Raw genomic sequence first — 108696 nt, forward strand, 5'->3', positions numbered from 1 at the left:
GCTAATAGTATTAATTTTTATTGTAAATATCGGTTATTTGGGTCATCCATAAAAAAATATTAATTTTTATACTAAGAGTATTAATTTTTATAGTGAATATCGATAGGGTTGACCCGTCTAATAGATAAAGATTTATGAGACTATCTCACAAGAGACTTACTCATAAACTGATATATGTTAACGTGCATTTAAAGTAATAAAACCGATTTCCAGATTGTGTGTGTTAGTATATGCATTTGGTCGGCTGTAATTGAAATATGGATAACGGCCACGTGTTTAATTGTGGAAGGGTGTGTTTTTTATTTTTTAGTTTTTATTTTTTATTTTTTATTTTTGAACTGTTGGTATGTTTCATTTAAAAAAAAAAAAACATAAATAGCTCACTTTTAGTTGAGAATTTAACAGTTGCCATTTTTCAGTTGGGTGAAATCCATTTGGTCTAAAAGTTGTGATGTGATGGAGTCGATGATAATTTTGAATGTTGGTATCTTTCGTTTTCAAAAACATAAATAGCTCTCACTTTTAGTTATGAGTTCTATTCAAATATTAACAAAATATATATTTCCAAATATATATATATATTCACCAGTAAATATTGTTTGAAAAACACCATCATTCATTGATGGTGAAACTGATTATTCAAAAAATGATGGAGGAAATATGCCTATACCAGATTTTGTAAAGAAAATCATGAATAAAAGAAATATCATTGAGTAACCAACTATTTAAGGGCAAAACTTGTGTGAGACGATCTCACGGGTCGTATTTTGTGAGACAGATCTCTTATTTGGGTCATCCATGAAAAATTATTACTTTTTATGCCAAGAGTATTACTTTTATTGTGAATATCGGTAGGGTTGACCTGTCTCACAGATAAAAATTCGTGCGACCGTCTCACAAAAGACCTACCTACTAAATTTTTAAATAACTGACTAGTTGGCTTTTAATGTGATTAGAACAAATTGGTGCCACACATTGGTGAAGTCAGGAATTTTGAGAATATATATGCAATTTGATTTTTAAGATGGGATATGATTTGTCCACAAAATTTTGTGTACGTGTAATTGTTGGAGAGGTATGAAAATTTCAAAGGAAATCAATGATTGAGCTTCGAAAGTCCTAATTATAGGTGATTGCATTACATTATTGAGTATTTGAAGCAGCAGCACGGAATATATTGCTTAAGACGGAGGGAGGCAACGGCCATTGACTATAGATGTCACTGCTAGTATCTTGTCATAATTTAAATCTTAGACGCCATATTTTAGCAAATGATCATTTGATATTAAATTTTCAAACGGATTTTTATGATTTTTAAATACTATTTGATAAGGCCAAATCTTGCAAATATTTTAGGGATTTAATTTTATAATATTTGCCCTTATCTAGAATTTTTATCCCTAATTATGTGATTATTTGAATTAATAATTTTAGATTTGAATAAAAGTGAAAAATTGTTTAAATTAAGAGAAAATAAATTTACTAGTTTTCAAAGGAAACAAAATATCAAAAGAAGGGAAATAAAATATTTTTATTCCTTGATGATATTGAAATCTTGAAAAATCTATGTAAATCTTGATAAATATCTTATCTATACTTTCTTTACTTGACATGAGCTTAGAAGGAAAGAAAGAAGGAGGCCCATTGAGTAAGGATAAAAGGAGAAGAAGCAGAGACGTGAAAGAGGCGCAAACAGAGAAAAAAAATCAACGCGGAAGTGAACAGCGGAGAAGGGAAAAAGGAGGAAGAGAATGAGGCAAAGAAGAAGTACAGAGAAGGAGAGAGAAGAAAGGAAAGAGAACGGAAGTGAACAGAAGGGAGGAGATCCGTAACAGTGAGAGAAAAGAAGAGAACCAAGGGGGAAGAAGAGAAAAGAAATAGGGAGGAGGACAGAGGCAAAAGCTGGAGGAATTCCTCATCACACACCACAAATCACCGAGAATTCCTTTCACCCATTCTTAATTTTGTTTTCTTCTATGAACTTAAATATGACTTTTCACTTCTATTTTGAATTCATGGAGTAATTTTATTTAGGCTAAGACCACAATATGGTCAAACAATATTTTATTTGATATTTGTTTTATTTTCATTATATTATTTTTCTAGATTTTAATCATTGATTGATGTTAGTTTAATATTTCTTGTTAACAGCCTGATCAACTATTTACATGTATGTTGATTAATCACGAATCGAAAGATGATTGATTAAATATAGAAACAAAGACGTCATCAACACATGGTTAAACTGACTAGAAATAGTATTCGGTTTCAGTGTGCGGTTTTAGGTGAAAACTGAAATTCCACGAAGATTTAATGCATTTAGATCTAATTAAATTCAATTAGAAATAATTGAAATGCTAGATTTAAATATGTTTATTAACTCGAGGAATCTTTTAATAAATAAATTTGGAGATTTCACCGTGATTGTCAAGAATTAAATAATTAATTGGATTTTAACACGTGTCAAGATAGTAGAGTTTTGTATCGTTGTGTGTCTTAGTTATTTATTTGAATTTGAATCCCCCCTTAATATCTGAATCCGTCGTTTTAATTGATATTATTTTATTTTATAATTTAGATTAATAATCCATGTATCATCTTTTTATTTATTTTGTCTAGCTTAAGTTAAGTGATATAAATTCTAGTAATTAAATATTAGTCTATGTGGGATCGATACTTGGACTCATCATCCATTTACTATAACTTGACCTAGTCCGCTTGCTAGATTTATTCCCAACCGAAATCGTCGGTCAAGTTTTTGGCGTCGTTGCCGGGGACTAATTTATTTAATATTAGAATAAATTATTTGCTTGAGACTAGACTATTTTTTTTATTTTAAAAAAAAATTCATCGATTTTTATCTAATTTATTTAATTTATATATTTTATTGCGAGGTACTTCGAGATGGATCATCGGAGAGTGTTCACGAATTTTGCCCAACAATACTCAGAACCAATCAATGCTGCTTGGGGGAGATTCAATGATCTGGCAAACAACTTTCGGTTTCATGATTTGTCAAACTATACTCTTATTCAAATTTTCTATTTTGGTTTGGATGAGGCAACAAGAAGTTGGATAAATTATGGAGCTTTGGCAACTGATAGTCACTTATTTAATAGAGAATACAGCAATGCGATGCACTTGTTAAATGATATGGCAGATTTCGACTACCACTGACATTGTGATCCTTCACTGCAGGGTTGGAGTCACCAATATCCTCCACAATTTTGCCCCAATTTTGTAAACCAACCATTTGAGCAACAAGAAGAGCGTAGTAAACATTTAGATCAAATCATGGCCCAGTGGGAGAAGATGGTCAACTCTTTGTGTTTCATCGATGAACAGATTGAGCTTCTAATGCAACCAGTGTCCGAAATCCACCAAGAGAACGAAGCGATTTTTGTCGATCAATTAATGACAAATCAGGTATGGGTTAATGATGACAACTCAAACAATAAAGGTTTGGCGAGTGATTCAAATCATGTAGAAATTTCATCTGAATCTGATCTTCCACAAGTATTTGAGCTGAAGGAAGAAGAATTCTATGAGCAATCCCTGTGCAAAGATGAGGCAGAAGTGAAGCTGGAGGAAGAAGAATTCTTCGAGGAATCTCTATGCGAAGATGAGGCAGAAGAGAAGCTGGAGGATGTAGAGGAACAGAAGGCGAATGATTTGAACTCATATATGGTTTTATCATATATTCCACAAGCAGATTCTTTATTTCCATCAACCCAAACTCAATAATATTATATCCTCTACGAGCTTTATCATGGATTGGATTGTTCTTCCCCTAATAATCAATTTTTGCCGAGTGTTGTTGGAGCGATAAGCTTACAATGTCAATATCATGTCAAGCTTGAGGGCACACATAATCAAAACCCATATGTAATATTGTATGATATTTACTATGGGCGGAAGCCGCTATTTGATGGATGCTTCTCCATAGTCAAGCTATAGACAATGAATTTAGCGCTTGCTGGGAGGCAACCCAGTGATTTATTTTATTTTGTTTAATTTATTTATTTTTTATTTTTTTTCATTTTGTTAGTTTAATCCTCTGTGATTTTCGTGTGTGTAGGGAATATTGGAATGAAATAAGATGATTTGGATTCTGGAAAAGATTTAACTGTTGAAACAAGAGACTACATGCACGGAGGAATTCTATCATCCCCATGTAGCATTCCATGGAGCTTAAAACAACACTGTCAGGGAAGTGTTCTCTTACTATTCTGCATCCAACTTTTATATTCTTTTTGAATGGCATGACACTGAGGACAGTGTAAATATAAAGTGTGGGGGAATTTGTGTTTGGTTTCACGTCACAACACTTAACATGTGCTTAAATGTTTAATCCTTGAGCATGAAAATTTTTCTGGTTATTCTTTGAGAAACCGCACTTGTGATTACATGACATACTAATTGATTTTCTAGATTTTTGATCACTCAAGAGATTTAATCACACCTAGAATTGATTGAGATGAGCTGTAGTTGAAGCCGAAGGATTTGAGCACAAACTAGTTTTGTATCATATTTTTGGGACATAATCTATGCACTTTATATATATATATATATATATCTAGAAACAGTCTAGAACTTGTTTGATTATCTTTCGAGGCGAAAATACAGATGAAAATGACCTGGGGATGATTTAGGCGATCCTTGGACCGTTTGAGTCTTTCAAGCCTACCCAATGCATTATTTATATCCCTAGTATCCCATTTTGAGCCTAATAAATCGAATAGATTATGTCAAAGACATACAATTAGCCCCCATTCGTATTCCTTCGAAATCCCACATCAACTACCCAATTTTAGCTCATACACTATTCATCTACCTTAATTTTGAGAGAAATAAAACCCTTTAACGCTTTAAAATTTTCAATAACCCTCATGTGTTGATAATTGATAAGAAAAATTGGAGGAGTTTGAAAAAAATTATGAAGAAGGGAAGGGGATTTATGAAATAAAAAATATATATGTAATGAAAAAAAGAAAGGAGGAAAGAATATTGTATGATGTGGTGATTGAAAAAAAAAATAAAAGGGAATGTTGTTGAAGAATGAGAAAAAAAACAAAAGCTGAAGGAAGAGAAAAAAAAGAGGGAATATAAACGAAAGTACAAGGAAGATGAAAAGTTAGATGGAAGATGATGAAATTCAATAAAGGGGAGGAAGATAAGAGATGAAGGAATGCGCTGAAGGAATAATTGTTTATTTCCTCTCATTTTGAATATCCCTTCCTTTATTGTAGCCGTGAGTTCGTGGCCTAACGTTATAAGCTTAAAAAGACCTATTGACCGGGTCATATTCCTCCAACATTTAGTGGAGAAAGGTATGAAAGACAAGCTTATGGAGAATTTCTTAAAAAAAAAAATTAAAAAAAAGTTCAGAAAATATGAGCACTCCTTGAACTAAAACACCTTTGAGGAATATGAGTTTTGACTTCCACACTACACACGTCTCATTGTATTGATATTTTCTAGCGAATGCTTGAGTTTTGAAGTTGCAACGAATGTGAATTTTATGATTTTCAAAATGTGGCCTTTTGATTGAGTGTGACGGAATTTGGATTGTTGAAAAGTGTTGATTGTATCAATTTTGTGGTGAATCATTGAATATTCCGCGGTTATATTTTTATTTTTTTATTTGTTCGAGGACGAACAATGGCTAAGTGTGGGGGGATTGATAAGGCCAAATCTTGCAAATATTTTAGAGATTTAATTTTATAATATTTGCCATTATCTAGAATTTTTATCCCTAATTATGTGATTATTTAAATTAATAATTTTAGATTTGAATAAAAGTGAAAAATTGTTTAAATTAAGAGATAAAATAAATTTACTAGATTTCAAAGGAAACAAAATATCAAAAGAAGGTAAATAAAATATTTTTATTCCTTGATGATATTGAAATCTTGAAAAATCTATGTAAATCTTGATAAATATCTTATCTATACTTTCTTTACTTGACATGAGCTTAGAAGGAAAGAAAGAATGAGGTCCATTGAGTAAGGATAAAAGGAGAAGAAGCAGAGACGTGAAAAGAGGCGCAAACAGAGAAAAAAAATCAGCGCGAAAGTGAACAGCGGAGAAGGGAAAAAAGGAGGAAGAGAAGGAGGCAAAGAAGAAGTACAGAGAAGGAGAGAGAAGAAAGGAAAGAGAACGGAAGTGAACAGAAGGGAGGAGATCCGTAAAAGTGAGAGAAAAGAAGAGAACCAAGGAGGAAGAAGAGAAAAGAAATAGGGAGGAGGACAGAGGCAAAAGCTGGAGGAATTCCTCATCACACACCACAAATCACCGAGAATTCTTTTCACCCATTCTTAATTTTGTTTTCTTCTATGAACTTAAATATGACTTTTCACTTCTATTTTGAATTCATGGAGTAATTTTATTTAGGCTAAGACCACAATATGGTCAAACAATATTTTATTTGATATTTGTTTTATTTTCATTATATTATTTTTCTAGATTTTAATCATTGATTGATATTAGTTTAATATTTCTTGTTAACAGCCTGATCAACTATTTACATGTATGTTGATTAATCACGAATCGAAAGATGATTGATTAAATATAGAAACAAAGACGTCATCAACACATGGTTAAACTGACTAGAAATAGTATTCGGTTTCAGTGTGCGGTTTTAGGTGAAAACTGAAATTCCACGAAGATTTAATGCATTTAGATCTAATTAAATTCAATTAGAAATAATTGAAATGCTAGATTTAAATATGTTTATTAACTCGAGGAATCTTTTAATAAATAAATTTGGAGATTTCACCGTGATTGTCAAGAATTAAATAATTAATTGGATTTTAACACGTGTCAAGATAGTAGAGTTTTGTATCGTTGTGTGTCTTAGTTATTTATTTGAATTTGAATCCCTCCTTAATATCTGAATCCGTCGTTTTAATTGATATTATTTTATTTAATAATTTAGATTAATAATCCATGTATCATCTTTTTATTTATTTTGTCTAGCTTAAGTTAAGTGATATAAATTCTAGTAATTAAATATTAGTCTATGTGGGATCGATACTTGGACTCATCATCCATTTACTATAACTTGACCTAGTCCGCTTGCTAGATTTATTCCCAACCGAAATCGTCGGTCACTATTCAACTAGGTTTTTGCGGTGCATTGGTGTAAGAAAAACATTGTATGATAATTTTGAAATAGAAATAATTTATGTTGTTGTCATTAGCTTTAATTCTTACACACACACACATATATATATATATAGTAGGTCTCTTGTGAGACGGTCTCACGTATCATTTTTTCCAAGATACGGGTCAACTCGATTAATACTTAAAGAAAAAATTTGACGCTTGGGATATTTTTTAATATTTTATCTTCGATATATGATAAAATAATATATCTTTGGGGGATTTTAGTTCTCTTTATTTGATAATATGTATTACAGATGCTTTTAAAAAAAATGGATGATATGTATTGCAGGCGTTAAAATATATATTTTTTTTTTAAGGTAACGTGGTGTTTGAATTGTCCGTCACTTGACGAACCGTCGTATGATAAAACTGGGCCCAAAAGAGAGTGGGCCTAAGGTTTTGATAGCATTTTATTCTAATTTTAAGCCAATCAAGACAAGCCCATAATAGTTGCTGTAAATTGTAATTTCAGTTGATGCTAAAGCTAAACAACTACAGTATGTTTGGTTCTTTCAAAATATGGATTTGGATTTGGAATTAGATTTGGAAATTCAAGTATTTGAAATTTCATTTGTTGTTTGGTTTAAAATTTAAAAATGGTATTTACAAATCTATTTCTTGTGTTTGGAGAAAAAAATGATTCGAAATTTGGAATTTTAAAATTTTACTAAGCTACCATTAGAAATCATCTAAACGTAAATAAAATTTGATGAGATTTGGATAAAAAAAAGTAATTGTATGTTTTTAAAATCCAAATCCCACCAAATCTTATCAAATTTGATGGGATTTGGATATACTCGTGAAATCTCATAAAATTCTAAACAAATCCGAATTCTTTTTTCGAATCACTTTGCCAAACAGTAAAAATAGGATTTTGAAATCCAAATATCATGAAATCCTCTCAAATCCTGGTTGTCAAACACACTGTTAATTTCATTTGAAATAAACAGATAGTTTAAAACATAATCGGATATGTCCATCTCAATTCTTAACACAAGTAGGAGACTCGTTAGTTTTTGTATTTGTTTGCATATGTAAACAAGCATGGTTAATGAAAAGGACAACTTTTAACCGTCAATCAATGGGAGGAGAGGAAATAATGTCCACCACATATGTTTTTTTTTCGGTAGATTTTGATGCATCAACTTTTTATCGACGATCACTAATAATTTTTTGTTCAAACCCCAACCTCCTCCAACTCTCAAAAAAAGACTTCATATATTTAACAATTATTTTATTGCTAAATCAGTGTAATTTTCCGCACTTTTTAATTGGATGCCTGAATCTTTAAATACATTTTTTAATTGGATGCGTGAATCTTTAAATACTAGAGTTCCATAAAAAGCCGCAATGAATGAATAATATAATATATACACATGCGCCATAGATACATTAATTAAAATGGTTCTAACTTTTATGTGAAACTTCAATAATATTTATGATTTTATATTGATGATGATATCAAAATTTAGCCGAACGTTTTGAGTTAAAAGTATACGAGTGAGAGTAATACTGGGATCAACGACCTCCTGAAAAGTTCTCGTACGTCTTGATGTTGAAATTGCGCCGCTTGATCTAGTTGGCTATGTTGGCCGTAAAAGAGTAACGCCAGATTTTAAACAGTAATATTGTATCTGCTGAGGATATGGTCGACAATATCTTTATGATATATGAGATAGCATCGGAAGGTAGACATACACATCTCCAGACTCATAGGGCTTACAACATGGTACACAAGAATGTGCACTATGCGATACTACAAATAGAAAGAAATAAAACATTGACTAATAGTTGTAACTTTTGGCCTACTGGTAGGCGTTTGATCCTAATAATATCGATATTTTAAAAAAACAAACAAAAAAATCGACGGATTTGGGGTTCGGGAAGGGTATTTTGGTCATTAAAGAAGATGGATAAAGCGCTCTAAGGTGGTTGGAGTCGGGTAAATTAAAGGCGCAGGATTCATTGAATGTCGAGACAACAGGAATATCCATGTGAAACTACAATATCAAACAGATACAGCCCAGCTGCATCATTCATAATCAACTTGCAACATGAAAGTCCATTTCATTACCACCTTTTTTCAAGTGAATTTTCTATGGCGGCAGGGACCATTCAAACATACAAGGATGGACCCATAGAAACTGACCCAAAAAAAAAAGTGAATTCATTTGTAATTTTTCTGCAATTATTAGTTTCTTATAATTTTCCCAATCTTGACCGTGCATGCTAATTATTTTCTTGGGTTAATGAATTTTCCACTGTCGCCGTATTATTGAATATAGACATGCTTAACGTTTCTCATGTTCTGGTTCTGGTTCTGGTTCTGGTTCTGCTTCTGCTTCGGGTTCTATTCTAGTTTCGGTTTAAGGTAAAAACCTTCAGGTGGGCTCCGGCACGGGATTAAAAAAATAAAAAAATTAATAATTATAGTGTATATATGTAATTTTAACTTATATTAAAGTTTTGTCGGATCTATAAAATAATCATATTTAATAACTTAGCCCACTAAAATTATCTTAAACCTATTTAATCATAAGAAGAATCAAATTACTCTATAAACTGCAATTTTGGAAGCAAATACTTGAAGCCGAAAAGGATTGTACAGCGGGAGGCTTCGATTGAGTTAACACAATGTGAAATGATTGTTTTTTGCTACTTAATTGGTTTATTCCATTTATTATGCAGAAAAATTCAAAATATGGCTTGGTTGAATTTGTAGTTATTTTTTTTAGCTTATGTAGTGATGAAGTCATAGAAGATTAGATTTTTGTTATGTATAGAGCTTGAGATTAACTTTCATATAATATATATTTTTACTTGTTTCTGGATTTTTTGTTTTCCTTTGAAATAAAATCATGTTATATTTGTTCATACGCAGAAGTTAATAAGTGATTCTTCAATTATTTGTTAAATGACTGCGACATATTATTTTGAGTTAATTTGAGTTTTTGAGACACTAATAAATTGTTTTATAAGGGTTTTAGTAAAGTGAAATAGATATATTGTTGTGTTAATGTTATTAAATTCACAATATGTGTTCATTCCTCTTATTTAGGTGATTGAATGTTATTAATTATCAAAGTTAGTTTTGATGCTCATTTATAAAATGTTTAGTCATAGCTTCTGCAAAGTTCATTGGTGGTGGTCTTCTCATCCTAGACATGTGCTGATAAAATTTGATTTGATTTAAATATTCATTTTAGAAATCAACAAGCGACGAGTTTTATTCGATGAAAAACCACAAGACACATCTTCAGTAGTTTATATCCAGTTCATGTCACTATTGTGTATCGAATCATTTAGCCTAGTGTAAAAAAAATTTCTAGCTACGCCCGTGAAAACCTTGGAACCGATCCGGATCGGTTCTATAATTTATAGATTGTTTCGGTATGAGTCGAAATCGTTCCAGAGCCGAAATTTTTTTTAAATATAAAATTACTATTATTAATTGACAATTTTTTATTTAATATTTTGAGTGGAAACGATACTGATTAATTATAAAAATAAAATAAAATAGGGATATTCTCAATATTTTAAAAAAAATTACATATTTCAAACAAAATCATGTATAACAACATCACATGACATTCAATAAATTTCTAAAACATTTGAAAATAAAAAGGTATAACAACAACCATTTTTTTTTAAAAAAAAAACTTATGGTTCCGGATCGGATACGATAACGGGTTGGATTCACTCTCAGAATCAGAATCGGAACTAGTTTAGGAAATATTGAACACGTTCAATCCATAAAATAGTCGATTGGAGGCGGTTCCGGGTCTGGTTCATCCATATCGGTCCCGATTCTGAGCTTAATGGCTCGGTGCCAGTCTGAACCGGTCCGTTGAGCATGCCTACTTGAATATATTAAAAACATAAAAACTCATATGAGACTATCTAACGGGTCAAATTTGTGAGACGAAACTCCGATCGACCCACTCATGAAAAATATTATTTTTTTATGACCAAATTATTATTTTTCACTCCAAAAGTACCGGTTTTTGTTAGTTATTTTATGAAAAAAGATATTAAGTAATATATGTCTATTTGAGTGAAACTATCTAAGTGAAGATTATTACTTTTTATGTCAAAGATATTAATTTTCATAACAGATATAGATCGGACCGACTCTTTCATTGATATAGATATGTGAGACATTTATACATGATAAATACTATACGAAAAAATATCAATTTTGTATGAATAATTAAATACACACCAAGTTGAAAGATTCACCAAAATTTCTCAAGTCATTAGTATCTTGAGAAGAGAGATCCCGGAGGCCTACAGACCACATAATTTGCCCCCAAAAAGAAAAGTGTTTTGTTTAGCATATGAATCTAAAAGCAAAGGACCACGTTAAAACAATGTTGCAACTAAGTAGGTATGATCATTAAGATTGAGAAAATACACAAATTTAAAGAGACAAGGGTAAAAGAAGATGTCATTATCATGGAAATTGTGGCTTCCATGTGTGCTTTATAGCTTTTTCAAGAGTTTGATTTGATATTCCATTGGACCATTCTTTCCTCTAAAGTTGAGAATGAAAAGTAAATTTTTTTTTTTTTTTTTGCATCACTTTTGACCTAATTTAAAAACTCCATTCTTATTTTACTTAAGATCAAAGCAACATTAATTATCACGGATTCAGATATTTTCCGAAAATCTTGAAATAAATTTCGTGAAATTCCCAACTCAATAAAATTTGGATAATACTAAAGGTACATCTGATTTATCATACGTTAACATTTACATCAATTATATCGTTGGATTTTGCTGTTATATCGTGAGATTTGATATACAAATAGAATCACTCGTAAAACTTTAAACTCGAATCAAATTTAATTATCGCCATCAGGCTGACAAGATTTTGCACCATTCTTATAACAAAGGCGTTAAAGATTAGATAGTCGGCAAGACTTTCCAATTTTCTAATGAAAAATTTACTCACAACGTGCACATGGGGTTAGCAATTTTCCCAAGAAACTTTTCCAAAGTTTCTCTTATTTCTTGTGATCCGCCTTCAACTAAACTAACTCTAATTAATGCACGCGTGGTTGCTAAATCATAAATTATTCTTACAACATTTGCAGAGAGGGACTATGGTTTAGGAGAAGTTTTGGGTTAATATAATCAGGAAAATATATGCCGAGACATCATCTCTCTGGGTTACTAGTAGTCAGACATATACCTCGAGCTACCAGGAGTTCGTGCTTTCAGACAAGTTCTCGGATAATGGCTTTTTACCCAGGTTACCTCGATAGTAACACCGCACTCGAGTGCGCAAGTATGTGATACCTTATATTGGTAATCATTACTGTCAGAATGTCAGAAAGTAGGACATGAGCAATCATCTTGCCATAATTAGTAAGTTGACACTGAAAACAAGGTCATCATTGACTTTCTTGCTATAAATATCAAGTTTGCTCAAATTTAAAACACACACACACACACACCATTTCTACAATATCTCTCTTTTGTTTTTTCCATATCCATTTGCTAACTTTAGCATCGGAGTGGCACGCCGGACATCCCTCTAACGCCTATTCACGTGGTTATCTTCGTGTTTACAGATCATCACTGGTTTTCTAGGAAGAAGAATGAGATCTCTTGTTTGAAAACATCTCATTAAGCTCTCATTCCTCGTCTTTTTATAATCCTACCCAGTAAAAGTGTCCATGTATCTCACATCCATTTTTACCAGGTCACATCAACGTCGATGCATTATCAATCAAACCAATGCATTATCAATCAAACCAAATGTATATCATCTCATTTTTTTTCTTCATTATATTATATTATTTATATTTACGTTATTATCTCACCTTTAATATTAAAGAAAACCTAAATGTAATTTTTTTTAAAAAAAAAATCTTAATCTAATGGTCTAAAAAGAGCCCCATCATAGCAAAGTTACAGGTTAACAACATTCAATGTGATCATTCATCCAGCCTTCATTTGATGAATCTGATCCGTCTAATTTAAATTCAATGGTCCAGATCGCATCTTATGTGCAGACCCCCCTTGCATGCACTCCGTTGTCGTGGATGAATCTAATTTATCCAGTTGCGATAGTATACATCCCATGAAGATCGTATCTTCTCGATTGATCTCATCCGTCCGATCATAATTAAAAGGCTATGATCGCACCTCAGTTCCATACAAATAAAGACTAGTTGGTTTTATTTTTCTAATGTTTGGCAAATGACTGACTTACTCACTATCAATTAGTGACATTTTTCGAGTGTTACATGTTTGTATATATATTTTTTTAAAATTAATTCGATCTATATTTAAATGATAGTCGTAAAATTATTGAGAAAATTAATGAGAGACTGAACAATAATTTTGAAACAATGAATTAAAAAAGGAAAAAATAAAATGACATCAATTTTCATGTCCCAAATAAATTTAATAATGATAATTAATTTTTATTTTTGACAAAGATATAAAAAAATAAAGACAAAAGCTTGTGTGAGACGGTCTCATAGGTCGTATTTTGTGAGACGAATTTCTTATTTGGATCATCCATGAAAAAATATTACTTTTTATGCTAAGAGTATTACTTTTTATTGTAAATATCGGTAGGGTTGATCTGTCTCACAGATAAAAATTCGTGAGAACGTCTCACAATAGACTTACTCAAAAATAAATTTAATATTGCTGTCTTTTTGTCCAACAGTCAGGAGCCGAGCATCATGGTGTGTTAGATACTTTTGTCGTGTGATGCCGAGTGGTTGGAGGAGTGTCAATTTCCAAGTAGAACAAACCACAACTAATGTCCCAACAATTTCATGTCATTATGAGATACAGGCAAAGTGGACCTCAATTGTTAGGACAAAATCTAATAAATGGACAAATCAGCTATTATTTACTCATTTATTATTAATGTCTTCGAGTCATATAGTATAATTTATATGTTGATAAGAACAATTTCTTTTGTTGGAGAATATATAAGTACTCAAAAATAAATAACATAAAGCAGGGATAGAGACTAACAATAGGACAACCTTTAGAAATAATAATTTAATAAAGCATATTGGATGAGAAGAAAATGTTTTTTGTTTTCGACTCGATTTTTTTGGGACTCGTGTATGTTTTTCGTGAGATGATATCACGTACTTTTATTCGTGAGATTAATCAACTCTGTTTGTGTAAATTTTGCCCGATCGAAAAAGGGCTCCATCCTTCACATTAATTTAATTTTTTTTTAAAAGTTTAAAAAGTAAATTTGGTATCTAGTCTTCGATGAAATAATTATATTTCTTTTAGCCATTTCCCTTACTTTGCACCTTTACAAAAGGACAAAAACTTGTGTGAGACGGTCTCACGGGTCGTATTTTGTGAGACGAATCTCTTATTTGGGTCATCCATGAAAAAGTATTACTTTTTATGTTAAGAGTATTACTTTTTATTGTGAATATCGGTAGGATTGACCCGTCTCACAGATAAAGATTCGTGAGACCGTCTCACAAGAGACCTACTCTTACAACATTTATACAAGTAGGATTGGGTTCCCCACATGTTCACAAGCTTGGTGGATTTTTCATGGATATGCCATAAAAATAAGTTAAAATAAATTTGAGTCCTTATTGGTTTTTTGTGTGGTGGAATTTAATTGGTTCCTAGAGGGTGGAATTTTTTTATTATTACTTTTTTAAAAAAAAAAAAAACTTAATGTGATCTCTAATGTGATTTATTTTATATACAAACTAGAAAATCAAAGTGACCATTGAATTTTTTTTTAAGAATATTTGTTAAAAAAGTAGATTCACGAGATATATAAGGAAAAGTTGGAAGAGCCAAAGCTAAAAAAATCATCGCATGGCCTTTGAACCTTTTAAAAAGGTTTTACTTTTCATTAGCCGGTCTTAATCTATATGCATTCCGACAAATAGTAAAATTTGTTTTGATATATGAATTATTGATAAGTTGTAATTTGGGTAAATTGTAGATGAACTGATTTTAAATGATTTAATTGATACATGATTAGGTCTTTTGTGAGACGATCTCACGAATCTTTATCTGTGAGACGGGTCAACCGTGCCGACATTCACAATAAAAAGTAATACTCTTAGCATAAAAAGTAAAATTTTTCATGGATGACTCAAATAAGATATATGTTTCACAAAATACGATTCGTGAGAACGTCTCACGCTAGTTTTAGCATTAATACATTAATTATTTATAAATCGACAATTTAATAGATGATCAAGCTAAAAAGTCAGTTTTATCATTAACCTTCATTGTTTTCAAGTTCAATTATCGTTGATAAACTAGATTAGTTCCACATTTTTTTAACAAAGAAGATTATTTAATTAATTTTATTGATTATTTTTTTAAAAAAAATATTTATTTAAATTTTATATTATGACAAATAATTATCAACTCAAATAGATAATTGTTTTTTTTTATCGAAATGATAAAAAATATAATAAATACATATGTTTGAACTATTGAAACAAAAATAATCTCCCTTTAGTTTTTCAAAATCCAGTATTGATCCGTCGGAACTCGAGAATTTGTTCAACATGACATAAATCAGAATGAGTGATTTTTCATGCACTGCCGTATCAGTGCTTCGACTGTCCCAAAATATTTGTCTTTTTATTATCTATAAAATTTTCGACGACGTTATCTGTATCATTCTCCGTAGCATTTTTAATCAATGAATTGTAATTTCTTTTTAACTTTACAAAAGTTTTCTTCCCCGGAAATCTTTAGGGGTACAAAACTGATACAAAATCTTTATTCGAATAAATACTACACTTGCAAGAAAGAAGCTAAAATTAAAATGGCATTACGTGTATTCCACCAATCCTAATGTTGCTTATATATAGCACTTGGAAAAGGAACCATGTGATGCTGATGTGGAAAAGAAGCTGGTGGACAAGGAAAATCAATTAATTTTGGAAGCATCCCAATACCCTTTTTCCAATTTATTTAAAGCAAAAATTTGTGTGAGACGGTTTTACGAGTCGTATTTTGTGAGACGGATCTCTTATTTGGGTCATCCATGAAAAAGTATTACTTTTTATGCTAAGAATATTACTCTTTATTGTGAATATCGGCAGTGTTAACTCGTCTCACAGATAAAGATTCGTGAGACCGTCTCACAAGAAACCTACTCTTTTCGACTTTTAAAATCTATATATTTTTTGATTAATTGTATAAGTGATTATATATTGTTCAATTAATCAAGCGAAATATCAAGTTATTTTTTTCCCTTAAAATCAATCATATTCATCGTATTTGATAATGACTAAAATGTACATATTTGTGTGCTTAATAAATATTTATATATATTGTATAAAGTTTGATGTTTATAATTTTAAAAATATATATATTGTCGCTATGATGTGCTCGATAAAAGTTACCTCGTGGAAAATATTTGCTCGATGTGATCGATAAAACGTGAAATTAAGATACGATATTATGTATATGTATTGATTGATAAATTTGATACTCATAAAATGAAATTAGTCTTATTCTTCAGCAATAGTTCTTATATCTCAGCATCATTAAATAATGTATTTTTTTATTCTTTAATTTAATTTTTAAATGAATGTTTTTTATTTATTAAATTATATTTAAATTACATATTTAACAATTAATTTTACAAATTTAAACTACTTTTTTTAATATACATTATAAGGGTCAAATTATTGAAATAGTGTAATAGAAACGTGCAACTTAATTAATTGGGTGTAGCTTGATACGCCACAAGTGCCCGAGATCTATGAATGGGCACAACACAAGATTTCGGAAATTAGAAGCTTCCCTTTCTCTGAGGTCCGACAAATTAGTGGCAAATGAACATGCATGCACACCCTCTAAAATAATTAATTCTAAAATATAAATGAGTATGTCTTTTGTGATTTCCATGAGGTATATCGACTCGATCAGTATTTAAAATAAAAATTAATATGTTTAACATAAATAATAACTTTTTTCATGAGTCAGGTCGAGTTAGAAATCCGTCTCACAAAATTATCTCGTGAGACAATCTCGAAGCTGATTTTTTTTGTTTTACCTATAATTTTGGTTTGATACTCTAAATTAAATATTTCGAGTCCGCTCCTACTTATTTTTTTATTTTTTTTTGAAAATTAAACATTTATATCATCAAATCGATAAATGTCGAGTTACAATACAAGAAAACCAAGATGAAATATTTTCATCTAGCCAATTTAAATTGGAAGAGCTGTTGAATGCTCTATGAGCAAGAAGTGTGTCACAATATTGACCGAGCGATGCATATGCTTGATCGACGTAAAATGATTCACCAGGAACATATAATTAGCTTTAAGAGCCAATACACTCAAAGAACCAGCTTCCATATTTGGGTTCAGAACTACACGAACCGCCTTTTTGGAGTCTGAATATATACAAATAGAAGATACTCTCACATGTAGACACATATCCATACCACAACGAATAGCCAATATTTCAGCTGCAAGGACATTAACATTACCCGGATTACAGATGATAAGAGCATGGACACTTCTAGTTTCTCCATGTGAATTTCTAATTATCGCTCCAATACTGAATTTATTACACATGATATCAAACTCCGTATCAACATCTAATCGAAATAAGTTAGAGGTATGCGGTTTCCATAAGTGATTTGCTAAGATTTGTGAAGTACAAGTTGAGATAGCACACTTTAATTAATCTAGGGTAACAAACCGAATCTAGATTCTTCTCAAGTTTATGGTCGCTTTTTCTTTTTCTATATTTGGGATTTCCTTAGAGAAGAAGAAAGCTTATGATCATATGCTAAGAGAGTAAAAAAATCAAGAATTGATCGAGACAAAATTACTCGTTTTTTATTTAACTTTTTTAAAAATATAAATATGAATTTTCAAAAACTTTAAATTTCTCAAGGATTTACATGCAGACTCTAGCTAGGAAGCCAATAAAAAAAGGGAAAATGTAGGGTAAACTCACAAAAGTTTTTCCCTAATGAAAGATTCTAAATTGCAGTGCAAGAAGACCCTGCAATGATCTTTGTGTAAAGACATTCATGTTATTGAGCATGTTAGAATAATTGAAAGTAGCATTGGGAGAGACCGAGCTTGTAGTTCAATAGTCTCACTCTCTGTTGGATTAGCTGGTTTTTCTAGTTCGATCCTCTCTCTCCGCGTGTGTAGCATTAGGAATGCAAATTGAATTTATAATATTACCCTCACAGCTTCTACATAACTACATATATCCTACTTTTTGCTTTTACCATCTCTTTCTGAAACAGTGATTTCCTTCACTTTGTTTCGTTTTACCCTGTCTTTTTCTTCTGTGTCATGAGCAAAAGGATTGAAATTGTTTTTTTTTTTTAAGTTGGGGATTGAAATTGATTTGAGAATGTTTAAAACTTAAATTTAAATTTTGTGTTATTTTTATAATTTGTTGACTATAGTTGTTCTCAATAACTCAAACGCAACTATATTAATATCAGCGCTTGTAATTTTTTGTATCGATTTTCATCCAAGAAAATAAATGAATCATTATTAACAATACTTGTTATACATGCTTTGTTGCTCAAAAATCATATATTTGTACCACATCTGAAACATTTAGTCCTCAAATATCATATATTATTACAACATTTTCAATATTTTATACCGCTTTTCATTTTTCATCAATGAAAATATACGAACATTAACATCAATACTTGTTATGCATATTTGGGTAAATAAAAATCATATATTTGTACCAGATCTGAAACATTTGATACTCAAATATCATATATTAATTCTATATTTTTAATCTTTTGTATTAATTCTCACCCAAGAAAAAATGTGGGGCTAGAGACCGCAGAAACATTTTTTTTGTATATCAAATAGTACACACACATAATTTTTATGAAAAATACTCACATCAAGTAAAATATGATATTTGAAGATTTATTGATCATTCCGGCATTCCCCATTATTTTAACCAGTTAGAACTACACCATGATTTTTTTTAAAATAGTAATTAAGTCTACTCAACTTTAAAGTTAAGAGTGATATTATTTGCATCAACCACTGAAAGGTCAAAAAGTCATTTTCCCAGTGGCTTTCTACTTTCTAGCGTGTCAATGTCAGGAACAGACTTTGCATGTGTAGATTGGCAATTTGTAGGTTGTTTTTAATGGGAGGCATGCTTCCCATAAACATCTAAACATGTCATTTTCTTGTATTAGGTTTTATTCCAAAGTGCCAACTGAGGAAAAAAGAAAATTTGTATTACACTCCACACAAAAAAAAAAAAAATGGCTTACTATAATAAAAAAATATAAAAGTTAAATCACATTTTAAATAAAATATTGAGGTAGTAAATTAAAGCATTAACTTAATCGGGTCGATTTAGCCGAACGGTTGTTAATAGAGTCAGAATGTAAAAAATATTGTTAATATAAATCCGAACAGAAGTTTAATGTATCATCACCTGCATTACGAACAAAAAGTTAGAAAGGTAAGAAATTATCCGGTGAAAATCCTCCGACACTCAAATCAGTGCTACCCAAAACAAGAGAATGGAAAAGAGTCATATACTACCATTAGTGTGAATATCTTGGTCTATTTATAAGTTTTTGACTGTATGAGGCGGGTTTTTGTTAATTAACATTGATCAATTATCTCAATAAATAAATATCAAGCTCAATAGACTAATTTCTTCAAAATAAAGGACGAATTTTGTTACAACCCGTCTTCGTATCCAGTCTTCATTTTGGAGATTACAACAATGATCCTCTATACTTTGGAAGATAATTGTAGCAATGCAATATGGGTTTGGAGTAGTGTCTTAAGAACCAGACCGGACTAGACTGTCTTATTCGACTTGAAACCGAGCATGGGTCCAAACAACGCACAAAAATCGTTTAACCGGTCAAACTGGTCAGATCGGTACCTGAACTACTTTATAATTTTTAAAATTTATTTTTATTTTTTGTTATTAATATGATTATTTAGATTCTGAACTTCGTTAAAAATATTATTTTAAAAGTATTAGAGTTTATTTTATTTTTTAAATATATAATATATATTTTTTATTATTTAAATACACATTTAAAAGATATTATTTATTATAATATTATTTTATATGATATAACAATGTTCCGTTCCGACCATCCAGTTGAACCAGTCTGATCTGTTGTACTGCTATCTTAAGGTAGAATTATTCAATCGCCGGTCCGATTATTAAACTTGGTTTGGAGGATGACATAAATTATATTTCCACCAAAATTTCACAAGGTTCTTTTTTATTTTTTAATTTATGTTGTGGTCCATTTCATTTTTTTAATCCCTTTTTAATTAATTTTAGGGCTAAATTTTTTGTTCCTTATTTATTTCAAGTGTTTTTTCATTAATTTATTATAATTTTACTATCTGTAAAAACACTAAAGAGAAATAATGAACAAGGTCATATAAAAAAATATATGATTGTCTTGCTTTATTTTTATTTTTTAATTTTATTTTTATCTTTGTATGATTAATGTTGTGTATAGTTTGCAATTTGATGATAAAATAAATGCACAGTTTTTTAATGAGTCAAATACACATTTACTTTTATTCGGTTTAATAATTGTTAAAGAAATTATTACCCAAAAGTTTTGGTGATCGACAAATCAAAATAGCACTTCACTATTTCAAGAGACGGCTGCTTATATTTTGTAACAGATTTTAGCTCAACCGTCCAGATCTCAACCGGCTTAAGCCAAAAAAGTTCTAACCGCTCTATCAAAAGATATACTAGAGAAACTTGACCGCCTGACTTCCAAACCGTCAGTAATTCAAACGGATCAGAATAAAAGAAGATGGAACTCTCAATCGATTGATTGAAAGACATCATTAAAAAAGGTTATTTATTGCCTACTTAATGAAAGACATTCTCTGACCGGTTCAGAACTTTCAAGAGCTTGCACCGGTTTCATAATCAACGTGTTCATACATCAGTCCCGAGAATGATTTGCATTTATATCACTATCCCAGAAAGGAAAGATCATTTTATCTTTGAAATGTCTGAGGACAAAAGCAGTCACCATAAAAGGAAACTCTGTAGCAAACTCTTCAGAACGAGACTCAAGGAAATGCCAGCAAAGAGAACATTTAATGTATATCTGAAGAACATTAAATGCGGTTGCAGCTGATGGTGACACCACATTTCTCTATTACAAAGTTAACGTTACTCGATCTTTTTGACCGTTGGAACTATCGCCTATATTAATAGAGAAGGATGTTTGCAAGAGCAACATGATATACATTATCGAATCCACGAAAGTAAAATTATCATAAGCTTGCATACATCGAAAGTTTCAGAGCGCACTCAAAAGATTACTTACTTTATCGCTCATAAACACGCACTGAACAAACAGATATCTGATCATTTTAGGATCATCTTCGTGCTACCAAAATCAATTTACTTGTATCAGTAACCTTTCGGTTATTTAGATTAAGTTGTGGTGTCTGGTGAACAGAGTGTTTTTAAAATCCAGAATTGTAAAGTGATCACTAAGAGTTCCAAAACAGGCAGTGTGATAAGTCCTGATTGGAGTGGGCTGTTGCAAAGAGTTTTGTAATCACTCACTATTCCTTATAATTACATTTCAATTCTTATTTAAATATAAATCAAATGAATTATGAAAAATATTGTACACACACACAACGCTTGCATCGGTATACTAGTATATATAATGGTTGGGAATGAAAAAATATAAAATATAGGATTTAATAACATTTAGAGAATATGTTTTGGATAATATTTTTGTAAATAAAGATCATCAATCTCTAATTGGAGGACTAATAATTAAAAAAAAATAGAAATTTTGGGTTAGAGATTGCCTAACCCATCAAATATCGATCAAATTATTATTCTTATTTATCGAGCCAAAGCTCTTACCCACATTTCTTCTCATTCTCCAAAAAATATACACGAACACGGTTCTTTCGTTTTATGTTTTACTGCAATTATATATATATTTTCTCATTCCAATATATATTCAAACCCAAAATATACTATTTTACAATATTTTATCCAGAAATTTTTGTATATATTCTATATTTTCAAATTTATTGTTAAAAACTATTTTCGCCAAATAACAGCATAAATTTCCCCAACCCGCACCCAATTCCCAAAGTTGTACTAAAGAAAAGCTTGAATTTTCGAGTCAGAGTAAAAAATGTTGAGTAGATATCTTGTGAGATGGTTTCACGAAATTTTATCTGTGAGACGGGTCAATCATATCGATATTCACGATAAAAAGTAATACTCTTAGCATAAAAAATATACTTTTTCATTGATAACCTAAATAAGAGATCTGTCTCACAAAATACGACCCGTGATATCGTCTGACACAAGTTTTTTCCAACATTGTTTCATCATCAACGCCGTTTTTAGTATTATTTTATTTTATTTTATGAAGTGAGAGTTAACCATTGATATTTTAGTTTATAAACAATTGTAGTCAGATAAATTATATTATATGATACATTCGTTCGATAAAGTGTTGGTAAATATTATATTATGATTGCATGTGTTAATTTAATAATTTTTAAAATTCTAAATTAATTAACATTTAAAATTTCATAAATTATTCTCATAGTATTGGGGCTGATTTTAGCAGATGCATCCCCTCAAAAAATTTTTTTCCGGCTCAGACCAGTATTCGGTTTTTGACAGATAAAAAGTACACTCCTATATTTATTATAGAAATGATAAATGAATCTAAATTTCAATTATTTTTTTCATCTAAAACAATAAAATATACTATCAAATTTAGCCAATTTCAATTATTTGATTTTTTTTATAAAAATAATTACTTTAAATTATATGTGTATTTTGAATTGAAGATTTTTTTTCGAGGAATAAATATTGAAGATTTTTAATAAACTGTAAATGAATGAGGTTTTTCGTCCTTTTGAAAAAGGTTATGGATTAATAGGTATTGGGAATTGTATATGCCAACGATGAATAAAAAAAGTGTAGGAGGTGCATGTACATAATATTATAATAATTAAGGAACGTCGAATGCAAAATATTATAAATTATTTAAAATTAAATACTTCAAAACAAAATTCTAAAAATGGAAAATATACGATCTTAGTCCTTGATGTGGTTAAATTTTGTCAAGTGGATTTTAAAATAATTTTCCTGTCAATAGTTCAAATGGGTATTTTTTAGTTGTAATTACTAAGATTGAGAATTTTGTTGAAAAATATATTTAAAATGTGTGTATTGAATATTTGAATGTTGAATATTTGAATGTTGAAAATAAGAGTTGTAAATATTGAAAATTAGTGTGTGATGATGTAGGTAATGATGTATTTTATTTTTGGATTATTTGTAAAGATTTCCTATAAATAGATCTCTCATTTGTGAAGAAAATCACAATTGAGTAGAGAGAAAAATATTATAAAGTGTGTAGTTTAGTAAATTTTGAGAGTTTGAGATTTTTACTTTTTACCATAAATTTTTACTTTTTCACAACACGTTATCAGCACGAAGCTCTAAAAGTCATTCATATTTTTCCAAGCTCCAAACAGAAGAAAAAGGTAACAAAAGTAATAATATTTATTTTACTGTTATTTATTTATTGTGTATATATTTAATATATAATATAATATTATTATTAGAAATAATAAAAATAAATTTTTCAAAAACTTGTTATAAATCCTGGGAGGATGTTAAGACAACATCCCACACTCCCGGTAAGGGATACGACAAGTATAAAAGCCTATAAGATTTTTAAACAAAATAACATACGACACCTCATTATAATAATGTGATATGATATACATAATTATTTAAACATGATTAATATTATATTCACCATATTATTACCATAAAATTATACAAATACATACATTTATTTTTTGTACATCCAACGGTCATAAACGGTAACAAAACGGCTAGTTTTTATCCTATAAATATCATCTCACAAACACATTCAATCACTCCAACTTTCTCTTCTTCTCTAAAAATTATTCTTCATCAAATTTTTCGAAGAAAAAAGAAGATGACTTTCTCAAAGTTATTTTTAATTATTTTGGTTATCATACTCACGAGTCTTTTATTTATCGGAGAATATCCTCTCGTGTGTTTTCTTTATTTTTACAAATACTTGTACTTGTTGTTTATCCATTACTTTGTATTGCAATATTCATTAACTAATAAAATGCATCGTAATTTTTTTTAGTACCACCATGTCAAACTTGGCAAAACTCGAATTCATTGCTCTTGATATCACGGAAAAAAATTATATGCCATGGACTCTCGATGTATAAATGCATCTTGAGTCATTGGGTCTAAATGAGACCATAAAAAAAATGGCATATCGACATCCCAAGAAAAGACAAAAGCCATGATATTTTTGCGTTGGCATCCCATGGCTTTGTGGAAGGGATTAAAAGAAAGATTCGAACAAATGAATTTAGTGAGAAATCATCAGGCACGACCCACTGGTTCAACGGCATTTCCTGAAGTAAATGTCGTAAGAAAAAATGAATTAAATCTGGAAACCAAAATCAAAGTTATAAACAAGATTTTGGTCGAGGACGAAATCGAGGTCGTGGTCGTGGATGTGGACGTGGAAGTGGTCGTGGTCGTGGTCGTGGACGCGGCCGTGGTTTTGAAAATAATCGAGATAGTTACTTTTATAAGTCATCTCAAAAGAACGTCCCAAATCATCCACAGAAAAGACATCATGAAAATATGAGTGTTAATGAGAATCACTCAAAAAGATATGAAAGTTCTTGTTTCAGATGTGGTACTCCAGGACATTGGTCCCGTATTTGTCGAGCCCCTGAGCATCTTTGTAAATTTTATAAAGAATCATTAAAGGGGAAAGAAAAGGAGATCAACTTCACTGAACAAAGTGAACCTTTGAGTGATTCAACTCATTTTGATGCTGGAGATTTTCTGATTGATTTCTCAGACAATGATCAATTTGCTGGTGGAATAAATATGTAAAATATTTTATGTACCCATATGATAATGTTTTATTGTGTGCTATATTTTTGCATTTTATTGTCAGTAATTTTATTTCATTGCATATATTTTTTGAAGTTGAAATATGGAAAATACTATGAACAAAGCTGAAGTTTACATACCCGATAGTGGTACAACGCACACTATCCTCCGAGATAAAAGAAATTTCTTGGAACTAAAACCAACAAAAACAAGGGTGAATACAATATCAGGTCCTGTAGACTTGATTAAAGAATGTGGTAAAGCACAATTTTTGTTACCTAATGGTACAAAATTTTTTATCAATGATGCTTTATATTCACCACAATCAAAAAGAAATTTGTTGAGTTTTAATGATATATATTCTCATGGGTATGATACTCAAACAATGAATGAAGGGAATGAGAAATATATGTGTTTTATCACATATAAATCAGGAAAGAAATATGTGATTGAAAAACTATCAATGCTCCCTACTGGATTGCATTATACACACATAAGTCCCATTGAATCAAACATGGTAGTTGATAATTCTTCAATATTAACCAATTGGCATTATCGATTGAGACATCCTGGTTCAAAAATGATGCGAAGAATTATAGAAAATACACATGGTCATCCACTGAAAGACCAGAAGATCTTTAAGAATAATAAGTTTCAATGTAAAGCATGTTCTCTTGGAAAACTTATTATAAGACCATCACCAGCCAAAATCCAAACTGAATCACCAATGTTTCTTGAACGTATTCAGGGTGATATTTGTGGACCAATCCATCCACCATGTGGACCATTCAGATACTTTATGGTATTGATTGATGCCTCCAGCAGATGGTCACATGTATGTTTATTGTCAACTCGAAATGTTGCATTTGCAATATTACTTGCTCAAATAATAAAATTGAGGAATCAATTTCCCGATTATACAATCAAGAAATTAGACTTGATAATGCTGGTGAATTTACTTCCCAAACTTTCAATGATTATTGTATGTCTATGGGAATCATTGTTGAGCATCCTGTTGCTCATGTACATACACAGAATAGATTGGCTGAATCATTGATTAAACGTCTGCAAATGATTGCTAGACTAATGATTATGAAAACAAAGCTCTCTATTTCTATATGGGGACATGCAATTTTACACGCTGCTTCATTAATTCGCATCAGACCAAGTGCATATCATAAATACTCCCCATTGCAGCTTGCATTTGGTAAAGAACAAGTCATTTCTCATCTGAGAATTTTTGGATGTATGGTGTATGTGCCTATTGCACCACCGCAACGAAAGAAAATGGAACATCAAAGAAAGGTTGGAATTTATATCGGTTATGATAGTCCATCAATCATTCGATATCTTGAACCTCAGACAGGCGACGTGTTCACAGGACGTTTTGCTAATTGTCATTTTAATGAGGAAATCTTCCCAATGTTAGGGGGAGAACAGAAACATACCGAAAAGGAAATTACATGGCATGTATCATCGTTGTTACATCTGGATCCAAGAACAAAACAATGTGAAAAAGATGTACAACAAATTGTACACTTGCAAAGAATAGCCAATCAAATACCAGATACATTTGCTGACACAAAAGGGGTAACTAAATCATATATACATGCTGCAAATACCCCTGCTCGAATTGAAATTCCAAAGAAACAAATTGAAGATACTCATGATGTCATTAAACGCCTGAAGTGTGGAAGGCCAGTCGGTTCCAAGGATAAAAATCCTCGAAAAAGAAAATTTATAGAGAAACACGATGATCACAAAATAAAGAATTATGTTCTTGAAGAAACACATGATGATCACAAAATAGAGAATGGTGTTCCTGAAAAAACACATGATGGTGAAAATATTCTGTCAGAATCACAAACTGATGAGACTCATGAACTCTCTATCAATTACATTAATACTGGAAAAATATGGAACCGAAAAGATATAGAAGAAATTGATGATATATTTTCTTATAATGTGGCAATCGACATCATAAATGATAATGAAGATCATGAACCAAAATCTTTTGGTGAATGTAAAAATCGGCAGGATTAAATAAAATGGAAAGAAGCCATCCAGGTTGAATTGGATTCGTTAAATAAACGTAATGTTTTTGGACCTATAGTCCTTACACCTGAAGGTGTAAAACCTGTTGGATACAAATGGGTTTTTATTCGAAAGCGAAATGAGAAAAATGAAATAGTGAGATATAAAGCTCGACTTGTTGCACAAGGTTTTTCTCAAAGGCCTGGAGTTGATTATGAAGAAACGTATTCTACTGTGATGGATGCAATTACGTTTCGGTATTTGATTAGCTTGGCGGTATCTGAAAATTTAGAAATGCATCTTATGGATGATGTTACAGCTTACTTATATGGATCACTTGATAGTAATATATATATGAAAATCTCTGAAGGATTTAAGGTGTCTCAAGCACAAAGTTCAAAACCCAGGGAATGTTATTCTGTGAAATTACAAAGATCATTATATGAGTTAAAGCAATCAGGTCGAATGTGGTATAATCGACTAAGTGATCACTTGATGAAAAAGGGATATGTAAATAATTCAATATGCCCTTGTGTTTTCATTAAGAAAACAACATCCGGATGCGTAATTCTTGCTGTATATGTTGATGATTTAAACATTATTGGAATGAATAAGGAAATTCAAGAAGTTGTGTCATACTTGAAGGAAGAATTTGAAATGAAGGATCTTGGAAAAACCAAGTATTGTCTGGGTTTACAAATTGAACAAAAAGAATGTGGAATGTTTGTTCACCAGACAAATTATACAGAAAAGATCCTTAAACGTTTTAATATGGATAAAGCAAATCCTTTAAGTACTCCAATGATTGTTAGATCAATAAACATAGAAAAGGATCCATTCCGACCATGTGAAGATGATGAAGCTATTCTTGGTCCAGAAGTACCATATCTAAGTGCTATCGGTGCCTTTATGTATCTTACAAATTGTACGAGGCCCGATATATCTTTTGCCGTAAATTTGTTGGCAAGATTTAGCACATATCCAACAAAGAGACACTGGAACGGAATTAAACATATATTCCGTTATCTACGAGGAACGACAGACTTGAGACTTTTATTTTCAAAAGATGTTAATCCAAGTATAATTGGTTATGCCGATGCTGGATACTTATCTGATCCACACAAGGCAAGTTCCCAAACTGGATATGTATTTACTCGTGGAGGCACTGCAATTTCTTGGCGTTCACAGAAACAAACGCTCGTAACAACTTCATCAAATCATGCCGAGATTATTGCACTACATGAAGCAAGTCGTGAATGCGTGTGGTTAAAATCAATGACCCAACATATCCAAATCTCATGCGGATTATCATTCGACGAGAAGCCTGTGATACTATATGAAGATAATGTTGCATGTGTTGCTCAAATGAAAGAAGGATACATAAAATTCGACAGAACTAAACATATTCCTCCTAAGTTCTTCGCATTCACCAAGAAACTTGAGAAGAATAAATGTATTGATGTTCGTCACATTCAATCAAGTGAAAATTCATCAGATCTCTTCACAAAGGCGCTTCCTACGTCAATATTCAGAAAGCATATATATAATATTGGGATGCGCAATCTACGAAATTTGTGAAGAATTGTCGTGTCAACATGAGGGGGAGTTTACGTGACTGCACTCTTTTTCCCTTGCTATGGTTTTTATCCCAATGGGTTTTTCCTAGTGAGGTTTTTAACGAAGCAGTATAAAAACTCGTAATGAAGACAATCATTATGATCATCATCACAAGAGGGAGTGTTGAAAAATATATTTAAAATGTGTGTATTGAATATTTGAATGTTGAATATTTGAATGTTGAAAATAAGAGTTGTAAATATTGAAAATTAGTGTGTGATGATGTATGTAATGATGTATTTTATTTTTGGATTATTTGTAAAGATTTCCTATAAATAGATCTCTCATTTGTGAAGAAAATCACAATTGAGTAGAGAGAAAAATATTATAAAGTGTGTAGTTTAGTAAATTTTGAGAGTTTGAGATTTTTACTTTTTACCATAAATTTTTACTTTTTCACAACAAATTTGACATAATTAATTAATTATAAAAAAAGTCAGAAAATAGAGGATGAGAGGTCAAATTTTTTAAAAAAATTTTTGAGGATCAACAGCAAATATTAAACGAAAAATGAAAAAAATATAAGAATTTGTAGACCTCTTAGCAATGAATTTAAAAAATTGAAAAAAAATAGTTGCATCCACCCAGGGTCCAGTGGCGGAGCCACATGGTAAAACACCGGACTTCTGACCAGGTGGTCCAATTTTTTAAAAATATTATATGTAAATTTTAGGATTAATATGATTTTGGTTTAGGTAAATCAATTTAAAATATTAAAAAATTATATAGTTTAAAATTCTAGATCGGGTAAAGCTATATTCCTGGCTCTGCAACTGCATGAGTCCCTTGGCTCCATCACTTAACTTAACTTAACTTAACCTCAAAAACTACATCAAGGGAAGAAGATTGTTCAAGTCTATGTATATGCAACTCTCATAAAGTGAGACAACTAACACCCCTCTAGTGCATGAATGAACATTTGAAACGTGAATTTTACAAGACAACGAGTGACCTAACTATGACAAGTCCAAAACATAACGATTGCATATGTGTTTTGATATCATGTTAAGATTAATACTTGAAACTAACTCAATTTTAAAAACCAGCTCAAGAGATGAAAATTGTATGCAAATTCCATAAATTTTATCTGACCTACGTTTGATATAACAATAATATTATGAAATAACAATTCGTTAAGCAGTATAAAAGCACGAGATTAAAAAGATATTTTTCAAAACAATAATTTCGGGAATCCACACACAATATTGTCCACACTGCTGCAATTATTGGTAGTTGCTAAAAACCATTTATTGAAGAAAGGGACACCTGAGAAAAACTTGTGCTACATAAATCGAACATAAAAGATTTGTTCAAATTATCAAATCATGTCACGCAATAAAGTATTGTCAAATAATGTTTTCACAAAATGTGCCCATGAAAACGCTGCAATTAAACAAACTTATAGTAGCATTAGACTAAATCATCATTTTCCTTTTATATATATATATATATAAAAGGGATCCTCAAGTATTTTTTTAAATCTTTTGCACAAAAACTTTTATGAGATCGTTTTATCGATCAATTTTGTTAGACATATAACATATTCGATCTAATTTATGAATAAATATTATTTTTTATTATAAATATGGATCGAATAGTTTCATCTCGCGGATATAAATGAGTGACACAATTTCACAATAGAACTATTCAATCTTTCGTACATCAGTATGTTACACTCATTCATTCGTTATTGACATCAAGAGTTAAAAATGTATTCAAGGGTTGTCTACTTGCTGTGTGTGTATAATAATTTGGCAAAAACTTGTTTGATACGATCTCACGGGTCGTATCTGTGAGACAGATCTTTTATTGATATTTTTAGAATTTTCTATAATATATTTATGAAATAGTTGTACAAATATATATTATTCCTGAAAAATCTTTAATTTTGTTTTTAAAAAACAATTTTTTTAAAAAAAATTTGACGACCTTTGTAAATAATTAGTCAAAAAGTCAAACCAGTAAATATTGATTAGAGTCCCAGCATTTTCTCCTGCCATCTTAGCCGCCCCCACTCGTCTATATATACCGACCGCAGCGCCACTCTTCTCTGTCAACAAAAAGAATCCACCAACGTCTCATTCGCAGATACGCATATTTCTTCTCAAGAAAACCTCAATATCAGCGATTCTTCTCCCAACCTCACCCAATTTTTTCTCGTATAATTCTCGATTCGGTGATTAATTCAATTTTTTTTGGGTGAAAAACCGTTCGAATATCGGTGTTACATGCACGTATACATACGAATTTATTTTATGTATATGTGTGTGTAAGATTTGTGTTGATTATACGGTGAGATGATGGAGCAGAAGCACGTTTTGTTGTCGGCATTGAGCGTAGGGGTGGGTGTTGGGGTGGGGCTCGGTTTGGTTTCCGGCCAGGCGGTCGGTAGATGGACCGGTAGTTCGAGCTTTTCGGTGGTTGAGGGGATCACGGCCGAGCAGATAGAGGCGGAGCTTCTCAGATTGATTGATGATGGAAAGGAAAGCAAGGTCACGTTCGACGACTTCCCATATTATCTCAGGTGAGAACAGAGAACAGAACATGCAAGTCCTTTTTCTCTCTTTGAAGAAATAACTTCTTTGGTCCTTTCATTTGCTGCTTGGTTCTTTGTTCTTTCATGTTTACATGGACTTTTTGTTTGACTTCGGAAAAGGCAAACGATGTGCGATCAGTGAATGATTGGTTGTATGGTTGCCTTGAATAGCCAGTGTCAGAGGATTCGGAATATTCCCGATGCTTATTACTATTACGATTTTGATTGTTCATAAATTCTTCGAGGGCTTTTGGAGCTTATGTTTTTATGTATTTCAAACACCATTAGTTTTTCGAGTATCAAATTTCATGGTCCAAGAAGACAACTGTTGATATTTTACCAGTTTTAGTTGATTCTTTTCTTTCTTTATGCATATTTCATACATCTATTTATAGTTTAGCTGTGGCTATTGATTTGAATGTATTTTCCAGAAAATGAACATACAGCTCCTCGAGTTCTTAACCGCGAAGCTGTCATCAATGTTACTTGTCCTCGAATGGATTGGCAAATAACAAACCAATTAATTTGTAGAACTACTGGTGTAATTTTTAATCCTTGGCGCATTGTAACCAGAAAACTTGTGTATTTATCTTTCTCCCTTGATGTTTTTGACAGTGAGCGAACCCGTGTATTATTAACAAGTGCGGCGTATATTCATTTAAACCACTTGGACGTCTCTAAGCACACTCGTAATCTCTCACCTGCTGCGAGTCGGGCAATCTTGCTCTCTGGGCCTGCTGGTATGTTAAATCACACCCATCTCCACTCTAATTTAGCAACTAAAATTTCCTCAACTTTCTTGTTGCTATATTCTTTTATATTTTTACCTTCTGCAGAACTTTATCAGCAAACGCTTGCTAAAGCTCTAGCGCATCATTTTAAAGCAAAGTTGCTGTTGCTGGATATAACCCACTTCTCAATCAAGGTTATTGAGCTGAATTATATTTTTCTGGTGCTTATTCTTTACACATCTCTATACTGACCTTTATCATTGTTTTTTATTGGTCTATCTATAGATACAGAGCAAGTATGGCAGCACCAAGAAAGAGTCCGTGAGTATATTTTTCATATCTACAGAAGAATGACAAGTTTTATTTTCTTAAATTTTCTGTAAGAGGGTTATTTAGGTCCACCTATAGTTAGGAAAATTAAGCAAGAATTCAATGCAATGTTCGATCAGATCTACTTCGTTTGTGAAAGTGAACTTATTAGCTTAAAGTGAAAAGAGTACTGATTTCAATTCTTTGCGTCGTAGTCACTCGAAGGTACTATCTCAGAAGTAGCATTACAACGAATGTCCACTTTCCTCAGCTCGTTTCTTCCAGCAAAAGGGGATAACAAAGGTAGATTGTAAGACATGGTTTTATTTTGCATGTTTTTTTATATATGTAATTCCATGTTTGTTTAAAATGCATTTTGCATTGCCTTACATTTTGTTATATTAATCTCATATGGAGCTATAATGGAGGAAAACCTGTTTATATGATGCATCAGAAAGTACACGGTAGTGTGAGTTTCTCACTTTACGGGGATTCCTTTACATTTCATCTTCACCCAAGAAGCTCAGCAAAAGCATTATTAAGAACTCACCTTAAATGATGACTAACTCGTAACATTATGAGCAATTTAGCGTGCAGGAGCATTCCATTGGAAGCTGTGAATGCAACCTCAATACGAAATTGAATGCAGCATGCTCAAGCAAAAGCTATTACAAGCAATTTAATTGCTTTTCTCTGCATGCATGCACATATTATTGATATGGATAATTTGATCTTAGCGTTTTTTGAAATTCATCTTATGAAGGCACATTGTCGAGGCAAAGCAGTGGATTGGACTCTAAGGGAAGGTATGCTTAGCAAATTTCATTTAGAACATCACAATTCAATCAAGACTGAACTCCCGATTGACTTTTAGTTTCTTCTTATTAAAGGAACAATGAAGGAATCAGCAATCCTCTTAAACCTCGCAGAACTTCGTCTGTTTCTTCGGACATGAGCAACATGAGTGTGCAATCCTCCGCTTTAAATCCAGGTCTGAACGTAACATTTTTAACTGGCACTGATTCTTGTATGTGTCGGTTGCAAGCTTAAAGTACAAATGGGATATTGTGGTGTGGTGTGGTTGGCTTGTACCTTCCCGTGCTCAAGTATTTTATGTATGAAATCATTTCCCTGAAAATGATCTAACTATGTTCCCCAAGCATTTGATTATTCGATTCAAGTCCCAATTAGCTAAATATTTGGGGTTTTCCCCCCTTTGAACAGCATTTGTTTTGATGAATAATGTTATTTGCACAAACATCTTTTAGAACATTCTTAATTATATCATCAAATTTAAAATCTGTTGTTTTTGCCTTGATTTTAACAGCTCATTTTAAGCGCATTGGAAGCTTATCTTTTGATGAGAGAGTCTTCTTACAGTCACTTTACAAGGTAACATTGTCATGAATCGATTGATCTTGTCAACTGAATATCCCTAGTCTTTTTATCGACACCATTTGATAATTGCTTCTCCTGATGCTATTTGCATATGATGTGTCTTATGTGATCTCAATGTCCCTTTCACCTATTTTGGCATAATAAAATGTTGTCTTTTGAGTTTTTCTTTGATATACTAACTTAGATCTCTCTGGCAGGTGTTAGTTTCAGTCTCCCAAACCAGCTGCATTATTCTCTACATAAGGGATGTTGAGAAACTTTTTCTCCAATCCTCAAGATTCTTCAAATTGTTTGATAGAATGCTAAAGAAAGTATCAGGATCGGTTTTGGTTCTTGGCTCTCGGATGTTGGACTTTGAAGAGGATTGCGGGGAGGTAGATGACAGACTAAGTCTTTTGTTTCCTTATGACATTGCGATTAGGCCACCGGAAGATGAGACTCATCTTGTGAGCTGGAAAGCTCAGCTGGAAGAGGATATGAAGAAGATTCAGTTTCAGGATAACAAGAATCATATTGCTGAGGTCCTTGCTGCAAATGACCTTGAATGTGATGATCTAGAATCAATCTGCCATGCGGATACCGTGGTTCTCAGTAATTACATAGAGGAAATTGTGGTTTCTGCTATATCTTTTCATTTGATGAATATCAAAGATCCAGAGTATCGTAATGGGAAGCTTATCATATCATCTAACAGGTTGAGATAAATATTCATTTCTCAATTCTTTTTTGCTGCTGTCCTTTCTCAATGTCTTCTTTTTGCTTCAATCAATTTGGTGCAGTTTGTCCCACGGGCTAAGCATTTTTCAGGAGGGGAAAAGTGGTGGCAAAGACACCCTTAAATTGGAGACTAGTGCTGAATCGCTGAAGGTTTGTGTTTTGACAGTTCATCCTTTTCAAAATTTTGTCAAGTGTTCTCAGATTGTAATTTTACGTGCTTTTCTACTTTTGATAAATATTAGGAGGCTGAAGCAAAAGCCGGTACTGGAGGAAAACCTGAATTTAAGTCCGAGAGCAAGAACGAGGCTGAAAAAACATCTTCAATGATAAAGGTAGAAAGAGAGAATATCTCAGGCTTAAAGCTACTTGTCTGTACTATTTTGTTCTTCAATGATAAAGGTAGAAAGAGAGAATATCTCAGGCTTAAAGCTACTTGTCTGTACTATTTTTGTTGATTATAGAACTGTGGTGAATATTCAGGCCGTGTGATTTTGCACAGATGAGATACAAACTATGTTGATGCTCTTTCACCCTCTTATCGTGTTCATTTGAGCTTCAGAATGATTTTACAGCTTCCTCCTTCTAAACCTTACTATAAGTTGGAAAGATATGTTTAGCAACCCCTCAATTGCATATATTAACTTTATCTTGATCCTTTTTGTCTTATTGACATTGTCTTGATCCTTAATAATGCCAGGAAATCCCCCCTGACAATGAATTTGAAAAGCGCATAAGGCCTGAAGTTATTCCTGCAAATGAGATTGGAGTCACATTTGCTGATATTGGTTCACTGGACGAGACTAAAGAACTACTTCAGGAGCTGGTCATGCTTCCTCTTAGAAGACCAGACCTTTTCAATGGCGGGCTTCTTAAGCCTTGTAGAGGCATACTTCTTTTTGGCCCTCCAGGTACTGGAAAAACAATGCTCGCTAAGGCCATTGCCCATGAGGCTGGAGCAAGCTTCATAAATGTCAACATGTCAACAATTACTTCAAAATGGTTTGGTGAAGATGAAAAGAATGTTCGAGCTCTTTTCACCCTAGCTGCAAAGGTTTCTCCGACCATCATTTTTGTAGATGAGGTTGATAGCATGCTTGGACAACGGACAAGAGTAGGAGAGCACGAGGCGATGCGTAAAATTAAGAATGAGTTCATGACACATTGGGATGGACTTCTGACAAAACCCGGGGAGCGCATTCTTGTTCTTGCTGCAACAAACAGACCTTTTGATCTTGATGAGGCAATAATTAGGAGGTTTGAGCGCAGGTATCATAACTGGTTGTCCGTTGCATGTATTTTGGGATTCCATTTAATAAATTTGGTCGCTGGCATACAAATGTCAGCTTGAGTTTCCCATAAATGGACGTTATTTTTGAAGTATAATCAATCTTGAACTACTGTTAAACAGAATTATGGTGGAGCTTCCTTCGGTGGAGAATAGAGAAATGATCTTAAAAACCCTGTTGTCCAAAGAAAAGGTTGAAGACCTAGATTTTAAAGAGATTGCAACCATAACTGAAGGATATAGTGGAAGTGATCTTAAGGTTTGTGTTTTCTCCTGAAGATTTTGTCACGTTAATCTTTATTGTGTTTTGTTAATGACTCTTGGTGGTAATTATTGGAAACAGAATCTATGCATAACTGCGGCTTATAGACCAGTAAGAGAACTGCTACAGCAAGAGAGACAGAAGGATAGGGTATGCTATCATTTCAGCACAGAAGATGAACCTTTTTGGTCACTCCCCTTTTTTATTCATACAAACCTCAGTCCCAAACTAGTTGGAATCGCTGGATAGATCTCTCATTATTTTGTATTTGCCTTTCATTGCGTACTATAACTTATTTTTAACTTTTGCTTTTTATTATGCTCCGATAGGGAAAAAAGCAGAAACATGAGGAAGGCCAGAGCTTGGAAGATGCTTCTACTCCAAAAGAAGAAACTAAGGAGGAAAAGGTGATTTCTCTAAGGCCCTTGAACATGGAAGACATGAGGCAGGCAAAGAACCAGGTATTTTAAATTATTTTGCTCTAAATTAGTACATGAATCACTCTTGCTCTATTTTTTTTGCACTTTAAATTGAGTACCTTTCGCTTTTAGGATTGAAAATCCTGTATTTTACATGTTCCTTATGATTTAGTAATTGGGACATTAAAACTAAGTAAAAAAATGATTCTAGTTACTTCTATTTAACATCTACCACACAAGTAATCACAACAGTTCATTGCGAATTGATAAGGCATCGCTTCATATTTACAGGTTGCTGCTAGTTTTGCTTCTGAGGGATCCGTAATGGCCGAGCTAAAACAATGGAATGATCTATATGGAGAAGGAGGTTCGAGAAAGAAAGAGCAACTATCATACTTTCTTTAAAAGATCGGACTTTTCGAATTTTGACATTGGAAGACAACATCTAATCCCTTGTGTGAAACAGCTGCAAGATAAATGAATTCCTGGAACAAAAGCAATTCGAAAACCTTGGTAGGATTGTTGATCATTAAACTTGAATTCAAAGGCAGAACGTTTGATTGCGTGGGCTTGTATATTTGATTGAATTCTTGCTGGAAATCACGAGTAGAGGGGTTACAAGGAGCTGCTGCTAGAAATGATATACCCTTGCAATTTAGAACTTAAAAAGCCAATTACAATCGGAGTGTGTGTTTTCAATATTTGTTTGCGTATAGTAGTGGCTCTCATTTATTGTAAATTTGTTGTATTTGTAAAATTAATACAAATTGTAATCCATTCATTATTTCACTTTCCCTGGTATTGATTTGGATATAAATTTTAGAGTGGGATGTCTTTTGAATCTATAACCGACAACTAAGAATAGGTCTTTTGTGTGACAGTCTCACGAATCTTTATCTGTGAGACGGGTCAAACCTACCGATATTCACAATAAAAGTATTACTTTTAGCATAAAAAGTAATACTTTTTCAGGGATGACCCAAATAAGAGATTCGTATCACAAAATACGACTCATGAGACCGTCTCACACAAGTTTTTGCTGACAACTAAATATGGTAATGTTAAATATGGTAATGTATCCTTATGATTTGCCTCAGAGGAATTGATCGATTGTTGCTAGAATTATTTGCCTACAGCATATTGTTAAAGAATCCAATTCAATTTTAATTTTTTACTTCTTCATTTTAATGTGTAATAACAAAAAAAACATTATATTTAATTGTGTGTGATTATATCTGCTTTGAACCGTTCATTGTAATTAATTATGAGATTTTTGATATTTTTAGACGTTTTAAAAGAGTTTATGAATTTTTACAAGCAATTAATGAGTTTTTTTTTTAAAAAAAATTTAAAACGTATAACTTGATTTGTAATTCGATTTATTACTTAAACAACATATATCATTCCTCAAAACAAGAAAATCAAATCGAACAACACTAAAATGGTTTGACTTCTGAATCAATTATATTAAAACTGAGACAAAAACTTGTGTGAGACGGTTTCACGGGTCATATTTTGTGAGACGGATATCTTATTTGGGTCATCCATGAAAAAATAATACCTAACATCCCACTGTAAAAACCTAATACCACCATTCCACAAGATCTAAGCAAGCTTGTCTTTGAGGCCTTTTGGAAGTTTACTCAAAACCTTGTCATCGAACACTGCATATTGTTTCTTCAACTCTGCCTCAGCTTTCTCAGAAAAAAGCATCGATCTGATCATCGTATTTTTCGTAAATCACAGGCACACTGTGCAGTAAAACGGTACCTATTTTCGAGGGTCACTGAACACTGCGTCTTGTTTCTTCAACTCTGCCTCAGCTTCTCTTGTCTTTCCGTAGGAAAATATTAGCAGCTCTCACAAAACATTAACTTGAGATTGCACAAAATTAAATTTAACAACGGTGGCAAAAATTATGAATAGGTTCTCCATATTATATGTGCCTACGTAGAAAATCGGCCACGGAACTCTCCTAACTCCAGACTCGCAAATTATACTCTGATCATCCAGTAGATTACAGGGAGATACATAATCAGTACCCGAGCATAAAAAATAGTTACACTATATTTGTTGGAACTGTAAGCAATTTACAAGAACAAATGCAGGCACAAGAAATCTTTCTGTTTTTGATTCGAATCGGAGCCTTAAGTTGCTCTATGGAACTCAAACCATAAGAAGAATGTTGGCATTGTTAAGAGTGATATCATTAATTTTGTTTACATGACTTGTAAATTTTCAAGTAAATAAGAGATTTGATAACATATTGGAGGAGTTCGTATTTGGTATAAGTTCTTTCAATAAATACAACCTCGTAAAAGTATGCAAAATATGATCTACTAGTTAACTTATGAGTTAAACATAGACATCCGGAAAAAAGACGTGCGTAAAAAATGAATAGTGAAGAAATTCCAAAACAAATAAGAGAAATAAATGATTCAAATTGAATCAAATGATATGACTATAGTTCGAGAGAAAGTAACAACATTAGAAATGAGTTTAATTAAGAACATACATTAAACGTCTCTGTTATGAACGCTTTATTCTGTCTCCATTTATAAAATATAAAGCCGACACAATAGGTATTGCGATGCGCTAGGACAATGGGAAGATATTTGCTATTTGTATGTAGTTCAGTGAGTGTTTTCCAAAGCTTGGGAGATGGAAATTATACGAATATCGAATGTACCGATGTGTACATTGTATTATGGAGATAATAACTCTCGTGAAATCAAATATAATATGAAATAAAGATAATTGATTTTATATGTAATGCTTACTTTTTTAATGTTAAAATAAAAATATAATTTATTATTTGATTAAAGGTTAAAATATGTATTTTTTTAAAAAAAATATATATATTAAGAGAAAAAAAAAACGGGGAACGCAAAATGAATGGGTAATTCGGATCACGAAACACCACCACGCATTCCAATCACATGAGCCTGTGATATGGAATATTCTTCTTCCACTATGCAAAATTAGCAATTCAGCTTCATTCGATTCGATTCATTCATCAAATCAAATATGCTGGTGATTGAACCTCACACCGCCGCCGCCGTTCGACTCCCCTCCGCCAACGTTTTTATCCCCTGGTATTTGTTTTGCTTAATTTTTCTCATTTTTTTGGGATATATTTTGGTCTTTTGCTTATGCTTAAGAGAATGTGGAGTTTTTGGCAATGAACTGAGTTTATTTTTCCTATTGGATTTGGTTGGTGAGTAGGAGTAAGTGTTGGAAGTTGAGGGATAACTGTGTTGGCAGAAGGTGTGGAGGCTGGGTGAAGGGTGGTGCTCTGAATAGAATAAAAGCTACTGCAAAAGAGCCGTCGAGCTCGGGTTCGGGTCCGGTGAAGCAGAATGTGAAGCCTCAGAGGTATCATCCGTTCGAAGACATTTCGGACTCTGAATTATTGGAGAATGGGGAAGCTATTCTTACTCCCGCCGAGGCTACTAGGACCATAATTGAGGTATAAATATAAATAGTAGTATGGATTTTCAAGTTTTGCCTGAAGAAATGTTATTGGCCATGCGTTGATAATTTTATGGAAACCTTTGGTTATGGGCGAAAATCTATGTTGTTGATTTTGTGTAAAGATTTTGTTTTAGGTGAATAGCAAGGCGACACTGATGTTTTCTGGTCTGGTGAATGAAGAAGTTCACGAGAACATTTTTTGGCCGGATCTGCCTTATGTAACCGATGAACATGGAAGTAAGATGCAATTATTTCTTGTTTGCATGTGGCACTATTTGGTTGTCGATGACAAGCGTTGTCATTGCTAAACTTGTGATTGCTTGTGATCAGATATATACTTTCAAGTGAAAAACGATGAAGACATCTTGCAAACTCTGGCTTCCGAAGAAAACATCGTGGTAAGTTTAGATATTTTAAATTCAATACACATGATTTTGACGAAAAGAGGAATCGTATTATCCTATAAAATTCACCCATAGTTCTTTACGACTGCTTAATAACTGGAGTAGTGCTATTAAGACTTTACACTTCTGATACTTCTATTTGCGGATCTTGATTATGCCATATTTTAGAAGCCATTGGTGATTTGATCTGCATCTCAAGAAATAGCTTAAGATGCTTACTTGAATTATGTACTTGAAAAGTGACTTGTGAAAGAGTGTAACATAAGTAGAGCCGGCACACTAGTAGTTACCGATTTGCTTCAAATTATACACCTGCTCCAATGTTTAAGTTGTTAGAAACTAAGCATCTTCTAATTCAAGCAATTTGTTTAGATGCTTACTCGAATTTAACACAATGCAGCAAGTCATTGTGGGACTAGATACTGCAGAAATGATCAGTGAGTTGGAAGCACTAGGTCATTCTGATATTGATTTTGGTGTTGATGAGTTGGATGGTGAAGGTAGCGATTATGATGATGATGATGAGGAAGATGACGATGATAATGATGATGCTGAAGATGAAGACAGTGAGGTTTGAGTTCTCCCTTCAGTTATTTTTTCTTTTAGCATCAAGGTTGTAGCTCTGTAGTATGTAATCCTTATCACATTCATCTGCAGGATTGGGTTGCCATTCTTGATGACGAGGAGGATGAAGATGGGGAATCTGATGGATCATTGGGAGACTGGGCAAAATTGGAGACAATGCGATCTTCTCATCCTATGTATTTTGCCAAGAAATTAACAGAGGTGGTAATTCTTTCAATAAATTCGGTGGACATTGATGATAGAAATAAGTCAGAGAAACTTGAATTCTTGTTAGAAATAGTCCACTTTTATTGACAGAAACTAGGATATAACCTCTATATATTGTTGGGTCCTTCGAAATTCTAGTAATTAAAAGAAAGTTAATTGATTGATAAATTAATGATGTGCTATAAAAATAAATCAACGATTCAATAAAGTGTGAATATATCTAATTAACTAAGAACTCATTTTTATTTAATAACTTTGTCAATTAAATACGAACTAAACTATTAATGTTGGAAATTATTTTAAAAAATAATCATGAACAAACCTAATTAATAAACTGATCACTAACTTGAAATGAAAAAGCTAGAATTGAAAAAACAAGGCAAAAGAAGAGTAACTATTGTTGTATGTTGTAATGAGGATGGCCCAGAAAAGATTACTCTGGATTATCTGAAAATATGCTAATCCATGTCGCTTTAAGAATGATAACATGAACAGCTTGAATTGCCAAACTGACGTCAACAAAAGATCGTGCCAATATCATGGATAAGCCTACTGATGACGAAGATCAGAAGATGGGGATAATATTGTAATATTGGGGTTTGTGACGTGCAAGGAGATTGAAGCACCCGACAGCATAATAATTTTTTATGAATATAAAGTCTATGGATACAATCAGAAAAAAACAGATATGAAATTCATTTAAATATAATTTTAGGAATATAAAAAGTAGCAATATACTCATATTTTAAGATAATATGATAGTTTAATTTATTTATTTTTTGATTTTATTAAATTATTTATTTATGACATAAACAGTAGCATAGAGTTTTATATGGGTGTTTAGAAAAACTATTATCTTATTAATTTATTAAAATTAACAATTTGTCCCTTTAGCCCAAGTTGGGAGCAAGAAAGGCTATTATCTAGTAGAGGTGATTAACCAATTGAATAATAAATTATGGAGGTTACACTATACTTTCATGCTCATATTTTTTAAATTTATAAACTGTGCACCCTTTTTATGGCTATTTTTATTGCACAGGTTGTTTCAGATGATCCTTTAGATTTCATGGAACAGCCTTCTTCAGGCCTTGCTATTCAAGGTCTTCTGAGACCTGCATTCATCGAAGAACATTCTGTCATCCAAAAGAATGTAACAGATCCTGAATGTAGTGATACTGATTCAAGTAACATTGACAATGAACAACAGGAAGAAGGCATTGTGAAGATCAATGGCCACAGATGCGAAAAAGAACAAACACAAGATGATCCAAGTTGGGCAGAGGAATTGGAGAAGGAAGAAAACCTTGGAAGTGGATTTGCATTTTACAAACTAGAGATGATTAAAATTCAGTTAGTGTTAGCGCACGGACGTGAGGTAAATCTATGGTTTTCCTTGTGAATTTTAGCAGTATATGTTGTTTCTTGTTGTGCCAGAATTGTTTTTGTACTTGACAAAGTTTATTAGTTTTCAGGATTTAACACTAGAGAACTGCCAAATGTTACTCTCCTTTTCCCTGCCTTTTATATTTATTAACGTTGATCGTCATTTCAAGTATATCTTCATACACAGACCGACAAGGCAATTTCTGGATACAACATAGTAACAGGTCCTACATGGCCTGGAGACATAGACTTTGTTTTATGCTGTATATTACTAGACGAAAAAAATGTGATAGTTTGTCATGATAGCAACTTTTTACATTGATGAAATTAACGAAAACTTATGCTTGACATCCCTATTCTCTCCTCAAATGATTAATGTTACTGTAGTTTTAAGCAATGCAATTTTGTACTGATTACATATGGGAAATGGGGAGTATGATGGAGTTATCATGAGTGGAGTAGAAAAAGTTGTCAATGCATTATGTGTCTCATACTCTTGTTCAATCTGGTTGATTAACTGACGATGACACATTTGATTCTGTTTCTCCAGACTCTATTATCCACGGCATGTTATTTGGTATTGGGAAGGAAAATTGTGATTTAATTATTCGTGCAGAATTTTGTTGAAATAGAAGATTATAAAAGGGCTGGACCTGATGCTATAGCACATTCATCTGCAAAAATAATATCACGCCTCAAGGCTGGTGGAGAAAAGACCACGCAAGCTCTAAAATCTCTTTGTTGGAGATGTAAAGGGATTCAAGTTGAGGTAACACTCTGAACAACTGATCAAGCTTTCAAAGCATTAGTTATTGCGAGCCTGAGAAATATATCTGTTGAAACTTGATTTAAGCTTTACTGTTATCTAATATTGGAAAATGACTTTAGACATAAGGTTCTATTAAGCCCATATGTAGTAGAGATTTATGGCAAGAAGAAAGTGTAAGGAACTAAAACATCATCATCCCCCACCACATTTTTCATGCCCATGTACAAATCGTCCTAGCTATAAGTTGTTTCCCAGCCAGAAGCATAGAAATTTGTTAAAGTTCTAGTTGATTTATGATTTTTGTTTTCACTTGGCTGATTGATCTACTTGTATGATGGATTATCCACTCTAGCAGTGTATTGCCATTGAATTAGGGAGTAAAAGAACCATCTAATGAGTCATCAGAAAATCTTGATATGCAGTTGCTTGGTTTTTGTACTAACTTTTTACAACTTGAAACAATGACAGGAATGTGCTCTTGTAGGAGTAGACAGCCTTGGTTTCGACTTACGGGTTTGCTCGGGAACACAACTTCAAACACTGCGCTTTCCATTCAAAAAACGGGTGTGTACGCTTTTCTTTCCCTTACTTTTGGGTGTTCATAATTTCCTTGCTGGATGTTTCTTAACAACAAAACATCATCTCAATGTCATTCATTACACAGCAGTGTCGGCGAATATCACTTGATAGCTTTCGCCTTTCAGATATGGTTGCGTGTAGAAAGAGGGCGAAATTCTTGATATGATTTAAATATTTCACATTACTTTTTAAACACACTATAGGTAGATAAAATGAAGAATGGGATCTACAGTACAAATAAATAACTGAAACATAGAGTCTTATCTAAATGTCAAGTGGATGGGATAACAAGAAAGCTATGCTTACGTAGCATCTTTACTTTATGCTTTCATCTTGTTTAGCCACTTCAAATATCGGTTTTTGTTTATCATTATTCATTAATATTCTACGGTCACCCATCGCCTAGACGGTCCTAAGCATTTTAGAACACTAATAATTAATATTCATGACTATACTGTAGCGAAGGGTTGCGTAGTTATTGTCGTATCAAAAACAAATAATTGTACAACTCTATTCAAATATTTAAAAATGTATAACAATCCCAATGCAACCTTTTGATAGCTGTGGCACATAGGATCATAGAGATAATTGTCGTTCACCAGCAAGTCCTCCCAACAATTGCACCAAACTTCAACTAAAAGGAATCAAACATATGGCATGGACTATAATATCAATTGTTGAATCAAGCAATAATGGCTTTGCTTCAAATTGTAGATGATGTAACTCAGACTTCAAATTGTAGAATATTCCTATCAATGTACACACTAATAGACACATAGTGAGGATTGTTGTTACTCTCCAACATATGGTCATTGTGAACTTCCAAAATCTATGATGAGATTAATGGAAACACCGAGCACAAAGCTTGTTCTCTGTTTTGCTATCCATTGGTGGGGAGGGAGAAGACGTAGCTGTAGCATGCATCTTATAATAGAGACGGATTGGAGTTCATTACCATACATGTGACGCGTACTCTGTATCTATCGCCAAGAAATAAACAAGAAACATTACCAACCTGAAATGGTTCAAGCGAGTCTTAGACTTTAAGCATAATACAGCTCATTGTCTTCATTAACTGCTACCTTGTAAATTTCAATCTCTTTTGCTCTTTATGCCATTTTCTACTCTTTCAAATTGTTCAAGCTAAAAAGCTTGTTTCAGTTGCTCATATCTTCTTGTGAAAAATCATCCCACATTTTGCAACTTGTGAGATTTTGGCTTATGAACTCATATGCTCGATTGGATTCTTCATCTTCATCATTGGTAGAATAATTGAATTTCTTGTTGTACACTCGGTCGATCCTGATACAATTCTTGTTTCTCTCTTGAATCTCTAAGAGTATATGTGTGTGTGTGTGTTTTTGGTGTTGGCTAAGGCTTCATAAATTTGCCATCCTTCAAAGAGATTGGTGTACCTCTCAAATCCCCCTTATGTGCGCTTCACAGGCCTCATCGGAGTACAGTGCTGAAAGGCATCTGAACGACATGCTGTTTCCGAGAGCTCACAAAATTCAACCACGGAAAGAAGCTCAGCAGACGGAATCTTAGGTTCAAGTTAGATTCTGCCGATCTATATTTTTTTTAATGTTGTCCCATGTACTTATGTACTCATGTACGTAGTTGATAAAAATAGTACAAAGCTAGCTATGTAGGAAATCTTCCAGTTCCCGCTATTCTATTCCTTGTTGCAAGAAATTTTGACAATCCAAGTCTTGCGTTCGACGATTGTGTGGTATCTTATTTCCATCTTGTAATGTGTATTGAATAATTGTAAAAATTTATTTTGGGAGAAATGTTTATCATTTATCTATACGTTATTATGCTATATTATTATTAAACTTCAGACGTTATTTTACCAACGAATTTTGGTGTCATGGTTGTATTTTATTTGATACCAAATTATCTTTATTTTATTTAACATTTTTATTCAAGAAAAAAATTATTAGCGTAAATTTATCAACACACAAATCTATCTGAATTGTATATAAATATAGTTTTATTCAAATTAAAATGGTTATATCAATTTTTATTTAAAAATTACTATTGTTAAGATACGGCTATAACTTCTGACAAAAGCTGGCTTAAATAAGATGGCTGTTCAAGTTCATATATACAAATTTTAAGAAATTATTTAATCGAAGTGATAAATATAAAAACTAAAAAAACCAAAAGTTACATAAAACTTAATATAGTAAATGATAAATAAATAATCGATAATATATTTTTATTTGTATTCAATCTTTATCAAATTTAAAAAAATTTATACTTTGATTCACAAAAAAAATCTTTCTACACTCCCTAGACTCACATGTGTTTTTTCGAGTGAAATTCGATACAAAACATTGAAAATCTGATATTAAATATGATATTCGAGTATCAAATATTTCAGATATGACATTAATATATGATTTTTGAGTACCCAAACATGTATAAAAAATATTGATATTAACGACACATCTTTTCTCAGATGAAAGTCAGTATAAAACATTGAAATTATGGTACTGATATATTATATTCGAGTACCAAATATTTCAGATCTTATACTAATATATGATTTTTGAATATATAAACATGTATAACAAGTATTTGTATTAATGACTCGTCTTTTTTCCGATGAAAAAAATCGGTACAAAAGATGCAAAAAGTAATACTAATATATGATATTTCAGCATTAACTCTTTCATTTCTGATACTAATATATGATATTTGAGTACCAAACAAGCGTATCAAGCGTTGAGATTAATGTAGTTGTTTCGATTTTATACTCAAAATTTTATCTTATGTATAAGATATAAAACATTTAGTACTCAAATATGATATATTAATATTAGATTTTCAGTGTTTTGTACCGAATTTCATCCGAAAAACACGTATGGACTATAGAATGCAAAATTATTTTTGGTGTGAATCAGATATTACAAATTTATATTGGTATGATAGAAACTAAACATTGATTTATATTTGAATTTAAAGATTTAAAAACATTTCCGACTCAAAGTTATTTGGGGTTTTTTTTTAAGTATTATAAATTAATAAAATCATTGTAAAAATGTGACAAATCGTGAAGGTTTGTAAAACTAGTACAATCCGGTACTTACTGACCCGCATTCATATTTTTTATTTTTATTTTTAAAAAAAAGAAAAAGAAAGTAGGGGCACGGATTCTTAGAATCCGTGTCCAATCCGTGTGTCCGGATTTTAACTTTTTAATTTTTTTTAAAAAAATAAAAGGGAGATCGACGACTCTTTGTGCAAAACCGTCGCTATTGGCGATGGTTTAACCAAAAACCGTCGCTAAGTCAAATCCATGAAAGACTGTCACGGATTCTTAGAATCCGTGTCTACTCCGTGTGTTTTCTTCCTTTAAGTAGAAATGCGGGTATTCTTTCCATCATCGCCGAAAATAATTGTTCCTCATATTCATTCTCGCAACTTATTTCTTTCATCCGATTTATATGCGCAAAATCCATCTTTTCTACTTCGATCATATATTAATATTATTTGTTGATTTTATCGTCCATTTCATTTGAAGAGATACGGAGAGGTAATGTTTAATTTCGTTGATAATATTATAATTATATATTAAGAAGTAATTTTTTTGTGTAATTTTTTTTATAATACTTGTCATTTATTTCAGATATTAGCATCGTCCGTTGATATTATTATAAGTTCTGTATAATTACGTCTGTGAAGGTAATTTAATTAATTTTTTTAATATTTTGTTTGTTTTATTTATATTATATTAATGTAATTATAATTTTGTTCACTAACATTATATGATTAAGTATAATTTAGTTAAATAGTATATTTTTAATATTAATCGCGATATTAAAAAATAGTTTGAATATTAAAAAAATAATAAATATGATTTTTGAAAATATTTCAAGGTTAGTATTTTTAATATAAATAATTTAATTTATATAAGAATGCGTTAATATTAGTGTACTTAATACTAATGAAATTATAAAGTATTTTGTTACGTTTTTAAAGTATATTGAGAATAAGTTTTAAAATTTCACGTAATTTTAACCTCCGTAATTTATAATACAATTAATATTATAATTATACATATACTATACATAAAATTTCACGTAAATATAAAGTCCGTAATTTATATATATTCTAATTCCAATAAAACAATTAATATTATAATTATTGTAATTAAATTAAATATAGTTATTATTATTATTACTTAGACTACTAGGATTAAATTAAGTATAGTTTTTATTATTATATCACGTAAATATAATTATTGTAATTATTGTAATTGTTGTAGATATAATATTATATCACGTAAATTAAATATAAATATTGTAATTATTGTAATTATTGTAGATATTATATTATATCAAGTAAATATAATTATTGTAATTAAATTAAGTATAGTTATTACATATTGTAATTATTGTAGATATAATATTATATCACGTGAATTAAATATAATTATTGTACTTATTGTAGATAAAATATTATATCAAGTAAATATAATTATTGTAATTAAATTAAGTATATTAATTAAATTTTGTAATTATTGTAGATATAATATTATATCACGTAAATTAAATATAATTATTGTAATTATTGTAGATATAATATTATATCAAGTAAATATAATTATTGTAATTAAATTAAGTATATTAATTAAATTTTGTAATTATTCTAGATATAATATTATATCACGTAAATTAAATATAACTATTGTAATTATTGTAATTATTGTAGATATAATATTATATCAAGTAAATATAATTATTGTAATTAAATTAAGTATAGTTATTAAATATTATAATTATTGTAGTTATAATACTATATCACGTAAATTAAATATAACTATTGTAATTATTGTAATTAGTGTAGATATAATATTATATCATGTAAATATAATTATTATAATTAAATTAAGTATATTTATTATTATTCCAAAAATTCTAAATTATAGTATTACAATTCCAATAATACAATTAATATTATAACTATTGTTATTACTTAAAACTTAAAACTAGGTATAATGAACAGGCTTTTTTTTAAAATATTATAAATAAAAAAAACTAATTATAAAAATGTTGCAAAATTAAAAGGTTTACAAAACTAATGCAATCTGCATGCCACTGCACCAGAAATTTTAATTAAATTGATTAGACAATATAAATTTTAATAATAATGAAAAAAATTTGTAAGTGATTTTTGAACTTTTATTATGATCGTATACATTATGTCATGATTTTAATATATGTGTAAGAAATTCATAATTAAATTTTGTTATGATTGTATACATTATGTCATAGTTTTTGGTGAAGACATGGATAATGTGAGGGCTTTACTTTACGTAGGTGGCTACGTCATTATTGAAGATGGTAGGGTTGGATATAGTATCCCCGCGATCAAGCCCATTAAAATCCCTCGGTCTACTACATTTTCCCAACTGGTGAATTATATGCATCGGAAGCTGGAAATTGACCAATCAAAATTCTGAAAAATAGTTATTTATTGTGACATGTATTTATTAAGTATAGTAATAGTTATAAAATGTTAGTTATTTGTTATAAAATGTATACATTAGTAATAGTTATTTATTATAAAAAGTATAATATGTAATTACAATAAATTAATTAGTAATAGTTATTATAACATATATATTAGTACGTATACATATATTGTAATTAAATTAAGTATAGTTATTATTATATAATTAATATTATAATTATTTCAATAATACAATTATTATTATAAATATTAAGTGATGCGTTCATTATTATACAATTATACAATTAATATTATACAATTAATATTATAATTACTCCAATAATTCAATTATAATTATAAATATTACGTGATGCGTTCATTATTATACAATTTGTCACGTCCCGGGACGGGGGTTGGTTGACACCGGCGTTGCTCTCAAATTTACATTCGAAAACAACCAGCCTCAGAGTACAGAATTCAGAAACCAGTCTTTTATTCATAATACGAAATAAATCAATTGTCTGTTACAACTCGAATACTAATGTTTTACAGCGGAAATGTAAAACCAGACATAACAGTGTCTTAACAGATACAGCGGAATTAACATAAACATAAACTGAAAACAATAATCTTCTTCACCAGCCCCAGAACTGGATCTGCTCTTCTTCTTCTAATATTTCTTCCTCGTTCTTATCTGAGATGGGTTTGGTGGGTGAGTGATATGGTTGTCACTCAGTAAGCGGGGGCAGTAATCAAAATTCAGAGATCACAGGTTTTACAGAAACCATTTTTACAGAAACAGTAATACAATATGTTCTCAGAACATTTTTACAGAAACAGTAATACAATAATATACAAAAAATACTTATTTTCAGAACAGTAATCAAATTCAGAGATCACAGGTTTCAGAACAGAAATCAGAATTATTAAGCACTGAGCACGTTAGTGAATTTCATGGCTAAAATGATATCAGTCCCCTATCTGTTCTCTCCTCTAAGGTGTGAGGCCAGAATTAGAATCAGAATTCAGAAATGTTCAGAATATATATTCCTACCATTAGTTCACTAGGGAGTTTCAGTGCTTCAAAATCATATATCAGAAATCAAACATACAGAAACTGAACTTTAAAACAGAATTATCAAACGGATTTCAAGATGTTTATATATAAGCCCACTTACTGTAATTTGCTAAATATTTCGGTTGAAGTCTGGAAATCTGTTTGTTCTTGCTACTGGTTTCTACTGCTCCGAAAAAATGCACTCTTTTCGCTCTAATTTCAAGTGATTTCAAGATTTTGGTAACAACCATTTCAGAGATTGAGGGTGCTATTTATAGGCTAAAGTCTGACTGTTAGTCTTCCAATTAATGACCATAATCTGCCATTAACAACCTTTATTTCATGTTAAATGCTTCATTTACAAGTCCTGAGCAGAACCAGTAGCTATCTGCTGGAATCTCGCTACTGAACTCTTCTGCTGCTGGGTTCCGTCTGCTGGATTTTGTCTGCTGGATTTTGGTCTGCTGGAAAATACCATCTTCTGAAATATGAGTTGCTGCTGGGATTTTGCTAGCTGCTGCTACTGCTGGAATTTCAGGTTCTCACACAATTAATATTATAATTATGCCTATAATACAATTTATATTACAACTAATTCCAATAATACAATTAATATTATAATTTTTGTAATTAAATTAAGTATACTTATTATTATTATTACTTAAAACTACTATGATGCGTTCGTGTTCGGTAATTCAACAATTCTAAATTATAGTATTATAATTCAATAATACAATTAATATTAAAACTATTGTTATTACTTAACACTATTACAATTAACGAACAATAACAAATATAATAAACAAAAAATAATATTGTTACCTATTAATATTCTGAAAAAATGTCGAAGACTTACGCTAACGATTTTTGGTTAAACCGTCGCCAATAGCGACGGTTTTTGGTTAAACAGTCGCCAATAGCGACGGTTTTGCACAAACAGTCGCCGATCTCCCTTTTATTTTTTTTTAAAAAGTTAAAATCCGGACATACGGATTGGACACGGATTCTTAGAATCCGTGCCCCACTTTCTTTTTCTTTTTTTTTAAAAATAATAATAAAAAATATGAATCCGGGACAGTAAGTACCGGATTGTACTAGTTTTACAAACCTTCACGACTTGCCCCATTTTTAGAATGAGAATATTAATTTATAATATTTTAAAAATAAATCCAGTTATTTGACTAGTTTATCCACAAAATTAATGATTATAATGTACGTGGGAAACAAATTCCCCGCTTTAGGAAGTGTCAAATGTAGAAAATGCGGCACTTCTATATAAAGCAAGGGCCACGACGACGGTGTACCTAATATTATGATGCAATAGAATTTTATTCTATTTTAAAACTTAATTATTTTTATTAACTGACTCATGTTTGGACTAATGCTAAGTCGGCTATCCATTAATGGCTATTTTATTACTAAAAAATTGACACTTGGAACGTGGTATGTGACAACATATTTCTGTTTACTTTGTTCAACTATATCCAATATGACCTAAAAAGTTTTTGTTTTTACTTATTTAACGAATGCCACAAACGCTCTTTGAATTTTTATTTTTCTTAAAATACTCTAAATTTGTCCCTGTCACAAGAGTATATATCTTGTGAGACAGTTTCACGAATCTTTATCTGTGAGACGGGTCAACCCTAACGATATTCACAATAAAAAGTAATACTCTTAGCATAAAAGTAATACTTTTCATGGATGACCCAAATAAGAGATCTGTCTCACAAAATACGACTCGTGATACCGTCTCACACAAGTTTTTGCCTTGTCACAATGGTTCAAAATTTAAAAAGTGTGACAGAATTTATAAGCTATAAAAAGCAACTTATAAGTTATTTAAGAAACTTAAAGCTGTCATAATTTGTTTAGTAAAAAAAAAATTGCAAACAACTTATAAGCTGTCAAAATAAGCTGTTTTAAAAAGTTCGGATACTTCACATTTTTCCAAAAGATTTTATTTTAATATTTCAATTCTCCAAAATATCATTCTATATCTTCTTAAATCCCCCTTTATCCTCATTTCTTATATCTCTCCATTTATCACTTTGTCTTTTATTAAATTTAAAATAAGATCATGTTCTATCTTTTTATTAAGATATAAAAAACAAAAGTGCTAAGCTTTTATTGAGTAAATTATTAACTACAAGCTTTTTAATCAATATTTTATTTATATACTTTTACAATAATATTCGATATTATTTTTTTCAAAGAACATCAATTTTTGGTCATTTTGACAACTAATTTTTTTTTATAATAGTAAACACATTAACATCTTTAAATTGTTTAAAATAAGCTTATTGAAACAGTTTAACAACTTATAAACTCCCAAAACAACGTAAAAGATGCAAGAGCTGATAAGCTGTTTTAAATAAATTTAACCAAACACTATCTAAATAGTAAATTTTGTTTCTAAATTTACAAAAAGAAAACGTCATGTTTTTGGTAGAATTTTTCGACTTGTTCAATTTTTATTCTTTTCAACCGATTCCAAATTTTCAATCCGGTATCATATTTGGACAAGGTACATAGTGTGGCCATTATTAGTTGTATTTAATTTATTCCCCCTTTATCATATGATACTACCCAAATTATTCATCCAATAATTATAAAAGTGCTACATGTTTTTTCAAAACCTTTCACGTAAAAAATAATGTGGTCCTCTCGTAGCTATTAGATAAGCCGATTGGGGGTATTTCCCAAGGGCCGAATTAATCCTTTCACACAATTTTAATATACATATGTTTTTTGGTCGGAAAGTGGTGATTGACACTCAACAACTCCATTGGTCGTCCAATTTCTTTTGTAATTGGTCCATGAAATATAGTTATTTTGTTTGTTTTCTAACTCGTACCATTTGAATTGACAAATTAGTTGCTAGAAATGGAAGACGGACAAAATTTAGTGGTTTTGGGTCAGTTATGTCAGGTGCCTTGAGATATCTGTGAGTTAACATATATGTCAAGTTTAATAATTGTTTATGTTTGATGGAGCAGTTAGAAACATAAAGTTTGAGTTGTTGTATGCTCTAAAATATTCTAGATGTAACGTTGCCACCAACTATAACTTTTGGTAAAATTGGTCTTATAATTGGTATGAAAACCAAGATCACCAGTTCGATTTTTATTGATTGCTATGAGTGAAATTATTGAGACATAGATTATTTGAGTGCAATAATTAACTCTTTTTGATTGAGCAATCGAAACGAGGTGATCGAACTGTTGCACGATTTAAAATATTAGAGTTACATCGTTACGATCAACTATTACTTTGGATAAAACAATAAACGTTCTGTTTTACTATATATATAAATTAAAACTTGAAAATGAAAAATATTATTTTTCACAGGATCATATGAAGTGATCTAGAAATGCATAATGCTTAATTGATTGATGGAAAATTTTGTGGCTATATATATATCCATTTGAAACTCATCAACTTGAATTAAATTAAAGATTTTCACATGTCATCATTAGTTCTTTATCATAATTAATTTACTAAAGATTTTAACTAATGTTGGCTTTTCTTGTTACTGTCAAGCATCAATTTCTTTACTTTAGATAGTGTATGAAAAATAATTGATGCATATATTATATATATAATATACCATGATCAAATTGACATTTTTTTTATTGACCAATACCACTAATCTATGTATGCTTGCAAGATTTTTTTCCATAGTAGCTTTTAATTAATTTTTTCCAAGTTAAATCAATTGAAGTATAAAAAAATTTAGAGGTGATTTTTCAGAAGATTTTTTATAATGTAATATAGTTTGATTATTTTAGTGTGATATCATTTTGTAAATTATCAAGGGTTAGAGTATTTCTTATATATATTTTTTAAAGAGAACAATCAATTATTTTATTCATAGTTTCTTGTAATTTGTTATCTTGTGAATTATTATAAGGTGGATTAGTTATTATAGTAGAGGAATTTTGGAAATTTTAAAAATTGATAAACTATGATAAGTGATCTATCTATCAACTCCAAGTCTCAATATGTATAGTACAACATAGATATGCAAATCTATAGATTGAATCATCATTTGAAATATAAGATTTTGGACCCACTTTTCTTCTATTTATAAAAATCATTCCATTAGAACACAAACCTTGCATTTGTCCCTAACCAAAAAAGGCACTCCCAACCAACCTTAAAATTCCTTATAAACCCAAACATTTGAATATCTCCGAGTAACTTCTTGCATTGGCCAAGAGTCATTGAAAATATGGCAGCAAATGATGTCCCATGTTGTGAAACTATGTTTTGGGTATATTTGGTAATAAGTGTGTCCCTAGTTTCTTTCGCTGGCCTCATGTCCGGGTTAACTCTAGGACTCATGTCTCTTAGCCTTGTCGATCTTGAAGTCCTCATCAAGGCCGGTCAGCCGGAGGACAGAAAAAATGCCGGTGAGTCCTTGTTAAACATCAAGAATTGTAATTTTTTGCACTCTATATATATATTTAAATAACACACACGAGTTCTTGATAGGTTTTCTAACTCGTCAAAATTTGTTGAATCCATCCATGTGCACTGACTCTGCATTTGGTTTCATCATCCCTTTTGAAATTTTTGCAGAAAAGATTTATCCAATTGTGAAGAATCAGCACTTGCTACTTTGCACACTACTTATATCCAATTCCCTGGCAATGGAGGTAACAGAATTACATATAAAATCAATTTAGATTTTGAATTTATAAGTCTTTAAACTAACATATATTCTTTTTTTTTTCTTTTCTCGTGCAATATAATTAAAGGCCCTTCCAATTTTCCTCGATGCTCTTCTTCCTGCTTGGGGAGCCATATTGATTTCAGTTACCCTCATACTTGCATTCGGAGAGGTACATTATTATTTTATGTAATTAACACAATCCAGATACATTACAAAACTTATAATTTCAACCCCTTCATGCAAATCATAATGCATGCCTTAAATATTCAACAATATTTCTTATTCCGGCGAAAGAGTAACGATCATTCAACTAATATTTAATAATAATCACGCTTACACACATAGTATGTCTGTGTATACCTTAAATTTAACATAACATGTTTCCCAAATTATATAAAGTTAAGACAAAAACTTGTGTGAGACTGTCTCACGGGTCGTATTTTGTGAGACGGATCTCTTATTTGGGTCATCCATGAAAAAATATTATTTTTTACGCTAAGAGTATTACTTTTTATTGTGAATATTTGTATGGTTGACCCGTCTCACAGATAAAGATTCGTGAGACCGTCTCACAAAAAACCTACTCTAAATTTAAAGAGAACTTAATATAAGAATAATACATTAACATACATATATATATATATGTGTATATATATATATATGCATGTGTGTGTATCTGTCTTTTTGTTTGTTCTTGATTCAAATGAGCTGCACGAGAGAAAGAATCTAAACTAAATTTGAAATTTGGCTTTTACGGGTTGTAGATGACTAGATTTCAGGTAGGCTAAAAGCCTTCTTCTATTGCACAATATATGCCAAATTAATAATTAAGCTATGGTTGCCTTTTTTTAAAAAAAAAAAAATAAGATGGCAATTGTCTAGTGAGCAGTAGCCCACTATTGCTCCAATCATATCACGTCCTTGTATGAATATTATAATAATTTATAATTTTAATATTTTGTAGAATTTAGTCAAATATTAAATTAAATTAAATAAAGATGAATAAAAAATCAACATCTTATTCTTCGTATCAAATGATGAGTTAATAATTCCTTGTATCACGTATCATGTTTCGACACAGCCTAGGACGTTTTATGTTTGCACTGGTGTAATTTGAAGTTATCAGGGAAGTCAAAGTGCACACTTTTTATGCTACAGGTTTGTTAGCCTAGTTGGCACCAAACTCCCATCAATGGGAGATGTCTTGGGTTCAAGACTTTGGTAATAATAGTTGTGATATCAGATTAGTTTTTAAAGGTACTCAAAATTTAATGAATTGCACGATTCATTTTATATAGATTATTGATACAAATAATGTATTCATACATATCGCATACACCAGATGGGGTATTTTGTACTTGTGTCTGTTGTCACATCCATGCTCAAGTCGGTTTATTCATAGTCTCATTCTTCTTTTCGTGCAGATTATACCTCAATCCGTGTGCTCTCGATATGGTCTGAGTATTGGAGCAAGATTATCAGTACTAGTAAGATTGCTGGTGATAATATTTTTCCCTTTATCGTACCCCATTAGCAAGCTTCTGGATTTGTTGCTTGGGAAGAGACATTCTGCTTTACTGAGGCGTGCTGAGTTGAAAACCTTGGTTGACATGCATGGAAATGAGGTTTGTATTAATTGATTTTAATAATATGGGAAATATCATATTTACAGAACTTCCTCACGAGAACATTTGCGATAAAAAATTGAAGATAAAATAATGGAACACATGATTTCCATAGACACATATAGGCTCATACTTCGTTATTTACCAATCTACATACTGATGATTACAACTCAAATATTTTATACTACACAGCAGTCAAAAGATATGTTTCAATCATCGAACCAAACAATCAGTCACTCGGGGTGGTAGCAGAAACAACTTCTAACAACAAAACCCCATATGAACATGATTGGACTACTGATAATAAGCTTCGAGCACTGACTTGCTTCACTAATGGCGGCATAAGTGAATGTGGAGGATCTGTTGGAGCCATAGTTCCCCAACATGTTTAAATTATGTATGACCCCATAATTTCTATAGCCATTTTTGGATATAATGAATCTCTGATGTCAGGCTGGAAAGGGAGGAGAATTAACTCATGATGAAACAACCATCATTTCTGGAGCTTTGGACTTGACTGAGAAAACTGCTAGAGATGCAATGACACCTTTGTCTAGAGTTTTTTCACTTGATCTTAATGCTAAACTTGACAAGTATGCAGCAAGCTCTCTACCTTTTTCTCCATTCAAAGTATACATTCTTGTATTTCTACTAATATATCTGTCCTCAGTAATACTATTGATCTGGTCATAAGCAGAGGCCACAGTCGTATACCAGTATACTCGGTTTCTCCAACAAACATTGTTGGCCTCGTTCTGGTGAGCAAAACCAAGCAGTCTTAAGTAGAACCGACAAAAAAATATTATTACCTTAGAAAAAGTGCTTTTCTCCATGGGCACACGTTATTAGCATTTCACTTAAAAATATGGTGGGCAAGTTTTAATTTTCCTGACCACCGTGAAAGAAAATCTTGATTCGTTAGAACCTAAGTTGGTTTTTATATTGTTCTTGAAATGACAATAGGTCAAGAATTTGATCAAATGTCGGCCAGAAGACGTTTTCCACATCAAAAATCTTACCATAAGGAGAATACCTAGGTACATCATTCCAACAATTTATATTTATTCCCTTCATTAATATTTTACTTACTAAACCGACTTCAAGACTTTCACCATATTATGTCAAACTGTAACAAACTCTTTTTGTTTTTGGCGTGACAGATTCAATGAAAGTCTACCATTGTATGACATATTGAACCAGTTTCAGAAAGGGCAGAGCCATATGGGTGTTGTTGTAAAGAATGTCAGTCATCTCAAGGATGTAGCAGAAAGTATGCCCCCAAAATCTAACGAGTCGAAACCGAACATCAACTCCAACTTAGACATAATAATTAGCGTAGAAAACTTAAGTTCTTCCCCTAGTACAGATGAAGAAGTTCTTGGTATCATTACGATGGAAGATGTCCTGGAAGAACTACTACAGGTGAACTAAGTTCACACTAAATTAAATTTTCCAAGTAGATGCTTTATTTTTTCTCCTCAATAATATCTAAATCTCTATGTGCTTGTATGTTTCTTAAGGGACCAATATTGGACGAAACAGATGAATATGTTGATGTTCACAACAAGTAAGTTAGACTCAATCTTTAACCTCCTTCATCAAACGTACCAAGATTAATCTATACTATGTACCAAAGAAGAATCCTTTAGAGTAACCACTTTTAGTTTATTTGTCATGTCTCCTTTTGTTTCCTAAAATACTCCACCATCTCCATTTTTTATCTACTCAGGTTTTTTTCTTCATTTTTTAAAAGACTAATCCATTTACTATTGCTCTGAACCAATAAATTTTTTCTTCATACTACTATTTTAATCTCTTCATGTGTTTATTTAACTACCTAAAATACACATCACTTTAATAATGATATAGTTTGATGTTTAAAATATCAATATTTTATACACATCGTTACTCTTGTTTAATCAAAGAATTTACCTCTTTGTGTGTTCTACAGGATAAAGATTAATATATTAACTCCAGTTAAATTTGGACCCAAGTCTCCAGGAATGGAATCACCTTCTCACCTGAATTGGCGAAGCCCAACTGGATCTCCCTATTCTTCTAGCCATCAGACGCCACTCTCCTGTCATCAAACAGCTACCACACGTTCGCCACTCTCTCCATATATTCAATCACCTGTTACCAGACCAAGTCATTATCCATCATTAGGAAACTCAGTGACAAATTCTACAAATGGGATTGCTCGCCCTCGGTGCGGATCACCATCCACGTATCAGGTCAGATAACATAATATTTAGACAAAGTACACAATGTAAATCCAACTACGTAAGTATATTCTGTGATTTCCAACCTAATTCCTAAGTATTTAAAGTGAAAAATATATATGCATTCTTACCCGACTAACAGCAAATCTAGGTATGTTAACATTACATGGTTTCTTGATTTATATATGCCAAGGATGATAAAACTCCATTAAGAATAATTGATTCTCATCTGATGTTTAAATCAGGTTTTGAGGAAATCATACGAGAAGCTGAGAAATCCGGGCAGATGATAATTCCCAGATGTAATGCGTTTACACTGTTTACAGCAAGCTTTGCCAATTTTCGGGATTATTCCTGTGATGTTTTGAAGCCGAAAATTTAAAAGAGAAAATCTTGGTTGTAAATTAGTGATGCTATTTAACTTAAGCAAAACATTCTATTGCCACCATTCTGTATCAACACTACTTGCTGAGTTTTGACTTTGTAGACAAGACGAACCACCACAGTGCTAAACTAACAAGTAAGATATACAGCACTTATGACACAGATAGATTCATAGAAAACTTTTAATACACTTAAAATTTGAAAATCTGGTAAAATGCTGCTAGATGATCCCTCTGTGCAATATCCTCGAGATTGGATCTTTGCAAAAATAGATAGACGGTAAACATCACCCAGAGGCATGGAATTTGGTTTCCCAAAAGTTGAAGGTGTCTGGTTTGACTCGGTTTGCAAATGTAATTTATCTTCTTTTACCATATAAAGAATTGTGTGGGCCAAAAATATCTTTTAGCGAAATTTCAATAAACTCATAAATGGGCAATTCTTTTAGCATAAAACAGAACCATTCATCTATCTGGATAAGATTTCAACCTATCATAAATGACAACTACTGCACAGACACATTTCTCTCAAAAAACATTAACATATAACAAGCTGGAGAAAAAGCTATGAAAACTGTGACCATTCTTGAACAAATCACACTTTCACTCACAACAGACCCGTTTCCATGGACACAAAGCAAACCAAGTCTCCACAATGACCGTCGTGGGTTGCCATTCCAACAACCAAGAACAAGGAGAGGATGCACGGCGGGGCAAAGGGGTTCAGCGGACCGTCAACCCCAGACACAAGACAGCCCAAGAATAAAGAAAGCCTTGCAAGAGAAGGTAACACGACTAGAAACAATGAAAGCAGCAGAGATTACGAAGAAAATGATGATAAAATACCTGAAATTGTGTGGAAGAGAGTGATTTAGAGAATCTTGGCGTACTACGGGAAAATTCAGGGAAAAGGGAGTTACAAAGTATTTTAAAAAAGATTCATAAGTTAATTTATTCAAATGTCCACGTGTTTTAAGTGTAAATACATTATTAAATTTGATTACATATAATCTAATAATATTAACGTTTATTTCGATTTATTGTTTATTTTCGTTCGTCGATCGACTGGTTGAGGAAGAAAATTTCGACCACGTTTTGGTCGAAACGATCAAAAAACAGTAGTCTACCATGCGGTCAACCAAACGATGGTCCACCAGCTTTGGTCGACCAATTCAAAGAATTGGTCGACCAAAGCATTGGTCTTTTGGTCGACCAATTCTTTGAAGAATTGGTCGATCAAGAGCTTGGTCAAAGACCAAAGTTGGTCGATCAATTTGGTCGATCGTTGATAGGTCGATCGTTGTTGATTGTTGGACATTGTATTGATTTTTATAATTATTGGACATTGTATTATGTTTGATAATCATTCGACATTGTATTGATATTTTAATTATTGGACATTGTATTGATCTTTTTTATTTCGATTTAAGTATTGATGGTGGAATTTTGTTGTTGGTCAGTTTTTGGGTCGACCCTGTTGATTTCTGGGTCGACCTTGTTGATCCATGTTGATATTGGGTCGACCCATGTTGATTTTGGGTTGATCAAGGTTGCTTTTGGGTTGACCTTTTTTCTAACACATGAATCCATAATTAAAAGAAAAATATGACCGACAATTACTTAATTTTGACGGATAATTACACAATTTTGACCAATATTGCATGTTTTTAACATATGAATCACACAATTTCACAATCATGTTCTATAATGTTACATATTATGACATATGAGTCATAATTTCACAAGTATGTTACATATATTTTGACATATGAGCCACAATTTCACAATTATGTTATATATTTTACCATATGAATCACAATTTCACGACTATGTTACATGTTTTAACATATGAATCAGTGTTTTACCATATGAATCAGAATTTCACGACTATGTTACATGTTTTAACATATGAATCAGAATTTCACAACTATGTTACATGTTATAACATATGAATCATAATTTCACAAATTTCACAATTATGTTATATGTTTTAACATATGAATCACAATTTCACAACTATGTTCCATGTTTTAACATATGAATCACAATTTCACAAATTTCACAATTATGTTATATGTTTTAACATATGAATCACAATTTCATAACTTTGTTGCATGTTTTAACATATGAATCACAATTTCACAAGTATGTTACATGTTTTAACATACGAATCACAATTTCACAATTATGTTACATGTTTGAATATATAAATCACAATTACATAATCATAAGTATAGTATGTTATATAATATAATATGTTTTAACTTATTATGTTACATGTTTTGACATATAAATCTCAATTTCACAACTATGTTACTATTTTAACATATGAATCACAATTTCAATTGAATTACATGTTTTAACATAAAAATCACAATTATATGTTATCACAATTTCAATTGAATTACATGTTTTGACATAAAAATCACAATTACATGTTTTAACATATGGATCATAATTTCACAACTATATTGCATATTTTAACATATGAATCACAATTTCATTACATAATATTACATGATTTAACATATGAAACACATATTTAACTTGGGTCGCCAAAGTAGCATTTATGTACCAGCTTGGGTCGACCCAAAGTTCCAGCCTTTTGAGTATACCCAAAATTTCAATCTTTTGGGTCGATCCAAAATTTTGTTGGTCGACTAAGAAGAAATTTTTCTTGGTGGACTAACATTTTGGTCCTTTGGTCTACCAAGAAGAAGACCATCATTTGGATCTACCAAGAAGAAATTTTCTTCTTGGTCGACCAACGCCAATTTCTTATTGGTCGACCAAGGTGTTGGTCTTTTGGTCTACCAAGAAGAAATTTTTTCTTGGTCGACCAAGAAAAGTCTTCTTGGTCGACCAATTTAATTTTGGTCGACCAATTTTTCTGGGTGGAAGGATAGATAGCTCGTAAATTTTAATTGGGAAATATGTGTGTCGACCGAGAAGAAAGAGAAGAAGACAATTAATTGATTAAGTTAAAATTTTAATTACGGCTAATATAATAATCAGGAGTCAACTCCTTGTTTCTTAAAAAAAAAGTCAGAGTCCTCGTTTTTTAAATAACTTCTTTCTCACTCCTACTTTTTTAATTGTCCACGTACGTAATGGTGTGATCCGCCGATTTGGTTGCCATATTGACGAATTTGATTACTTTTGGAGCCTCGACACTTGGATAGCTTTTGGCAGTCTCTCAATCATGAACATATTTATCATTTAATTTAAATAAATATTTTTATAATTATAAGTATTGTGACAAAAAATAACACGTGAGACGGTCTCATATATTTTTTTTTGTGTATATGAATCCGACCTATTTCCCAAAAATAATTTGTGGGAAGGTCTCACGTCATTTTGTTTGTTTACGTTTTAGATGAGCCTTTAGAGATGATGATTTTTCTTTTTTCTTTTTTCTTTTACTCGTTAGAAGTAAAAGTGATTGGGTTATTTTTTCCATTTGATTAGTATTTGAGCATGGCATCAAAGTATGGCGTGACACTCACGAGAAAGTAAGTCTCTTGTGAGACGGTTTCACGAATCTTTATCTGTGAGACGGGTCAAACCTATCGATATTCACAATAAAAAATTAATTCTCTTAGCAGAAAAAATAATATTTTTTCATGGATAAATAAGAGATTTGTCTAACAAAATACGAACCGTAAGACCGTCTTACACAAGTTTTTGCCCTCACGAAATTAGACACAATAATGGTTACGCTTGATCAAAATCGAAATTGTAAACTTGAAATTGAATTTGGGAACTAATTAGAGTTGAATTTCAATTGGAGTTGCATGGAGACATAATTGTAACTAATAAATATCAGACAAAAATTTGTGTGATACGATTTCACGGGTCGTATTTTATGAGACAGATCTCTAATTTGGGTCATCCATGAAAAAATATTATTTTTTTTGCTAAGAATATTTCTTTTTATTGTGAATATCGGTAGGGTTGACCCGTCTCACGGATCGTTTCACAAGAGACCTACTCTAACTATTATGGATTGGCATGTAATGCACGTGTATATAGGGGTGGGTACGGTACGGTATACCGTACCAAAAATATCGGTATAAATTTTTCCATACCGATACCGATACCGAAAATTCGGTATACCGCACATTCGGTATGGAAAAATTTCATACCGGTACCGTACCGACACCGAAAATTTTGTCGGTATACCGAACTTAAATTTAAAAAAATAATAATAATAAAAAATTATTTTCGGTATTTCGGTATATACCGAAATACCGAAAAAAAATATTTCATACCGATATCGATACCAAAAATTTCGGTACGGTATGATACCGTACCGAAATGTTCGGTATACCGATTTTTTCGGTAAGTTCGGTATTTTTTTCGGTACGGTTTTTCGGTATTTCGGTATTTCGGTATTTTTTCCCACCCCTACGTGTATATTTAAAACTTTATGGTATTAAGCTATGACTATTTAAACCAAATGCACATTCATGTTTAAAAAAAAATCGCATCACTGTCTATATTTTTATGTTATATTTTATATTATTAAACATGAACCCCTTGTGTAAACTTAATTTTGATATAATGATCTCTCTTTTTATTTGATATCAAATATACCTTTAATTTTATGTAATTTTAGATATTGTAAAAACAACTCTATCATTGTAAATATATCATGATATAAAAATATCTCAATCTTATCCAAATCTTATCAAGTTTCATCTCTCATTCAAATATTATTATATCTCATCATAAATTTTCAAATATTCTTATAAAAAAACGTAATCAACAAAGTTTAAAATTTAACTTAATCTCTAAATTTTTTTACACAAAAATTAATTCAACACATTTTTTATTAAGAATTATTCTTAATAATGAATTACATGTATTTGTATATTCAAATAAATTTTTTTTTTTTGAAGAAATATCGAAATAATTATTTGAGTGTTCTATAATTATCTCTACAAAGATTATTAAACTTTGTATAACGTCATAATATTTAAATTATCAGAATTGATTTTTTTATTTAAAAAAAGGAAAAAGAAGAAAAATCCATGATTCGCTGGTGATGCTTATCAAAAATTGGAAATGCAGAGATCAATATCTTGATCAAGAACAATACATATATATATTAATCCCTCTTCCAATCTAAACAAACAACACCAAAAACTTTTAAAAAAATCATAATGGCGTTCGATGCATCCTCCATTGGCCACCAGCTTTCAGAACCAATATCAGTCTTGGGAATGAAATTATGGGTTGTTATCGTAATCGGCGTTCTAGCAATCCTGCTTTTAATCCTCACCTTCGTTCTTGTATTCCAGAAACGCAGGGAAAACAGCACGAAAGCTTCAAGCCAGAGATTGCCGATCAATCCAAGTTTCATGGATAAAAGGCTGTTGTCCGTGAAGAGATGGGATGTTGAGGCGAACATGGAGGAACCAGAAAAACAAGTGATGTATTATGATGATCATCAATGGCCTGGGATTAATGGGAAAAGTATAGCTGGTACTAGTGATGTGGAGGACTTGAAACATGTGGTGTTGGATACCGGATCCGTGAACCGTTGGACTTTGAGTGAGATTGAAGAAGCTACTGGTGGACTGGTCGACGAGAATGTGATCGGGAGTGGCGATCATGGGATCGTTTTTCGCGGTTTATCCATCGATAATATTCAAGTTGTTGTTAAAAGACTATATAATAGCAGGTATGGTTAAGAACAGCCGAAAAAGAAGATAACAGCTGACACAAGCAAAAAAAATTACAATTTCACGCGTGATATTTTTTTTAAAAAAAAATTTCAAGTTTTTATGCATGGAATTGATTGGTTAACCCTTCGAGTATCCAGTGATTTGTTGGCTAATAAATTGACAGGAGTAGAGTGAACGGATTTGTTAGAGAGGCGGAGGCAATGCTATTGATTAAGCACAAGAATTTGGCGAGGTTGATGGGATATTGTGCAGAAGGAACATATCGGTACGCATCCTTCCCTTTTTCACGAGTTTTTGATATCAAAAACTCAGAATACAACTTAGTGTATCCTGATGCGATTTCTATATATCTTCTAAAAAAATTGTTTAACTTTCAATGAAATTATATGATTTCGCTGGAAAAAAAACAGATTCATGTCAAGTAAGTGCCCATCCATGGATCATACGACCAAGTCTAGCTAGCTTGTAATGTGGGTTATGTATGATTAATTTCATGTCCCGACTGTAACTAAAATTTTGAATCTTTATTGCATATAATCACGTAATTTATTTGTTAATGATTAATATTGTTCGTTCAGGTTACTTGTGTGCGAGTATGTAGACAATGGGAATCTTGACCAGTGGCTTCACAGATCGATAGGCCAAGTGAGCCCTCTAAGTTGGAATATCCGAGTGAGGATTATCATAGGAATCGCAAAAGGGTTTGTGAATCTTTACCGAATATAAAGTTCTTTAATTTGTTATTGCATTTTTTTATCTCCTTGATCTACTAGGCGAGTCAAGAGTGGCCGGACGAGATCGACGTCGCCAAACCCTAAGTTTTTAGTTTTGTATCATCATCTTAATTGAAATTTTTAGTTTCGACATACTATTCATATCTGTTATATGATTTTCATTTTCCTCTGGTAAATGATTTGTAGTTCTGTTTTGAAAACTATAAAAATTTGTGTGTTATAGTATGTATATGTGTATGCATGTGTGGTTAACTATATGTGTGGTATAAAAATTGCAAGATATGTTTGATTTCTGCACAGTTTGGCTTACCTTCACGAAGACATAGAGCCAGCGGTAATTCATCAAAGTTTGAAATCAACCAATATATTGGTTGATAAACAATGGAATCCCAAGATTTCTGATTATGGGATCACCAAGCTTTTAGGACCCGAGTGGAATCATGTCACGACTTCTCCCATGGGAATGACTGGGTAAATATACTTTTTCTACCCTTTGAGTTTCAAGAATCTTTTATGCATTAAAATTCTCAGTATTTAATATTTAAAAAATGAATTTTAAATGACACATATCTTGGGTATTTAAAATTGAAATTTTTGCATTCAGTTTCACTGTATTTAATATTTGACATATCTCTCTCTCATCAAGTACAAAAATGATAACATACAAGTGAGTTAAGTATCAAATACATTAAATACAAAAAAGATATGAGTTCAAAAAACCCCATTTGAAATCTACGACATTTTTTTATTGAAATTGCTTAAGTTGAAAAAAATGATCTAAGAAGTCCAAAAATTCGAAATTCATCGATCCAAGCACAATAACAAATATTAAGTATTATGTTGGTTATGTAGGTATTTTGCACCGGAGCTAACGAACACATGGTTAGTGAGCACGAAGAGCGATGTTTACAGCTTTGGAGTTCTTGTAATGGAGATTGTATCCGGGAAGACTTCGACGTATTCGACTTTAGGGGATATAGAGGTTAACATCATCCTGATTTTATAAGGGAAAATCAAATTTCTTGAATTTAACAACTTGAGTTCTCGCAGGAATATTTGGTGGATTGGGTAAAATCCATGGTGTCAGACCAAAAATACAATCTCGTACTCGATCCTATGTTGCCTGAACCCCCACCAATGAAAGAGCTCAAACGAATTCTTCTCATTGCTCTTCGATGCGTGGATTTTGAAGTCGAAAATAGGCCTAAAATGGGAGAGATTATCCATATGTTAGAGCCTCGTGACTTGTTGCTCAGTGATGTAAGTATGCTTCATTCATCGGATGTAACGAGTTGTGACATGCGATGCATGTGATTAATAAAAATGAAACATATATTTTTAATTTTAAAATTAAAGTATTCAATTTTTAAAATTTGAAATGATTTCTAAAATATGAAATTGAGTTGTTAAATGACAATTTTGGAATTATTAAAATGTTTCATTAATATATCAAAAGTTGGTTAGTATGTGGTTTTTAATATCGGGGTTTAACATTAATTAATAATATATATTTTTATAAAACTCTCGCATATTAATTTTAGTATGATATATCCTTAATTTGGAACTAAGGACCTCTAATTATGTCAACAAAATTTTAAGTATCATATTTGAAATTTCGAAAAATGTAATATTTAATTTATCGCCTACATATGATAAGGGTGTAAATTTGGTGGTAACACGAAACATTTAGATCAGTATCATATGTGTTTCTTGCAGGAACGTGTGGTAAGAAGACAGACTTCTAGGCGTATCTCCTCCAAAGAAGATCAATTTTGAAATTATGGCAGATTTTTAAATTTCGTTTTATAAAATACATGTAAATTTAAATATTAAAATATATCTTAAATTGAAATTTTCCAAAACTCTCAATCCCCTTTTCTTTGATCATGTGTTTTCAGTTTTAGCGTCAATTAAATATTTATATAGCTTGACCTTTTTAGGAAAATATATTTATATACCTTTGGTTTATTTAGTTTTTATAGTTATATCTAAGTGCACTAAATTAATTGTTTAGATTATTTTCGAACCATGACTTCGAAATTTTTAAATAATTCTATTTTCAGATTTTTTTTAGGCCATTAGAACTATATTCAAACTCATTTGGCAAATCTATATATTATTTATAATATTAAACACATTAACATCTGTAAGTTGTTTAAAATAATAAAACACTGTAACAACTTATTTTGAAATTAAGATAGCACAACTTATAAACTCCTAAAACCATTTATAAGATATAATAGATTATAAGATGTGTTAAATAAGTTTAACCAAACACTATCTGAATAGTAAATTTTGTTTCTAAATTTACAAAAAGAAAACGTCATGTTTTGGTAGAATTTTTCTGACATGTTCATTTTTATTCTTTTCAACCGATTCCAAATTTTCAATCCGGTATCATATTTGGACATGGTACATAGTGTGGCCATTATTAGTTGTATTTTATTTATTCCCCCTTTATCATACGATACTACCCAAATTATTCATCCAACAATTATAAAAGTGCTACATGTTTTTTTTAACCTCTCACATAAAAAATAATGTGGTCCACTTGTAGCTATTAGACAAGCCATCGGGGGTGTTTCCCAAGGGCCGAATTAATCCTCACACAATTTTAATATACACATGTTTTTTGGTCGGAAATTTATCATACGGACTAACGCAATACATATGTAGGCACGACATGCAAGTGATGGTGAGTGGAGGAAGTGGAATCACCCCTTTTATTTCCATCGTTTGAGAACTCATTTTCCTTTTCAGCTCATCGGAAATAAACATTCCAAGAATTCTCCTTTTATCAGCTTTCAAGAAATCAGAAGATCTTGCAGTGCTAGAGCTTCTCCTTCCAGATTCCGGGACTTTTTGCAATATTGTCACCTTAAAGTTACAAATTCAAGCAAACGTGACGAGAGAGAAAAGGCCCACAATGGACAACCATAAGCAACCTCAAACCATCTCTTTCAGGACAAATGCTCTTGACAGACCAGTTTCTTCCATTTTAGGCTCGAACAGTTGGATTTGGCTTGGAGCTATAATTTCATCCTCATTTCTCATTTTTCTCATTCTGACCGGTCTTCTGACTCGTTACTACATCTACCCAATTGACCATAACACCGATCAGATATATTCATACACAGCAAGATCAATGCTCAATATGTTGTTCTTGTGTGTGTCTCTTGTGATTGCTGCAACTTTAGTGTTTCTTTGGAATAAGAAACAGAACGCTATATGTGTACGTGGGGCAGATTCAAAGTGCTGACTCCCCAACATCAGTAACATCTCCAGCACCAGAATCTAGGCCTTACAACGTCGACAGAGAATTAGAAAGCCTTCCACACGAACAACCTTTGGAGAAATTCACAACAATACATTTAGGCCAAAGACCTGAATTTAAAAATAAGAGCCTGCTTTTTCCCAGAAATAATTACGAAACTAGTTAACAAAGTAAAAAACAGGAAGCAAGAGTGCGATTTGTCTGGAAAAAAATCTCCAAATATAAGTTTTTTCTGCTTCACAAATTAAATCACCCTTCCATGCATGAAATTTCATGTGTCTACCTCTGAATATGCAATGTTAATTTAACTAAATGTATGCAATTTTTCTGAGGCAGAAATACTGTTGGAGTTTGATGAATTCGACGTCGGAGTTCTGGTTAGTGGTCCAAAGAAGATGAGGCAAGATGCAGCTGCAATCTGTTCATCTAGTTCAGCCAAAGAACCTGTTATGAATCTTTTAGCTTCAACTGGTCAAAGTGAAGCTGCGTGAAAATCTCACCTTAGCAGTAGTATCATGAAATCTTATCAGGTTATTATGTATTTCTTTGAAATCTTATCAGGTTATTATGTATTTCTTTGAATATATTCGTGTAGTAAAATTTTATCAAGTTCTAAACTTCATTTCATACGACGATTCGACATCATTTCAACATCCAAAACTATCACAAGGAAGAAAACGTCCACAAGTATTCATGCAATGGCTGCACCAAATAGCCGTTCTTAAAATTGGTTATCGAACAGAAATTGGAATCACATTAGCGACAACTGAGTTAGCAGAAAACAATCAGCTTCTGCTGTCTCAATACACATCGGTCATACAAATTGTAAAGCCAATCTGCAATGTGGTCACAATTAATTGACCAAAAACCTAACCAGTCCTCTCATCAGATAATGTTGGCACACAAGCCACAGTTCAAATTACCATCAAGGATGCATCAGCCTTAGGTGTCTCGATTACCATGAGATCAGAAAAATTTTCCTCCCCCCACTTCATGTATGGCAGCTTTGGTGACTCTGGTGATCGACAAGCAGGTGAAAAGTTGCCAGAAATCCCTGTATTACAGAATTTTCAGAATTTCGTCGTCGCCATAGGGCTGCTCGGTCATCTCTTCCATGATCAAATCCTTAACCAGTTCCTCGGGCTGAATTATAATTGAATAATAATATCTAAAATTTCAAAGTCAAAACATTGTAAATGAATAACAGAATGAGACGGAACCGACCTCCTTTAGTGATGACTTTACCATAGCAGACGGCTTCACAGGAAAATCTGAGAATACCAAGAAATGAGGATTCAGTTACTGGGCATAGTACAAATATGAAAAATAAATATTGATTCTTGAAGTTGATTGGCAATACCATTATCAAGTCCAACTGACTTCATAAAAAAGTCCAAGCCCATTATTTTTGTTTGTGCTTTGATGCATTCTCGATGATTGTGCAGAAATCTCTCTTCTTCTATAGAGATGGGCACTTTTTCCTCTGCAACAGCGCTTAACTTCCCACCTGTCTTTGGCACATATTGTAAAGGTCTCTTAACTGAGTTTGTAATGTCGCCAAGTGCTTTCCTGCCACAATCTTTTCCTTTCTCGGTTGCCTTTCCCCGTTTTTCGGTGGTAGCAGTAGACGAAGCACATAGATCTTTCCCATTGGAAACGGCATTTATAAAATTGTCTGTCCTGTTTGACTGAAATACAGATGGTTTTCTTGAATTTGATATGTCATTCAGAGCTTTCCGACCACCGATCCTTCCTTTCTTATCTGCCTTGGTTACATCAGTCTTTCCACCTAGAGTCTCCAAGAGAAAATCAATGCATTTTTTCTCCGCGCCGATCAACAGTGTATTATGATAACAATTTATGCAGGGATATGAGTAACTTTACCATTGTGGAGAATATTTATATTTTGATCTTGCATCAGGAAATGAGCAGGGGTTGCCATAGGTTTTTGTTACCGCGATCTGAAAATTCTCAGAGCAGGCAGACTAATATACTGTCATGCAACAATCAAGCTATGAGAATGGTTCTGCACAGAAAACACCAGTAACATTGTCTGAGGAATTTATTACATAGATTCTATTTCTACTTCCATGGGAGAGATAAATGAATGTGAATGTTTTTAAATATGTGACGGTACGATTGAGAACTAAAATACATTTCCACACTTAACCCTATCTATCAAAAGCATAGTAAAAACGTTGATTCACAGTTTAATAACTTATGAAGGCAGCCAACACAATCAGAAAAGAGAATTTAAAGAAGCTTTTTTTTTATCGAAGATTCTGTAAACTCCTCACCAGGGCAGTACAGTTTGTCAATAATTGAGAAATTTACATCATAAGCTATTTGAATTTTGATGATGCCATCCGCTTGAATACTGTATTGCATTAACTTCATCAAAATTCATATAAGTTATATACGTCGAATGGAAAGCAAAAGTTGTTAAATGGGAACAACCCACAAATTTGCTGCAATAATTCCTCTTCCCCTCTATAATTAGCAATAACTATTGCGTATCTTTTTTATATCTATAGTTCATCTGTGTACAATACTGTGATTGCTTAAATTAAATACAATATATACTTACTGTATTGTTAAGTTATCTTGAACTTATTAACTGCTGTATTCATGATATACGGAAAACACATGAAATGTATGACCCATTTCGTTACTCCAATATCAATAATTCATAAAAAGCAACATCCTCCAAATTCTTTTTGCCCTTTGAAGAAGTGCCATTACCTCCCATGTATGATCAAGATCACTTTGAAAACACTCATATTAAAAAAAAAAAACAACAATAATGAGACCCAAGCACACAGGACTCTTAAATAGCTTATGCACAGAACATGAAACCAGAAAAACACAACCCAACAAAAACCCTAAAATTTAGGGGCACAATAATCAATGAACCAACAAATTAAAAAACATGGGTTCAGATTATTGATTATCAACTGCTCCAAAAGTTATCCCAATGTACTGAATCAAACTTCCATTATTGGCAATAATTCTTCCAAATGAAAAGTTGAAGAAGAAACGAACACTCAAATTGGAAGGCTTAACATAATTCGAATGCTAAGGATAAACAAACGATAATAATAATAAATTCAGCATCAATTTAAAATATAAATATTAACTGGATAAATGTTCGCGTTCCACAGAAAACTCACGGTAAATTCTCGGATTTTCAGAAATTCCTTTCGCGTTCCACAGAATTTTCCAATTGATTCGACAAATTTCTCACTTTTTCAGAGGATTAGACTAAATGTAATTTCTTCACTCCTTTCTTCTCAATTTTCAACGGCTTGAATGAATTCTGGCACTCTGGCCTTCTACGAATATATTAAAGGGCCACAGAAAAACGGTCATATTTCCTGAGGGCCGAAATTACAGATAGACCGTTCTCACCCAATAATTACAAAACTGGGTTTATCTTTTTTTCTTGATCAATTTGATTATATTTTAATGATGATAAAATATAAATCATAATTAAATTTTAAAACAACTTATCCTATGATTTTATAATATTATATTACATGTAATGCCTTAATTAGTTTATAAACTTTTAATTTTCAAGCGGAAAATTCATTTTTTCCATCTTGTACCAATGTTAAAAGGTGACATGTTTAATTTTTTTGTAAATAAATTAAATATATTTTGCCACACCCAACTCATTTTTTGCTCAATTAACCCTTGACAACATTTTATGTTTTGTATTATAATTTATTACAGTACTTATTCAATTTGGTTAAAATCGCATTTCACCGTAACATTATAAAAGCAACCTTATCGAGCACCTAATTAGAGATTTTAATTTGAATAGAATTTATATATAATTTATAGATTGTAAATCACATATAAATTTATGAATAGAGTTTTTGTGAAATGATTTCATAAGTTTTTTGTGAAATGATCTCATAAATTTATATTCGTAAGACGGATCAACATAATTCACATATATCATGAAAAATAAAACTTTTGATATATTTTTCATGAATTGAGTTAAGTAGAAGATTTGTCTTACGAATCTTTATCAGTGAGACGGGCCAACCCTACTGATATTCACAATAAAAAGTAATACTATTAGCATAAAAAATAATACTTTTTCATTGATGACTCAGATAAGATATCTGTCTCACAAAATATGACCCGTGAGACCGTTTCATACAATTTTTTGCTTTTATACAATGTTTACTCTTTATAAGATGAGGTTTAATTCCTTCAAGTACTTTATGTTGAAATATATTTCCTATTTTACAAAAATAGGAAATTTAGGTAAATGCTTTAGAAACATATACACGTTTATTTGAAAGAGATTAGCTAGGGTTCTTGAGCTCTTTCAACAGCAATCATCTCAATCCCATGATATCATGTTCATTTAAATTTAGATTTGTTCGTTGTTATGAACTGCTTACGTATGGAAACAACGAGATATTAAGTTTGAAATCTGTCTTTCATGATCGAGAAGTAAAAATATTATTCTTCTATTTGTACCAAATTTTAATTATTACGTATTACTATTGTGATAATTTTCTTCTATATTACAAAGTTCACGGATACATGATAGTACAAAATGTCATATAATAGAAATGATTAAACCAATTCTAAAGAAAGTACGTATCTTATAAAACTTATTGACATTGTTTTGGAATACATATAGTAAATATTAATAAAATAACTTTTCTGATTTATACATAATTTACTTATGATCACATGTTTCATTTTTCTTTCGGAATAATAGGTTGTGTATATTATGAAGATATTTTGTAGATAAAATCACAATTCATTTGGATAAAGATATTGATGAAACAATTATGAGTAGGTCTCTTGTGAGACGGTCTCACGAATCTTTATCTGTGAGACAGGTCAACCCTACCGATATTCACGATAAAAAATAATATTCTTAGCATAAAAAGTAATACTTTTTCATGGATGACCTAAATAAGATATCCGTCTCACGAAATATGACACGTAAGACAATCTCACCCAAGTTTTGGCCAATGGTTATTGTTATCATTCAAATATGTCAAACATGTGTCACAAAATTGTTTGTAAATGTTGATTTAAACGAAATTACTGAATTTTTTAAAAAGTATTTCTCATTAATTTTATAGAATGTGATTTAAAAATATTTTTTTATCACATGTTAAAAAATAATAATATATAACTTCTCGAAAATTAAAGAATTAATTATGTATTAAGGTTTGTGGTCGACATCAATACACTAAACATGATAAACATCATGTCATTGTCTTAGGCTAACACAATCTAAAATTTTGATATATGATAGTGATAATTAGCAAAAAAAATTAGTCGACATGTGTTGTATTTAAGAAATTTTTTAAAATTAACGAAAAATAGTTTTTATTTTTATTTTTTATAATTATATTATTTTTTTCAATTTAAATATCTATTCATATTTCATTAATTTTTAAAAATATCATCTCGTATCTCGCATGTGTTAAATACTAGTAGTTTTAACATCAAAGTAGTTTATAATAATCTTGGCCATTAAAGCTTCAACCAGTTGGTGAAAAATCCAGGACCTCAAAACATGATTGGAACCTTAGCCCAATAAATGCTCTAATGTTCGTCCACCATACCTCTCAAGCTTGAAGCTATAATGGTTCTTCTTTAGAGTTTGATCAAATTCGAGCTCAATTAGAGCTCGATCTCCCAAATTCAACTAATGTAAAACTCTGATCGAGCTCAAACTTGAAATTTAATAGCCGATTGAGCTTGGTTTGAGCTCGATCTCACAAATTTAAATCAAGTTGGCTCATTTGCGCCCTTATCAGTCCCTACCGACGGTAATAATTAATGGATTAATATTACTATACTTAAACTTCACCAAAAGAATCAATTAAAAAAATTTCATGGAAGTGTTAATATTTTTATAGCGATGCGATAACGAACAGATGATTCGTATGTCTAAAATATTTATTTATATTTTATAGTTATATAAATATCTTCGATTAGTTAATTAAAAAAATGGTCGAGTTAAAATAAAGCCACACCAAGCACTGGTTCTCACTTCAATTAATCAAATTTAATTCATTCCATGGCACCCATTTTTATTCTTTACGAGGTGGGAAAATAAGAGATTCGTTTGTGACATGAAATTTATAAACGAGAGGATTTGGAACCGGTCCAGTCGAAATTCTTGATAGATCGGACCGGTCCGGTTTCGAACCAGATTCTACGCAAGAATAGTTCTGACTTCATTTTGCTTCAACTACCCCCTTAATGTGGGCTTTTTATTAGAGTATATCTTCGATAAAACGATTGGGCGGGCTAACAAAGAATTTGCGGGCTCATACACTCTACCCACCCTTAGAATATATTTTTTTAACCACAGAAACTCGCATGTTTTTTTTAGATGCATTCTAGATAAACTCAAACGATAAATACAGTATTCTGTAAATCACACTGATCGAGTCATTTATAACAAGCTCAAACTGAGAAGGTAGAAGCAGCGAGCAGTTGAATATACCTCTTGATAGGTACCTGTTATACCCGACCATATATAGATTGGCAAAAACTTATGTGAGACGGTATCACGGGTCGTATTTTGTGAAACATATCTCTTATTTGGGTCATCGATGAAAAAATATTACTTTTTATGCTAAGAGTATTACTTTTTATTGTGAATATCGGTAGGGTTGGTCTATCTCACAGATAAAGATTCGTGAGACCGTCTTACAAGAGACCTACTCATATAGATTAATAGTCAAGTCTCCAAAATCAAGTTTAAAAATAATATAATATATAGAAATAAATAATAATGTATTGGTAACATTTATTCGAGGTAGAAATTAATTTTAATTAAATCATAAATGGCAGACAACGAAATTTTCGACTACCCAAGCATAAGAAATGTGAGACTGCTTCTATTAATTAACCTGCCAATTGTTTAGTTTTTTTTTTTTTAAAAAAAAGAAATTATAAGCTAATTGACCTAAATCTTGGTATTTTCTGCTGAGATGTCAATAAATAACGCTAGAACGAAAGCTCCACGAGTCATCAAATCACGGTTCTCTTCCAATCATACTGATAATTTCTACATGTTCCAAATTATGTGTACATAATTTTGTGTTATATTTGGATTGATGGATTTGAAGTTAAGAATTTCAAATCATTATAACAAATTTAAATTTTTTTTTTCGTGAAAATCTATTTGACAATAGATCTCAAATCTCATTCAATCTAACAACTTTTTTAAATCTTCTAATGAATTGAAAACACAGCATCATGATGTGTACTTTTTACACGAGATGATCACGTGATCATCTCATTTAATCTAACAACTTTTTAAATTTATTTCATATGGTGTAATGTCCACAAGATGATAACTGTGATCATCTCGTGTAAAAAGTACTTAACAAGTGATTTATTTTCAACACAATAGAGAATCCAAACCTAGTATATCATATAAATAGTCAATTCAAATTTCTAGCAGTGTGGTTAAACCATTCTTTATATTAGATAATTTATGATTTTTTTGTTAAATTTAAATTTTCAACTTAACTTCAAAAACTATTTCAAATAAAAAAATAATTCAAACTCGACTCAGGTGATACCAATGGTTGAGTGAAAAGCCCGATGATAAATGGTGAATCAATGCTGACATCGTGCCTTCACGTTCCAACAATAATGTGGACAAATATGCCATGTGGGAGGGGCCCACTTTTATATAAGATAATGTCATTTTACACTTAATCGCAACATTTAATCGCTCCTACTAGGTTTTAATGATATAACAGAAGAAAGGTAAAAATTTGCTGTGGACGATTTTCATGAGTCGTATTTTGTGAGACGGATCTCTTATTTTGGTGTTTCATGCAAAAATATTACTTTTTATGGTAATAATATTACTTTTTATTGTGAATATCGGTAGGATTGACTCGTCTCACAGATAAAGATTCGTGAGACCGTCTCACAAGAGATCTACTTACTGAGAAAATTTACTCATAGAAAATAGGTTAAAAAGAAATTTATTTGCCTATTCCTTGACCTGTTTACCTTACGTATTCACAAAATTTTATTGTAGAACATAAATACCCATCGAATGAGATAAATAGATTCTATATTTATGTCTTAAATAATAATTAAGTTTAAAAAAATTTTCATATAGTAAAATATGATTTTGTTTTATCTTTTTATTATGATAAAAATAACAAATGTGTTAATATTTTATTGAGTGAATTATTAACTTAAATTTTCTAATCAACATTCTATTTACACACATTAAAAATAATATTAAAGAATTTTCTTCAAATAATATAATTTTTTCTAAATATAAATATAATTATAAAACTATATATATATATATATATATATATAACTACTTATATTAACTCATATTATTATATCATTTTTAGTAATTTTGACAAAAGAAAAATCTTATAATACCAAACAAATTAACATCTTTAAGTTATTTAAAATAAATTTATCCAAACATTTTAAGAAAGAGATTCTTGGCTTCTTTGCACACATTTCATTTATGCCTTACACTACTCTAGTTTATCCTAGAAGAAAAGATAACCCGTTTTTTAGTTACCTAATTTCGATTACTTGTTTGATATACCGAAAGTTGAATAAAACACTGTTCAACATGTTATGAAAGAGAAAATCGGGTCAAGCTGTCAACAGAAATAGGTGAGTTCTATTTTTAAAATAAGATCTCATAACTTATAAATTTTAAAATAACTTATAAAATACAACAATTTATAAATTATTTTAAATAAATTTACTCAAACAACTTTCGCCCTAAATATTTGAGAACTAAGCAACATTGACCACAAAAGTAGCCAAAAGCATCCCGTGTAAAACCCGCGTTAAGGTAAGAATATTCTTTACACCGACCTTTTAGAATTCCTCCTCGATATTTATAAAATGACCTACCTTATATTAATTTTTTAATTTAATGTATATTTGTGTGTGTGTTTTCACATACAAATATTTTCTGCCGGAAATTTTAATAATTCATTTAAGAATACTAGTATATGATATTTGGCCATTTTTGACTGCTTGAACTTGTATAAGTAATGATATTAAGTACTGATATTTTTCTTAGATGAAAATCAATTTAACATATTAAAAATATGATAATAATATATGAAATTCGAATATAAAATATTTCATATATGATATTACAATATGATTTTTAGTCTCAAACATATATAACAAATATTATTATTAACGATACGTGTCTTTTTTCGAATTAAAATAGTTGTTTCAATTTTATACTCGAAATTTTATCTTTTACATGAGATCTATATTAGTACTTAAATATCTTATATTATTTCAAAATTTTAAATGTTTTGTATCAAATTCATAAAAAAAACACAAATCTAATTATGATTTTCAGATTCAAAAGCAAATATATCTTATTCTAATGTATTTTAAATTAGGTCAATAGTTGTAAATTACTTAATCTTAATTAATGAGTGAGACTAGATATTTCCACCTCGGAAAAGTCCTGTCTCATTTCCAAGATCTAACGCAGGCCTGCCAGACCCCACTTGTTATATTACCAATTTACCCTTACGCATGATTTTTTTTACTAATCAATCTTTTGACGGATGTTTCAAATTAATGGGTAATTGTTCCTCTGTATGTATTTCATCGGTGCAATGTCACATTGAATTTCCAAATTTAACGTTAATCCTTATAATGTTGTTTGTAAACAAAATTTAAAATCGACGTGGCTGGTATTTTTATATGCTAAATAAATGAGAAAGGTGAAAGAAACAATATATTTTTAGTGCAATTAATATGTTTGATAAAGATAATTAAATTTTTGAAATCTCGGCCATGTTTTAAATTGATGTAAAATAGATTTCATTATATTATACATTTTTGTAAGAAATAATAGATTTCAGTTAGAAATTGAGAAAACTTTGGGTAAAAGTGTCTTTCTGCGAGAACCAAAGTCCGGGTGGCCGTATCAGTAATAAATTCGAAAGTCAAGCCCAAACAAAGGCAACTACGCCTTATAAATTACCCTATCTCACATCTTCTGTAAAATATATACATATCTGTATAAATCTTTCTTTGCTAATAGATAATGGCGTCTCGGTACGAGGTCGAAGTAACCATCACCTCCGCCAAGGACCTGAAGAATGTCAACTGGCGACACGGAAAGCTCAAGCCGTACGCCGTCGTGTGGATCGATTCCAAGAACAAGTGCTCCTCCCGCGTGGACGACGAAGGAGACACCTCTCCCTACTGGGATCAGAAGCTCACCATCCCCTTCGACTCATCCCTAGAGGACTCCACCCTCTACATAGACATCGTCCACGCCGACGCCGATGAGGGCACCAAGCCTCTCATCGGCTCCGCCTAAGCTGCCCCTCCGCGACGTCGTCGATGATGTCGGTTTTGGTTACCCGGCAGATCGGAAGCTCGAGCTGAAGCGCCCATCCGGCCGGCCACATGGTAAGCTTGATGTCAAAGTCAGCGTACGGGAACCCCGCTACCGTCCGGCACCGGATCCTTACCACGCGGCGCCGTACGGCGTGCCTCCGCCCGGGTCGAGGGACTACGCACCCCCACCACCATATGGAAATCCATACGGTGCGCCACCCCCACCCGTTTATGGTCAACAGACAGGATACCCGGGCTACGGTCAGCCGAGCTATGGACAGCCCACGGGTTACGGGCAGCCAGCGGTTTATGGGCAGTCATATTACGGGCAGCCGGCAGGTTACGGGCAGGGTAGTTATTACGGTCAGCCACCGCCTGTGGAGGGTAAGAAAGAAAGCAAGTTCGGGGGCATGGGAACAGGCTTGGCTGTGGGCGCGGTGGCCGGGGCCCTGGGTGGACTCGCGCTGGCGGAGGGCTTCGATTCGTTGGAGGACCATATTGCTGATGACGCGGCAGATCGCGTGGAGGATGATTTGGGTGACGATGGGGATGATTACTAATCGGAACCCGAACCAGAATCGGAATCTCGTTTGAATTTGATGCTGGAAAATTTCACTTTTCATTTGAATTTCAAAGTAATCCTCGTGTTTTCAAAACAATTTCAATATCACCCTTCTTTTAAATCCATTCCTTACTTTTTATGAACGCATAAAATATACTTTTGTTTTCAACAACAATATTTATTTACATCAGTGTCCGCAGCAGAACTCTCCAGACAGATATATAAAAATTAAAATGCATAATAATAATTCATGTTGAATTAATTTACGAAGACGGGACAGACAGAAAATTTACCTCCAACATCAACCTTCATTCCTCTCTGCACAAAATATACCATTAAATCCCAAAGTTTCCCACCAAGAAAAGTCTCGTAAAACCCATTTCTTGCAATACCCAAATTAACAAGAAAAACAACTAAGAAAGATCAGCAGATCATTGTGCCGTACCTATTTTCACAGAATATCGTGACAAGGAAATACCCATATGCTCAAGTCCATCCCACTGAAAATACGGAGTACGAGCCAGTTGAGAAATGAATTTAACATGATAAAAGATTGCATTTTTTATATCGCAGGATGTGATTCTCAGGCGCAACAATAAGATGAGATATATAGGATGAGGAACTAAGAATGCAACCAAATTCAAAAAATGGGAGTCCAACTTGTACAAGCCATTTCATTTGTCCTTTCGGTGGATGTCTCAACTCATCACGTAAATTATTTGGACGCTATCATATCATGATATGGTGAGATTTTTCAATCCTAAGTTCCTAACGTCTTTCTTCTTAAAACTACGATATGAAATAGACCATTAAAATCGAAATATAATTGAGGCATCTTATTACGATATGGTGAGATTTTTGAATATATACTTGGCCGATTAAATATTATTTTATTCAATTCAATACCAACATGCCCAAACACATAATTAATAAGTCCAAAATATTATTAATTATTTATTTATAAATAACACCTTATTCCATGTTGGTAACCCAACACGTTACAAGATTATGTTAGGGGAAAATATATGACTTACTTGAAAATGTGTCTGATTAATGAGATCTAGAATGTACTCAAGAAACGTGAATCAACATGTACAATGTGTGGTTTAATTGGCATGATTCACGTTTAGAAGTGAAAACTATTGATTTTATTATAATTTATAAAAACAAATGACACGTGTTTTGTATAATTTATTTGGAAAATATGACAAGTTTTTCATCCAATTTTAAATAAAATATGTCTCTTGTGACACGGTATCTTGAATCTTTATCTTGTAAGACTGATCAACACTACCGATATTCACAATAAAAGTAATATTTTTTCATAGATAACTCAAATAAGAGATCTGTCTCATAAAAATACGATCTCGTCTCATAAAAGTTTTTGTCATTTAAATAATATAATAGAACTTTATGCGATTTATTATTCACGTATCCAAGGAGTGAAGTCACAAACTTTGTAGTTGGCCATTGGGTTTTGATGTGTAAAGTCAAGAACTCTGAGACTGAGAGAGTATTCAAAGATTGGAAGAATTTTTATTTTTTAATTTAGTTAAATATAACAGTAATCGATATTATTTCAAATAATAAAAATAAATAAATATGACATTTCAATTGTATTGTTCAATCAGTCATTTGTTCAAATCAAAATTTCTCGTCGAAATCCAACCTTTAAGGTCAACAATAATGACTTGACTGGATTATTTCATTAACCAAATTTGTAGCTTTTATTTTCTAAAAATTACGATGACACAATCACTTACAATTAAAATTTTTCAATTTAAAATATATATCAGAGAATAAAATATGCAAATATTTTGCGAGAATAAATTTAAATAGTTGCTAACAAATATAATTCTTTTAAAAAATTGATTTTTTTTTTAAAAAAATTTAAAAATTATCCCTCTCGTCTCATTAGCTCTTCTTCTTTTCCAATACTGAGTACAACCTCACTGGACATTAACTCCTCTTTTGAAAATCAGAATTTAGTCATTGAGTTTTTCAATAAATAAAACGAAATAAAATAATAATATATTGATCGAATTAAATTTAGATATTTAATTAATGTCACCTATTTTCTGAAATACATTATATATATATATATATATTCATATTCACGGAAAAATTTAGGGTCCGTTTCCAGTAAATGTCACTAGTCCAGACGCATGTTTCAAAATTGTCCTGGGCCTGAAATCACGAATAAGACTGCTAGAGGGGGCCAAGAGGTTGTCCCGACGTAGCCCCTCCAATTCTCAAGTCAGAGACTGAGGATATAAAGGTGAGCAGCTAAAGGTGCTGCTGAAAACAATATAGTGAATTCGTCAACTGAACACTAGAACCTGATATTTATATAGGAGATTATCTAGGTCCGTGATGAGCCTTCCACCTGGTCTCAAATCTTGTTTGGGCCTAACCTCAGTGGGTCTATTTATATGAGGTAATATATATATATATATATATATATATATATATATAATTCGATCGATATATTATTATTATTATAATGAAAATATCGATGCTTTGTTTGAAAATCTGCACATTGCTTTCTGACTTGTTTCCTTTGAAATGTGGGGAGATTTCAATAATTGAAAATACAGCTCTTGTTTATGTCCTCACAAATATTGCGAGGCATATATTTGGAGACAGATAGATATGGAAACGTTTCATATGAATAAATTATTAATTTAATTTAACATCAAAATAATACATATGGTCTTGAATTTTTTTTACTTCTAAATTTATTGCCTTAAAATTTATATCGATATTTAAATTTCTTATTTCTAATCAGAAAAATAATTCTGATTTCAATTTTGGTACGTAAACAATTTTGATATTGTTTTACTTTGTGAATTAAGTTTATTTTGTATTCAAGTAAGATAGATTGCATGTGAATAACATAAATATTTGAATTCATTATTATACACACACAGCATGAATTTATATACGATCTAAAATACAAATAAATGAATATATACATATTATATCTACTTCTAAAATGTATAATAATACATAAAAATACAAGATTCATCCTGACATAATTCGGGCAGGAGGGATCGATCGCATGTTCTAGCTAGGACGTGTCTTGAAAACGTTGTCCTCGTATGCTGACGAATCAATTTCTATCCAGTTAAAAAAGTTGATTGAGCTCATGAGTAATAAATGGTGGCAGCCAACTAATTTTTTTTTACTTATATATGTTACGTTTCATTTTCTGTTCCTGTCCTGTGGGATTGAAGTAATATCACTGAGAAAATGTGCTCTCTTTTCACGTGCAGGTAATTTAGCGCTATCTTTTTAACATTTTTCTTGAATCTGTGAGTGGTTTCTTTGGGGCTGATAAGATTGAGGTGTGTTTGAAATTTTGTCAAAAACACAATCTGATTGGACTTTGTGTTCGTATTATTTCTAATATTGTAGTTAAGTTATGCTTCAAAATCTTATCTCATCAATGGGCATGTGTTTTACTTTCGTCTGAAATTCTTGAACATTTTGAACACACGGCATTTGAGTTCGTCTCAGAGTAATGAAAATATTGTTGGGGGCATTGGGATTTTGATTATCAGGCTTAGATTTAGTTTTCTTGAGGATCTTACATTGAATTATTTTGTGGTATAGCTTCGCTTTAGTATGAAACGTGGAGCAGAGGTGAATCTAATTGGATGTAAAGAATCTGAAATCTGAGGTATATATGTAAAAAAAAAGCTTAGGATTTCGATTGCAAAGTGTTGAAACATGGCTATGGCTCCAACTGTAAAAGTAGTTCTTGGCACAATCGCCTTCGCTATATTCTGGGTCTTGGCCGTTTTTCCGGCCGTCCCATTCATGCCCATCGGGAGGACTGCAGGCTCTCTCCTTGGAGCTATGCTTATGGTAATTTTCCAAGTCATAACTCCAGACCAAGCATTTGCAGCTATTGATTTGCCCATCCTTGGTCTTCTTTTCGGGACGATGGTGGTCAGTGCTTATCTGGAAAGAGCCGATATATTCAAATATTTGGGTAAGTTGCTATCTTGGAGAAGCAAGGGAGCCAAGGACTTGCTTTGCCGAATTTGCTTGATCTCCGCGGTTTCAAGTGCCCTATTCACGAACGATACTTCTTGTGTTGTTTTGACGGAATTCGTGTTGAAAATAGCGAGGCAACAGAATCTCCCTCCTCATCCTTTTCTGTTAGCCCTGGCCTCAAGTGCAAATATTGGGTCATCAGCAACTCCGATAGGCAATCCTCAAAACTTGGTTATAGCGGTTCAAAGTAAGATTAGTTTTGGAACGTTCTTATGCGGAGTTCTCCCCGCGATGCTCTTAGGGGTTGTGATCAATGCTTTGATCCTTTTGGTTATGTACTGGAAGTTGCTATCGGATAAAAAAGATGAAGAAGATCCTTCCGTGGAAGTTGTTGGAGACGGCGACGTGAGTTCCCATCGTTTTTCACCTGCTACAATGTCGCATATCCAGTCGCTGAATTCCCAAGATTTGAACTCTACTTTAGACTCGATGGGTATCCGCAGCCCTGCGAACGTCAATGGCCATGATTCGGCACTCAGAAATCGTGGGAGTTTGCCCGAGAATGGTATAATTCACAGCTCTCCTAATGTCAATGTTCATATAGATAACACCGACAAACTTAGAACCCAAGGGTCTTTAGCTGAGAATGAGATTGATAAGGTCCTAAACACGGGAGTTGAATCACTCAGAAATTCAGATGCTTCTAAAGAAACTACATATTCCGGGCCTATACTATCAAAAAGGGGTCCCTCATCTTCCGGGGTTGAGTTCGAAAATTTTGGGTCGTTCACGGATGAAAAACTTGGATTTTCCAAGAAATGGCAAAGAGTCTTCTGGAAATCATGTGTTTATCTTGTTACTTTAGGGATGCTCGTGTCTTTGCTATTAGGGCTAAACATGTCGTGGACTGCAATTACTGCTGCACTCGCTCTTATTGTTCTTGATTTCAAAGACGCCCGGCCTTGTTTAGAGAAGGTGATATTCATTTTTTTATAAAACTATTCGCTAACTTTTTGATGCCACTGACGTTTCGAGATCTTTGACATCCAGGTATCGTATTCGCTACTGATATTTTTCTGTGGAATGTTTATTACCGTCGATGGGTTCAATAAGACGGGCATTCCGAGTACTTTGTGGGAGTTCATGGAGCCATATTCGAAAATAGATAGCATAGAGGGAACTGCTATCTTAGCAGTTGTTATTGTTGTGCTCTCAAATGTGGCTTCTAATGTTCCGACAGGTATACCAAGTTGAACTCGAATGTTGTTTCTAAGAATTTTTAACACTATTTACATTAGTAATTTACATCTAAATTTTGTATTGCTATATAATCCTTGCTTGGCTGATGTTATAAATATCAAAGTTCAAGTCAGTCCTATTCAACATTGTAAAAAAAAAAAAAATCGAGCTTTTCAAGTCGAACAACTCGATTCAGTTCCATTGTACCTCTATGCTAAAGCATTTATACGTGAAGCCTTGTTCTGTAACTTGTGTAAAATTAATATTGATATATCTAACGTTGCACACTCTGGTTGTTCCTAGTGCTGCTACTCGGAGCTCGTGTGGCAGCGTCGGCAGCGGCGATATCACCTGCAAGCGAGAAGAAAGCGTGGCTGATCTTAGCCTGGGTGAGTACTGTGGCCGGGAATATGTCGCTCTTGGGTTCAGCTGCAAACTTGATCGTCTGCGAACAGGCACGTCGTGCTCAACACTGCGGCTACAATTTAACATTCTGGAAACACCTCAAGTTCGGATTTCCTTCAACGATTGTGGTCACCGCGATAGGTTTGATCCTCGTCAGAGGGTGACACTCTTTTTTCCAGTCTTAAGATTGAGTATATTTTATGCAAAATGCCACCAAAAACTTGCCATGGTCAGAGTGTAACTTCTTGGGAGTGTTTTATAATTTCTTTTGTCGTATATTATTTGTAACAAGAGATACCTTCCCTTGAAAGGTGTTATATTAATACATCTTGCTTCTTTTTTTTTAACTTAACGATACCAATCCGAGATAGTTTGAAAAATGATTTGATCAAAAATTCATTTTGAATTGTTATCTTTCTTAAATATAATTTTGCAAAATGACTTTCAAAACATATAAAATAGACAAAGACAAAACAAATCGAAACCATATAATCCAACCATGTATGATATTTGGGTATATTTTTTGATATAGAATCAGATAAAAGTCTCAGCTTTCAGTTTCAAACTTGATTGGAGAATCATAACTATCATTTGATCAAATCCATGCTGAAATCCCAGAGTTTCTTTGCCATATCTGTGTCTCCAGCTTTCGCACTTGCTTTGGCCATGTTGTTGTCCGCAAAGTAGGCACCTGTTGTCCCTTTTAGTTGCGGATGCAAGGCCAGATAACAAGTGGTTGAAGCACCCTTTAAAACATGAAGAGTTAGAATTGAACTTTCAATGCATCAAAACATAGCTAGTGGTTGGCCATGTACTTGATTCGACACGTTGATGCATACATCAATGTAAACAGGTGACGAGTATGATAACTCATTGATTTATAAGAGAGGTGTAAGTGGTTCTATAAGACAATAATTTTAACAATTTTGGCTTAATCATTATGATAAAATGATTATAAATATGAAGTAGTTACTAGCGAAATATATTATCTATAGCCTCGTTAATGAAACGAAGGAAATGTAAAGGGATTCAAGGTCCAAAAGTACAGCATATATCTGGTCTGCATGTCAAGTCGGGCAATATGGCCTAGACGGGAAAGATTAGTCGTAACTGTCACGTCCCAGAGACGGAGTTGGTCGACACCGACGTTGCTTTCAAATTTACATTCGAAAACAACAAGCATCAGAAGTACAAAATTCAGAAAACAGTCTTTTATTCATAAAATACTTGAATATTTTATTGTCTGATACAACTCAAATAACAAATTTTTTACAGCGAAATGTAAAATCAGACATAATAATGTCTTAACAGATGCAACGGAATATAAAAACATAAATCAAAACTGAGAAATAACAGTTTTCTTCACCAGCCCCAAAACTGATTTTGCTCCTCTTCTTCTAATATTTCTTCATCATTCTTATCTAAGATGGTTTTGGTGGGTGAGTGATATGGTTGTCACTCAGTAAGCGGGGGCGGAAATAACTCTCAGTTTTCAAAACCATTTTCAACAGAAACAATAATACAAATAATATACAGCGGGAATAACTCTCAGTTTTCAAAACCATTTTCAACAGAAACAATAATACAAATAATATACAGAAATTCTTACTTTCAGAACAGAAATCAGTATTAAGGAATAACGGGTTTCAGAATAGAAATCAGAACTTAAAATTTAACAAGTAAGCATTGAGCACGTTAGTAAATTTCATGGCTAAACTGATATTAGTCCCCTATATGTTCTCTCCTCTAAGGGGTGAAGTCAGTAATCAGTAATCAAGAATCAGTAATATTTCAGAATATATATTCCTACCATTAGTTCACAAGGTTTCAACGCTTCATAAATCAAACTGATTTCAAGATATTTATACATAAGCCCACTTACAGTAATTTGCTAGAAAGTTTCGGTTGAAGTCTGGAATCTGCTTGTCTCGCTACTGGATTTTACTGCTCGAAAAATGCACTCTCTTAGCTCGAATTTCAAGTGATAACTCATGATTTGTGTAACACCAATTCAGAGATTTCAGGGTGTTATTTATAGGTAAAATTCTTACTGTTAGTCTCCCAATTAATAGCCATAATCTGCCATGATGTGCCATTAACCTCCTTTATTCTATGTTAAATGATTCAGTTACAAATCATAAGTAGAATCAGTAGATGTCTGCTGGAATCTCGCGCTACTGAACTCTTCTGCTACTGGATTCTATCTGCTGGAAAAATAACAGCTTCTGAAATATCAGTTGCTGTTGGAATTGTTAGCTTCTGCTGGAATTTTTGCATTGCTACTGAATATTGCTAGCTGCTACAAAATGCTAGCTACTGCTGGAAATTCGGGTTCTTACAGTAACTACTCCAGGATGAAGTGAATTTACCGTTATTTCAACACCTTCTTCATGTTCAAGATCTATAAAAGTTCAGAAATTTAAGAATCTTCAGATATTTTAATTCAAATCCAGAAAAATTGGTAGATTGCACAAAATAGCCTTAAATGTGTGCTAAATCAAGTCCAAAATCAGGGGAACTCTTCAAATATTGTTTTAAATGTTTTAAAGCGACAAATCAAAAGTCTCACCCTCGATTTTCTTCAATCTTGCTAAAGGAAAAGGCATCACCTTAAGGCGTCTGGCCAATTCATTAGCATGCAGTACTAGATTAGAGAGTTTAGATTGGCCATAAGCAAGCCACCTGTTGTATCTGCAGACAGAGAATCGATGTCTGATGAAATCTGCTAAAATGAAAAAAGGAAGGTGCGCCCTTCTTGATTATTAAGACTGTCAAAGCAAATTCCCTCTCTATACAAAAAGCGGTGAGCCTCTGATGAAACATTCACTATCCTTCCCTCCATTTTAGTCTCCCAAACTGTCTGTTCCATCGTGACTAATAACAAATTCGTCAAAAGAAAGTGACCTGAAAAAAGATTATTCGAATATTTCAATGCATGAAGCTTAAGTTCAGAATTAAAAAATTTCCTCGCATATGAGCACACAAAATAAATTTGAAGAAGAGGTATAGATACTGATACTCACGGTAAATTTAGGGTCCGATTCCTGCAAGCGTCACTAGTACAGACACATGGTTTTGAAAGTGTCCTGGGCCTGAAATCAGGAAGAAAACCGTTAGAAGGGGGCCAGGAGGGTGTCCTGGCGTAGCCCCTCTGACGCTCAAGTCAGTGACTGAGGATATATGGGGGAGCAGCTAAGACGCAGGGTTTTGAAAGTGTCCTGGGCTTGAAATCACGAAGACAACCGTTAGAAGGGGTCCAGGAGGGTGTCCTTGGCGTAGCCCCTCCGACGCTCAAGTCAGTGACCGAGGATATATGAGGGAGCAGCTAAGGGTGCTGCGCTCAAACCTGGTATTTATAGGAGAATACCTGGGCCTTGGTGGGCCTGTCTTCCATTTGGGCTGGGGATGAGCCAATGGTAGTGGGCCCATCTATGGAGTATCAGATACCTAGGTGGTTGGTGGCAAACTGCAACTCTATATGGTCTTTCGATAGCTTGAACGTTGTTGCCATAATTCCTGCATTGCTACTGACAGTGGAACATACAAAATCCATACTTAGAACATGCTAGATGCAAATTGTACACTTGACAGAAAAAATGGACATGGCGGATGTTGGGAACAACTTCCCCTGTTATCATATGTATTGACTATGTGGAACAACATTCTAAATGCGGTGCTTGATTGTTAAACAGTTTAAAAAGATCTTAATTTCAATGATACCACCACATACAAAGCCTCCTCCACATTAATTGGTTGTGAATCATATCGAAACTCATCTTGAACATAAATGAGATATTGAACTATCTAGGTGATAAAGAACTCCTAAATACATCAAATACGCGCGTATAACTTTTGATATAAAAAAAAAAAAATCAAATCTGACAAATGATTTTTCTAAGCATATATTCCTACACTCAAATTCAACAAATGAAATGAAACACAAGAGTTCAGCCATAAGTGTGTTATGTGATCTACCTACATTAAAAGATTAAGTGGCCGCCCGGATGAAGTAAACTCAGATGCAAATTTTCTAACAGATGCCATTGAGCTGAGATCTAACTCCATCTCATCAACTTTCGCTGCAGGAATTTCGTTAACTATTGCTTCTTTCACTTGTTTTCCAGTAGAAACATTCCTAACACCCAGTACAACATGCACGCCACGCAATGCAAAAACTGGAGCAGCTTCTAAACCTATACCACTCGACGCCCCTGCAAGTAAAATATGAGGATTTGAGCAAGACTTGGAGGCACTCTGGGATTAGGCCATCTCCAACCCATATCCTCTATTTTTCATCCTCTATTCTCTATTTTTAAAAACCTTCTCCAACCCACGTCCTCTAAAAATATTACAAAATACTCCATTTCTTTTTTTCATTTTCAAAAACACACACATATAATTATATAATTACATAATGTATTATATAACCGACCTTAATTAATTCGATAAACATAATACAACTAAACATGTATTAAACTCAATTTATTTAACATAATACATTTTTTTTACACGACAAACATAAACGACAAGATACAATATTCATAAAATAAACATAAAATATAAACGACATATATGGTTTAATGAACAACACATAAATTGAACTTCACCATCAGGGTCCGACCTTCCACCGTACTAGTGTATTGTTATGATTGCAATTACCAAAAATCGACGTTTAACTGTATTGTTGTGTGTGTTTTTTAAATTGTTGGTGATATCTTTTAATTGTTTGTGATGTCGTTTAGTATTGTCTATTGTTTATCATCTAAAAAATTCTCATGTTTATCAAGTTAAATAAATTAAATAGACAATAAGTATTTCTAATAAATTATGTTATTAATTTTTGTGATCATTATCTTGTTTATTATTTCCATTTCATGATTATTATAAACAATAGACTTATAATTAATTCAAGAAAATAATAAAACAATTAAAATAAATTAACTAAGTATAAAAATTATTTAACATTAAAATTAATTAAATAAATAATTTGAAATATAATAATATAAAATGGAGCAAAACAAATACATAAAAATACAAAAGGACTATTTTACCATTGTTATGATGACATTTCAGTAATTTGATGGAATCTCCATGTTGATCTTCAAATGTACAGTGATCCTCTATTGCAATCTCCAAAATGGAGATTGCATTTTGCTCCAACCCATACTCTAAGATTTTCTCCAACATAGAGATGAAATCTCTAAAATAGAGCCTGGGTTGGAAAGAAACACATGCTTTTCCAAGGATTAGAAATCCCAAGTTAAGAATTTAAAGATAAACTTCAGCATCAGTCATTTCTATTGCTTTTCCATCCAAATTTTTCTTGGTACATCATTACAAATATCAAGGATGGAGTAGGCCATTAAATAAATACATAAAAAAACCAGTAGGAAAACCAACATTTTCTTCTTCCAAATCAGTTAAAATCAAAACCACGATCTCTTCCTCACATGCTTAACCTGTAACAATGGCAGTGAGCCCGGACCCATCAATTCCATTGGTAACTTCTTCAGCAGTAGACCAAGAAGAAAACCCAGATGTGCCATTCCTTTTAAACAGCCACATTTGCTGAGATAGATCACTCCCGTTCACAATCTTCCTCGAATCTGAAACGGAGTATTCAGACAAACAGTCGGCGAAATCTTCGAACAAATGACGTTCGACCGGATTATGTTTTGAATTTTTTGAAAAAGTGGCTTGCGTGTGTGGATCATAGGGAAAGGGAGACGTGTACGCAATTCGTGGTGTTCCATTCAGCCATGTTTCTATTGCTCATTCACCATTCACGAGCACGCCACTGCAACCAAGTTTCTTGCAATCCATGAGGTTTTAACATTATTTTATTATTATTATTAATTTAAATTAATGATAATATAATGTTGTATTTAATTGATGAATTATAAATGCATAGCTGTAGTTTTAGAGAAGCACGATCATAATATCCAACAAATTCACTCTGACATGTTTGTATAGTGTTTCATATTAATTATAATGAATTCAAGCTCACTCAATAATGTAGATTTTTGAAATTCATTCTATTTTGTATAACTAACGTATAAATAAATAACATGTTGATTAAAAATTTCATTATTTAATAGAAATTCATGTATTTTAAATACATTCAACCAAAGGCAGTCTTAATGATATATCCAAGTGATCTCTGAACTTATGGCTATTGAAAGCGGTTTAAAGATCTCGCAAATGAACAACCTATCGCTTCATCAAGTCACCTCAGATTCTCTACTAGCCGTGCAAGCAGTCACAAGGTTGGAAGAGAATCTAAGTTACGTAGGATCAATTGCTACAGATATCAGAATTCTCCTGGACTCCTTAAGTAACACTTCGCTGAGCCATATTCGACGATCGGCGAATGCGGTTGCACACTCGATCGCTTCTTTTTCTATTTCTTCCTCCTCTCATTTTGTGTGGGAGACTGGAGATTTTCCTATTTGGTTGATTCGTCTTGTAACAAATGACATTTTAGATATTCAATAAAGTACAAGCATTGACCTTAAAAAAAAAAAAAACTTGATTTATTATATTTTTCCAGAAGAAAATTGATAAATAAGTACATTTTGCTCACATTCTGTTTGATTTTATTTTGACACTTTTTTTCATGCAACAAACTATTAATTAATAGCAATTATTAAGTTATTATAAAATTAGTTGGAGTTCCACATATTCGAGCTTAATTTGTAGGTAATGGAAAAATCTCAAACTATGAAGTAAGTTCACAACCTCAACCAAATTGAGGAAAATATTATATAAAATAATTTTGATAATCAAGCTTGCTCAAATTTATTCATACAAAAGTCCACAATATATTATTTTAAATGATTGGATGAGAATAAAACAATGAGACATGGAACACGCGATTGTGGACTCTCACGAAACAATAACAAGGCTCGGTTTATTTAAAGCATAAATCTTGCCTTCCATCATTGCCCCCATGTGAAAAATAAAAATAATAACGGACCTAATTCCTTCCAAAACTTACTCCTATTTTGTGACAGAAGACCTCTAGTAAAACGGAACCTCTGCTAGAAAATATGTAATAATGGACAAAAATGTAATAAATTGTATGTTTTTGGATGGGTAAATTGCTAATCTTGAAGCATTTAAAATAGTTGAACACACGCATCTGAATTGGATATGAGGAATTTTAAAACAAAAAATGAATGATGAATCTAAAGAGATTCTTGTGAGATATATATACATCAGGAGAATATGGAATAATACTCAAAAGAATTATTCCACAATTAAAAAAGAAATCTTTTCTATTGTTAAATGTATCACTAAATTTGAAAGTGATCTTTTAAATAAAAAATTTCTATTACGAGTTGATTGCAAATCAGTAAAAGATATTCTTTTAAAAGATGTAAAAATTATAGCATCTAAACAAATTTTTGCTACATGACACGCTATATTAGCATGCTTTGATTTTGATGTTATACATATTTTTGGAAAATCTAATTCTTTGCCAGATTTTTTAACCAGAGAATTTTTACAGGGATCTAACCTGGAAGAAGATTTTGAAAAAACCAACAATAGAGAAAAAAAAAAATCCTTAAACAAGTCCATGACTAATAAAAGAGTCAATACAGAAAATGATAAAATTCCTGATGAAAAATTTGACCCCGTTACTGAATTCGCATATGATGATACTGCATGATCCTTATGAAGATTAAGATCCTTTTGCTTTAATAAATTCTTGATACCATAGTGCTTATCAACATAGTTTTTCTATTATCATGACCTAATAAGCGTGGTAAAGTAATGTAATAATAAAGTAATGTAATAATATAATATAATATAATAATATAGTGGAAAAACCCACTACATTTGTATAATGTTCCACTACATTGGTTGATAATGGAATATGTATGTCCAGTACTCAATAATTGAAATTAGAGCTCTTGTTTATGTTCAAACAATTAGTGCGAGGCATATATTAAATGGTAACTGATAGATCAGAATATTAATTAATGGAAACGTTTCATATGAATAAATTATTAATATAATTTGACATCAAAATAATACATATGGTCTTGAATTTTTTCTTCTTCTACATTTATAGCATTGAAAAATATATCGATATTTAAATTCTGATTTCTAATCAGAAAATAATTCCGATTTAAATTTTGGTACGTAGACAATTTTGCGTTACGAATTAAGTTGATTTCATGTATTCAAGTCAGATAGATTGCATGTGCATAATATAAATCTTTGAATTCATTATTATACACACATATCTGATCAATTACTTATATCACAGCGTGGATTTATATACGTACGATAAAAAATACAAAGAAATGAAGATATACATATTATATCTATCTACTTCTAAAATGTATAATAATACAGAAAAATACAAGATTCATCCTGACATAACTCGGGCAAGAGGGATCGACCGCATGTTCTTGAAAACGTTGTCCTCGTATGCTGACGAATCAGTTTCTATCCAGTTAAAAAAAGTTGATTGAGCTCATGAGTAATAAATGGTGGCAACCAACTAAACTTTTTTTTTTTTAAACTTATATATGTGACGTTTCATTTTCTGTTCCTAGTAATATCACTGAGAAAATGTGCTGTCTTTTCACTTGCAGGTAATTCAGCGCTAGCTAGCTTTTTAACATTTTCTTGAATATGTGTGGTTTCTTTGGGGTTGATAAGATTGAGGTGTGTTTGAAATTTTGTCAAAAACCCAATCTGATTGAACTTTGTGTTCGTATTATTTCTAATATTGTAGTTAAGTTTTGCTTTAAAATCTTATCTCTTCAATGGGCATGTGTTTTGTTAGATATTTTTTCATAATTTATTTTGTTGATATAGAACAAAGTTACTATTGCGAAAATTACAAGAATCGACATGTTCGGTCAGGTCGAGGGGATCGACCTGCTCGATCAGGTCGTGGGGGTTCGGGGACAACGCCTCCAAAAGCTATTCAGAATCCACGCAAAGAGTAAGACAACTCTTTGAAACAACACATTTTTCATGATATGTTTTCATGAAAGGGTGCATTGTTTCAGTGAAGAGTCGCGTCCGTTCTGAATCAATGTTTCATTTCTATATTTATGGCATCATTAGTTCAAGAAATTAATTCAGATTCTGATTTGATTTAGTCACCTACAAATTCAGAAAATCTCCATTGTATTAAGAGAGAAATTTTTCGTATCCCTGTCACTAAAACGTGGGAGAAAACATTTCTTAAAAGAAAGCTTTACAAACGTGGCTTGGAATTCATTCACATATTCAAAATAATCTCACAACATGTTTTACTTTCGTCTGAAATTCTTGCACATTTTGAACACACGACATATGAGTACGTCTGTGAGTAAGGAAAATATTGTTGGGGGATTGGGATTTTGATTATCAGGCTTAGATTTAGTTTTCTTGAGGATCTTACATTGAATTATTTTGTGGTATAGCTTCGCTTTAGTATGAAACGTGGAACAGAGGTGAATCTAATTGGATGTAAAAAGTATGAAACGTGGAACAGAGGTGAATCTAATTGGATGTAAAAAATCTGAAATCTGAGGTATATATGTAAAAAAAATGGGACAATTAAAAAAATGATATTAAGACATGAAAGATTTAAAAAAAAATCTGACTTTTTTTTTTAAAAAGAAGGAGTTAACTATTTATTATTAAATTAAACCTTAATTAAACTTATAACTTAATAAATTAATTGTTCTCTTGTCTTTCTTATCGGTCGACGCACATCTTCCCCAATTAAAAAAAGGGATTGGGTTACCAGCTCCCCAAATTTAAAAACCTCATCTACCACATCTACTACTTCCGCATTACATTAAATCGAACTTGACCACCTGTTGTTGCTCATTCCTCAGATCTAGATCTAAATCTACTCCTGCATATCTTGCCCGATTCTTCTGTATTTGAAGATCAATTCTTTTGTATTTGAAGAAAAATCACAGTAAGTTTTCACCATTTTTCTTGAACCCCGTTCATTGTTTTCTTCATGTAGCGATCGACCAAAATTAACTCGGTCGAACAAGAATATTTTTCGACCAAAATTTAAGTCGGTCGACCGAGAAGTATTTTTCTTGGTCGACCGACTTAATTTCGGTAATACTTCTCGGTCGACCGAAATTATTTCGATCGACCCAGAAATTCTTCTTGGTCGACCAACAAATTTTGGGTCGACCTAGTGTGGCCACGCTTTTTTTTATTATTAAAAAAATTTTGCTCATTCTAATTATCATATTTTTTATTTTTTGGTGAATTTTGTAAATATGCCAACAGTTATTGTTGTTCATTTCGATGAGAAATGGGAAGTGATAGAGGATTTGGTATATAAATGGAATCCAGGGCCCAATGCAAAGTTTGTTGTTATTCCAGTGGAGAATGATATTTGTTATTTTGAAAATTTAAAAAGTGAACTATACAGAGCTGGGAAAGTAGAAGATACTGCCAACTTAAGGTTGAGTTATCTTCTAGATTTGCCGTGCTACATTCAACCGAATTATATAGAGAATGACCATGATTTGAAAGCATATTTGTATCTTGGTTGTCCGAGAAGTAGACCAGTGCTTCAAGTTGAAATTGAATGTGTTGCTTTTTTTGATGTTTTTGATAATGTGCACGGATATGGTATTGATGAAAACAATTGCAATTTTAACGAACAAAGACATTTTGATGATTATTTTCACTTGAATATTGTTTATGTGGATCGTAATAATAGCAGTGACTTTTTCGACGAAGCACATAATGTGGATGTCATGCATGTGGATCGTAGTAACACAGACGAGTTATATGATGAAGCACGTAATGGCACAAATGAGGTCGAGACAAATGTGGTTGTAAGTAATGATGCAAATTTGGTTGCTGATGTGGATATTGATAATGACACATTTTCATTCATGGATGGTTCAAACTTGTTTGTTGGTCAAGAATTTTCAAACCGAGAAGCGGTGAAAAAAGAGCTAATTAGAATAAGTTTGGAAGCTGCTTTGAATTTGAGACGGTTAAAAGTAGCCAAAAAGTATACGCCGTAAAATGTGTAGTATCTGATTGTAAGTGGAGAATCTGGACCTCAAAGATTAAGAATGATTCACGTGCATTCTCCATTCGAACATATTGCAATACACACACATGTGGTTTGACTGGGAGATGAAAGAGAATCCGTGTAGCGAGTTCTGCTGTTGTTCGTGATATGTTGGTGGATAATTTCCAAGGTCATCCTGTGTCAATTGTACCAAAAGCGGTGATGGAGATGATGCGCAATAGTATGAATGCTGATATATAATATTACAAGGCTTGGAAAGGAAAAGAACTAGCAGACAATATGTTGAAAGTTGATCCTACGAAGAGTTTCTCTATTGACTTGTTATTTGCACATGGTTGAGCAGATGAATCGATGAAGCATAACAGACATATTTGTCGACGAGGAAAATCGATTCAATTATATGTTTCTTGCCTTTGGTGCATGCGTCAGGGGATATCGAAGTATGCGGAAAGTTGTATCAATTGATGGTACGTGGTTGAAGGGCAAGTATAATGGTGTTTTACTGGTGGCATCGGCACAAGATGGAAATTATCACCAATATCCTTTGGCGTGGGGAATCGTAAATGTCGAGTGTACTTCTTCGTGGAGTTGGTTTTTAACGAAGTTGTTAGAAGTAGTATCAGACGAGGATGAACTGGTGATAATTTCAGACAGGCATCGGGGAATCATTAATGCGGTTACTACTGTCTATAGAAATGCGCATGTGGCATTTATCCAAAAAATGAAAACTAGATGGCAAAAGGAAGGGTGCAACCGAAATATTTTTGCATATTGCAAAAATTTATAAGCCTTTCGAGTTTGATATTGCATACGATGATTTTAGGAATAGATATCCTGAGGCATCGCAATTTTTGGACGAGAGAGATTCACTTAATAGATGGACTCGAGCATATTGTTCGAAGACCCGTTACAATATTATGACGACAAACGGGGTTGAGTCGATCAATGCTAGACTACTTGAAGAGAGGAAGCTGCCAATCATTGCACTTTTAGATTCTTTGCAGAAACTGGCCTCGTCTTGGTTTGCTCGATATCGCCACGCATCAATTGCAAGAAACACTAATCTGACCCCTACCATCGAAGGGATTCTTCGTAGCAGGTTCACTGATGCCCAGGGAATGCAAGTTTTTGAATTAGGACGTCTGGAGTTTGATGTTAGGAGCCGTGGACAATTTGGCCATAGTGGACCTGGAATCAAAAAGATGCACATGTCGAGTTTTTTATATTGATAGAATCCCATGTGCTCATGCCATTGCAGCCAGTTGGTTAGCCAAGATTGATTTATATGATCTGTGTTCAGAGTACTATTCTACAATGTCATGGTGCATGTCTTACTCAAAGACTGTGTATCCCGTTTCGGAAGAAAATGAATGGCCACGCAATATTAATTTTTCATTGATGTTGCCTCATTTGTTAGAGAAGAGAGTTGGCAGAAGAAAACAAAATAGAATTCCTTCAATCATTGAATGCAGCAAAAGATAGAAGCATAGGCTGGAAGTTTGGGTCGACTTGTAATTTCTGGGTCGACCCAAAGGTGGAATTGTGGGTCGACCCAAAGGCTGGAACTTTGGGTCGACCCACAAGCTGCCTTTGGGTCGACCCACAAGCTTGTGGGTCGACCCAAAGGTGGAATTGTGGCTCGACCATTTGCTTGAGGGTCGACCCAAAGGCTGGAACTTTGGGTCGACCCACAAGCTCACATGTTAAAACATATAACATAATTGTGAAATTACGATTTATATTTTTTTAAATGTAACATAATTGTGATATTGTGATTCTGTGATTCATATGTCAATTAAAACATATAATATAATTGTGAAATTAGGATTCATATTTTTTAAAATATAACATAATTGTGAAATTATGATTATGTGATTCACATGTTAAAACATATAACATAATTGTGAAATTACGATTCATATTTATTAAAATGTAACATAATTGTGAGATTGTGATTCTGTGATTCATATGTCAATTAAAACATATAACATAATTGTGAAATTAGGATTCATATTTTTTTAAAATGTAACATAATTGTGAGATTGTGATATGTAACATAATTGTGAGATTGTGATTCTGTAATTCAAATGTTAAAAAATATAATATGATTGTGAAATTACGATTCATATTTTTTAAAATGTAACATAATTGTGAGATTGTGATTCTATAATTCACATGTTAAACCCTAAACCCTAAACCGTAAACCCCAAACCCCAAAGCAACATGGATCGACCCAGATATCAACATGGGTCGACCCAGATATGAAGAGGGGTCGGACCAGATATGGGTCGACCCAGATATGAAGAGGGGTCGGACCAGATATGGGTCGACCAGATATGAACATGGGTCGACCCAAAAGCACCATGGTTGACCCAAATATCAACAAGGGTCGACCCAAAAGCATAGTGGTCGACCCAAAATCTACTAGGGTTGACCAAAAATCAACAGAGTCGACCCAAACTAACAATAAACAAAAACAATGTCCAATAATTACATAAAATTGTCCGATGCATCATAACAATGATCAATCATTATGGAACATATTACAAGCTAAAAAATATCTAAACTCAGATAGTATTCTATCATCTAAAGTTAGTACTACTTGCTCACTCTTCCTCGACAAAACATATCCAGCAAAAGCTAACACAAATGCTCCTGAATCTTCACCGTGAAAAAAGAAAAGTAACTGAGAAGTTATTATTTATTGTACAAATAATAAAAAGAATAATGAAGTTATTATATTTTAAATAGAAAGATGACAACGTATTGTTTAATCTTGGCATTGAATTCATCATGTAGCTTTATATTCCATGGCCTCTCGAGGTGTGGGTTGTTCCCAACAATGGATAGCAAACGAGCAGCGTTTATAAGTATATGCTCTATTTCCTCATTCAGATCTTTGAAGTTGGGATTGTGTCTTTGCTGCAAGTCAAATATAATGCACTTATTCACCCCTGCAACGAGTTTTAGCAAAAACCAGTGCCCATCTATGTCGACAGAGATGAGAATTATTCGTGCATTTTCCCACGAGAGACACGGCCATTCTGGATCAATACATTTCACTATCCCAACCAGATTTGTGTTGACAACTTTATCTTTATTTTCGGCCAATACTGACATCAAAGTGTATAAATGCATGTCCATCAACGATACTTCTGGTGACATCACTTCAGGATGTCGGATCTGCATCTCAAGCAATCCACGGAGAGCTTCGCCGATGTGCTGAATTCGACAATAGAAAAGGTTTTCAAAGTTTAAAAATAAGTGCTCTACAAATTTACATGATTTGTAAATGCTTACAGAGATAGTGACATGCGAGTTTGCGATCGCCATGGGCTCGTAGAACGACTTCTCATATTCGGCATAAAAACCTGGAATCCTGCTTGGTGAACGGTCGAGCATCGATACCCTAACTTGCGCCAGCGAGTTGTTTACGTTCAAAGTCACGGTCTCTGCAAGTGGCCTCACACTGTCATTTATAATTACCCCAAACTGACGGTTTGATGCGTAAATTGATAAATTATATCAACTTTAATGCAAATATGAATAGATAAGGTGTGGTGTACTAACCTCTCGACGTGGTCGCCTCGCCACCTGACATACCCTGCATCAGGAGTCACCTAAATATATAAAAACAAAAAGTTTATTGTTTAATATACTATACAAAAATATAAAATCAAAAAAGTGCATTACCTCACTTTCTGAGGATTCCTCTGTTATGACTGGAAGTTTTGGCTCAAATATCCGTTGTGTTTGACTATTACTGCCAATTTCTCTAGCTAGATTATCATCCACACCTAACAGTGTACATCAAACAAATTAAAATTAGAATGACAATTCTAATAAATCATTCTATTACGTAAACACAAATACAATTATTAAAATTAACTCACCAAAATCTGCCTCGGATGATTTTCTCTTCCGCCCTCTGCTATAGACTATGTTATAATCTCTCTCCTGATGAACTGGCATGTGAGACCTCATCTCAGCAAAACTAGCTCTAATATGTTCAGTCAAACTCAATCTCAACTCATCAAAACCAAGATTCATACTCGATTTCAAGTCATCAATAGCCAGATTTATATTCCTGATACACGCCCTGGTCTCAATAAATCATGCTGTCATCTGAAGACGCATAGACGTAACGGAATCCTCCAATGCCGTCAACCGCCTCTCGAAACGATGCTCCAAGGGTGATGAACGGCGGGAAGGATTGAGTTCAAAGTGGACTCTAGGACCTGTACGCATAAGAGAACTGGTACTAGAGCTGGATCTACTGACATCACCAGAACGGGTGCCGAAAACATCCGGAGATGAATGTGCAGAAGGCGTTTGCTGGACTGAGGGAGACTCCAGATGGTGCTCGCTACATATGACTGTTTGACCCTGCTTCCAAAGCTCGAGTACCCGAGTGATGACCGCATCGGGCGCACAATCAACAAAAACTCCGGTCGTATAATACGGTGAAATGAGCTCCTCAGGAGTAGGAGTCAAACATCCAAGACAATCCTACATTTAATTAATAACGTATCAGATTAATTAAAAATTATGTCCACAGTTATTATATCAAATCAATTCATATTACTTACATCTATAGCACAGTCACCAAAGGCTTTAGTGACATCAACCGCAAATGGGGCACAGTTTGATGGCCCCGTGTTAGTCACCCACTGGAACATCCTGAGCAGCATCAAACCGTCCGCATCTCTTCTCTTTACAAAATTTTGTGTCATGCTTGAATAACATTCATAAGCGAGTTTCTGTAACAAAAATTTCAAAAAATGTTATTAATAGAAATAAAGATAACATATTCATCTAACATTCAAAAAATGATATACCTGCAGAGGCAGCACAAAACCACCAACAAGGAAGCTCCCATCAACTTCTTCCGACCCTGTGTCTCGGTCAGGTAAGTATATCGCCCTAAAAGGTCCTTCTTCAAACATCAGACCTCATCACGAAAGGCTAATCTACCCCACGGATAGCTGTTAAACCTATCCAAATCATCTATAAGCCTAAGGTATTTAGGGTCGATCTTATTCGTTTTTTTTCCTAGTCCCCTCACCGAACACAAAACAACAGAAGTTAAGACTAGTCATCTTTAACTTCTCCACGTCTACACCAGTCTCATTCTGCACTTGAACACTCATTTTTGCCTCCAAATCACTCAAAAATATCTCAAACTTACCGGCAAAGTGTCTGGAGCCAAAGACACTTCCCTCCGGTACATCTACAGGCTCTGTAGCATAATCGAGGTCGGTTATTAAACAATACTCTAACAAAAAAATCTAACCGGCCTCTTGCACACCACCATCCAAAACTCATCACTACCCGTGTCAACTATCTGATTACTCATCAAATACCAGATAATTTGACTAGAAATATTAAAATCTCTATGATACCTAACCAAATTACCAAAAGGAGACTGCTCCAAAAAAAGGGCTCTCTCGTCGTTGTTGAGGTAGTGATAAATTTTCTCGGCAATCTCTTTATATCTTGATTCGAGTGTCAAATTGCAGCGAAAAACTGCATCTCTGCCTAGTTTTCTTGTCAAATATACATGTTACAAATACAAATATATTAGAATAATAAGCTGACAATTTGTGTGGGTCTACCGAAACTTGACGACCCAATGTTATTTGGTCGACCAAAAAACAATTGGTCGACCCAAGCGTGGGTCAACCAGGCTTGGTCAAACTTGACGACCCAATGTTATTTGGTCGGCCAAAGTTTCAAACAATTGGTCGACCCAAGCTTGGACCCAAGCGTGGTCGACCCAAGCTTGGGTCGACCACGCTTGGTTCGACCATGCCGACCCACGCTTGGGTCTACCACGCTTGCCCAAGCGTGGTCGACCACGCTTTGCCGACCCCAGCGTGGTTCGACTCTTTCTTCCTCAACACGACGCACGCAGAATCAATTAAACAAATAAAAGTGAACATATCATATTTTGGTTAGCCATTTCTCGGATGTGTCGATTGAATTGCGTCGATTGAGTCGAGAGAAAAATGAGGATCTCTGCGTCGACGAGACTGAAATTAGGTTTAGAGGGGTTTCAATCAAGTGAAGAAGGGTTAATCAATTTTAACATATTAACTAGGGACATTAATGTAAATTGACATGTAGAATTTTTTTTTAAATAAGCCCCAAAGGACTCGGATTTCCCTAAATTCCCCAAAAAAAAGCTTGGGATTTCGATTGCAATTTGCAAAGTGTTGAAACATGGCTATGGCTCCAACTGTAAAAGTAGTTCTTGGCACAATCGCCTTCGCTATATTCTGGGTCTTGGCCGTTTTTCCGGCCGTCCCATTCATGCCCATCGGGAGGACTGCAGGCTCTCTCCTTGGAGCTATGCTTATGGTAATTTTCCAAGTCATAACTCCAGACCAAGCATTTGCAGCTATTGATTTGCCCATCCTTGGTCTTCTTTTCGGGACGATGGTGGTCAGTGCTTATCTGGAAAGAGCCGATATATTCAAATATTTGGGTAAGTTGCTATCTTGGAGAAGCAAGGGAGCCAAGGACTTGCTTTGCCGAATTTGCTTGATCTCCGCGGTTTCAAGTGCCCTATTCACGAACGATACTTCTTGTGTTGTTTTGACGGAATTCGTGTTGAAAATAGCGAGGCAACAGAATCTCCCTCCTCATCCTTTTCTGTTAGCCCTGGCGTCAAGTGCAAATATTGGGTCATCAGCAACTCCGATAGGCAATCCTCAAAACTTGGTTATAGCTGTTCAAAGTAAGATTAGTTTTGGAACGTTCTTATTCGGAGTTCTCCCCGCGATGCTCTTAGGGGTTGCGATCAATGCTTTGATCATTTTGGGCATGTACTGGAAGTTGCTATCGGATAAAAAAGATGAAGAAGATCCTTCCGTGGAAGTTGTTGGAGACGACTACGTGAGTTTCCATCGTTTTGCACCTGCTACAATGTCGCATATCGAGACGCTGAATTCCCAAGATTTGAGCTCTACTTTAGACTCGATGGGTATGCACAGCCATGCGAACGTCAATGGCCATGAGTCGACACTCAGAAATCTTGGGAGTTTGCCCGAGAATGATATCATTCACAGCTCTCCTAGTGTCAATGTTCATATAGATAACACCGACAAACTTAGAACCCAAGGGTCTTTAGCTGAGAATGAGATTGATAAGGTCCTAAACACGGGAGTTGAATCACTCAGAAATTCAGATGCTTCTAAAGAAACTACATATTCCGGGCCTACACTATCAAAAAGGGGTCCCTCATCTTCCGGGGTTGAGTTCACGGATGAAAAACTTGGATTTTCCAAGAAATGGCAAAGAGTCTTCTGGAAATCATGTGTTTATCTTGTTACTTTAGGGATGCTCGTGTCTTTGCTATTGGGGCTAAACATGTCGTGGAGTGCAATTACTGCTGCACTCGCTCTTATCGTTCTCGATTTCAAAGATGCCCGGCCTTGTTTAGAGAAGGTGATATTCATTTTTTTATAAAACTGTTCGCAAACTTTTTGATGCCACTGACGTTTAGAGATCTTTGACATCCAGGTATCGTATTCGCTACTGATATTTTTCTGTGGAATGTTTATTACCGTCGATGGGTTCAATAAGACGGGCATTCCGAGTACTTTGTGGGAGTTCATGGAGCCATATTCGAAAATAGATAGCATACAGGGAACTGCTATCTTAGCAGTTGTTGTTGTTGTGCTCTCAAATGTGGTTTCTAATGTTCCGACAGGTATACCAAGTTGAACTCGAATGTTTTTTCTAAGATTTTTAACACTATTTACATTAGTAATTTACATCTAAATTTTGTATTGCTATATAATCCTTGCTTGGCTGATGTTATAAATATCAAAGTTCAAGTCAGTCCTATTCAACATTGTAAAAAAAAAAAAAAATCGAGCTTTTCAAGTCGAACAACTCGATTCAGTTCCATTGTACCTCTATGCTAAAGCATTTATACGTGAAGCCTTGTTCAGTAACTTGTGTAAAATTAATATTGATATATCTAACGTTGCACACTCTGGTTGTTCCTAGTGCTGCTACTCGGAGCTCGTGTGGCAGCGTCGGCAGCGGCGATATCACCTGCAAGCGAGAAGAAAGCGTGGCTGATCTTAGCCTGGGTGAGTACTGTGGCCGGGAATATGTCGCTCTTGGGTTCAGCTGCAAACTTGATCGTCTGCGAACAGGCACGTCGTGCTCAACACTGCGGCTACACTTTAACATTCTGGAAACACCTCAAGTTCGGATTTCCTTCAACGATTGTGGTCACCGCGATAGGTTTGATCCTCGTCAGAGGGTGACACTCTTATTTCCAGTCCTAAGATTGAGTATATTTTATGCAAAATGCCACCAAAAACTTGCCATGGTCAGATTGTACGCAAGTGTAAGTTCTTGGGAGAGTTTTATGATTTCTTTCGTCGTAGATCTTTTAAAACTGTTGCTAAAGCCATTGTTGTTAAATGGTGCGTTCAAAAACAACGGTTTTTTTTCCGTCGTTGTAGCTACCATTTGCGCTGGATTTGAATTTAAAAACCGTAGCCTACAAATGTAGCGACGGAACTAAACAATCGTCGCTAAAATTAGCGACAATTTGTTCATACATTCCGTCGCTATTTTAGCGACGGTTTATCATGGTTTCCGTCGCTAATATTTTCGGTAAAATAAAAAAAATTACTTTTGATAATTTAATAAATCTAAACAAACTTAAAATATTACTATAATAACATAATTCCTGATCTTAACTAACACTTAAAAATTTACCAAAAATTAAAGAGATAAAATTTACATTAAATCGAAACTAAAATCGTGCAAGAGAGAAAAATTTTAAGTGTTGTGAAGTGGTAAAATTGTGTAAGAGAGAAAAATTTCAAGTGTTGTGAGGGAGGGGTAAGAAAATGGATCCAAAGTGGCGGTATTTATAGAAAATTGTGCGACGGTTATTGGTTAAAATGTCGCTAATAGCGACGGTTATTGACAAAATCGTGGCAAATAATGGCGGTATTTTCAAAATTTAAATTTGCGACGGTTTTTTGACTATCGCTATATTTAGCGACGGTAAAGCTATAACTGTCGTTAATATTAGTGACGGGTTTTGTAAAATCGTCGCTAAATGAAAACATGCGACGGTTTAACTTAACATGTCGCTAAATGTAGCGACGGTTTATTAAAACTGTCGCTAAATATAGCGACGGTTGTATTTCAAACCGTCGCAAATGTGAAAAAGCGACGAATTTGAAGAAACCTAGCGACGGGTTTCTCGAAACCGTCGCTAAATATGATAACAGTGTCCAAAAAACACGCTAATATACAACAGTTCGCAGAACTGTTGTCATAAATGCTCAAAGATAACAGTTTTATAGAATCATTGTCATTAACCCTAAAAACCGTTGTATAAAACCGTTCGTTGTCTTTTCCTTCAAAAGACAACAGTTTTATAAAACCGTTTGTTGTCTTTTGCTTAAAAAATGCTCTACGACAACGGTTTTAACTAAAACCATTTTTAAAAAACTTTTTGACAACGGTTTTAGTTAAAACTGTTGTCGTAGAAGTGTTGTTGATTTAAAAATTTCTTGTAGTGAGACAAAGACAAAACAAATGTTAAAAATTGAAATTCTTAAATTTCAAATTCAGGTCAATTAGTTAAAAGTTCATGGGAGTATATTTTCAGTTGATCAAGTTTCAGTATTAACTGTCAAGCATATATTAGTAGAAATATAAAGAATATTGTGTAATAATTTAATTTTAGGGAATAAAACTAAAGTTTTCCTTATTTTTTACAACAATGAACTAGAAAAAGTACGTGGAAATCTAAGAGTGACCCAATTATTATGGTTAAAATTTTTAAAAATATGTATGTCTGGTTAAAAATTTTGAATATTTATTTTGCTATTGTGATTTCTACCAACCTAAAATGCCACTGATTTCTGTCCAAACAAATGGTTCATCTTCATATGGTGTGTTTGATTGATGTGATTAAATAAAGATAGATGAATAATCACGTACTTATCTAATGTTTGGTTAAAATTTTAAGATATATTAATAATCATTTTGACCCGGTTTAAGATCTACTTTTATGATTAATTATTTAATTATTAATCTAACAAATTAAGTGGGATAAGTTATCAACACACCACAAATTACATTTATATCCTCTTATCTCTTATGAAGATAAATATTTATTAAATTCTAATTTATTGTGTTTAATGATTACCGTAATATTTTCAAATATATTTCTAATAAATATATTTAAATTAATTTTAATAAACATAAATTATAATTATAAATATTTAATTATCTATTTAATTATTTTAAGAATATTTATAATTATTTAAAAAAACAATAATATTATAATATCACTAAACTTTATTTAACATTAAAATTAATATTCAAAATATTATTACTATTTTAATTATTAATTATAAATATTTAATTATCTATCAAATTATTTTAAAAATATTTACAATTATTTTAAGTAAAACAATAATATTGTAATTATTACTAAAATTTTATTTAACATTTGTTGGGGATCGATGTAGAGTTTAGGGGGGATGAATAAACTCTTCTCATTCGATGATAGTTTATGCAAAGGTTCTAAAATCATGTTAGATATTGTAGCTGTTCTTGTTCAATAGTACGTCCAGCAGATCACAATTAAAAGTGCGGAAACAATCCGACGGAGTAGGGTGAAAAACAGTAATAGCAGTAGGTAGTAACACAGTAGTTGTTTCTGGAAGTTCTAAGATAAAATCTTCTACGTCTTCCCTTCTTCTGTTTCCAGAAGGTATCACTAAAAGATTTTGGTTTTACAGCACACACTTGTACACACTCACTTCAGCAGGGCTTATCTATTGCCTACTGAAACTATTAGCAACTCAATACAATAGTTCAATATAGCAATGTTCTGGAAAAGGCTCTTTCCAGTTTACAAACTCTTCTACACGATATTATAAAGTTTTGCTTGAAGAGATGAAGAAACAGCAGTACAAAATGATCTCCAAAGATCAGATGCATAATATGATGCGTGTACTGCTTTTCTGCAAGTTTGAGCTTTTGAAGATAATGGAAATTTCGCGGTTGCTCAATGTATCGTTGGATAGATAAGAATGATCAGCGTTGTTATCTAAATGGTTTTGATTCATATATATAGATAACTGCATCCAAGGTCTATAATAAAAAACGGCTCTTTTGACTCTTGATATAAGCAGCTTTATTTCCTAAAGAGGATCCTGCAAAAAGCTTTCAATCAATCAGTTTTGTTACTTACTAAAATTAGCAGGATGAATTAAATGTTTTCGTACAGCAATTAATGTCGCAATAAATGCTTGGTACTAGATAAAGTAACGATAACAATTAAGATCAGAAAGCTACTGTTTTGCATAATCTTCTGGTTGGTATTATTATTACTGGTTTTGATACTTATCACCACAATAAAATTAGGTCAACAACATTAACATTCAAAATATTATTGCTATTTTAATTATTAAAGTAAATACATATTTACAAATTTATTTCTAATAAATATATTTAAATTAATTTTAATAAATGTAAATTATAATTATAAATATTTAATTATCTATCCAATTATTTTAAGAATATATATTTAGTTAGCATTTGGGGCATTTTAGTCATTACAATAAAATTACAAAATTAATCCATCATTTTAAAATCATACCAAACACCATGTTATTTATCACACCATACTATTAATACATATATCTCATTTTTTAATCACTCTAATTATTAATCATTTACTTATACTATCACACGTACCAAACGCAACCATAGGGTATATCATTGTAGTGAGGAAAATAGAAGATTGTGTTCAATTACAGAGACATTACTGGTCTAGAGAGATGAAAAAACATCAAGTTTAGCACCTGATTATGAGTAATCTACATGATACACATCGTTATATTTATAATTCAACCATGTATGATATTTGGGTACATTTTTTGATATAGAATCAGATAAAAGTCTCAGCTTTCAATTTCAAACTTGATTGGAGAATCATAACTATCATTTGATCAAATCCATGCTGAAATGCCAGAGTTTCTTTGCCATATCTGTGTCTCCAGCTTTCGCACTTGCTTTGGCCATGTTGTTGTCCACAAAATAGGCACATGTTGTCCCCTTTAGTTTCGGATGCAAGGCCAGAT

The 108696-nt window shown here is 32.5% G+C and overlaps 9 protein-coding genes and 2 long non-coding RNA genes across 18 annotated transcripts; 7 read left to right on the top strand and 4 right to left on the bottom strand.

Moving 5' to 3' along the window:
- Positions 1-30806: 30806 nt before the first annotated feature.
- On the top strand, positions 30807-37216 carry LOC142524287 (uncharacterized). Of its 2 annotated transcripts, none has more exons than XM_075628191.1 (16): positions 30807-31294; positions 31922-32046; positions 32143-32231; positions 32323-32358; positions 32562-32649; positions 33110-33152; positions 33237-33337; positions 33674-33738; positions 33942-34438; positions 34524-34611; positions 34704-34793; positions 35159-35727; positions 35870-36005; positions 36090-36158; positions 36338-36469; positions 36719-37216. In XM_075628191.1, the coding sequence occupies exons 1-16, from the start codon at positions 31068-31070 to the stop codon at positions 36830-36832; spliced, it is 2469 nt and encodes an 822-aa protein (XP_075484306.1). In that variant the 5' UTR covers positions 30807-31067; the 3' UTR covers positions 36833-37216. The 2 variants fall into 2 exon arrangements, with proteins under 2 accessions (XP_075484306.1, XP_075484307.1); XM_075628192.1 differs by having other exon boundaries at positions 36350-36469.
- A 2084-nt stretch (positions 37217-39300) lies between these two features.
- LOC142524288 (uncharacterized protein At3g49140-like) lies at positions 39301-45641 on the top strand. The gene is made up of 10 exons (XM_075628194.1): positions 39301-39522; positions 39653-39896; positions 40036-40138; positions 40232-40299; positions 40706-40876; positions 40963-41091; positions 42140-42475; positions 43100-43252; positions 43721-43816; positions 45278-45641. The coding sequence occupies exons 1-10, from the start codon at positions 39455-39457 to the stop codon at positions 45377-45379; spliced, it is 1470 nt and encodes a 489-aa protein (XP_075484309.1). The 5' UTR covers positions 39301-39454; the 3' UTR covers positions 45380-45641.
- An 8754-nt stretch (positions 45642-54395) lies between these two features.
- LOC142524400 (DUF21 domain-containing protein At5g52790-like) lies at positions 54396-59322 on the top strand. Its single transcript, XM_075628374.1, has 11 exons — positions 54396-54766; positions 54936-55012; positions 55115-55198; positions 56454-56654; positions 57108-57247; positions 57325-57412; positions 57618-57691; positions 57815-58076; positions 58175-58221; positions 58606-58888; positions 59122-59322. Exons 1-11 carry the CDS (start codon positions 54586-54588, stop codon positions 59164-59166), a joined length of 1482 nt encoding a protein of 493 aa, XP_075484489.1. The 5' UTR covers positions 54396-54585; the 3' UTR covers positions 59167-59322.
- On the bottom strand, positions 56392-60168 carry LOC142524402 (uncharacterized). The gene is made up of 3 exons (XR_012814877.1): positions 60106-60168; positions 58676-60032; positions 56392-56629 (listed from the first exon to the last, which is right to left on the bottom strand). It is a non-coding gene; the product is annotated as an uncharacterized LOC142524402 (long non-coding RNA).
- On the top strand, positions 59914-67551 carry LOC142524401 (putative serine/threonine-protein kinase At1g01540). The gene is made up of 8 exons (XM_075628375.1): positions 59914-60045; positions 64571-64945; positions 65113-65214; positions 65528-65650; positions 65984-66154; positions 66536-66665; positions 66734-66943; positions 67400-67551. The coding sequence occupies exons 2-8, from the start codon at positions 64623-64625 to the stop codon at positions 67457-67459; spliced, it is 1119 nt and encodes a 372-aa protein (XP_075484490.1). The 5' UTR covers positions 59914-60045; positions 64571-64622; the 3' UTR covers positions 67460-67551.
- A 2089-nt stretch (positions 67552-69640) lies between these two features.
- Positions 69641-72334, bottom strand: LOC142524280 (uncharacterized). 7 transcript variants are annotated; one of them, XM_075628184.1, is made up of 6 exons: positions 72128-72332; positions 71255-71334; positions 70842-70918; positions 70318-70746; positions 70182-70228; positions 69643-70100 (listed from the first exon to the last, which is right to left on the bottom strand). In XM_075628184.1, exons 3-6 carry the CDS (start codon positions 70897-70899, stop codon positions 70017-70019), a joined length of 618 nt encoding a protein of 205 aa, XP_075484299.1. In that variant the 5' UTR covers positions 70900-70918; positions 71255-71334; positions 72128-72332; the 3' UTR covers positions 69643-70016. The 7 variants fall into 7 exon arrangements, with proteins under 7 accessions (XP_075484301.1, XP_075484299.1, XP_075484298.1 ...); XM_075628183.1 differs by having other exon boundaries at positions 70842-70950; positions 72128-72331; XM_075628181.1 differs by having other exon boundaries at positions 69644-70100; positions 70842-70983; positions 72128-72330.
- A 6569-nt stretch (positions 72335-78903) lies between these two features.
- Positions 78904-80012, top strand: LOC142524279 (uncharacterized). The gene is given in 2 exon segments (XM_075628178.1): positions 78904-79302; positions 79304-80012. Coding segments are annotated over 2 exon segments (858 nt in total). The 5' UTR covers positions 78904-79026; the 3' UTR covers positions 79886-80012.
- Positions 80013-80033: 21 nt separating this feature from the next.
- On the bottom strand, positions 80034-80886 carry LOC142524281 (uncharacterized). Its single transcript, XR_012814863.1, has 2 exons — positions 80333-80886; positions 80034-80205 (listed from the first exon to the last, which is right to left on the bottom strand). It is a non-coding gene; the product is annotated as an uncharacterized LOC142524281 (long non-coding RNA).
- A 2138-nt stretch (positions 80887-83024) lies between these two features.
- LOC142524189 (silicon efflux transporter LSI2-like) lies at positions 83025-85878 on the top strand. Its single transcript, XM_075628018.1, has 4 exons — positions 83025-83162; positions 83503-84864; positions 84940-85129; positions 85432-85878. Exons 2-4 carry the CDS (start codon positions 83620-83622, stop codon positions 85695-85697), a joined length of 1701 nt encoding a protein of 566 aa, XP_075484133.1. The 5' UTR covers positions 83025-83162; positions 83503-83619; the 3' UTR covers positions 85698-85878.
- Positions 85879-87376: 1498 nt separating this feature from the next.
- LOC142524190 (short-chain dehydrogenase TIC 32, chloroplastic-like) lies at positions 87377-91342 on the bottom strand. The gene is made up of 6 exons (XM_075628019.1): positions 90993-91342; positions 89513-89744; positions 88981-89060; positions 88284-88437; positions 87585-88224; positions 87377-87477 (listed from the first exon to the last, which is right to left on the bottom strand). Exons 1-5 carry the CDS (start codon positions 91096-91098, stop codon positions 88077-88079), a joined length of 720 nt encoding a protein of 239 aa, XP_075484134.1. The 5' UTR covers positions 91099-91342; the 3' UTR covers positions 87377-87477; positions 87585-88076.
- An 11399-nt stretch (positions 91343-102741) lies between these two features.
- On the top strand, positions 102742-104971 carry LOC142525399 (silicon efflux transporter LSI2-like). The gene is made up of 3 exons (XM_075629686.1): positions 102742-104008; positions 104084-104273; positions 104576-104971. The coding sequence occupies exons 1-3, from the start codon at positions 102782-102784 to the stop codon at positions 104839-104841; spliced, it is 1683 nt and encodes a 560-aa protein (XP_075485801.1). The 5' UTR covers positions 102742-102781; the 3' UTR covers positions 104842-104971.
- The last annotated feature ends 3725 nt before the right edge of the window (positions 104972-108696 follow it).

Source organism: Primulina tabacum, chromosome 14, assembly GCF_025594145.1.
Source record: "Primulina tabacum isolate GXHZ01 chromosome 14, ASM2559414v2, whole genome shotgun sequence".
Lineage (NCBI taxonomy): Eukaryota > Viridiplantae > Streptophyta > Magnoliopsida > Lamiales > Gesneriaceae > Primulina > Primulina tabacum.

What these genes read in the sequence shown, in the direction of transcription:
- LOC142524401 (XM_075628375.1), top strand. Translation starts at nt 64,623, where the DNA reads ATGGATAAAAGGCTGTTGTCCGTGAAGAGATGGGATGTTGAGGCGAAC. An exon ending in ATCATAGGAATCGCAAAAGG is followed by an intron (nt 65,651 to 65,983) that starts GTTTGTGAATCT and finishes ATTTCTGCACAG; the next exon opens with TTTGGCTTACCTTCACGAAG. An exon ending in CGACTTTAGGGGATATAGAG is followed by an intron (nt 66,666 to 66,733) that starts GTTAACATCATC and finishes GAGTTCTCGCAG; the next exon opens with GAATATTTGGTGGATTGGGT.
- LOC142524287 (XM_075628191.1), top strand. Translation starts at nt 31,068, where the DNA reads ATGATGGAGCAGAAGCACGTTTTGTTGTCGGCATTGAGCGTAGGGGTG. An exon ending in TCTTACAGTCACTTTACAAG is followed by an intron (nt 33,739 to 33,941) that starts GTAACATTGTCA and finishes TCTCTCTGGCAG; the next exon opens with GTGTTAGTTTCAGTCTCCCA. An exon ending in CTTATCATATCATCTAACAG is followed by an intron (nt 34,439 to 34,523) that starts GTTGAGATAAAT and finishes AATTTGGTGCAG; the next exon opens with TTTGTCCCACGGGCTAAGCA.
- LOC142524189 (XM_075628018.1), top strand. Translation starts at nt 83,620, where the DNA reads ATGGCTATGGCTCCAACTGTAAAAGTAGTTCTTGGCACAATCGCCTTC. An exon ending in CCCGGCCTTGTTTAGAGAAG is followed by an intron (nt 84,865 to 84,939) that starts GTGATATTCATT and finishes TTTGACATCCAG; the next exon opens with GTATCGTATTCGCTACTGAT. An exon ending in GGCTTCTAATGTTCCGACAG is followed by an intron (nt 85,130 to 85,431) that starts GTATACCAAGTT and finishes GGTTGTTCCTAG; the next exon opens with TGCTGCTACTCGGAGCTCGT.
- LOC142524190 (XM_075628019.1), bottom strand. Translation starts at nt 91,098, where the DNA reads ATGTGGCTGTTTAAAAGGAATGGCACATCTGGGTTTTCTTCTTGGTCT. An exon ending in CGGCCACTTAATCTTTTAAT is followed by an intron (nt 89,061 to 89,512) that starts GTAGGTAGATCA and finishes TTCCACTGTCAG; the next exon opens with TAGCAATGCAGGAATTATGG. An exon ending in GTTTGCCACCAACCACCTAG is followed by an intron (nt 88,438 to 88,980) that starts GTATCTGATACT and finishes ATCTTTTTTCAG; the next exon opens with GTCACTTTCTTTTGACGAAT.
- LOC142525399 (XM_075629686.1), top strand. Translation starts at nt 102,782, where the DNA reads ATGGCTATGGCTCCAACTGTAAAAGTAGTTCTTGGCACAATCGCCTTC. An exon ending in CCCGGCCTTGTTTAGAGAAG is followed by an intron (nt 104,009 to 104,083) that starts GTGATATTCATT and finishes TTTGACATCCAG; the next exon opens with GTATCGTATTCGCTACTGAT. An exon ending in GGTTTCTAATGTTCCGACAG is followed by an intron (nt 104,274 to 104,575) that starts GTATACCAAGTT and finishes GGTTGTTCCTAG; the next exon opens with TGCTGCTACTCGGAGCTCGT.
- LOC142524288 (XM_075628194.1), top strand. Translation starts at nt 39,455, where the DNA reads ATGCTGGTGATTGAACCTCACACCGCCGCCGCCGTTCGACTCCCCTCC. An exon ending in TTGCCAAGAAATTAACAGAG is followed by an intron (nt 41,092 to 42,139) that starts GTGGTAATTCTT and finishes TTTATTGCACAG; the next exon opens with GTTGTTTCAGATGATCCTTT. An exon ending in TGTTAGCGCACGGACGTGAG is followed by an intron (nt 42,476 to 43,099) that starts GTAAATCTATGG and finishes TTATTCGTGCAG; the next exon opens with AATTTTGTTGAAATAGAAGA.
- LOC142524400 (XM_075628374.1), top strand. Translation starts at nt 54,586, where the DNA reads ATGGCAGCAAATGATGTCCCATGTTGTGAAACTATGTTTTGGGTATAT. An exon ending in GGAGGACAGAAAAAATGCCG is followed by an intron (nt 54,767 to 54,935) that starts GTGAGTCCTTGT and finishes AAATTTTTGCAG; the next exon opens with AAAAGATTTATCCAATTGTG. An exon ending in TTGACATGCATGGAAATGAG is followed by an intron (nt 56,655 to 57,107) that starts GTTTGTATTAAT and finishes CTCTGATGTCAG; the next exon opens with GCTGGAAAGGGAGGAGAATT.
- LOC142524280 (XM_075628185.1), bottom strand. Translation starts at nt 70,899, where the DNA reads ATGGCAACCCCTGCTCATTTCCTGATGCAAGATCAAAATATAAATATT. An exon ending in TATAAATATTCTCCACAATG is followed by an intron (nt 70,747 to 70,841) that starts GTAAAGTTACTC and finishes TGGAGACTCTAG; the next exon opens with GTGGAAAGACTGATGTAACC. An exon ending in TAAAGTCATCACTAAAGGAG is followed by an intron (nt 70,101 to 70,181) that starts GTCGGTTCCGTC and finishes ATTATAATTCAG; the next exon opens with CCCGAGGAACTGGTTAAGGA.